Consider the following 123318-nt stretch of genomic DNA (forward strand, 5'->3'; position numbering starts at 1 on the left):
ATTTCTGTCGCTTTGCATTACGTTAAACAGGTTGCAGGTGTCCCGGTAGTTGCAGGGATGAAAAGTGGGGCCCAACAAAAAGTTTGCTCACCCCTAGTATAAGGAGCTATGGTCTTACACAACTCTAGTTATTTTCTGTTTAAATACTCACTTTAGAGGAAAAATATTTTGCTTCCAATGTAACACAGATCATGTGCACCAACTAGAAGAGATTCGCTTTTAATTTCCTCTTTGCTCTAGAAACCTTTCTACATCCGGTGTGTTCTCTCCAACATAAATACATGCTTCTTCCTGCACATCCACCAAATAAGAGGGGAAAAAAATTACCCTTTCAGGAGCTACATTTCCTGACATAGTTTGAAACAATTAAATCTGTCCCATAAAGCAGCTGCACACATTCCTAATTGCTGAACTGCTTTTACCATCCTTGTGCTTATGCGCTAATAGATTTGTTAGCCTTTAAGATGCCACCAGGCTACTCATTGATGAGAGTCACAAACATCAGTCTCAATTTTCTGAACTTCCTGCTCATGGAAGATGGTCAAACACTGGTTTGAGAAACAAAACATTTCAATTTCCAATAATAGATAATATGCTAAAGCTCAGGCTCACTTAGCACTTTACACTGGCATTTTCGCGTTGCTCTTCTCTAAATTCGCAAAGCGTTAGCACTGCCTCTTTTAACTTGGTGATGAATACGAAGCACTACTGGAGGCCTATGTTTCCTCTGATCTTTTTCATCCATGTGAAGATTTTTTCCACCCGTTTGTGGAATAATTTGTATGTGCGCTGAGGCACGTGTGAATGTGCACGACCAGTGGAAACAAAACCTAGCCGTGGTCACTCTGCTGATCAGCTGGGCAGCATGCACTTTCTTGAGCAGCAGCACAAGCACACGGCTTCCAGGGAACACTGCTAGTCTTGCCAGTTCTACCCCCTGAAGCCATGGGAAAGAGTCTATTGACTTTGGATTAACATCTTGGCTAGCCTGGTGGCCATCTGTGACTACTGGGCCCACTGTGACTACAATCTTAGGCAAAGGCAAGTCGCCACTCCTCAGGATAAATTGGAGGTTTAGAGAGAAACCATGGGCGTGATTAAAGGGTTAGAAAACATCCCTCATGCTGATAGTCTCAGAGAGCAAAACCTCAACAAAGAAAAGGTAAAGGAGTGAGTTGAGCACAGCCTATACATGTCTACAATGGGGACAGATATTTAATAATGAGTTCTTCAGTCTAGCAGCGAAAGGTCTAGCGTGATCCAATGGCTGTAACTCAAAGTTAGATAAAATTAGAGTGGAAATAATGCATACGTTTTCAGCAGCAATTAACCATTGGCACAATTTCTCAGGGGTCGTGGTGATGTTTCCATCACTGATGACCATTTTAAAATCAAGATTGGATGTTTTTCTAAGACATCTGGTCTATGAATAGTTTTGAGGACATTCTCTGACCCGTGTTATGCAGGACATAAGCCCAGATGATCACACTGGCCCCTTCTGGCCTTGGAATCCATGACAATTGTCTTGACTGTTATGTTGTCCTCTTCACATCATTCTTCACCCTGCCACATCTGTATATTCTTCCTCCTTTACCTACTGCCAGAATCCAAACTTGTGAGCTAGCTTTGCAGGGTCTGCCTTCAGGATACCCAGCTGACAATGCCTAGCGGCACAACAATAGGTCCGCAGGCACAGGTGCAATGCAAAGTAATAATGCCATCACAACATTCCCATGATAACAATCTGAGGCAGGCAGGTCTGTATTTCACAGCTAGGGAAACTGATATGAGAAGATTAAATGACTTAGCCAAAGTATTTGAGAGTGGAAAATAAGAACTAGGAATATTCTGAATTACCTTATTCCCATTACTGTATTTGTGTACAGAATGACACAGCTTCTTTGACCAGGTAACAGTAAGAGAATTATATTTTATGCTGCATCTTTCATCTGGATGCATCCCCATATTACGTGGAATATTAAGTTACTTTACCTAGGACATAATTTAGATAACATGAGCTCTTTGCATGGCAGTCTTCTGTGAAAAAACACTGAAGGTTATTTTTATAACCGATACTCAGATTTACTGAGTAGCTGTGGTTACAATAATGTTTATGCAAATTGCTAACGGAGCAATGCAATCCAAAAGTGTTTTAAAAAGCAGCGTAGGATTTGAATGCACTTTCATTTTGTAATCGGAAGCAAAGTATATAATCTACCTGTAGCCTCAATCAGAATGCTAGGAACAATTTGGTTTGGAATGTTCTGAGTGACTCCCATTGAACTTGTTCAAAGTGTTGGGAGGACTCATTTTATTCCTATAGCGTATTTAGACAAATAAGTTGGAAGCCTGGCAGATACGGAGCTTAAGGATTCACGAATCAACAGGAAAGGCTGCAACATTCCCGGTTACTGATGCCTGCACCATCTGTGTTGTGGATTTTGCATCCAGTTGAAATAGTGATGAGGGCAGAGTTAGCCTTGAAGAAAGGCCACTGTATCTTTTCCAAGCTCAAAAATGTGGCTTTTTCGAGAGATTTTTGGGTTTGATTTGAGGTGGGTGAAAAAAAAAGATAAATAAAAATTATCATAGAAAATAAGTTTTAAATGAATTGCAAAGTTACAATCAATTAGTATTTTTAAATGAAAAATCTTCCAATAATGTTATTAATTGCTGTCTGAAAATCTGTTGTGGTTTCTTTTTTATTTTATTTTGTTTGATTATATTTTATTTAATGAAGTGCCCATAAAAACTAGAATTGGCTTTGGTGAGGGTCCGTGCACAGTCTGGGAAGTTATCGGGGGTCCGCAAACCGTTTATGGGGTGATTGGGGATCCACACTAGTGAAAAGGCTGGGAATCACTGATCTAGGAGAATCCTTGAGTAGGTAGAGAGCCACTGTAGAGGTTCTTGTGCCAACTAGGGAACAAACCCATGGGAGAGGGGCAGATCATGTTTTCATCCTGGTGATCCTTGACCACTGGTACCCTGGGAGCTGTGGTGGCTGCAGGAATGAAGAGCAAACAAGGTTGTTGGGGCCACACAGTTCACAATACAGAAGAGACCTTAACAACATCCAGGTGCCTGAGAAGGGGACCTCAGAAGTGCTGGTGGTGGTGCTGCTTTTGCTAGAAAGCCAGAGAGAGACCAGAAGCAAGGGGCGCCATATTGGGAGGACAGGGGGGCACCAGCCTACCAGGACACTACTTGCTTTCCTTCCCATTCCCCTGGCTGTCAGGGAACGAGGGAAAAGTACTCAGCCTGTGTGAATCACTCCTCTGCCCCTGCACTCACCAGCATGCACACAAGCCACGTTCTTTCCCTTCGCTCCCTGACAGTTGGGAACAGGGAGACAAGCAAGCAATGTCCCAACACACATGGTTGTGCCCCCACACCGCTCTCCCAAAATGGTGCCCTTGGGCAAAGTTAAGGGACTTTGGCCAAGCAGAGGAAGCAGCCTCAGGGGAGGAGAAGCAGGGAGCCAGGCCTGACACCTGCATCATTGTTTGGGGCCCCAAAGTTGAAGCTTGGAGAAGAAGAAAGGTGTGAACTCTTTTCTGGAGGGATGTTGCTGCTGTGCCCTGGAGAGGGGTGAAGACTGAAAGTCCTGAAGGGATGGCTGTGGCCCAGACAAAAGCCTGGGTGACAGTGTGGGGCTGTTGTTTACTCCAGGGAAGGGAGGAGTTTTTGTTGTGGTGAGAGAGCTAAGCTGCCCTGCTAGCAAGAATGGAGAAATGGAGCTTCACTGTGAGAAGCCAATGGGGAAGGTCCCCAACGGGCACTGACTGTTGAGTCATGCAGTTGGTGATCTGCATGTCCATATCGGAATTATTACATCCAGCAGCTGTGTACAACAGGCTGCGCAGACCTGATTCAACGGCTCACTTGGATGCAGAGGAGGAGAGGTGGCTAGGGCTGTTGCCAGCGTTGGTTGGAATTATGGCTGTATCCCTGGAGCATTAGCCACATAACCATCTTTAGTAAAAGATTAATAGTCAATTTCAGGGGCCTCCTGGACAATCCTGGAGGGTTGGCCACCCATGAGCTAGCCTGTAGGGCTGAACTGCAGGGAGACAATGTGAGTGAGATCACAATCAGGCCCTTTGGGCCCCATGCGCAGGCCAGGGAACTATCAAATGAAAGGTCTGATGTAAAGCTTTGCTTTTTTCCAAAGGGAAATTGAGACATCGGTGAACATAATTTATTTTTGTGTCATCCTGTTTATGCAAACATTTCTCAGGACACCTTGCAGCTGGGTGCAGCATTTGCATCCAAATGGAAGTAAATTGTCTAGATTACAATAGCTCCCATGGGTAGGACCTGTGTGTGTATGGCAGGGCATAGGTGAAGAGGAATACAACAGGTAATTTCAAAGAGAATAACTGAGCACAGGGAAACTGCTCAGGGAAATTTGCCTATTTGGCTAAAGCAAGCATTAGGAGTCTGAAATAGACCAGCAGACTCCAGGACCCTGCACAGGGATGTGTCATTGCATCTTGTTACCAGGTGCATGAGCCCTGCTGGAACATGCAGTGGAATTATTGCCGAGTCATGCCAGCCGGTGCATTCAGTTCCTTTCTGCCAGGATACAGCAGCGGGTTGGAGCTCCTCCCATGAGCCCAGAGTTATCTGCAGGAAAAATCCTAGAAACAAACACGTCTGGGAAACAAAAGGTTTTGGCATATAGCAGACCGTTGCTACTGACTCACAATATAATCAAAATATAGGAAGGGGGTGTGTTTGGATGCGTGTGTTTGTGTGTGTGTGGCTCAGAGCCAGACGGGAACAGTGTCATGGGACAGAGAGAAGGAATTAAAGGATCAAGCCATATGAATGGACTTCCCTTCAGGTCTCGGATCAAGGCAGAGTGGACTGCCCCTTTTCAACTGTGGGTCTCTGCTCTGGTGGGAAGGATTCAGCCAGGAGATTCACCTGAGATCTCTGGTACAGAGGAGGGGAAAATCAGGCTTTGAGACACTCCCTCCCCAGTGGTTTCATTCCAGCAGAGTCTGGTGCCTCATGTACTTCACCTCCTGTTAAGTTACTTTACGCCCTATTCCGGCTGGTGCTGTCAGACCTAGTTGCGGTGGAGGGGCGATGATGTCACAACCAGTGTGTGACATCATATGAGGAAAACTCAGCACAGGTAGGTAAGTATTCCGAGGGGTTGGGCCACAGAGATCCCCTTGACGCTGTCACTTTGCAGGATGAAATACTGCTAAGCTTGCTCACCTAGCCTCTGAAGTGCCCCACCACTCTGTCCTGCTGAGCCAGGCCCTCTTGCCCCCTCCTGCCTAGCCCAGCCCAGCCCACAGCAGAGCAACACAGACACTGATTTCAGATCACCTCTGGGAAGTCTGTCACCCCAGTGCAGAGCCCCAGCAGGACTAGAACCCTAGATAAATCCATCAGACTCTGTAGAAATCTTATGCAGGGTAAACTCATAAAATGTTTGTCCTCTTTGTCAATGAGACATGGGCACAGCTGTTTACATCCCCTCCCAGGTAACAAGTAGGTACCCTGGGTTTATTAACAAACAAAAGTGATTTTATTGACTATAAACGGTAGGATTTCTGGGGTCATAAGAGATAGCAGACAGAACAATGTAGGTTGCTAAATGAAATAAAATAAAACAAAAAATACCAGCTAAGCTTAATACCCTAAGAGAACTTCTTACAAATCATAATTTCTTACCCTAGTTCTTATTTCAGGGACCTGGCTCCAACAGGCCTTCCCTCTCCATACCCGTCGTTACAGGCCTTTTGTTTCCAGGTGTTTTTAGCATCCCAAGGAGGTAGAGAGGCTGACTGTAAAGCCAGCTGAGACAACCATTGTTCACCTTCCCTCACTTTATATAAATTTCCCTGAGGGGGAAGCCTTTGTTGGGCCCCGCCCCACACTCACACACAGTCCTATGGAAAAGTACAAAAGTCAAAATGGATTCTGGTCTCAGGTGACATGGCCCCACGTTTTCATAACATGTGAGCCAGAAGACAGTTTTCCCCACTCAATCGTCTCTTGCTAATGGGCATTAGCTATGTGTCTGGCTTTTCATTGTTGTTCCTCATTAGCTGGTAATAGACTTTTACTAACATGAACAGGTTGATAATAAATCTACAGTCAATATTGCTAATTTCAGGAACAGAAATGGTACGAGCATGCAAATAGAATGTAAAAGCAACGAGGGGTCCTGTGGCACCTTATAGACTAAGAGAAATGTATGAGCATGAGCTTTCGTGGCAAAGACCCACTTCGTCAGATGCAGGTAGTGGAAATTTGCAGAGGCAGATATAAATAGGCAGGCCAGAGCAAGGCTGGAGATAATGAGGGTAACTCAGTCAGGGAGGGTGAGGCCTACTATCAGCAGTTGATCTGGAGGTGTAAACACCAAGAGAGGAGAAACTGCCTTTGCATTTAGCCAGCCATTCACAGTCTTTGTTTAATCCTGAGCTGAGGGTGTCAAATGTGCAGATGAATTGCAGCTCAGCAGTTTCTCTTTGGAGTCTGGTTTTAAAATTTTTTTGCTGTAGGATAACTACTTTTAAATCTGTTACTGTGTGTCCTGGGAGATTGAAGTGCTCTCCTACAAGCTTTTGTACATTACCATTTCTGATATCCAACTTGTGTGCATTTATTGTTTTCCATAGGGACTGTCCAGTTTGTCCAATGTATATAGCAGAGGGGCACTGCTGGCACATGATGGCATATATTACATTGGTAGATGTGCAGCTGAATGAACCTGTGATGCTGTGACTGACCTGCTTAGGTCCTGTGATGGTGTTGCTGGTGTAGATATGTGGGCAGAGCTGGCACTGAGGTTTGTTGCATGGGTAGGTTCCTGAGTTAGAGTTGCTGTGGTGTGGTGTATAGTTGCTGGTGAGAATTTGCTTCAGGTTGGCAGCTATCTGGTGATACCTTACAAGAATTATTGTGCATAAAACATTTTCTAGTTATGCATATTCATAAACATATTTTCATAAATCAGAGGGAGGGCCCCGTCACAAGTACCTAAGCAATACAGGTCAGGGTTTCAAGCAAACATTTTAGTTAGAAAAAACAGGGCTGGGAAATCTTCTGAAGGCCGCAGGGATCAAGAAGTGCAACAAAAATATGTAACTCAGAGGCACTGAAACAAATGACAAGCAAGAGTGAGACTTGGTTACATGTACAAAAAGTACCAGTTCCTGGAGTGCTTTTCAGTGTTTGTTTCCCATAAAGCTGACACTTTAACACTGGGAATAAGAATGCAGAAGTGAAAGTTTTTCTGACCAGGGCTCCGTCACCATACTGATCACATACGTGCAGAACTACACAGGTGAAAGCCATCACACAAACCTCTTTGAACTAGAGTCATTAAGATCTCTATGGAGATATAAAAAATGTCACTTGGATTTCACCCATAGCAAAGGAGAGGTGACGAAAGAGTAAAAGTTGACAAAGCAGAGATGGTAGTATTGATAGGAAGGAAGGAATTAATTCTAGCATTCCTTGTAGTTAAAAATGGTGATTCATATATGACCCCTGTCAGAATTGAGGCTGCATAGTTTTCTGCCAATGTAAATGTCAAGGGAATTTCAATGCTAGCAACATTTTCATCAGCAGCAGGACATGCTGATTACCCTGCTTCTGCTGGGAATTAGAGTATTTTGAAGAGGAATAAATAGATCTTTCCTCCACATTTGGGTCTTTTGCGCCTCTTGTGGAGGGAGGTACAGGTCAGGCACAGTTTTAGTTAGCTGGATGACCACTTATTCTGGGCATGGCAAATTCTCTCATCCGGCACCAGTCAGATCCTGAGGTTGCCAGACATGAGAGGTTCAACCTGTGCTGCCTAATGCACTGGGACAATATCCAAGAAGATGCAAAGCAACCAGAGTGCAATCTTTTTGTTCTGTGTTGTACAGTGCCAATTGCGGAGGGATGCTGGTCCATAACTGGGGCTGCTAGCTGCTATAATAACACAGAGAATAATAAGCAAAGCTGTATTTTCATCATATCTGATGAGCAAGTGAGTGGTGAAATCAAGGCAAAATCATAACACTGCCTCAGCAAAGTCCATTCTGTATGTAATGCCAGTCTGGGTTGTCTCTGAACTCTGGGTCCTGCTGTGTCTTCTGTCCCATCTTATTCTTTTGGTGCCCACATTTGGTGCAGTCTTTGAAGACTGCAGTCATTCCCAAGCTCAGCATCATTTCCCAATAACCCCTCCTTTGCGGGTTTGTTCAGCTGTACAACCCTGTCCCGTGGCCTCACCCCCGTCCACGTCTCCCAGCCTCCACATGTAACTCAGATGGCCAGGCACATTACCTACAGTCCCTACAAGGGTGTTACAAGGAGGAGGGAAGAAGTTATTTTCATTAGCCTCTGAAAATAGGACAAGAAGCAATGGGGTTAAATTGCTGCAAGGGAGGGTTATGTTGGACATTGGGAAAAATTTCCCAACTGTCAGCGTATTTAAGTACTGGAATAAATTGCCTAAGGTGGTTGTAGAATCCGCGTTATTGGAGATACTGAAGAACTGGTTAGAGAAATATCTTGGAGGGATGGTCTATGGTGCTTGGTCCTGCCATGAGGGTAGGGGACTGGACGTGATGACCTCTTGAGGTCCCTGCCAGTTCTAGTGTTCTATGATTCTGATTAAATCACTTGAGTGGGGGAGGGGAGAGAGCCACAAGCCAAGCGAATGAAGAGCCAGAGCACAGGAGATGAAGATGTAAGGGCCCTGCATCTCCAGACAGAGAAGTCACTTCCTAAGCGCGCTGAAGGAGTCTGTTCCCTGGTATTCCTGCCACCCCAAACCCCTTCCATCCTTCAGCCCAGAGACAGAAAAATGAATAGAAAAGCTCCTGAAAGGCAGCAGCATGTGCCTGACCTAATGGGCAGATCTCACCCAACTTCCCAGGAAACTGATCTCCTCCTTCCTCTCCATCTTTCAAACACCATTTTCTGCTTTGCTGTCTGCAACTCTCCAACAGTCTGCAGCTCAAAACGCCTCCCCAAATGCTGTTTGCCTTTTGGCCACTTCAAAGGAGCAAGAGGCCGATGCCACTTCAGGGACTCACTGTAAAAATCTAAAGGGAAACTTCAGAAGGATCTCAAGCAGTTTATTTGTCTGCCTGTCATACACTTTGAGATCGCAGCATATGGGTGCAGGGTGCAGAAGGAGTTAGCTGTCCGACATGAGGCTTTGGAGAGCTGAAGGAATGTAGCTTTCACTGGAGCACCAGACAAGGTGTTGCTAATGCAATACCAGTATGTGAACAGCAGCACAACCAGATGTCGGTTCAGCACACTCAGACTGACACAGCAGTTACTTCTCATTTTCTCTTTTCCTCTTGCTGAGGTTGGATGCACTCGTTCACCCACATACCACATGACAGATGGAACGGTCGATGAAAGTTTCCCTTCGAGGTCACAGGTGCTATCTCAATAACTTTCTCCACCACAAACCACTTTGTACAATACAGCTGAAACCCTCTCATCTGGAAGTCTTAAGTTTGGCAACATCCATCATCCAGCATGATTTTAGTTAGCCGGACGGCCACTTATCCTGGGTGTGACCAAGTTTCCCATGGTCCCATAAAGTCTGTTTACAGCCACCGGCCCTGGCTCTCAGTGTTCTGTGTTGTTAGTTAACTCTAATTTACCCCTAAATGTCTCCTAAGAGCCCATTAAGTAGTGAAAGTGTTGGCAATGCTACTAGAGAATATTGACTTCCCGTACTCCAGCAAATTCTCTCATTCAGCACCAGTCAGATCCCGAGGGTACCAGAGGAGAGAGGTTCAATCTGTAGTACCCTGTTGCTGAATTCCCTTCTCCTGCTTCCAGATTCCACCCATTCTCATCCTCTTGTTGCCCTGTCACCCCGTCACATTTCCAGGTTGCTCTTTTGTGCTCTAAAGTGGTGTTGTTATTGGTTGTTTGCATTGTTATAGCACCTGAGAGACCTAGTCACTGTGAGGTGCTGTAAAAACTCAGAGCAAAAAGAACTGACAATCCAAGTATGAGATAAGAGCTGGGAACTGACCCCTGGGGACACACAAGGAAGCAATGAGAACAACAAGAAGTCCTGTGGCACCTTGTAGACTAACAGATATTTTGGAGCATCAGCTTTCGTGGGCAAAGACCCGCTTCATCAGATGCGTGTTGTTCTCGAAGCTACAGACTAACAATGCTACCTCTCTGATACTTGTCACCTGTGGGAGCACGAGCACCTGGTGGCCGGGCCTCACTCGCAAGGCAGAATGACCATACACTCCATCTTGGAACGCTATCATACAACGGCGGGAAGGTCTGAAGTCAGTCCAGGAGAAAGAAATCAGAAAGTTGACAAGTAGTTGGAGAGTCCCCAAAGAGGACATCCTGACAAGCAGATAGTAAGCCCCCAAAGAGAACAGCTGGGGCTAGTAGCTGGAAGCCCCCCAAAGAGACCATCTTGGTTGTACAACATCAGAGGGTCCCAGGGGAGGTTCAGAAAAAGACCAAGGACAGAGGAAATCTTGTAACATGTTCTGACAGGCCGGGAGGATAGAAAGCCCAAATTAGGTAACAAATGCTTTAATTGGCCAGGTATCGAACCCCCAAGTAAGAAACAGTATAAAAGGTGATTTAGCAGGAATAAGGGTGTGGGCTCCTGGACACAAGGCGGAGGCTAGCAACTTCCAGTCCAGACAGCAGACCCCGGCCTGATCACCCGGACGTCACCACCACGAAAGGTCCCAACCAAGCCGTATCTCTGACTTGAAGGGCCGCTGTAACGTAGTTATTGGTGAGATGTGGGAGCATTGGATGTTATTGGTAAGTCACATGTAATTATATATAGTTATATGTAACCTAGTATTTAGCCTATGCCAAATAAATAACTATATATATATATATATATATATATATATATATATAAAACAAGTGTTAAGTAATTGTAGTTACGAATAAATGAATAAATCACTATCGGTAAATACCACTAGCTGGTCTAGCTGGGTCTGTATAGAGAATTATTGGGACTTAGAACAGCCACAGGGCATTGTGGTGTTCACAATCGGAGTGTTATTGTTCCTGGTACTCATAATACTGTGGAAACCTAGGTTTTAAAGTGGATACACTGAATCACATATTGCTGCTACACTATATCAGGATGCTATAAAGGTGGGGTGGTTGGTCCCGGGCCACTTGACTCCCCCCGCTGTATCACACCCCACGCGCACCCACGGGACCCGGAGTAGGTCGGCACATCGTCATCACCAAGGAGGCAATGAGACAGTTTAGGGCAGCATGATCAGCAGCGTTCTCAGCAAACCAGCAGCATAACCACTGTCAAGTTTTTGTGTAGCCATCAGGGCAAAGGAAAGTAAAATTTTAAGGAGGAATTTGAAGAACAGTGAAGTGGCTCTGTGCAAGTCTGCAGGGAGCTCCTTCCAAATGTGATGGCCCCTGCTTCTCACAAGGGGCAGAAGGGACCTGTAGCTTCAGGAATTTTTTTAAAGGGGGCATGGGGTAAAGAGGCCTATCTTGCAAGATAGCATAGCAAAGAACAAACCCAGGAAGAGACTTTACCCTTTTTGCTGGACAGATGGCAAACTTACATTGGTGAACAACAAGAAGTCCTGCGGCACCTTATAGACTAACAGATGTTTTGGAGCATAAGGTTTCGTGAGCAAAGACCCGCTTCATCAGGTGCATGAGTGGGGGGTTTCAGAGGAGGGTTTAAAGAGGGAGTCTTCAGTCAAGGGGTGGGCCAGAGATGACAAGGTCTCTTCAGCCACAGATGATGTGGCCCATTATCAGCAGTGCAAGTTGAGTTGTGAACATCAAGAGAGGAGAAATCAAGTCAGTTCAGTCAGGGAGGGTGTGGCCCATTATCAGTAGCTAATGTGGAGGTGTGAACCTCAAGAGCAGAGAAATTGCTTTTGTAACGGGCCAGCCACTTCCAGTCTCTATTCAATCCGTGGTCGATGTTGTCAGATTTGCAAATGAATTGCAGCTCTGAAGTCTCTCTTTGGAGTTTATTTTTGAAATTTATTTCTGTTGCAGGACTGCTACTTTTAAACCTGTTACTGAGTGTCCAAGGAGATTGAAGTGTTCTCCCACAGGGTTTTGTATGTTACCATTCCTGATATGTATGTTACCGTTTCTCCGCTCTTGATGTTCACACCTCCACATTAGCTCCTGATAATGGGCCACATCCTCCCTGACTGAACTGATTTGATTTCTCCTCTCTTGATATTCATAACTGCAGATAATGGGCCACATCCACCCTGATTGAATAGACCTTGTCACTTCTAGCCCTCCCCTTGATTGAGACTCTTTCTTTAAACCCTCCTCTGAAACACCCCCACTCATGCATCTGACAAAGCGGGTCTTTGCCCACAAAAGCTTATGCTCCAAAATATCTGCTAGTCTATAAGGTGCCACAGGACTTCTTGTTGTTTTTGAAGATATGGACCAACTAGGCTACCCTCTCATACTTACGTTGATGAAGCAAGTCACGACTGCTGGAGCCTTGCCATCCTTGGTGGTCATGCATATCACCCCTGCAATGGCAATGATCTTGTGCGTGCGATGCCTGGAGTGTCGCTGGCTGTGAGGTGGTTTATATTATTTTGTGTCTCCGTGCATATTTCCACTGGTGTTCTATGAATGACTGAGACTATTCTGACATGGCCATTCCAGAATGCACTGTCGTTACAAATCTACGCAGAAGCACTCACGAGCTCAACCTAGGTCAGAGCACTTTAGACTCAGCACGAGCCTCAACTCTGCATCACAGCCACTCAATTTCCTTGAATAATCCTTGGAAAGCAGATAAAGCCCAGAAAATGAAGGGCTCAATGCACCACACTGCTACAGAAGTTTTACTCCAGGGTGACTGCGCTATCTTCAGTCGAGTCAGCCTAGCCTAAAATTGGTGTAAGAGGATACACATCTCATAGAGCTGGAAGGGACCTCAGGAGGTCATCAAGTCCAGTCCCCCACCCTCTTGGCAGGACCAAGAACCATCCCCCACCCCCTTTTAAAAAAAAAAAAAAGCCTATTTTGCCCCAGATCCCTAAACGGCCCCCTCAAAGGCTGAGCTCACAACACTGGGTTTAGCAGGCCAATGTTCAAACCACTGAGCTATCCTTCAGGTGTAGCAGAGCCTAATTCTTAGGTGAATTGAGCACCTGTTACAAGAATACCGAGCAGGAGAGAAGCACCGTACATGTCATCCTGAGGTTCAGTTGTCTTTTTGGTGGTATCAAATTCCAGGGTTGACAGAAACACCCTTTCCCCCAGATTCTCATGAGCTGGCAAAAGTGGTCCCCTGCCGTGTAGTTCTTAGGGGACAGGGTTTCTGAGGGAGCTGGGACTCTGACAATCTGCAGCTTTTTGGTGGTTGTTGGTTCTTGTGTTGGTGTCTCCTTCTCTGTGTGTACATTGTGCATCCATAGGTATTTTCCTTGGGCTAACAGATTAACATGCAGGTCTGATTTGTGTAATGTGTGTGTGTCTATCTATTTATGGGTGTGTGTCTCTGCAGTGTGGTCTCTGGCTTTGTGTGCTGGAACGATGTGTGTTGAGGACATAGTGTGAGATCCCAGGGTGTGAGTCATGCTGAGTGCATGTTGGGCTGTGTATCTCATCATTGGGCTGTGGCTCCAAGTGCCATGTGCATATTTGAGTGTGTGCTGGGCTCCGTGCACTGTGTGGTGAGGTGTGTAGTTGTGTGCACTGTTTGTGTGTCTGTTGCGGTGTGCAGTTATGTGCACTCTATGTTGAGGTATGTCTCTGTGTGTGTACATGTGGGCAAGGTGTGAGTGCACTGCGTATGTTGGGGTGAGTGGTTCTGGGGGTCTCTGTGCTGTTGGTGTGTGTGTAATGTGGCTATGTACTGTCAGTTTGTGTTGGGGTACGTATCTCTGCTTTGTCTGTGGGGCGAGTGGTTGTGTGTGTGGTATGTCTCTGTGCAGGATGTGTGAGTGTCTTGGGTGTCTGATTGTGTACTGCATGGTGGTGAGTGTGGCTCTGTGTTGTGTACATTGGGTGTGTGTCAGTGTGCACTTGAGATCTGGGTGTGTGCTTTGGTGTGCCAGTGAGTGTATACTCCATGTGTGTGTGCACATACTGTGTGTTTGTATGTCACTGAGGCTACGTCTACACGTGCAGCCAACATCGAAAAAGCTTATTTCGATGTTGCGACATCGAAATAGTCTATTTCGATGAATAACGTCTACACGTCCTCCAGGGCCAGCAACGTCGATGTTCAACTTCGACGTTGCTCAGCCCAACATCGAAATAGGCGCAGCAAGGGAACGTCTACACGTCAAAGTAGCACACATCGAAATAGGGATGCCAGGCACAGCTGTAGACAGGGTCACAGGGCGGACTCAACAGCAAGCCGCTCCCTTAAAGGGCCCCTCCCAGACACAGTTGCACTAAACAACACAAGATACACAGAGCTGACAACTGGTTGCAGACCCTGTGCCTGCAGCATAGATCCCCAGCTGCCGCAGAAGCAGCCAGAAGCCCTGGGCTAAGGGCTGCTGCCCACGGTGACCATAGAGCCCCGCAGGGGCTGGAGAGAGAGCATCTCTCAACCCCCCAGCTGATGGCTACCATGGAGGACCCAGCAATTTCGACGTTGCGGGACGCGGATCGTCTACACGGTCCCTACTTCGACGTTGAACGTCGAAGTAGGGCGCTATTCCTATCTCCTCATGAGGTTAGCGACTTCGACGTCTCGCCGCCTAACGTCGAAGTTGGTGCCGCTAGTTCGAAGTAGTGTGCACGTGTAGACGCAGCTTGAGTGTGTGTGGGGTGTATCTTTTGGGACCTGTGGCTCTGTGTCATGTGGCTGTGCCCAGGTCAGTACATATACACTGTCTCTTAGGATGCGTGGCTGTGTTAGGTGACCGTGTGTGTGTGTGTGTGTGTGTTAGGCTGAGTGGCTCTGTGTTGTGTGACTGTGAATACGTGTTCTGTGACTCTGGGTGTGCATGAGGTGCATGTGTATAGATGCTACTGGCCTGGTGTTACATGGCTCTGTGTGTGCTGGTAAGTGTGCATTGTTTGTATGTGTTGGGGTGTGAGTGTGTACAATGTGTGTGTGTTTTGTGATATGTGGTTCTGGATTTGTGTCAGTGAGCATGGGCATGGTGGATGTGTCTTGCAACATGTGCGTACCATGCGTATGTGTGTAGGGGTTTGTGGGTCAGCATCTCAGCTTTGTGTGTGCTTGTTGGTGAGTGTGTGCTGTATTTGTGTGTTGTGATGTCTGGTTTGTGTATGTGGTTCTGGGTGTGCATCAGCGAGTGTGTGCTATGTGTGCTGTGGGGCTCGGTGTGTGTGTGGTGTGTGTTGGAGTTTGTGTTGTATGTGCTTGTGTATCCCTTGGTGTATGTAGCTTAGGGTGTGCGCTGAGGTGTGTGGTTTTGTGCTCAATGGACCTAGGTGTGTATCGGTGGCTGTCTACTCCGTATGTAGCTCTGGGTGTGCTGCTCTCAGTGTCTGGAGTGTATGTTGTGTGGAGTGTGTTTGCGTTGTGTGCATGTGGTGCTGGCTGTGTGCCGTGCATAGTGAGTGTGTGTTGCATTGAATGATGCTTGATGTACATGCAATGTGGGTGTGCTGGGGAATGTGCTTCTGGGTATGGGCAGCATGCGTTGGAGTTTGTGTGTTTTGTTGTGTGGCTCTAGGTGTTTGCAGTGTATGTGTGTTGGAGTGTGTGTGATGTGTTGGAGAGTGAATTGGGGTGCGTGCTGGGGTGTCTGTGGCATGGGTGTGACAAAAATTTGTATTGTGTGTGCACAGTGTGTGTGTTGGGTAGTGTGGCTCTGGGGGTGTGCGCGCGTGTGCATACACACCATGTGTTGGGATCTGCTCAGTGTGTTGTGCTTGATGGGATTACTGTGCAACGTGTGTCGGGTTATGTACAGAGTGTTGTGTGTCTCTAGTTATTTGTCAAATGTTTCAGGAATAAGGGGGGTATTGGAAGGGGGGGTTCCTTCCAGAAGGGCCCTGTCCACATGGCTCTGTAAGTTCTGGAAGGGGCTCTTCCAGAAGTGAAACCTCATGGACTGTGCAAATGATGCACGATATATTTAAACCTGAGCCTTATTTGAACATTCCCCTTTGCTCATTACCATGCCCTTCTGGAGGGAAGGGGACTGTGTTCACATGGCCCTGGAGTATTGTGTCCAGTTCTGGGCCCTCCAATGTAGAAGGGATTTGGATGCACTGGAGTGGGTCCAGTGGAGGGCAACAAAAATGATTAGGGGGCTGGTGCACATGACCGATGAGGAGAAGCTGAGGGATCTGGGCTTATTTAGTTTGCAGAAGAGAAGAGTGAGGGGCAATTTGATAGCAGCCTTCAACTTCCTGAAGGGGGGCTCTAAAGAGGATGGAAACAGGCTGTTCTCAGCAGCGACAGATGAGAAAAAGAGGAGCAATGGTCTCAAGTTGCATTGGGTGAGGTCTAGGTCAGATATTAGGACAAATATTTCACCAGGAGAGCAGTGAAGTACTGGAATGCGTAACCTAGAGATGTGGTGGAATCTCCATCCCTAGAGGTTTTTAAGTCCCAGCTTGACAAAGTCCTGGCTGGGATGACTTGGGGTTGATCCTGCTTGAAGCAGGGAGCTGGACTTGATGACCTCCTCAGGTCCCTTCCAGCCCTAGGATTCTATGTGCAGTGTCACGGGTCTGTGCATGCAGTGCCCTCTCTTTGCAGTGTGTGTGCAGGGGTGGTGTTGCGGTGTGCACCGTGTTCAGTGCCAGATGTGTGTGGTTGTATGTGTGTGTGTTTGTGTGAAATGCCCTCTCTGTGCAGTGTGTGTGCAGCAGTGGCATTGTGGTGTGCGCTGTGTGCAGTGTCAGGGTGTGTGTGCAGTGCCTGCTCTGCGCAGTGTGCATGCAGCAGCAGTGGTGTGGTGCACACTGTTTACAGTGTCAAGTGTGTGTGTGCAGTGCCTGCTCTGTGCAACGTGCGTGCGGCGGCACTGTGGTGTGCACTGCGTGTAGTGTCAGGTGTCTGTGGGAATGTACAGTGCCTTCTCTGTACAGTGTGCATACAGCATGCATGCAGTGGCAGCACTGCAATGAGCACTGTGTGCAGTGTCAGGTGTGTGCGTGCAGTGCCACCTCTGTGCAATGTGCGTGCAGCAACAGTGCTGCGGTGTGCACTGTGTGCAGTGCCAGGTGTCTGTGGGAATGTGCAGTGACTTCTCTGTACAGTATGCATACAGCATGTGTGCAGTGACAGCACTGCGGTGTGCACTGTGTGCAGTGCCGTGTGTGTGGGAGTGTGCAGTGCCCACTCTGTGCACTGTGTGTGTATGCAGTGGCAGTGCTGTAGTGCCTGTGCATTATCAGGTGTGTGTGCATGCAGTACCAGCTCTGTGCAGTGTGTGTGTAGTGGCAGTAATGCCGTGTGCACTGTGTGCAGTGCCAGTTGTGTGTGGGAGTGGGCAGTGTCTACACTGTGCAATGTGCATGCAGCGTGTGTGCAACAACGGTGACACTGCAGTATGTACTGTGTGCAGTACCAGGTGTATGTGTGCGTATACAGTGCCCACTCTGGGAAGTGTGCATGCAGTGGCAGCGCTGTGGTGCATACCATGTGCAGTGTCAGGTGTATGTGTGTGCATGCGTGCAGTGTCCACTCTGTGCAGCATGCACGCAGTAGCGACACTGCAGCGTGCACTTTGTGTAGTGTCAGGTGTGTGTGTGTGGTGTCTGCTCTGTTCAGTGCGCATGCAGCATGCGTGCAGTGGTGCTGTGGTGTGCAGTACCAGGTGTGTGTGTGCGGTGCCCACTCTGTGCAGTGCGTGTGTGGCAGTGCTACAGTGCGCACAGTGTGCAGTGCCAGGTCTGTGTGTGCAGTGCCCGCTCTGTGCGGCGTGCGTGCGGCGGCGCTGCGGTGCGCACCGTGTGCAGTGCCAGGTCTGTGTGCAGTGCCAGGTCTGTGTGCAGTGCCCGTTCTGTGCAGCGTGCGTGCGGCGGCGCTGCGGTGTGCGCGCTGCGCGGAGCCGGCACTCGGTCCCCGCGCTCCCGCCGGCGCTGCCCATCCCGCCCCGCGCCGCATCCCGCCGCTGGCTCAGACGCGGCGCCGCAGCCCGCCCGCCCGGAGCTCCAGCAGCGCAGCCGGAGCCATGGCCAGGAGCCGCGCGGACAGGAACAGCTGGGGTAGGCGGCGAGCGGCGCCGGGCTGCGCAGGGGGCGGCCGAGGCCGGGGCTGGCGCTGCCCCGGCCCGGCCCGGCAGCATTTGGACAGCTACCGGGCTTGGCGCGGCCGGGGCGGCGGCGGGGGCTGGGTCGGCCCCGCTTTGTTCTGCGGCGGGCGGGTGCGGAGCGGAGAGGCGGGGGGCGCAGCGCAGCCTGGGGCCGGGCGCAGTGTGGGCACAAGGGGGGCTTCGCTGGGCTTCCCCTGTGCGCCCCTGCCCCTCCCGCTGGCGGAGAACGGGGGTGGGGGTGGAGGGGGGCAGGAGGCCGGAGCTGTAACCCAGGCGGTGGCCCAGTTTCCTTCTGAACGCTGGGGCCAGTAGCTCGGCACCGCGGGGGCCTCTGCTTGTCCCAGCCAGATCCCCCCGGGAACACCGTTGTGCTGCTCCCCAGCTGTGCCCAGCTGTCCCTGGGGCACTGGCCTTCCCGCGGGGGTGAGTTTCTTACCATCAGGCTGGACTGGCAGAAAAGCTGTGTCAGCCCCTGCCCCTCCCGCTGAAGTGTGTGTGTGTGTGGGTGTGTGGGTGTGTGTGTGTGGGGTGGGGGGTGAATGTGCTGGTACCCAGACCCTGGGGAAATCAGACCTCCTGCCAAGGCCTTTACAAGAGGGATCCCCTAAATCTGCTGCCAGAAGGAAGTGCAGATCAATCTCTCTCCAGTGCTGGTGCAGGGAGGCTGTTAGAGGAGTTGGCCTCTCCACAGTCCAGTCCTGTTTTGTGCCAGGGCCCTGGGCGGGAGTAATCCCTGTGGAATTCCTGCTCAAGGGGCCTGGGGAAGGCCCACCCCACTGCCTTTTCCTTCCTCCCAGCCTCCCTCCCTTCCCCAGAGAGTGCCCAGGGGACTGTAGGATGGTGCAGTGGAGGTGGCTGACTCTCCCTTCCTCACATTGTGGAGCTGGGTGCGCAGAGGGGAGGCTCCATCTGTGGAATGTGGCGGTTGGTGAGGGGCACCTGGGTTGATCTGGTGGCTAGCGTGAGAAAGCGGTTCCCAAGGGACAGGCATGCTGTGACCTCTGTGAAATGACTAGGGTGAGCTCAGTACCACTCGGGGTGGCCAGGTCGCGGGGCTGCCCCAGCTGGCGGAGCGAGCCACAAGAGGCAAATAAGTGGACATGACGACCAAGCTCCTTGCTCCTGGAACTAATCCCTGTAGCTCAGAGACAAGGCACTGTGCAAGGCCTGGGTCAGGAGCCTGGCTGGCTCTGGCTCTCCAGACGTTCTGCGGATGGGTAGGAGTGCGCACCCCATCCAGGCTGTCAGTCCTGTGCTTTTCAATAGCCACTATTGTCCATGCTGTTTTACTGCACTGTCATCCCTCTTGATAGAAGAGCTCGTACTGAGGAATCGCTTCTCTCTTTTCTTTTCTGGGCCAGGTTTGTAGAAGGGCTGGTTCTCTGGCCTCTCCTCTTTGCAGGCTGCCTGAACCAGTAGATCTTGTTCTCCACCGGGGATACCACTTATAAGGCCAGTGTAGGTCTTCACTTAGCCCTCCAGAGGCTCACCATTTGTCCAGCCTTCTCCACAGCAGGCCTCTCCTCCTCTCTTTTTGGCAGGGTCCCGATTGCTCAGGGAATCTTTTCCAGCAGCATCTGCTTCTGGGTTGCAATAAGGCCCAGCACTTTCCTTCTGTCCCTCTGCTGCCTGGGAACATCTAATCTCCTCCGGCACCTTCACCACCTTCCTCACAGCCTGTAGGACAAGAATCCCCAGCTCCTGTCATACTCTGATGCAGACTGAGCCCCCTGCACTTTCTTGTGGCTTGCCGTCCTCTGGGGAACAACGAGAAGTCCTGTGGCACCTTATAGACTGACAGATATTTTGGAGCATAAGCTTTCATGGGCAAAGACCCGCTTCATCAGATGCATGAGTGGGGGGTGGTGGTTTCAGAGGGGTATTAAAAGAGTGGGGTCCAGTGAGAGGGAGGGTCAGAGCTGACAAGGTCTGTTCAGCAAGGTGGAAATGGCCCAGTATCAACAGGACTTATCTAAAGAGGAAAAAACAAGTCAGATCAGACAGGGGGATGTGAGCCTTTGTCAGAGTCTAATGGGGAGATATTAGCACCCAGAGCAGAGAAGCTGCCTTTGTAAGCTGCGAGCCACTCCCAGTCTCTGTTTAATCCATGGTTAATGGAGTCAAATTTGTCAATAAATTGCAGCTCAGAGATTTCTCTCTCCATTTGATTTCTGAAATTTTTTTGTTTCAGGATTGTCACCCTTAAATCTGCCATTGAGTGTCCAGGGAGATTGAAGTGTTCCCCCACAGGCTTCTGTACATTACCGTTCCTGATGTCTGATTTATGTCCATTTATTCTTTTACAGTGAGACTGTCCAGTTTGGGCAATGTAAATTGCAGTGGCACATTGCTGGCACATGATGGCACATATTATATTAGTAGATGTACAGGTAAAGGAGCCCCTGAAGGTATGGTTGGTGTTAGGTCCTGTGATGATGTCACTGGTGTAGATATGTGAGCAGCATTGGCAGCAAGGACTGTTGCAGGGGCTGGTTCCAGGCCTAGAGTCACTGGTTTGTGATTTGTAGTGGCTGGCGAGGATTTGTTTAAGAGGGCACTTATCAAGGGAGAGTTTCATCTCCTTCTCTGTGGTTCAGAAAATCTGGAGCCTGATCATCAGGGCTGGATTGGTAGAGCCCTGCATGGATATGCCATTTATATCCACATCCATATCTGCAAAAAAGGATCCACGGATATCCCCAGGTCTGCAGGGCTCCGAGGATTGGTACTTTCTGATCCAGCCTCCATAAGTAGCAGCACCTTACTGCCCTGCAACAGGAACTGTGATCGTTTAGGCCCTGCTTCTGACTGGGTCCAAAAGGGGAGAAACAGCCTTGTAGAAAGCAGCTGCCTTCTTCCCTCCTCCCTTGGTGGGGTGGAGTCAAGGACTCTGTGCTGGAAGAGGAAGGCAGCAAAGATTGTTGATTCAGGAACCTGCAAAACAGAGTAAAGGAGCCACCTTTTCACATCCTGTTTATTCCTTGAGCTGCTGGATTGATGACTGAGCCCTGTTGGTTCACCTCTGGGAGTGATGTGTTCCTTCAAGGATTTTCTTGGAGGCGTTCCCTTGCTGTTTAGTGCTGCTGGGCAGCAGAACTCCTCACCCACCAGAAAATGAATCAGGGCTAGGGGCATCTGACCTATGGGACCATTCCTGGGAAGCAGAGCCAGGTGAAGAATGCTGTGCTGGTTAGATACACATTTTACTTTAGCATGGGGAGGAGCCTGTGATGAGTTTTGAAGTTGTGAATTGTATCTCACTAAAATTCCTATTATTTGGTGTGGCTTGGGAATATTGCACAAAAAGATACGCTATTTCTATCTGGTCTGTTTTATTGAGGGCAGTGGAGTGCCAGGAATATCCAGGTAAATGTACAGACAAAATTAAACACGGTTGTATAATATATCAGCTTCTCAAGAAAAGCCACGGTGCAGCAAATCCATTCAATACGTGCTGAAGTTGGAGCACGTTCTTAAGTTCCATCAAAATAAATGTAACTAAGGCACATCAAGTGTGTTGTGGAAGGCAGGTCTTAGCTAGTGCCTTATAAGTTTGTGAGTACCCAGGACCATATATGAACTGAAAGGGATCTTTATTATAGAAATGGGAGCCATCGTCCTTTGTGCATGCTAGTGACAGATTGAAATCACCACCTAAGAGAGAGATAGATAGGTATATTGCTAGACTTTGACTTCACACACGCTGAGCCTTGCATGGGGATATTGCTAACATACATTAGAATGTTAAATGCAGGTGCTTTTTATTAGAACATGGTCCCCTGAAATAAAAATGTACATGTAAGCAGTGAAAACTGTGAGCTGACTTCCCCACCCCCGTGATTTACTTTGACTGCAAGAGTGGCTACAATATTGTATAGTCACATCATTCTTTCTAATGGCCCCTCCAGTGCTAGTTTCTTTAGCTCAGCTGCCAATGCAGAAGATTGGGGCTCTGCATTTAGCTTCTGGCTGTGTTTAAAATGTGCTTACTTGTACTAAAAAAAAAAAAAGGATCATGATTAAGCTTTGCTCTAGTTAGCTGCTGCTTCTCATAGCTGGTAACTTCCCAGCTTGATGTGATCTTTCCCTTCTTGTCTTATGGTAAAAATCTGTTCATTTAGGGAATTAAAGAACAATTTTAGAAAAAAATTGTGTGGAACCTTAAAGAATTGCCTCTTGTTTGCTATCAAAGCTAGCTTCCTGCAACAGACATGCATCCCTGACTACACAACCCACACAATGCTTTCAGTAAGGGTTAAATTTAGCGTGGGCAGAGGGCCAACACAAACCTTATGGGTCACTTGAATCGATAGCGCTAATTGGTGGATAGACCTCCCAGTTGCTGTCCACTATAGGGTGAATTTTGCCCTGAAGAAGGTGCTGTGTATATAAATAGCATAGATAGTTTTCCTTTAAGTAAGAGAATACAATTCCTGGGTGTGTCCTAATAAAGGCTGCTAGTCAGAACCCTAATTGGTTCTATGCAGCTAAGCAAGCTTCATGTAAGTGGTACAGAGGTTACACATCCTTCTTTTCACACCCTTTGTAGTTTCCACTTGCGTATGGTCAGTGGTGCTGTCATTAGAAATCTCTGCCTATAGAGGTTTATAATGTACTTGTTTAAAAAAATGCAGCACAAATCAGAACATATCATCATATAAGGGACCCATTTCTGCATGTTTTATATTGCAGTATGCTGTGATAGGGTTTTTACTGCAGTATGCTGTGATAGGGTTTATATTGTGATGTGGTGCCAGAGGGTTTATGTTGAGGTGTACTATAAAAGAGAAGGTCCATATTGAAATAATTCCATGCTTAGGACTGTGAAAGAGACAAACAAGTTCAGGCTTCTTGGCTGAGATTTTGAAAATGGACGAGCGGGTTTGACAGCCCGTTCTTGGGGTGTGCTGCCCAGAGCACCCAACCTCTGAGAATTAAGCCTCTTCAATGTATCTCAAATGCTGTCCTAAGCTTTCGAAATCATCTGTAAAAAAGTCTCATGATTTTTCAGCAAGAATTATCAATAATTTTTGAGCTCTTTTCCTTCCCCTCCTGGTTCATGACTTTTCAGTGGTGATTCAGGTCACACGTTCAACCACAATGGATAGAAACCTAATTTGTCTCCCCTCACCTTCCCTCCCCCACCAAGGAAAGCTATGAGTCACAGGCAATCTCATGATTCCAGCAGAAACTGATTTAAGAAACACATCAAACGCTGTATTGCAAATATGCCAGGGCACTTTGTCAAGCAGTTAGTGTATCTGACCTCCATCCCCTTGTCTCTCTGTCAGAGCGGTGGAGATGCCTGGTTCTTTCCCTAAGGACTACTTTGGCCTCTACCTACGTCTGGGTCTTTGCCATTAAAAGGAGCCTGATAGGAGAACTGACATTCTCCATCTCTGCTGGGTAGCAGTCGAGGCCTTGTGGCCATCAGGGTCCTCTCTGCAAAGGCTGCTTCTACACTATGAGCTAAAATCAATTTTATTAAAATCAATTTATTAATGCTGGGTTTTATCAATTGGATTTGGAGCATCCTCATATTCCCTCATGCTCTCCGCAAAATTGACTTATTGCTGCCACACACAAGTGGCTTAAATCGAGTGCTGCAGCAGTATATTGTGGGAACCTATCCCACAGTTCCCTGAGCCCCGCAGCGTCCTGGCTATTTTTCCTGGTGCAGAATGGGAAAAAAAATGCCCTGCAAGTGAATGTGGGTATCTGACGACATCTCCCCACTTTTCATTCCCCTCATTCCCCTGCCATGTTAAACAAACGTCCCTTTTTCCAGGCGGCATCTGTGTGCCCGTATCAGAGATATGCTTTTGGTAGTTGAGGGGAGGAGAGGGGTAATAAAACGCACAGGAATGGTTAGCAAAAAGATTCTGGGCTTCCCAACCGACAGGTTTTCAAAGCGGGATGCAAAAGCACTGGATCTTTGCAGGCTTGGATCTGGATTTAGACCTCCTGGCAAAGAAGATCCTCAGGTCAATAGTTTTGTCTCAAAGGCCCAAGAGCCAGCCCAGAGCACTAAGAAGCGGGTCCGTCCTGGACGGGGCGAAAGGTGCAGACCCTCCTGGACCTGTGGGACGAGGTAGATCTCCGCCAAGACGCCAAAGTGAAGTGCCATAATGCCCAAGCCTACACTGGATGGCCGCCATCCTGTGGAGCAAGGCCATCCCCCTGCTGCACGAAGGGGGAAGTCCAGGTGAAGGTGAAGGGGTCCAGCACTGTTACATCCGTGTCCAGGATGCTGGCCGACACCTCTGGGGCAGGACCCACCAACTGCATCTGGATGTAGAACTCCTGGCAAAGAAGACCCATTTATTTCAGGAGACACGGGTGCTACACTGAAATGGCAATGAATCATTAAACCAGTTATGGCTCGGGGCAGCTGAAAGACCACCGACTATAGCCAGCCCTGAAACCCGTGTCCACCAAGGGAGGTTTTCCCCAGGCAGCTAAAACACTTCCAACTACAGCGAGCCCTTCAGCATTTGGCTGAAGCCCATCCAAGAGTGTCCTCTGAGAGGACAGCCACTCGAGTGAGAAAGTGTTTTCTTCTGTTGCCCAAAAATTGTGACTAACCAGGGAGACTGGCTGCAGGAGCCTCACCACACGCAAACCGCCTGGCACCTTGTGCAGCACGTCCTTTTACGAGTTTGGGATCAAGCCACGTGATGTGGCTGGGCACTGGAAAGTTCGGGGCTGCGTGGCATCTCCAGGAGGACGGAAGGGAGGAGATGTGGGGGTCAGTACAAAATATAAGAGGCTGAAAAGAAGTTTCCCATCCTATCATACAAGCACGATCCCCACCCACAGCCTAGCTGCCACATGGTACGGGCAGCAGCTGGTGCCGGGCAGCGCAGAAGAAAACAAGGGAGCTAGCAGGGGTATACACAGAACCACAGACCCCACAGCCATGCTACTAGCAAAGAAAAAGAAAGATTTTTCAGCTTCTCGTGATCCTACAGCCACAGGCTTCCAGGTGCCAAATTGAAACGGTTTTTCCATTGCGTAATTCCTCCGAACATGAGAGCAGTGGAGATGGAAGAGGCCATAATGGAGAACTGTGGGGCATGGTGGGAGACATACAGGACGTCTCTGGAAACCAGTGAATTCGATTTAAAGACATGGCACTTCTTCACTCCCCTTCATTTGGAATTTTAAATTCGAACTGAATGCTACACCCGTCAGGTTACTGTGATATTATGATTTTGATATTATGTTGATTTTGGTGCAGCATAAATCGAGCTAATGGAATTTACAGTGAAGACAGGCACTTGGTAAAATCGGGCTAAATGACTTAAAATCAATATTGTCCCGTAGTGTAGACGTAGCCAAAAGTCTTAGCCTAGCCTAGCATGCTTGAGAATGATGTGCATTTCACCGAGGCTCTAGTGCCACAATAACACAGTAGCTAATCACACATTTCCCCAGCAGAATAATGGCTCCGGAGAGTAAGAGCTGTCAAGCCAGTAAAATACATTTTCAGACAAAACAAATCCATATTTCCTCCAAATAGCACACTAGCCTTTCATGCCATCTCATGGAATTTCATGGCATGTTTACCAGCCGATTGGGTTTATTTTCAGCACTTGGGAGGGCACTGTAACCACACAAGGTACAAAACATCAATTAAGAACAGAAGACTATGGAAGATTTGCCGAGGGTGGGGGATGGGGAAGGCTAAGGCCAAATGGGAAATGCACTGTGGAAGAGGCAAGCTTTGTGGAGGTGTGATCGTTGCAGGTGGTTTTCAGTGATAGGGTTGCACTGAAATTTCCTCTGCCCTTTGCAGGGGATTTCTGGATCCTGCTAAGGTGGAGAACTTCTTTTATGAGTGTTAGCCTTACCCTGTGCTCTCTAACCTCTGGGGCAAGCCTCCCTGTCAGCCCCACCTGCAGGGCTTTATGCAAAACTCTGAAGGTCTCCTCCTGCCTGTCTGTAGAAGGAAACCAAGCGGGAAGGCTTTGTGCAACCACCGTTTGAGTTTCCCTCCAGAAGGTTCTGGCTATCACTTTGGCCACCTCCCTGCACTCCTCCCCTGGAGGGAACTGAGTCCCTCAGCTGGCTAGGTCATAGGTCCCTCTGTGACAGTGCCCCTGCTTAAGGGCTGCTGCTGTGGTCTTTCATTTACTCGCTACATTGAGCAGGATCAGTACGCTTCATTGTGCAAGAACGTCCCTCTCCCTGCCCCTCTGCCTCCACAGTCCAGTTGTCTCAGGTTATGCTTCACATTCACCATTCTGCTTAACTTTCCAACCAGGCTGCTAAAACGCAGCATTCCGTGCTTGCGTCCTTCGAGGAACAGGAAATCCGATTTCCGTAAACCCTCAGCTCTCTCGTACGCTCACGGTGAAGCTGCCCCTTCCAAGCCCTTGAGGACTCACGTTACACTAGCTGGCTGGGTGGCTTGCTTTGTGTTAGTTCAGTACGAGCCGAGTGAGGAGCATAAAGGCAGCAGCACCAGCAGCAGAGCTGAGTAAAACTCATGCAGTTAAAATGGGGATATGCCAGGTTTGAGTGAAGTCCGTTTGTTGGAGTCAATTTGTCAGGGCCAGATTCACTGTCCTGGAATCTGAAATTCCCTCCAGGATGCTTAGAGGGATCACACGCCTGTGTGGGAGAGTTTACTTTTCTTCCCCGTCACTGTTCAGTCCTAGTCCTGTCTTGTGAGGATATTCTTAGTGCCACTGTGGTGGTTTTGCAATGGAGACACCCTGCAGAAAGAAAGTTTCAAAGAGAACTCCCAGCAGCCACCACTGCTCTTCTGGGCAGGAGTCAAAGTAGTCCTCATCTGTGAAAGACCCTGGATGATGAGCAGTGTGACCCAATAGTTTCACATTGGAGTTGAGAGAACTGAAGATTGATTTACTAAGTGGTTCCCTAAAGCTGCTCTACCTTGCTCATTTCCAGCCATCTTTCCAATAACATGATTCATTTGTCAGGAGACAGGAATAGCAGCCCCAGGTTCAATCCATGGTTTGACCTCAAACTTTGCTAATTAGGGTCCAAAGGCCCAGTCCTGCAAAGGCTTAACTTCTTTGAGGCCGGGCTTAGCTGTGCAGGTAAGGACCCAAGTGAGTACAACTTGTAGAGTCAATATGCACAGATTGGTTTTCTAAGAGCCTGGCTGTGGGACCTTGCCACACAGGGCCAGTCTCTACTGAGACTATAGTCAGCGTGGATTGCAGAGTGAGGCTCTTTCCAAGGAAACAAACAATGCTGAATTTATTGTATTTGATTGCTTTCCAAAGACGCGTTTTTGGAATACGATTTCTCATCACTGCATGCACATTCCAAGCTTTTGCCCCAGTGATACACGATTTAGCTAATTTTCTCACCTGCAGACATTGACTTTGCAGTTGTGTCGTTGCATTTTGGAGGAATGTGGAGTGTGTTGCATTTGCGTTTATTTTCCCTTGATTCGTAGCATTTCCTTATATTTCTGCAATTGTTAGTGGTTGGAAAGCTGTCTACAAGCACTCCCTGGGCTTGTCTACACTTGCTCCCAACTTCAAAGGGGGCATGTTAATCAGGGCGACGGGAGATAACTAATGAAGTGCTGCGGTGAATACGAAGCACTTCGTTAGGCTAATTTTCCCCTGCGGCAACTTCGAAGCATCAGACTTCGAAGTGCTGGCATGCATGTAGTCCCTTTACTCTTCAAAGTAGCTCAGGCACTTTGAAGTGCCCACGGCTACACGCATGCCAGCACTTCGAAGTTTGATGCTTCAAAGTTGCCGCGGTGCAGAATTAGCCTAATGAAGTGCTGTGTATTCACTGCAGGACTTCATTAGTAATCTCCCATCGCCCTGATTAACATCGAAGTTGGGGGCAAGTGTAGACCCAGCCCTTGAGTTACAGGCATCCGACTTACGAACATCCACACAAACAAAAGCTCAGGCAAGTGCATCCTTCGGATTTATGAGGCCTTATGCAGAAATATGAAACTGGTGCCCCTGTGCCCCATGCCAACCCAGGGAGGTGATGATTTTTTAGAGATGTGTTGATCTTATTTTTTCCCTTAGATTTACAACAATGGAGCAGCAGGATAGCCCATCTGATGGGCTGCTTAGGGGAGTCAGAGACCTTTCTTGTGGGCTGCATGTCATCATAAATACGGTTCCGCTTAATTTTCATCTCTTTCATCATCATGAAGTCACCATGTGGGAAATGAGGCCTGACTTCCCCCTTGCCTTAGTCACAGCAGTGGTAATTATTAACATTAACAAAAAAGAGGAAGGGAGTCCTGGCAGCTGACTAGTGACCAGGTGGACAATGACATAAGTGTGGGGGTGAGCAGTGAGAGGCTGACGTACATAAGAACATAAGAATGGCCATACTGGGTCAGACCAAAGGTCCGTCCAGCCTAGTAGCCTGTCTGCTGACAGTGGCCAGTGCCAGGTGCCCCAGAGGGGGTGGACCGAAGACAAAGATCAAGTGATTTGTCTCCTGCCATCCATCTCCAGCCTCTGACAATCAGAGGCCGGGGACACCTTGTCTAATAGCCTTTTATGGACCTAACCTCTATGAATTTATCTAGCTCTTTCTTAAATTCTGTTATAGTCCTAGCCTTCACAGTCTCCTCTGGCAAGGAGTTCCACAGGTTAACTATGCACTGAGTGAAGAACTTTCTTTTATTAGTTTTAAACCTTCTACCCATTAATTTCATTTGGTGCCCTCTAGTTCTTGTATTATGGGCACAAGTAAATAACTTCTCCTTATTCACCCTCTCCACACCTGTCATAATTTTATATACCTCTATCATGTCCCCCCTCAGCCTCCTCTTTTCTAAACTGAAAAGTCCCAATCTTTTTAGCCTCTCCTCATATGGGGCCTGTTCCAAGCCCCTAATCATTCTAGTTGCCCTTTTCTGAACCTTTTCCAGTGCCAGGATATCTTTTTTTAGGTGGGGAGACCACATCTGTAGACAGTATTCAAGATGTGGGCATACCATAGATTTATACAGGGGCAGTAAGATACACCTTGTCTTATTTTCTATCCCTTTTTTAATAACACCTAATATCCTATTTGCCTTTTTGACTGCCTCTGCACACTGTGTGGATGTTTTCAAGGAACTATCCATGATAACTCCAAGATCTCTTTCCTGATTAGTTATACCTAAATTAGCCTCCATCATATTGTAAGTATAGTTGGGGTTATTTTTTCCGATGTGCACTACCTTGCACTTATCCACATTCAATTTTATTTGTCGTTTTGTTGCCCAATCACTCAGTTTGATGAGATCTTTTTGAAGTTCTTCACAGTCTGCCTTTGTCGTGACTATCTTGAACAGTTTAGTGTCATCTGCAAACTTTGCCACCTCACTGCTCACCCCCCTTCGCCAGATCATTTATGAATAAATTGAACAGGATTGGTCCTAGGACTGACCTGTGGGGGACACCACTAGTTACCCTTCTCCATTCGGAACATTTACCATTTATACCTACCCTTTGTTTCCTGTCTTTTAACCAGCTCTCAATCCATGAAAGGACCTTCCCTCTTATCCCATGACAACTTACGTTACGTAAGAGCCTTTGATTAGGTACCTTATATCCACTGGATCTCCACTGTCTGCATGTTTGTTAACCCCTTCAAAGAACTCTAACAGATTAGTAAGACATGATTTCCCTCTGCAGAAACCGTGTTGACTTTGGCCTATCAAATTATGTTCTCCTACGTGCCTGACAATTTTATTCTTTACTATTGTTTCAACTAGTTTGCCCAGAAATGACGTTCAACCTACCAGTCTGTAATTGCCATGGTCACCTCTAGAGCCCCTTTTAAATATTGGTGTCACATTAGCTATCTTCCAGTCTTTAGGTGTGGAAGCTGACCCAAAGGACAGGTTACAAACTGCTGTTAATAGCTCTGCAATTTCCCATCTGAGTTCTTTCAGAACCCTGGGATGAATACCATGCAGTCCCGGCGATTTGTTAACATTAAGTTTATCTATTCCAAACCCTCCTCGAATGACACTTCAATCCGGGACAGTTCCTCAGTTTCATTTCCCACAGAAAGCGGTGCAGGTTTGGGAATCTCCCCAACATGTTCAGCCCTGAAGACTGAAGCAAAGAAATCATTCAGTCTCTCCGTAGCACAGAAAGGAGAGTTTACTTGAACCTCAGCAAAACCGGAAGTGTGGCGAAGGAAGTTCGGCTCTCTCGCCATTCTGTTTCTGTTACTACCACTAACAAATTTTGTGGGGTTGATCTATGAGGCCTTGAAAACTGGACTATGCCAAAAAGACCAGTTAGAAGGGGGTGATTTCTAGGAACGCAGACCCAGCTTACAACATATTTGACTCACTGATCCATTATAATCAGTATCCTCCAGTAAACCTGTGAAGGGACTTCTCTGGGGTTGACAGTTGTCATGGAGTGAGGGGGTCCCCAGGCCCTGCACGCCATCCGCGTCAGATGTGACTCTCATTCAGCAGGGAGAACAGGAGGGTTACGAGGCGACAGGGACACAGCGTAGAACAGACTTGTCAGCACAGAAACCAGAAGCAGTGAGTACAATCCAATCTGGGGGCGGGGGCAGAGGGTGTCCCTGAGCTGGGGCCCTGGTCCTCCTTCCTCCCTCTCCAGCCAGATGAGACTGCCCCACTCAACAAACCAGCCAGGCCCCTCCTCCCGCCTTTGCTGTGTTTATCCAGGGAAGAAAGGTGTCACCTGGTTGCCTAGGCTACAAAGGGGGATGCAAGGGGAGCTGGCCTACATGTGAGCAGTCATCACACAGAAACTCCCCTCCCCATTGTGCACTGATGCTGTGCCTAGGGAAACTGAGGCACCCACTTTGGGTTCCTGCAGGAAGGTAGGAAACACATACAACCTAACCAGGGGAATGAAACCTCCCCCCACCCTTCGTCACAACAATAAACAAGGCAGTACTTACGCTTGTGTCTTTCAGCTATGTTTTAACATCGGGGACGCAGGAGTGCTGCCAGACCCCACAGCAGCGGGGCCAACAGCTATGGTGGCCTGCAGAGCAAGCCGTGTAGGGGGTGGCTGTGTGCCCTGGACGGGGTGGGACCTCCAGTGGAAGGGACATGGCCCTTAGCACCGCTCAGACCGCAGCGCAGCTCCGCCCCAGCCCTCAGTGCTGTGCAGAGCAGCAATTCAAAGCCGAGCTCCCGGCTGCTTCACTGAAGTAACTGTCAGTCTTTGTGCTCAGGTTCATCAGAAGGTCCGGGTGCCCAGCTGACCCGTCTCAGCTGAGAGGGAAAAGGGCTTTTATCGTCCTAGGGCTGATATCTCTGCCTTGCCTTCTCCCAGCACCGGCCAGAACACTCATCTGTAAAACCAGGGAGGGGAGGATGGCTGAGCAGGGGTCTCCTGAGACCGTGAGGCCTATTTCTTCTCCTCCCTCTGTTCATGCACCCAGGCAGAGTTCCTCTGGGTGGTGGCCACTGGCACCCTTGACACATGCAAGGAGAGTGGACATTGTCTGGGTTTCTGGGCTTGGTGTCTCCTCCACATTCCCTTCTTTTGACCCTTTGACTTTTAGGTCCCTGTTATATTCTTGGTTGTCCCTTGTAATTAGTTGAGTTCCTGGGCTTTGTGGGTGCTCCCCAGAGGCTGGCAGAAGGTCCTTTAACAGTGGGCAGGAGTAACCCAAACAGGATCACCCTCCCATAGCTGCCCAGCCTGAGTGTCCTGCGCTCTCATCTCATACATCTTGAACTATACCCGGAAAGGAGCAGAGGGAGCGGCTCAGAGGGCTACACATTTGAGTATGGTAAATCAGACCGTACAGCTACTTCCCTAGGAATCTCCCACGTTTACATCAATCGTAGGCCAAGCTCCCTTGTCTCTGAGGTGACTGGCCTTTGAACACTTCTGCAGGTTGTCTTGGTGTCATCTCTCCCACCCTGCTGTGATCACCCTGCTCAGCTTTCCATAGGCACTAGAAACGTAAAGGGAAGTCCGGCTTCATGAGCCAGCCAGGATGCTGGGCTAGGTCACCAGGGAAGGAGCCCATCTTGTCGGGGTGTTGTGGGGCACCGGCAGTGTGGGAGCCCACACAAGAACCCTTTCCCCAGCAGCTGCTGGGTGCCAGCCCATGTTTAAGCAGCAGATGAGCCTTAATGCTGAGTAGCTGAAAGCAGTACTTTAGTTCCCCGCCATGGGATTTGGATTACTAACTGGCCCCGATCCAGCGTAGCACTTACACGGTTGCTTTAGTCCCAGTCGTGGCTCCTCGGTTCAGGCTCTCCCAGGCCCACTGGTGGCTTGTCCCTGATACATTCCCTATTTGCCTCCAGTTGTGCCTCTGCCCCACTCTTCCCCAGGATGGAGAGTGGCTGGTATAGTAGGGGGATCCCTTCTGGGAATCTCTGACCCATTTGAGACCACTTTTGTGCTGCAAACAGGTGAATCCGTCCCGTTGCTTATAGTCACAGAATTGTACGGGTGGAAGGACCCTCGGTAGGCCAGCTAGTCCAGTTCTGTGTTGGGCCGAATATTGGAGCCTGCCCCTCAGGAGTGTTTTTTTCACCGGCTCTTAAAATTTGCAATGATGGAAATTCCACAACCATCCTTGGCAATTTGCTCCAGTGCTTAAGCATCTGGACAGTTAGGAAGGTTTTCCTGACGGTTAACCTGCATCTTTTCTGCAGCAAGTTAAGCCTGTTACTCCTTGTCCTGTCCTCAGTGGTTAAGGTAAACAGTTTATTGCCTTCCTCTTTATAACCCTTGGTGTACTTAGTGACAGTGATCGTGTCTTGCTTCAGTCTTCTCTTCCCCTCCACTAAGCAAACCCAGTTTCTTCAATCTTCCCGGACTGGGCTGCATGTTTGTTTATCTCCTCTGGACTTTCTCCAGTTTGTCCACATCTTTCCTGCAATGTCATGCCCAGAACTGAAGTCAGGACACTAGCCGAGGCCATGCCAGGGCTGAGGAGGCTGGAAGAATTATTTCTTGTGTCTTGCAAACGTCACTGTGGCAAGTGCCTCCCAGAGTGATGCTTTTTCTCAGCATCGGTGTTACACTGTTGATGCACAGTTAGCGTGTGATCCACCATAACCCCCAGATCATGCGCTGCAGTACTTCTGTCATTTCCCATTTATTTACTTATTTATTTTGGCCCTTTACCAGACCATTGTTAAACATATGTAGAGTCCGGCACTGCTCCTTTGAAGTCAACAGGCACTGCTGGGAGCTGAGCACTTTTGAAAATCAGGACACTTTCGTAGGCATCTAAATGGGGACAAAGGAGCCTTGGCAATTGGTGGGGTTCCCAGGGAGCAAGTGCAAGGCCCCCACCCCAACTCAGTGTGAATACCGCGCCGCTTCGGATGAGTACGGGGTAGTCACACACACGCCCCCCACCCCCCACAGTGGCCTGGCCCGAGAGCGCTTACTCCTAGGCCACACCACTCCTGGGGGGGGGCAGGGGCAGAAGGAGAGGGGCATGAGCAGAAGAGGGGCAGGGAGGGAGCAGGGCAGGGACACTTGTCCAGTGCACCCGGCAATCCCTACACCAGTCGTCTCTGTGCCGGCACCTAACTTTTGGCGACCGTATTTAAAATTCGTGACAAAAGGCCCAGACCATCTTAACCGAGAACTTCTCAGAACGGCGTGGAAGAGCATGTGGCTCGTGCAACCCTTCCCTGCTGTCCAAAGAAATTTACATGACCACAAGTTACCGGAGGGCAGTGGACACTCCCCTGTCTCCCATTTCTTTCTGTGATGTGCCCCATGGGACCATACCTAGATGGTGATAGACAAGTGGCCAGTACCCATGGCTGTGTTCTCTGTGGATGGCTGTCCTGATAATGCTTCTTCCTCTGAACTGCTGGGAGTGCGCAACACACCCCGAGCTGAACATTAAAAGCCTCTATTATCCTCCTGCCATAGTCTTGGAGAACTGTGGGGATGGTGTGCTTGGCGTTCTGCCATTTATCAAGTGTGCCTGGACATGAGGAGTGGCTGTTTGCTGCGGAGAGCCTCCGCCACAGCACGAGTGACCTCATCCGTTCTACATCCCTCCAGTGGGTTGTTAGCCCCAGAAGGATGGTGCGGTGATGCGATGCTGGGTGCTGCTCAGATCTTGGTGGTAAATGTGAAATACCCCTGTATGCACAAGACCCAGGGACCAAGCACGTCCTGCTTTTCAGAGGCTGGAATGGGACTAGCTTGGATCTGAGAAGGGGGAGACCAAAATTACACAGACAAAAAACATCTGCCCTTAGGCAGAGCTCCTATTTCTAAACTTCCTCTCTTTCCCGTAGGCATCAGCTTGGGAGAGGTTTATTACCTTGAACTAGAGCCGCCAAATTTATAGTCAGAAGGAACCAAGTCTTTAGGGCTCAGGTCAGGCGAGTGGCTGCTGATTCCATCTCCTTTTTGCAGCGGCCTCTTCCCAGTGTACAGCCCTGCTCCAGAGCAGGGCCAGGTCCTCTTTGCTTGCACCCAAAGGTGCTGTACACCCCAGCCCAGGGACCAAAGTGATGCACGGGCCTTGCCAAGGGCACTGTGCCCAGGGTGAATTGCATCACAGAAGAGAAGCACTGGGTGGCTTTTGTGGGAACTTACGTCACATCCGAGCCACTGTGTTCCTAGCTGCGCCAGAGATTTCAGGGCTGGTATTCAGTATCTGGCAAAGGGACTTGGTCCCATCCAGACATCTGCTATAGCAAATGAAACACAATTTAATTTCTGAGCATGTTGGAACGAGCTTTAGGGGATCTGTTGATTTATTTGTACCAGGTGGCTTTTCAGAAAAGACTTATGAGTGGAGCTCGGAGGAAGAAGAGGCTGTGAAGAAGGCCGGTCCGGTCCAGGTGCTCATTGTTAAAGATGACCATTCCTTTGAGCTGGACGAGGCCGCTCTGAACCGCATTCTGCTGGCGGAGGCTGTGAGAGATAAAGAGGTCGTTGCTGTGTCTGTCGCGGGGGCTTTCCGGAAGGGGAAATCGTTCCTGATGGACTTCATGCTGAGATACATGTACAACAAGGTACGACCTTACACTGTGTCACTAACTCCTTGTGGTGCTGTCCTGGAGTCTGGGTGTGTCTTGCGGTGCAGGGTGTGACTTCACTCCCAGGCACATGGGAGAGGGGGCTGATGCAGAAGCCTGGATTCACTTGGTGGGTGCAAGGGCTGTCTGTAATTGGCCCCCAATGGGGTTTGACTTCCTCCCAACAGTGGGGGGAGTTTGGATTCAGGTCTGTGTCCAGATCTGAGCTGCATGGCAGTCTGGGCTCCTGACCAATGAGGGGATTTTCTGGAAGGCTGGGACCCCTCCCTGACTCCCGGGCTGCTGCAGTGCCAGGGCACCCTCCCTGCTGCACTTGGAAGGGTGGTGCTGGTTCCCCTGAGCCAGCCAGTAGCACCTCAAGCTGCGGTATGGCTCTGTGAGCAGAGAACGCTGTGGCAATGCCCTCTGCTGGCGGCTGCTCCCTGGAGCTGACCATGGACCTCAGGGCTTTAGGCAGCTTTTGCTTTCCCCATATGCTTTCTCCGGAAGGCTGAGTCTTTGGGGGATGCGAGAAGGAGGGAGACAGCTCTCGGAAAGGGGTGTCGAGGAAGGAGGATCTCCTGGAAGATGCCTCTGTGGCAGAGGACTGAGCAAGGGCAGAGACATCAGTCTGAGCCCAAGGTGGAACGGTGTAAGTTAGAGCAGCCCCTCAGCTGCTCTGAATTCCATCGTGGCAGGCTGGTGCTTGAGCGTAACTGGCTCCTGCCCCTCCCTGTGCCTGCCTCAGGTGGGGCACGGTGCTGCATCTGGCGGCTAGTTCACCTCAGCCCTGTTGTCTCCTTGCTAAGATGTAAGTGTACTACTGCCCTCTGCTGGGCAGAATCAGTACTGCTGAGGGGTGTGCAGTCAGCGCCCTACAGCTCCTGGAGCGTCTCCCTTCGCTCAGCGGGCTGGGGCCTGGGATTTCAGAACAGTTCTGTCCAGCCTGGGGTGCGACGTGGGTCAGCAGCAGGCGTGCAATCCTAGGTGGCCGCCGCTTTGTCACAGGGACGTGGGAGGGGCTCCTGGATTCGAGCCCCTCCTTCCGGTGTCTCTTCAAGTCCAGCTGATGATATGGGGAGGCTGTGGAATCTTTGCCTCCTGGCGGCAAACTTTGGGTGCGAGTCAGCCTGGGACGGAGGTGAAGAGAAGAACCCGAGCAAGTGGTCTTTGGTCATCCTGTCCCTCCCTGCTTGCAGGAATCCATCGACTGGCTGGGCGATTACAATGAGCCCCTGACAGGCTTCTCGTGGAGAGGGGGCTCCGAGCGGGAGACCACTGGCATCCAGATATGGAGCGAACTCTTTCTGGTGGACAAACCGGACGGTAAAAAGGTACGCGGGTGCCCAGTGCTAGCACATCCCTTTGTGTGGGGGCTGCCTTTGGGTTCCCCCACCCTGGAGTTGAACACTGCTGTTCTGCTTTTTTCCCTTGCAGTGGTCTTTGATGCCATGTGCCTTAGAGCTTAGCAATTTCTAATGCACCTACCGCGCAATTTCTACGTCTCTATCCAGAGAGCGAGAACAAATTCTGTTTAGCGCTATATCTCTCCTGCTTTCCGGACCCCCATGGCTGATCAAAAGAGCCAACAGAACATGGGAGTCATGAAACGAGGGGTAGATGATTAGACAGAAAATATCCTATTGCTCCCATGTAAATCCATGGTACTGCCCACCTCTTGAATACTCTGTGTAGATGTGGTTAACCTACCTCCAAACAGGTTGTTGGAAAAGATTCAGAAAAGAGTAACAGCAATGATTAGGGGTATGAAAGGGCTTCCATATGAGGAGAGATTAATAAGACTGTGACTTTTCAACCTGGAAAGGAAATGCCTAAGGGGCAGTGTGGTAGAGGTTTATTAACTTATAATTGCTGTAGAGAAAGTAAATAAAGGAAGTGTGTTATGAGAAGAAGCCAATAACAAGAACTAGGAGTCATCAAATGAAATGAATAAGCAGCAGGTTTAAAACAAAAGGAAGTGTTTCTTTACATAATTATGGCAACCTGTGGAACTCTTTGCCAGATGATGTTGTGAAGGCCAAGATTATACACCTATCCCTTGATTTACAAACATAATTTGTTCCATGAAAACTGTTTGTAAGGTAAAAATCATAGAATCATAGGGCTGGAAGGGACTTCAGGAGGTCATCTAGTCCAGCCACCTGCTTCAAGTAGGATCAACCCCAACTAAGTCATCCCAGCCAGGTCCTTGTCAAGCTGGGACTTGGAAACCTCTAGGGATAGAAAATCCACCACCTCTCTAGGCAGCGCATTCCAGTGCTTCACCACTCTCCTTGTGAAGTAGTTTTTCCTACTATCCAACCTACTCCTCTCCTTCTGTAACTTCAGACCATTGCTCCCTGTTCTGCCATCTGTCACCACTGACATACATTTTCATTAATTGGAAATGAAATTCCAATTAATTCCAATGTAAAAAATTCTGACTGGTTCTCGACTCCCTAAAAAAATCACCCAATATTTTTCCCGTGTATGTTACAATACTATATAATCATAAAAATAAGAACAGTGCTACTTTTTTGCTTTTTATGACATTTATTACCACTAGTCAGTTCTTAGATAGCGGTGAAGAATGTGGTGTTGACTTTAGTTTCATGGGGTCATCTGCGTCATCATCGGAAACAGCTGTGTGGTGACTTAAATCTCCTTAATTGGGGTTTTAGCTTCAGCTTTTGAGGTTGAAGGTGGAGGATCAGCTGACGGTGATGAGGGTTTAGGAGGAGGTGATGAGGCTGAGGGTTGAAAAAATGATAGAATTGAAGTTTGTACTGCAGCCCTCTTTTTCCTGTTGTATAACTCTTGGTCGCATCGAACGGCTTCATGAATTTGTCGCTTGCATGCTGACCTCCATTCCAAGTTTGGGTCATTGTCATTGAGAATTTGTGTAGCTGACTCCAATGCACTGGAGAATTTTCAGAGTGTTTTAGTGTCCCACATTTTTTGTGGTTCATCCAATTCTTCCTCTTCCTTTCCTGATAACCTTTCTGCGTCCAGCTGAATTAATTCTCCATTAGTCAATTCTTCATCATGTGACAATAACAGGTCTGGAACATCATCGTCTACCTCATTGAATTCTGCTTGAGTTGCCAGTTGCACAACAGAATTTGAATATCTTTCACTTCACCCTCAAAAACACAAAAATCGTGAACATATTTTGGCAGTAGCTTTTTCCAAACACCATTCAGGATACTTAGAGTAATTTTATCCGATGTAGTTGTGATATTTTCTGTAGCCATCTTGATGTAGTAGTTCTTCCACAACTGCTTAATTGTTTGTCTTCTCCATCTGATGCAGATACAAGATACCTCATCACCAGTTGCAGATAGTAAGCTTTAAATGTATCTATGATGCCTTGATCCATTGGCTGAAGGATGGAAGAGGTATTTGGGGGCAAAAGAAAAACCATTTGAATATTATCACCATAGTCTTCGACATTCATAGAGTGAATGGGAGCATTACTGAGGATCAGCAGATATTTATTATCCAGATTATTTTCATCACAGTATTTAGAGATGAATGCTGAAAGGTAGCTTGTTATGTAATCAATAACATCCTCCTTTGTCACCCATGCCTTTCAACTAGAATGCCAGACCACAGGTAATGATGCCTTATTTAAGCCTTTCAATAGCCTCGGATTTTCTGAATAGTAAACAAGAAGAGGCTTCAGTTTCATGTCTCCTTCCAAATTTCCACCAAGAAGTAGTGTCAGTCGATCCTTCGAGGCCTTAAAAACTGTTGCTTTTGTTTTGTCCATTCAAGTAAAAGTTTGAGAAGGCATTCTTTTTCAGAAAAGCCCCATTTTGTCAACATTGAAGATTTGTTTGGAGAATATTCACTTTCATCAATTATTCGCTGCAGTGCTGTTGAGAAAATCTTAGCTGCCTGAATATCAGCAGATGCTGCTTCACCTATAACATGCAGACTATGATAATGTGAATGCACTTTAAAGCACTCAAACCAACCATGACTTGCTTTAAGTTACGATGGTGGCCCCAACTTGCCTCTCTGCCTCAGCTTTCTTCTTCAGGTCCTCAAACAAAGACAGGGCTTTCTCCTTCATGATGAGGAGGCTCAAAAGCATGTTGCGTTCATTATGGCTGTCAATCCAATGTATTAAGTCTTTCAAATCTACCCATTATTGTATCTCTGACCTTTGTTATTTGATGCAACTTCTAGCTCCTTCAACATGCGTTTCTGCCATTTCTTTTATCTTTTCTTACTGCATGAAGATCGTATACACTGTCGATGCTGCCAAGTTCATTGCCAAACATATGTCTTTCAATTGTGGGCCCTCTTCAATCCTTTTAAAAAGTGCAAGTGTGGTAGCAATGGATGTTGCTTTCCTTGGTTTCTTGGCCTTAGTGACAGCTCCTGAAGAAACTTTTTTACATCTAGGACCCACGATGATCATAAATAACAAAGATATTTGAAGATTAATCTAATTTACAGTCAAGATGACACAAACACAATGAAGCACGCAAACCAACTGGGAAGAGCTGGGCAGCTGAGGGAATGTCAGCCTTGCGCTGCATTCTGCTGTATTCCTCCGCATTCATTAATTACAGAGCAGATGCTCGGACAAAGGTTGGTTCTTCTTTGTAGTGAAAAGATGTTCGTAAATTGAAAAACAGATGTAAATTTACATTGTAGTAGTGAAAATTCATAAATTGAAAGTTTGTAAATCGAGGGATAGGTGTAACAGGGTTCAAAAAAGAACTAGATAAATCGATGGAGGATAGATCGTGAATGGCGGTTGGCTGGGATGAGCAGGATGGGCAATTCTGTTTGTCAGAAGCTGGGAATGGGCTATGGAATGAATCACTTGATGAGTACCTGTTCTGTTCATTCCCTCTGGGACACCCAGTATTGGCCACTGTTTGTTTGACTTAGCATGAATCATAGAATTATAGAACACTAGAACTGGAAGGGACCTCGTGAGGTCATCAAGTCCAGTCCCCTGCCCTCATGGCAGGACCAAGCACCATCTGGAGCATCCCTGACAGATATTTATCTAACCTGCTCTTAAATGTCTCCAATGATGGAGATTCCACCACCTTCCTACACAGTTTAGTCCAGTACTTAACCCTCCTGATAGTAAGAAAATGTTTCCAATTTAATAATAGTAAATAAATAGAGTTTCGCAGTCGTGGTGGTCTGGATTTGGCCCGTGGTCTGCCTATTGACTACCCTGGTATAAAGTTTTGATAACTCAACCTTCCCTGTGTAACAAAACAGGAGCATGCTCAGTCAGCGTCCCGGGCTTTTTCATGGATTATCTTATGTTCTTCGGATTCTTGGGTCCAAGTCCCTTGCAGAACACGGCTGCTCTCCTGGAGGGTTGACTGGAGAATGGCACGTTTTCACTCACTAGCTGCCCAATCCAACACCCAGAGCAGTCAGCGGGCAGCATCTGAGGGCTCTGGGCTGGGCCTATACTGGGGGTTGGCATGTTCACCAAATCCATGGTTACGGGAAGTGGTGTTTAAAAGTTCCCTCCAAAACGAAGGCCCGCCCATCTTTCAGCTGAGATCGGCGAAGCTTAATTAGTCATGTATGCTTCATAATGTGGAACCACTGGGAGATCAGCAGTCACTGGGGATTGTTTTTTTTTCTCCTATCACCGTGCTTTATTTCGTCCAAGCACGAGGCCTGTGTACAGAGAAAGCCAACCTGATGGGGTTGTCATGGTTTGATTTTCTCCACCACGCTGTGACGCTGGAGGGCAAACTGGTTGACTAGCTTCCTTGAGTGCAGAGCGCTAATTCTGACCTCTCTGCGCCACAGGTTGCGGTGCTGCTGATGGACACGCAGGGGACGTTTGACAGCCAGTCGACGCTGCGGGATTCGGCCACTGTGTTTGCCCTTAGCACGATGATCAGCTCAATCCAGGTAACAGGGAGGTGAATGCGCACATCACGTGCTGAAACGCAGCGGCTGGGGATTGTAAACAACTGCCAGCTCTGGTTTGACTCTACTGCTTGTCATTGTCTTCTCGGGGAGCAGAGTTGTCTAATGCAGAGAGCCACTGACAGCCCCAGTGGTGGGACAGCCCAGGGGACGTGTTTGGAAGGAAATGTGAGGAAATCCTACAGGGTATCTCAATGCTGAGACGAGCTGCTCTTTATGGCCACTGTAGGAACCTCTTTTTATACCAGTAATAAACTTCTAATGTATTGTATAGCTGGGGCATGCACAAGGGAGGGCAAGAAGGAGCACACCCTCTGTAACTGTTGGGGGCTTAGAACTCTTCTGGTCCTGGGGCTGCGGTGAGAGCTCCGTCCATCCCAGGACTGCAGCGGTAGGAGTGTGGGGAAGTGGGGGAGCTCTTCCAGCTGCAGGCCTTGGTGGGGGCACAGAATATACGCCTCCAAAATGGGTCAAACTTCAATTCCTGCGCGTGCCCCTGTCTGTAGCCCTGCTCATCCTGGGAGTGCCCAATTCACCTTGCAAACTGCGGGCCAGGATGCAAGCAGGTGCCTTGTCCTTCAGACCCTGAAGACAAGGCTGCTGCTGGCCCCTGGAAGGAGGGCGTTTCCCCAGGGATGTGGCTGAGACGTGTGCCAGTCCCTGCCGGACTTGGCTGAAGTCTGCAAGGCAGCCGGCGCTCTTATTGCTGACGGGGAGGTGGAGGCAGTCCGTGCGCTGCAGGGCCGGGCTCACGGGCAGGAACAAGAGCAGATGGTCACATATGCTCCATCATGAAAATGGAGGGGTGAGGAGGGGCGGCTTGGGGCAGTGGTCATAGTTTTTCATCATATCGTAGCACATCTAATGTGGGCTGCCAGGCCCTTGCTGGTCTGGCATCCAGCATGCCATGGGTCCAGCAGGGGGCCAGTCATCAGAGGGGCTGACAGCCAGTGTGAGCCCAGGGCAAGGTGTAAGGGGAGCCTGGCTCCATGCCCTAGAAGGGGTGGGGCCAAGCACAGAAGTGGCGGGGCTTAGGGCAGTCAGCCCTTAGCGCCGCTCAGACAGTGATGCTAGGCCTTTCTCAGAGCAGTACAGTAGCAGCAGCAGCGGACACATTTCTGAGCCCCTTTGCAATGCCAGGCCGCAGTGTGGGCCTGCCAGTGGGAGCTGGGAGAACAGTGCTGGTGAGGATGCTGCCAAGCTCAACACCCGTGGCAGGGCACTGGTACTGGGGAGACCAGGGGGCCCTGACCCCATCACGCTTTACCAGCCGTAGGGGTGACCAACAGGGGGAGGATGAGCGGGGAGCAGAGTGTAGGCAGAAGATGTGGCGCACAACGGGAGCTTCTGGGGAAGGGGTGATGTGAGAGCAGAGGCCCCGGGGAGAAGGGCTGGCATGCAGGTGGGGGTTCAGGGCAAGGAGTAGTGCATAGGGGAGCGGCCATGATTTGGGTACTGGTCCCCCTACTTTTAGGGGGTGTTGGCTTTTCCTGCTCCGCCTAACAGGAAAAGACCCGCAGAAGTGCCTGGCCCACACTTCTCGGGGCCCCAGCTTGCTGGTGTGCTGTCCAGAGCAGAGCTGACCCCACGGGTATGGGAGTGTGTGGTGGAGCAGAGCACATGTGGGTCTCTGCCAAACAGGGCCAGCAGCTGTTCTCACGTGCCTTGGCTCCAGCAGTGCCTGCTGGGTGCGTCGCTCACCGGGACAGGGACAGACATGCCCTATGTCTGTGCAGTGCTCAAACCTGACAGACCTCGGCTCTGGGCTTTCCTGTAAGCCAAACAACATAATACTGGTTCTGTGCCCTATTGTCACTCATGGAAAAGCCACGTGTCTGCGGGACAGGAAGGGCAGGACGCTACGTCTCTCTCTAAACATTTCCTTTGAAATGCAGGTGTACAACTTATCACAGAATGTCCAAGAAGATGATCTCCAGCACTTGCAGGTAACCTCCTGGGGCCCTTGGGGAGCGCGGTGGGGGGCGTTAATCTATCATGGTGCTTTTTAAAAAAACACATTTTAGCCTACGCACCTCCTGCACTCTAAGGTGTTTAAATTCAGCATGACAAAGGGCTCTCGTCTGGCATAGCCATTATCGTTCAGCAATGAATGGGCAGGTAGCAATACTCAAAAAGGGGGTGGACCCTGTTTCCTGTGAGCTATTTAAGCCCATCTACTTTGGATCTGCTCCATCTAGCATAGAAGTCAGTGGCGAGATGCCTGTCGTCTGGCTGGGAACGGGAGCACACGCTGGCTGAGCTGGCAGGTGGCGGGGTCAGGGTGGCCCCTTTTGTACATGTTATCGGAGGGCAAATGCGGGCACAGGCTCAGGCCTGGAGTGAATTCTCTGGAGTGAATTGCAGTGCCTCATTAACATATCCCAAAGGGTCTTATTTGCATCCCCCTTTCGAAAGGAGGGTGCTAGTGTAGACAGTCTCTGGAACTGGGATCCCTAGTTTTGCCACCGGTGCTGCTGGCCGTACGGCCCTGATTGTCATCGGGCGTGTGTTTAGTTTTAGTAACTGTTTTAGTAACAGCCACCGCATCCTTCCTCTGGTGAAATCTTCGGGTAGGCTGGCGGACTTGGATTTCCATTTTGAGGGTGCAAGGAAAGAAAAGCAAAAGTCCCTCTGGAAGATCTCCGGTTTTTTGTATGTTGTGCGTTGTTCTGGGCAGCCCAATTTATAGGGCAAATAGCTGTGGAGGGTTTTTTTTTAAATATGCCCCTCTCCCAACCCCCTCATTTTTATTTCTCTGGTATGACCTAACTTTCAGGTTGGGTTTTTAGCATGTGGATCCATTGTTAGGGGCTGGAGGTGGAGCTGCTTTTGCCTCCATGGAGAAGAAATATCCCGAAGGTTGGAGAGCCGCCAAACCTGGTTGATATACTGAAAAAACCCCAAGCCAGGTCTGGGTGAGATGGCAGGGGCTAATCCCATAGTTTTCAGCCAATGGATGTTTGGCACCCAGGCTGCATCACTCAAGCCTCTCGGGGCAAATGCCTGGTTCCTGACTCCTTTCCAGCAATGTTCGAATGGTCCAAGGCATTGGGCTTGGAGAGGTCAATTTAGCATGGGAAGGGATGGCAGCACCCAAACTGGCAGATGACTCAATCTGTTTACACATTTAACACCTGCCCTTACTTGGCGACCCAGAATTCTGTGCTGAGATTGTGTGTGTGTCAGGGTAGAGCCCAGCTGGTACTAACAGCAGCGTAATAAATCTCTGGGCTGTGAGCTGAAAATGCACAGCTGAGCAGCCCTTAGCTAAGGCCATGTAAACGGGACTGTTAGTACCAATACCAGAAGCCAAACAGGGACGCTAGCCCTGGCCTGGAGCTAGACCAGCTGTTCTGCACCAAGAGACTGACACTAAAAATTCCCTCCCTGCTTTGCTCCTTGTTTTAGCTCTTTACGGAGTACGGCAGGCTGGCCATGGAGGAAACCTTCCTGAAACCCTTCCAGGTGAGTGACATGATGCTCCAGCTGAGGTTATTCTCTAGCAGAGATGAGCTTTGATAGGGACCTTTGGGCCTCACCAGCAGGTGTCAGTGCTGCATGCACTATGGGGAGAAAGGAAACCGGAATAAATCCAGGCACTGTGAGAATTGACTGAGCTGAGGCCCCAAGAGGGTTTTTTGTTCCCTTGCTCTGTTGCAAAATCCTACACCTGGATGCTTTCCCCGTGTAAGTCTCCCCAACCTGCAGATCCCTGGTCACTGTCACCATTTAGAACAAGGCGGGCTGAGACTCCTGCAAAGTTTGTTGGCCCTGGTTTGCTCTAAACCAGAGGTGTGCCAAGTCGGGGGTGGGACCCCTTGTGGGGATGTGAATTTTCATATGGGGGCACAGCTGCTGGGTCTCAGACTCATCCATCTCATTAAAAATGTTCAAAAACAACAAGACGTCCTGTGGCACCTATTAGACTAACATATTTTGGAGCATAAGCGAAGTGGGTCTTTGCCCATGAAACCTTATGTTCCAAAATATCTGGATAAGGTGCCACAGGACTTGCTGTTTTTGCAGATGTGGACTAACTCGGCTACTCCTCAGATATTAAAAATGTTGAAATCTGTTATTGCTTTTATGTCTGTGTCTTAACATTTATATACCAATTGATAATGCTTTTACGTACTACATGAAGGGAACCTCTCTAATCTGGCACCCTTGGGACCTGACCGGTGCCAGATGAGAGAATTTGCCAAACTAAGGTAAACTAAGGTAATTTACCAGGTAAATTAGTAGAAACACTAGTAAAGAGTAAAATTGCAAGGCACATAGAAGAGCACGAATTGTTGGGCAAAAGTCAGCATGGTTTCTGCAGAGGGAAGTCGTGTCTGTCTAATCTATTAGAATCCTTTGAAGGGGTTAATAAACATGCGGACAAGGGGCACCCAGTGGACATAATATACCTAGATTTCCAGAAAGCCTTTGACACGGTCCCACACCAAAGGCTTTTATGTAAATTAGGTGGTCATGGGATAGGAGGAAAGGTCCTTTCATGGATCGGGAATTGGTTAAAAGACAGAAAACAAAGGGTTGGAATAAATGGTAAATTTTCACAATGGAGGGGGGTAACTAGTGGTGTTCCCCAGGGCTCAGTCCTGGGACCGATCCTGTTCAACTTGTTCATCAATGATCTAGAAAATGAGGTAAGCAGTGAGGTGGCAAAGTTCGCAGACGACACCAAGTTGTTCAGGACAGTCAAAAGCAAAAGGGATTGTGAAGAACTACAAAAAGATCTCAGCAAACTGAGTGATTGGGCAGCAAAATGGCAAATGAAATTTAATGTGGGTAAGTGTAAGGTAATGCATGTTGGAAAAAAATAACCCAAATTACACGTACTACATGATGGGGTCAAATTTAGCTACGACAGATCAGGAAAGGGATCTTGGAGTTATAGTGGATAGTTCTCTGAAGACATCCACGCAGTGTGCAGCGGCAGTTAGTAAGGCAAATAGGATGTTAGGAATTATTAAAAAAGGGATCGATAATAAGACAAAAGATATCATACTTCCCCTATATAAAACTATGGTACGCCCACATCTCGAGTACTGCGTGCAGATGTGGTCTCCTCACCTCAAAAAAGATATATTGGCATTAGAAAAGGTTCAGAAAAGGGCGACTAAGATGATTAGGGGCTTGGAAAGGGTCCCATATGGGGAGAGGCTAGAGAGACTGGGACTTTTCAGTTTGGAAAAGAGGCGATTGAGGGGCGATATGATAGAGGTATATAAAATCATGAATGGTGTGGAGAAAGTGAATATAGAAAAATTATTTACCTTTTCCCATAATACAAGAACTAGGGGACACCAAATGAAATTGATGGGTAGTAGATTCAAAACTAATAAAAGGAAATTTTTCTTCACACAGCGCACAGTCAACCTGTGGAACTCCTTGCCCGAGGAGGCTGTGAAGGCCAGGACTCTATTAGGGTTTAAAAAAGAGCTTGATAAATTTTTGCAGGTCAGGTCCATAAATGGCTATTAGCCAGGGATAAAGTATGGTGCCCTAGCCTTCATAACAAGGGCAGGAGATGGATGGCAGGAGATAAATCACTTGTCTTCTGTTCTCCTTCTCTGGGGCACCTGGCATTGGCCACCGTCGGCAGATGGGATGCTGGGCTTGATGGACCTTTGGTCTGACCCAGTATGGCCATTCTTATGTTCTTATGTTCTTATGTAAGGGAGGTCAATATTATCTAGCAGCATTACCAACACTTCCACTGCTTACTGGGCTTTTAGAAGACATTTAGGGGTAACTTACAGCTAAATAACAGCACAGAACACTGAGAGCCAGAACTGGTGGCTGGAAACAAACCTTGTGGGACAATGGAAAACTTGACAACACCCATGATAAATGGTTGTCTGGGTAACTAAAATTATGCCTGACTGCAGATGTTGCTGGGTGAGACAGTTCCGGATTAGAGAGGTTCAGTCTGTACTTACTTCGTTACCCGTGCTGAAAGGTTTTCTTTCTTCATATGAACATGACTGAAATTTCTTTTGGGTTGGATCACGTTAGGCAGGTTGAGGGGGCCCTGGTAATGGAAGGGACGAAAAGTGAGGCCTGAGGTATAACGTTTGCTCACCCTGCACTACACCACCAGAGATACCTTGGATGGAATTCACCCTTATGCACCACTTCAAGTGCCAACAGAACCCCTGCAGCAAGCTGGGCCATGGAGTGAGAAAGCAGGAGCGGCAATCACAGATAGTGCTTCCCTGTGGGCTGACGGCGTGATTCAGGGCTTTGAGATCAGGTTTATGTACTGATGGAGCATCAGTTGGGATGTCATTGATGGCCCTGCGTGTCACGTGGGCAGGGTCAGAACAAGGGTTCCCTTTTTTTTTTTAACCCATGTGCAGAATAAATTTTGTTATGTACACTCAGACATGCACTGATGTGCCCCACCAGTAGAAACACACGCTGCTGGCTGTGGGTGCTCTGCTAAGGAGCAGGGCAGCATTTGACTCTCTCCTGGGCTGGCGCCGAAGCGCTCAGCTTAGAGAGAGCCCTGGTCAGAGCTCTGACTAGCTATAGACTACCACCCACTTCCGCCTTGTCCCTGGGGGCCAGTGGTATTTCTGCCTCTCTGCAGAACCTGGGCCGTCATTTAATAATCACTTTTCCCAGTGACGGAGAGGGTTGGAGAAGAGTGGTGTAATGGAGATCCCGTTCCCAGGTGAAAACTGGATTCATCCGTACATCCGTTTCCCATTCAGTGCGAAGCAGGTAACTCAGCTGGAGTGCATCGGGGGCGGGGGGAAGTGTATCTAGCCACGGCAGCTGGTAAGTGAATGATGACCGGCTGTGACAGGCCCCCCCAACCCCCGGTGGAAAGCAAACCTGAATGAATAAATAACAAGCCGGCGATGCTGGGGTGGAGACGCTGAGCTATCAGGCAGTTTCAGCCGAGGCTAATAACGAGGGGGTTGCTTAGCAGTGCCTTAAATCCGGCGTCTGCTCAGCCGCTCTTTAGCCAAACCCAGTCCTATTGGCGCTGTCCTGGGCCGCAGCTCTGAGTGAGCACCTCAGCGAACCTGCTGTGCGGCTGGCGGGAGCGTCAGCGGAGGGGTGCAGCCCTCATGTGGGCTGGAGCTCGGGGTGACTGGTGAGGGACGCTCCAGGGGAGCACCGGCCATGTGGCTTCCCCCACAACCTCCTTCCACCCCAAGGCCCTGCCCTCACTCCTCTGCCTGCCTCTTCCTCTGGAAGTGCTGTGCTGGCTTCCAGTGAGCGCGGGGGGGAGAGGGGGACGGTGATCTTGCCCCCCCCCCCCCCGCCCGCCCGGAGTGGCATGGCCTGAGAGCGGTACAGTCTGCCCTTGGGCTGGGCCACACCACTCCAGGCGGAGGGGCGGGACCTCCTCTGCTTTCACCAGAAGCAGCATGGTAAGGCACTGACACTGCATGTGGGGGCACGTAACCCTTGGGGCACCCCCAGGCGTCGCCTCCCCGTCCCCAGCTGGGGCCTGGGACAGCAGGTAGGATGTAGGAGCCCATCCGGGGACACCTCTGTGTTGACGTACTATATTTAGGCTTCTGTAAGGCACTTAGTGCCACATGCTGTTCTCGGTGGATTAAAGCCAGTTAAGGGAGGGAGCACAAAAAGTCATTGTAAATGAAGAATATCACCCTCTGGTGGTGTTTCTGTTGGGACCAGCCGGGAGGCGTTTTACTCAACATCTTCATCAGCGAGCTGGAAGGGAGTGGACTCTCGCTCCTGGTCCAGTGTGCAGCTGACGCACAAGTGGGTGGGGAGAGAGAAGGAAGGACGGGGCTTGAGCAGCTCTGCAGCTCACCCAGGGTCGCTTGGCAGGAGAGGGAGGCTCATTGGAACAACCTCCTTGGCCTTTTCATGCAGCCAAATCCCAGGTCATGCCTCTAGGAACAAATGAAGTAGGCAACCCGGCACCCTGGGATGCAGAGACACTGGAGAGGGGGTCGGGGTATGGGCAGACCATGCACTGAACATGTGTTTCTTGTGTGATGCTCGGTGCCATCCCGTCCATAGGATGACCTCGCTTTTAGGGGCCCCGTGGCAGCTGCTCTAGCTGTTCTGTGCGCAGGAGAGATGGGGGTTACCTGGGTCCAAGGGCTGGGCGCAGTGGAAGCAGCAGGGGTTGTCTCCATCCCCTTTCACCATTCACCGTCCGGGCGGTGGGAGAGGCAGCCTACTCTGCTCTGCTGTTTTGGGCCGCCCTCCCCGACTGCTGCACCCTGCTTCTCCGCAGCGGTGGGAAGTGGAGCACTGTGTGGTGAGTGGAGCGGGAGGGAAGATGATCCCTGCTGCTGCCTCTGTCACACCTGGTCCTTGGCCCCAGGTAACCCCCGGGCCCCATTCCTTGGGAGTGGGGGTAGGGGGCAGAGCAGGGCCTGCGGCACCTGGGGCACTGGGAGGGGGTTGCCCCAGGCACTGCTCTCTGCTCAGGACAGCCCTGGTGATGCTTTACCTAAGCAGACCAATGCAGTCCTGGGGTGTGTAAGCTGGGGAACATGAAGCTGGAGTTAGTGCTGCTGGAATTACCTCTGAGTATGGCCTTAGTGGGGCTGTTCCTGGAGACAATGCCCAGTAAGTCACAGTGTCCACACCTCACAATGGCTGTTGAAATATTGGAATGGGTTCAGAAAAGATCTACAGCAATGATGGGTGTGGAAAACCTGCCTTAGAGTGAGCGCCTTCACCAGCCGGGCGAGTTTATTTCTCCAAGAGATGATTAAGAGGGGAGGTGATCAGGGTTGACAAGCACCTCCACGGGGAGGGAGTTCTGATAAGTAGTATCAGGGGGTAGCCGAGTTAGCCTGTATCTTCGAAAACAAGAAGTCCTGTGGCATCTTCTAGACTAACAGATATTTTGGAGCATAAGTTTTCGTGGGCAAAGACCCGCTTCGTCAGATGCATGAGTGGGGGATTGCAGAGGAGGGTTTAAAAAGGGAGTCTTCAGTCAAGGGGTGGGCCAGAGATGACAAGGTCTCTTCAGCCACAGATGATGTGGCCCATTATCAGCAGTGCAAGTTGAGTTGTGAACATCAAGAGAGGAGAAATCAAGTCAGTTCAGTCAGGGACGATGTGGCCCATTAGCTCCCTGGACACTCAGTAACAGATTTAAAAGTAGCCGTCCTACAACAAAAAAAACTTCAAAAGTAAACTCCAAAGAGAGACTTCAGAGCTGCAATTCATTTGCAAATTTGACTCCATCATCCAAGGACTGAACAGAGACAGGGAGTGGTTGGCCCATTACAAAAGCAGTTTCTGCTCTCTTGATGTTCACAGCTCCACATGAGCTGCTGATAATGGGCAAAATCCTCCGTGGCTGAAGAGACCTTGTCAACTCTGGCCCTCCCTTTGACTAATACGCCCTCTTTAAACCCTCCTCTGAAATACCCCACTCATGCGTCTGACGAAGCGGGTCTTTGCCCGCAAAAGCTTATGCTCCAAAATATCTGTTAGTCTAAAAGGTGCCACAGGACTTCTTGTTGTGTTTGAAGATACAGACTAACTCGGCTACCTCTCTGATGCTGGACAAATTCAGGCTAACATAAGATGCAATGTTTGTTTGTTTGTTTTTAATATTGGGAGTAAATTAGCCATTGGAACAGTTTACCCTTGGGATGTGGTAGATTCTTCCTCACTTCCAGGTTATCTGTCTTTCTCAGGGCACGGGGGGAGACCCTGTGGCTGTGTCAGGCTGGATTGCCCAGGTCCCTTCTGGCCTTAAAATGTAGGAATCTGTGTGGGAAACAGCGTGTGTGGAAATATGGGCCAGGAGGGAGTGGCCACTGAGAAAACCCTGGAGGTTCTGCCTCCATGGAGATGCCTGATTCACAGCCCCTTCAAAAGCGTCCGTCTTGGGGTACCGCTTGGGCTGGTCTGAGGGCGGTGCCAAAGGAAGGGAAAGCTGGAGCTCCCAGGCCACAGTGCTGCAAAAATAAAATGGCTTCTGAATCCGACTTAGCGTCTAGAACGTGTAAAGCGTGTCTTGTTACAGCGTTGTGCCAGGCTTCCACAAAGGGCAGGCCTCCAGCCTGGCGGTGCCTGTGCTGCCAGAGAAGCTGACTGTCGCATGGGTAGGCAGACCCCTGCTATAGCGTCAGTTTAGCTAGCGCCGCTAATAACAGCGGTGAGGAGATGGTGGCCCTGGGTATGAACCGGAGTAGAAGCCCACAGGGTCCCTCAGCATGCACACTGGTTGCTAGCCTCTGCTGCCATGGTGACACTGCTGTTGTCTGCTCTGGCTTGATGAGAGCTAGCGAGGGAGGGCGCCGAGCCATGCTTCAGTCACCCCTTCCCTAGCTGTGCCAGCATAACCCGGGGGAAAGGGGTGCTCTGAAAGAGCCAGGCACACATTTCTCAGAGATTTTTCTTGTTCTTGAGGAGTTGTCTATGGCATGATGATGAACAGTCAAAATTCAGGCCGTGTTTGGGGAGACAAGTCACTTGGTATTTTCTTCTGTTCCTTGACTGGACGAGCATGTAAGCCCTTCTGCCGTGACCACTTTGCATGCAACTTTGAAATTGGTTTCTCTCCAGTCTTTTTTGCCAGTGAGACTTGGAAGCTCGACTCTTTGTGGGCAAGGAGGATTGGATGTGGATGTGGCGAAACATTTATTTGTCTGTGCAAACTGAGATCTGTAAAATGATTTTTCTATTAGTCATCCAGCTCAGTGGTGGTTTTTGTTGCAGATGATGAAGCAAAACTAAAACCATGTAGGGCCTCATCCAAAGTCCAGTGAAGTCAGAGTGTCTGGACGTCAGTGGTCAAGCCCATATTGGACATCACAGCACTAATGCCCCTTCTGTTCCTGACTTGTGTTTTTTAGTCTCTCATATTCCTTGTTCGGGACTGGAGCTTCCCCTATGAATTCTCCTATGGAGCTGATGGCGGTTCAAAATTTTTGGAAAAGCGGCTTAAGGTTTGTCCTACAGTTCTGGAGGCTGGGTGGCCTGAACATGCATGAGGGAATTCTGAGCTGACCAGACCAGAGGAGATGGGCTCAGTGAAAAGTGGTTGAAGAATGACTGAGAAAGTCCTCCTTCGTCTCTGATGCCAGGGAAGCTGCTGCTCTGCACTCACCATTGGGTGAATAGGAATCAGGCTGAACTGTAGACCCTCGTGATGTACAGTTCAGGTGCATGTAAGCTCCAGGAGCACATGATGTGAAGGAGACAGAGTACAGAGCATTCAGACTAATGAGATCATGGCTGAGTGACTACCGAGTTACTCCTGCTTGGAAGCAGGAAGATAGGATGTAGCGACACATTGGCTGCGTCTACACGTGCACGCTACTTCGAAGTAGCGGCAGTAACTTCGAAATAGCGCCCGTCACGTCTACACGTGTTGGGCGCTATTTCGAAGTTGAAATCGACGTTAGGCGGCGAGACGTCGAAGTCGCTAACCCCATGAGCGGATGGGAATAGCGCCCTACTTCGACGTTCAACATCGAAGTAGGGACGTGTAGACGATCCGCGTCCCGCAACATCGAAATAGCGGGGTCCTCCATGGCGGCCATCAGCTGGGGGGTTGAGAGATACTCTCTCTCCAGCCCTTGCGGGGCTCTGTGGTCACCGTGGGCAGCAGCCCTTAGCCCAGGGCTTCTGGCTGCTGCTGCTGCAGCTGGGGGTCCGTGCTGCATATACAGGGTCTGCAACTAGTTGTTGGCTCTGTGTATCTTGCACTGTTTAATGAAAGTGTGTCTGGGAGGGGCCCTTTAAGGGAGCGACTTGCTGTTGAGTCCGCCCCGTGACCCTGTCTGCAGCTGTGCCTGGCTCCCTTATTTCGATGTGTGCTACTTTGCCGTGTAGACGTTCCCTCGCTGTGCCTATTTCGATGTTGGGCTGAGCAACGTCGAAGTTGAACATCGACGTTGCCAGCCCTGGAGGACGTGTAGACGTTATTCATCGAAATAGTCTATTTCGATGTTGCAACATCGAAATAAGCTATTTCGAAGTTGGGTGCACGTGTAGACGTAGCCATTGTGTGCCCAGTGAGGATATGTCTGTACTTATTGGAATAACAACCCAGTTAGGGTCAATCAACCGGGGTTCAGTTTAGCATGCCTAGTGGGGGTGCGCTAAATCAGACCATCAGGGTTTTATAGTCAACCATGGTGCTCCTCATTCTTACAAGGCGTAGGGGAGGTGGACAGGAGAGTTTCTCCCATTGACCTTCCTGTGTGAGGACGGCCTTATAAGTCAATTGTAGATACATCGATTCCAGCTATGCAATTGTCATAGCTGGAATTGCATATCTAGGAGAGACTTTCAGGTCTAGTGTAGCCCTGCCCGGAGATTCGCACATGACAACATCCCTTTTTAGAGACCTTTATTTTCTGTCCACACCTGTTTTTGGCCAGCGCTCTGGAAAGGAAGGGATTGGTTTTGCCTTTGCCTACCATATTTTGTGGAGGACCCAAACCCTACCCCACCACAGCTTTCGCTCACACTTGCATAGTAACACAACCAGCTCTAACAATGAGGAGTCCGGTGGCACCTTAAGGACTAACAGATTTATTTGGGCATAAGCTTTTGTGGGTAACAACCACTTTTACCCACAAAAACTCATGCCCAAATAAACCCGTTAGCCTTTAGGGTTCCACAGGAGGCCACATGGTTTTTTCAGGTACAGACCAACCCGGTTACCCCTCTGAGACTTATAACCAGCTCTGTTCCCTCATGAACGCCTTGCTGGGTGACAGCCATGGAAATGCCTTAGCAACGGCTGCCTGCAGCACAGTTCAAGCTGACAGAGAAGTCCTGCAGTAAGAGGAGGAGGTGGCTCATCTGGAAAATTGATGGGGGAGTTCCCTGCCCCTCCAGTGCTGGGGGTGCCACAGGTGGTAAGAGAAGAATGGAGACACAGTCTCTCCACAGCTCTCAGGAGCGGTTCACTATCCTTCCTTTAACAAGTACTTTACTAGCGAGTACTCACTAAAACGAGGGACACGTACCCACCTATGTTCATAAAACGAGTGTACTTCCCCCCACACTTACGTGAGCCAGCCGTGGGGTCCCCGGACAGGGGCAGGAGACCTGAGCCGTGTCTACACGTGCACGCTACTTCGAAGTAGCGGCACTAACTTTGAAATAGCGCCCGTCACGGCTACACGCGTTGGGCGCTATTTTGAAGTTAACTTCGACGTTAGGCGGCGAGACGTCGAAGTCGCTAACCTCATGAGGGGATCGGCATAGCGCCCTACTTCGACGTTCAATGTCGAAGTAGGGACCGTGTAGACAATCCGCGTCCCGCAACGTCGAAATTGCCGGGTCCTCCATGGCGGCCATTAGTTGGGGGGTTGAGAGATGCTCTCTCTCCAGCCCCTGTGGGGCTCTATGGTCACCGTGGGCAGCAGCCCTTAGCCCAGGGCTTCTGGCTGCTGCTGCGGCAGCTGGGGATCCATGCTGCAGGCACAGGGTCTGCAACCAGTTGTCGGCTCTGTGGATCTTGTGTTGTTTAGTGCAACTGTGTCTGGGAGGGGCCCTTTAAGGGAGCGGCTTGCTGTTGAGTCCGCCCTGTGACCCTGTCTGCAGCTGTGCCTGGCACCCTTATTTCGATGTGTGCTACTTTGGCGTGTAGACGTACCCTCGCAGCGCCTATTTCGATGTGGTGCCGCGCAACGTTGAAGTTGAACATTGACATTGCCAGCCCTGGAGGACGTGTAGATGTTATTCATTGAAATAGCCTATTTCGATGTTGCTACATCGAAATAAGCTATTTCGATGTTGGCTTCACGTGTAGACGTAGCCCTGCAGTCCCGTGGTTGGAGCCTTCTCCCTCCCTTCTGTCAGACATGCAGCTGTCTGACAGCCCTGTGGCTGCGGGGAAGAGAGGGAGAAGGCTCTTAGCCTGGCTCCCTCCCCTGCCTTGATGGGAACATGAAACTGACCAGCCATGAGCTGATCAGTTTCCAGGTCCCGCAAGCCACCGGGAGACTGGAACCTGCCTGCCCCGGGTTCCCAGCTCCTGCCACTCTGGGAGCCAGGAAACTGACCAGCCCTGGAGGATCCTGGCTCCCCTCCCCTTGGAGGAAAATTCTAGTTACCCGGGGTTGCAGGAACAACCCCTGGGTAACTCCAGGGCATACTGTATTAGTCCCCCTGCCCACCTCGCAGACCTCACCCTCAGCCACCACAAACTTCCTTCAGCCTTAGACTCCCCCTGCATCCTTAAACAGCCCCAGCCTTAGACACTCCTCCTCCTCTCGCAACCTCTTAACTGGGGCGGCTAGGGTGGGTGGCTCCCCCAGCCCTCCTGCTCCCAATAGGTAACAGTCATTAAAACCAATTAACTCAAGTGTTAAGCTTTCAGCACCTAGGCATGAGGTAATTGCTATCCCTAGTGATAGAGATAGCTGCCATCTCCAGCAGCTATCTCTGTTGATAAATAGCTGCCTGAGGCAGCAGTGTTAAGAAACTGCAAATGGCTTCTTTAACAGCCACATGCAGCTGGGAACTGCCCAGCTGGTGACCTTTAACAACTCTAATGAGACCCACGTGTAGGTCCCGACTCATAGGTTGGGAATCCCTGCTCTACATACATACACTAACTACATCCTATTTCTAGTGCCAAACTATTCAAATACATCAGAAAAGTACCTAGATTCAACTGATTTATGTCAAGTTACAAGCACTTGGGACGAATTGGAGACTTTTACATGTGTCTTACTGGGAATTTAGTGTCGCTCTTATGAGTTTTTGCCTACGAGCAGAAATTTGGGAACCAACTGTGCTTGTATAATGAGGGATGAGTGTAATTATAATACATGCAGAACTAGAAAGAGTTTGCCTGGTCCACCTTAGAGATTTCTGGGGCAACATGCGTTTTAGACGGAAAATAGAGAAGAAGTACAAGAGCAGGTAGGATTTTCCTTTAGTAGTTTGTTGTGTAATAAAATGTAGGGAAGAGGGCTCTGTTAGAAGTAGCCAGGAAGTGTATGTATGGTTGAGTAGAGGAAATATATGAAGTGGTCTTATTGAAGGGGAATGGAGAAAAGCCCTGCTATAGAAGCTTGAGTTGGTTTTGTATTCCTGTCAGCAGTGGGGCTGACAGTCACCGCAGGGCCTGGGGCAAGGTGGGAGGGGCCCCAACTCGGCACCCCAGAAGGGTGGGGCCAACGATGGAAGGGGTGGGCCTAGGGTGTCCAGCCCTCAGCACTGCCCAGATCATAATACTGCTCCCCTCCACCCCCCTCCTTCACAGGCGCATGCAACTGGAGCAGCGCTGCCGTGGCACTTCAGAGGGGCTGGCGTTCCAGCTGCTGCCGCTGCCAAAGTAGCAGAGGTGGTGGCTGGAGCGCCAGGCCTCTGTAAAATGCTGGGCCCAAGGGCAGTTGCCCCCATTGCTTTCCCCCCACCCTGTCGGTGGGTCTGCCAGCCAGATATATGCATGCACATTTTGCAGAGTGAGAACGCTTTCCAAGAGCATATGGTCACAGCGAGATATACTTGTTTCTTGGTTCCTGGAAATGCCCTGTCCTTGGCCTCCTAAAGCCTGCGTAACCCCCCCCCCCCCCCCGAGAATTCATCTTGCTGTCATGAACTTTGCTTATGCAAACAGTCCTCTAGCAGTATCGGCACCACACGTCACTGTTCCGTACATGCTGTCTGCAGAGAATGTAACTGTGCTAACGTCCGGCCAATCTCCCCTAGGTCTCAGGAAATCAACACGAAGAGCTGCAGAACGTCCGAAAGCACATTCACTCCTGTTTCACAAACATCTCCTGCTTCCTGTTGCCTCATCCTGGCTTGAAAGTAGCCACCAACCCAAATTTTGATGGAAAACTAAAAGGTTTGCTGACATACTAAAAGCTGTCGTTTGGTAGTGAATCTGACCATTTGCATTTGCAATGGAATGATTGCTTTATTCATACTCATGGTCAGACTAGCCTGTTTGCTTGTGAAGCCCTTCCAGGTATTTTTGGTAGCATGTTTGCAGGAAGCAGGGCAGAACACGGCCCCTGCTGAAGCCAACTAACCAGCTCCTCCTGCGTGTACATTTTGGTGATTTTAGCCTTTCAAGGGGCTGTGTTAGGAGCGGCTAACAAGTAATAAGAGGACAAAGCTCTAGGCAGGTGTCTGAGAACAAAGTGTTACCAGCGTGTGGCTGATGTTTGCATTTTTAGATACACCATTTTGCACCTATATTTAGCTAATACTTTTTTTCTGGTAATTTGTCTCATATGCAAAGTTGTGGGTGCAGCTTATTGTGGAGCACCAATGTGCTTGTGAAAAATGGAAGCCCAGGTGACAAGAGGGTCCTTAAAAGTGAGAGAGTTAGGTGTAAAAGCTTTCCAAAGCAATATTTAATCTTGAGCCAGCAGATTAATGGTTTCTCTGGAGGGAAATCTTAGTAGTTAGGGGCTGGGGGCCGCATTTCTGTTCCAAAGGATTTGTGGGCTGCGGGTTTTTAAGTTAACTCTATTGGTGGTTGCCTAGCATTTCCTCTGCTAGTCAGTCATTTAACCCTTAGGTACAGGCTTCCTCATAGTTCTTAGCTGGAAGGAAAATGTTCTCTTAGTGTCAAACTAAACAATCAGACAAAATAACTTGCTTTTTGGCAGAGGTGTGCTCCAGTGACTGCTAAGGGACCAACTGTGTTGTAACCCTTCCGCCAGTAGCAGTCAGCAGCAGCCAGGTCCGGGTTCAGTATCTAGGGGTTCCTTTTCATCCATCTCACACAGAACCAGCTTGAGCCCCAACCCAGTAGCCTGGGAAATTCACACACCCCTGGGTCCTTTGGAAAGGCGATGCTTCCCCACTCGCAAGCACAGAGTCTGAGTGTAGAAAAGAAGCTTTAAATGAAAGAGGCAGAGAAGTCACATGGCATTAGCTTGGGAAAAATACCACAACCACAGTTCATGAGCAACCCCCAAATAACTGTCCCAGCTCAAATGGATTGAGTAATGCCCCTTGCCTCTCAGGCTCACCAGTCCAACAACGTAAGGGTCCCATTCACATGCCCAAACTTTCACCAGACCCCACTGCAGATGCCCCACTCACAGCTCTGTCCAGTCCATGCAAATCCCAACATGTCACCCTCATCACTTCCCTTGCTGAGCCTGAGGCAATGCCACCTTGGTGCTGGTCCTGTGGTCTGCTTGCTCCTGCCAGCCACCCTGCCAGCTACCTGTCGCTTTTGTACCAGCTGCCTGCTGGTCTCTCCTGCCATCCATTCGCCCATCACTCCTGCTTGCCACCTGTCCACCACTTTGTGAGTTTGGTTCAGGGCAAAACCCTGTTATTTCAGCTCTCAATCTCGGTAGCCACTAGGGTGGATGCTCACACAAACAAATACACACGCCAGCATCCAGCTTTTAGTTTGATCTTTGAACAGTGTGGGGGAAGGACTAATCAAACCAGGCTTACGACTATATGGCCAAAGCTCAGTTTGGCCAAAGGCTCCCAGCCAGCTGGTTCAACCAGTAATCCCTCCCTCTTGCTGCCTCACAATTACACAGTGACGATGACCACCCTGTACCCCCGCAACAACTTCAAGCATTGGTGAGACTTCACATGTTCTTTACAATAGACAAAATGCCATTGCTTCACCGGCTACCCATCAAGCTTTGTTTGCAAGGCATTGCCTATGCACCCCTTTGCATTAGAGCAAAGGAGCTCTAAAGGACACATTCCTCAAATTCCTTCAGCAGTACTGAGCTCCTGCTGACACATTCCTTACATTCTTACTCCGACAAAATGCAGGTGTGAAATAGGCTCCTGTTCAAAGGAAAGGGATATAAATTAGTCAGTCTCTGAGGGGAATTGTCCTCTATACCGCCCATTCCTTACCTCTGAACATCACTTTAGGAGACAACTAGATCTCGATGACGGGTACATGGAGTCTCGTCATCCCGCTGCCCTCTTCCCTCAGCGTGGCCCTCTGCTTCCTCAGAAAGAACCAGAAGCAAATCTATCGCAGCGGTGACCTCAGGAGTGCTTAGAGAGTCCCATTGGCTTGCACTTCCTGGTTTTCTGCAGTGTGTAAAAAATACATGGCAGACACTGCTGTAAGTTTAAATGACTTGGCCCTGCAGTTCCGGGTGACCTCGTCTGAAACGGAGGCGCCCACTGACTGACAGTGATGACCCTGGCAGTTCTGAGACTGGCAGTGAATCTAGATGGTCTCTTTTTTCGGGAAAGTGCTGTGCTAGAGCCTATCCCTGTAGGACAATGGTGAGCAACCTGTGGCCCACTGGGACGCCACCTGTGGCCCATGGACCCCCCACCGGCTGCCCCTCTCCCCCATGCTCCTCTAGGGAGGTTGTGGAATCTCCATCACTGAATATTTTTAAGAGCAGGTTAGATACCTGTTGGGGGTGGTCGAGATGGTGCTTGGTCTTGCCGAGAGGGCAGAGAACTGGACTTGAAGACTCTCGATAACTCTAGTGTTCTATGATTCTATGCACCTCTCGCACATAGGGGCACCAGATCCCCACACCTCCTACACCTCTCCATCCTTACCAGGGCTTTCAGAGCTGTGAATCACAGTCCCAGGGCTGGAACAGCTACAGACAGCTGATGTGCAGTACTTCTGTAGTCATCTGTACACAGGCACTGGTGGAGCAAAGCCTGTAACTGGTCTTGTTTGAGGGGTGGGACATAGGTGGCCTGGCTAGAGGGTAGCACCCGGTGGGCTGAGGAGTCAGGGGCTACAAGCCAGGTACCAGGAATCAGGCAGGGAGGAATGCGAGCAGCTCAGAATGGAGACACAGACTGGAGGGCAGCAACCAGGATGTAGTTACTGAGTCAGGCTGAGTCAAGCATCAGACTAGCAGACCATGGCTAGGTGACACTCAGCTGATTATAAACACCTTCCTGTTTCCTCCTCTGGCTTATATAGGGGCTGTGGCCCAATTGGTAGCCTAGGAACGGTCCCAGTCAGAGCACAGAGGTGGGGCCTATTCCCCAGTTGGGCTCCATGGATCTGGGTCCCCAGTTGCTGTCTGTGGCTTGTCAGGCAGAGGATTGGCACATGATGGCCCCCACTTTTTCAAGACTCACGGGCCCTGATGCCATGCTGTGAGGCCGCTCTGGCCACAGGTACCAATTCGGGAGGCGGCGTGACCGGGCGAAAGCAGTTTGGCGCACGCCCATTGCCGCGGGGGTCAGAACGGGTGCGTGCAGTTGAGGGGGGCGGCTTTGACACTGGATCATGCCGGTGTGCATTGTGCATTCAGCAGTACTCGTGAGGTATTAGCACTCCTGAGTTCAGCCATCGTTCAGTCAGAGTGCAGCTCACGTGCAGAGGGGCAGAACTCTGCGGTTCGTGTTTCCCATGTGCATGCAGAAGCACGAGCTCGAGCTGGGTGCTCTGGAAGTGACGCTGGGATTGTTTACAGAAATAGATGAGGAGTTCATCAAGAACCTGAAGGTGTTGATTCCTTGGCTCCTGAGCCCGGAGAGCCTGGACGTTAAGGAAATCAATGGCAATAACATCACCTGTCGAGGCCTCGTGGAATACTTTAAGGTACGGGCGTCAAAACCAGGCGAGATCCCAGTTATTCTGATGGGACGTGGTTGCATTTTTTTTTGCTGATTAAAGGAAGGTCTGGGAGACACAGACTGGGGAAAGTGCACATCCTTCTAGCTAGGGCATTTATACAGGCCCTCCCCCATGACCAGTCTTCCCACTAATTCTTTCCATCCATGGGTGGAATAAATTTTGTTGTGTGCACCAAGGCCTGTGTGGATGTGCACCACCAATAGATATGTGTTGCTGGCTGTGGACACCTGTGGATGCGCTAATAATGAACTGGGTGGGACCTGAATCTCGGTGGGGCGGCCACCTTAGAGGGAACACAGCCCAGGAACATAGGGGGCTGAGTAGCCTCGCCATTCTTGGGGGAGGGGAGGCAGGGCAGTGCTGTTACCCCCACTGTACAGATAGGAGCGCGGTGGCACAGAGAGACTAGCCAAGCCACCTATGGGCAAGTCTACGTCAATGCTGAAGGTGGCCGTAAGTCCCACGTTAGCCGGGACGGTTCCTGTTCCGAGCTCTGTTCCAGCCGCCCTGACCTTGTTTGGTTAAAAACAAACATTTGTCCCCGGGGTTGTCCTGAGGGTGGGTGTGGAGCCTGGTGCACCCCTGCGCTGCGGCCACAGGTCCTGCCCCTCTTCCACCCCAAGCGCCGCCCCTGCTCTGCCCCCTTACTCACTGCCCCAACCAAAGTGGCCTGGAGGCATATGGGGCCTGGTGTCATGGCAGCAGGGGCAACCTCCCCCCATTGTATTTGCCTCTCTGCTCTTCCCAACTGATTAAAGGGCAAGAGGAAACAAACAGATGGCCTGTTTACCGAAAAGGGAGGTGCACTCCCTAGGGGTGTGGTGGAATGTTTGGGGGGGGCAGTGAAGTGGGGGGGCCAGACAGCATGGTTTGGGGGTGGGGGCAGCCCCAGCCCAAGGCAGCGTGGAGTTCTGGGTCAGTCCCAGCCACAGAGCTTGGGGGAGCAGTTGCAGTCAGGGGCGGCCTGGCGCTCCAGGGGGTGGCAGGAGGCGGGGGAGTGGCTCAGACAAGTCCTGGGCAATATGGTTTCTGCTTTCGGCCATACGGTCAGCCTCTCCATGCTGCTCAGTACGAAAGGGCCATTTCCTGCTGGGGGGCCTGACAGCTCAGGCCCTTAATGGTGCGTGTGTGTGTGGGGTGAGGGGGTGGAGTTCTGTGTGAGCCTTCCTTCCTGTGTGACCCTGTGGCTGTCTTGCTTCCTAGGCATATATAAAGATTTATCAAGGTGAAGAACTGCCCCATCCCAAGTCCATGCTGCAGGTATTTATGCTGTTGGCTGGTGCCGGGGTGCTTACCATCCTGCAGGCTGGGTTTCAGCTAGGCAGGCACGTGAGCTGTTAGGCTAATGGAGCGCCTCCCACCTGCTCTGTGGCGCTGACGGAGGTGCAGCAAAGAAATTCCTTCCTGCAGATCTTTTGCAGTTCCTTGGGGTGAAATGTGCAAAAGCACCAAAGTGACTTAGGACCCTGACTCCCATTTTCCAGAAGTGACTTAGGCACGCTGGAGCGTTTTTCACAGTTCAGCAGCAACAGCTGTTTACATAGGACCCGGGTATTCCCACAGGTTTCTTGACTTTTCCCCTAGCTGCCGCATTGTTGGGTGGGGGCGGGGGTGTCACCGCCCTGGGCTGCCGATATTCTGCTAGCTGCTGCTCAGGTGAACCTATGAACCCACTATGGCAGAGGTCCCCGGACTATGGGGGTGTCCCTTGAAGGAGCACAAAGGAGCATTTGAGACCAAGACCAAGGCCCGGGCTAGCTCCCGCAGGGCGTGGAAGGAGAGTGTCACCTGGCTCTGAGCCTGGTCTGGCCCTGCTCCAGCAGTTGGCCCTGCACCCCAGGGCCCTGGCTGCTGTCCAAGATCCCCAGCCAAGGCTCTGCCTCCCAGCTCCAGCTGTACACTAGCATCAGCCCCCTCCTCCTGTCCACGTTCCCCCTCCCAGTGTCAGGGCGTAGGTGTGGACAGGAGGAAAGGCGTGTGTGAACTAAAGAGTTTAGCGATCATTGCACTGTGAGTTGAGTTCTGCTTTCTTAAGCTGCCACCCCAGTGTCCCCATGGCCATCGAATTCCACTGAGCTGCTTAGGTTGCAGATTTTAAAAGGCTGGTGTCGAGAAGCAGGGCTGTCAGGGCTTATCCCACTCTGCCACTCAGGGTGCGTCTACACTTGCATTCTTCTTTCGAAAGAGGCATGCAAATGAGGTAAATTGAAAATGCAAATTAGGTACATAATTTGCATATTTGGCACCTAATTTGCATATTCTAATATCAAAAAGCGCTTTTTTTCGAAAGAGGAAAGCCAGTGTAGACACTGCTCTTTCGAAAGTAAACCCATCTTCAAAAGAATCCTTCTTCCCTTTATTTAATGGGAAGAAGGATTCTTTCGAAGCTGGGGTTTACTTTCGAAAGAGCAGTGTCTACACAGGTTATCTTCTTTCGAAATTACAGTATACAAATTAGGGACCAAATATGCATATTTTAACTCATTTGCATTTTCAATTTGCTTCATTTGCATGCCTCTTTCAAAAGAGGAATGCAAGTGTAGACACACCCTCAGAGTGCAGAAGGTAAAAACCTGAGTAATACCTGGCCTCTACAGGCTCTGCTTAGAAAATGCACCCCCCCGCCCAGGGTACAGGTTCCCCTGACCCTGGGGTAATGCCACCACCAGCACCAAGTAAAAAAGCTGCCCTTAAAACCCAGGAAAACACACTTGGGTATCTCCCTTTGGGGTAACCCCAAGCTGTACCCTCCCCCTGCTTGAGGAGAGACTTGGAAACAAACAGAAGAAATAAGCTGCAATCTGATAGCCAACCTTTTGGTCCAGGCATGAAAAATACACAGCCTTTCCTTAGGATGCAGGCATCAAAGACACAGGAATCAAAATCTTACCTTAAAAATGTAATTTATGAACAAAACAAAAGATACAATATGCCAGGATGCTGATACAGCATACTTGGTTGCTCAGTGTAATCAAAGCAGCTAAAACTCATCAATGTTAGAGCACAGAGAATCACTGTCCTAGGATTCAGCTTAGAAGTTACAATATACAGGGGGAAAAATAAATCAACCAGCATAGAAAGTCCCACACCAAATCCAAAACAAAAATAACCTGATGGTGTCTAACTAAACATTGCCTTTCTGTGTACATGTCGATGCACTGATTCTGAGGTGGCTGGGATCTTGATTGGATTTATCAGCATTTGGGCTCTGCCAGTGCCGGTTGCAGCCCAAAGACCATCTCTCGGCAGGTCATTGTTTCAATTCAAAAGAATTCCTCTTTCTCCCCAGTGGCTCACCTGGCTGCTTCCTACAGAGAACCCCCTCTCTTGGGTTTAACTCTTTATAGGCATTCATTCATTCATGACAAGGGCTCTGATGTCAGATGCATCCATTCACTCAGGCTTTTGCAGGAAAAGGCAGGTGACTGGCTCAGTGAGGCCAGGGGTGACTGCAGAGCTGGCATTGAGTTGTTACTGGGGACGGGGAGGGTCCACTTCATTCATCCTCAAGCGGTGTTATGAGCAGTTCCTAGGACACTGCGCACAAGTGGGGTGGGCACCCACACCACTCGATGTGTAACTAACGCCATCTGATTCTCTCCTGCTTGCCACCCTTTCTGCTTGACCTTGTGCTTTGCATCCCGCTTACAGGCCACAGCTGAGGCCAACAATTTAGCAGCCGTTGCCACTGCCAAGGACACCTACAATAAAAGAATGGAAGAGGTAAGGGGGACAGCTCATAGTGTCATGGACATCAGCTGGTGTCTCTAATGTAAAAGCCGCACAGGGTCTCCTGTCTGAGGCTGGTTGCAAAGAACCAATCCAGAGTTCTCAGTCGGCTTGTTAGGAGTTTGAGCTTGAAGAAGCTGAGCCGGCTAAAATGCTGTGGGGGAGGGGCCTGAGCAGACATTCAGGGCTTTTGTCTCCTGCTCCTAGGTACAAAAGGGAGTTGTTCCAACGTTACATGAGACAGCAGCTGGCAAGGCTGGCGCTGAGCACTTTGCAATCTGCCAGTGGCAAGCTCTCACTCAACGCTGGGTGGTTTTATTCACAGAAGAGGACTGGGCCTAGGTGCAACCGTCACTTTCCTTCTGAACAAGACTATGACTCTGCTGCCTTCCTCAGCCCAACAGAGCGGCGTTCCTTGCTCCTCTGCCCTGAGCGCTCACACTGCCAGAATAAGCTCACCCAGCTGTCAGGGAGCTAGAAATAACCCCATCAAACTAGTGACCCATGAGGCGTTGCCTTCTTCTGAGACGCTTGCTAGGGCAAAGCACTGAGCCGCCACGTGAAATGCAGGCGGGATGGGTTGAGCCCACGGGCGTGTATGCCACCGAAGTAATAGGCTGCGAGAGTGAGGTGTTAAATACAAGTCTGTGTGGGCTGAAAGTACAGCTCTAATCAACTATCTGCATGCCAGTGCCAGAGGTTTAGCAGCAAAACCAGGTGCCCTAGAATGGCTGGCAGCGGCAGGGGAGTTGAGCGCAGGCTCACTTTGGAGTGTTGTCTTCCGGAGGCTGCGACGAGCCTGACCAGCGGTTCGGAAGGGGGCATGTTGCTTCCCCGTTCAGCTCAATGAGGAGAAAATGTGGTATGTTACTGCAGAAATCTGGCTTATCTGCCCTCCCCGGTGCTAGGCTATGGCAGGCCTGGCACAGCCTGACAACGGAGGGGGGTAGGAGCCCCACCCCTGCAAAACCATGGAGGCGGAGTCACCGCAGCAGGAACCTTTCCCTCCCCCCGCCATTGAATCTCCTGCTGGGGTGATGCTGGGGGTGGGAGGGGGGCGCCCAGGCCTGCCGATGTGGGGAAAGGGTACAAAGAGCAGGTGCCCCAGGCCCCTTAGAAGTGCCAGTAACGATGCTCCACTGCTCCCCGTAGCTGTGGGGAGCCCGGCGTCACCATCCTGGCGACAATAGGGCCGCCTGCCTTTGGCCCTGGCCTGTCCACCCTTGTCCCTGCCCCTTCCACATTTAGCTCTGCCCTTTCTGCTCAGGCCTCTCCCCCACTTTGTCCTGGGGCTTGTGGTGGCTGTAGCAGGGTTCAGCGTGTCAGAGCCATGGTTTCAGGCCTTCTGCAGCCTCAGGAAGTTCTCACTGTAGCCGTTAAACTGGGGGCTTGTTCCATGAGTGCCTGTGCAACCACAAGGGCTAACAGGATATATTTCTTACGCAACGGAGGTTTAGAATCCTGTGCTATCACGTGACTCCGGACGTTTGGTCCCTGTTGCCAATAATGTCTATGTCTTAATCCGACCCATGTTAATCTTCAACCAGTCCTACAACCCCCAGGTGGCAAGTATCCAACCTACTTCCCTGCAGCCGCCAAAGCCTCCAGCAGGCCCACCAGCTTCTAGGAGGTCGTGATCCCTTTTTTGTTACAAAAAAGTTGCAGCACATTAAAAATGTGGAAGTTACGGAGACCACCACCCTGTGGGCTGCTGCACTGAAGGCGGCGGGGGGGGGGGGGGGCAGGCTGTCCAGTTCCTTATTTACATCATTAAAGGCTTTCACGTTCTGAGTTTGAGAGAATCCCTGCAGAATTCCTGGGGGTGCACTGGACTATCACAGCATAACTAGGGCCCTTCCTGCTCAGCTATTATTTGCTGTATAATAGCACACAGCCTCTTGCCACTTAGTTAACAGTTGTTGGCCAAATTAAATCAAGGCGCTTGCAGAAGCTGTTTTCCGCTGTGCAGTTTTTCCTGCCTGTTCAGTCACCTGTTCAGTCCAGCATCATTTGCATTGAGATTCACTGAAGAGCTGTTACCTGCCAAGCGGTTAATGCCAAGATGGGGTTCACTTGGGTTCAGAGTCCATGCATCAGCTGATTGCATTGATGGTAGCACCAGGAGCAGAGCAAAGAACTAGACTGCCTGGCTTGCTAAGTGTGGGTGGTCACACAGCAGGTGCGGATGGGGAAGTAGCATCCTGGGTGCAGAATTCTGTGAAAGGCAGGGAGAGACTAACCAAAGACTATGTCCACTAAAACCCTCCTGCTGATTACTGGGTAGCCCCAGCCTAGACGGTGACAGCCCCTGTGCTCCGCCCTTGTGAGTAACAGACCCGTGATCTCTGTCTAGGTCTGTGGGGGTGACAGGCCGTTTCTCGCACCCAGCGATCTGCAGACTAAACACCTGGCGCTCAAGGAGGAATCTGTGAAGCTGTTTCGAGGCGTTAAGAAGATGGGAGGGGAGGAATACAGTCGCCGTTACCTACAGCAACTGGAGAACGAAATAGACGAGCTCTACATTCAGTACATTAAGCACAACGACAGCAAGAACATATTCCACGCTGCACGTACCCCTGCGACGCTCTTTGTGGTCATCTTCATCACCTACGTCATAGCCGGCGTGACCGGATTCATTGGGTTGGACATCATAGCCAGTCTATGCAACATGATCATGGGGCTGACCCTGATCACTCTGTGCACCTGGGCATATATCAGATACTCTGGGGAATACAGAGAACTGGGAGCAGTAATAGACCAAGTGGCTGCAGCTTTGTGGGACCAGGTAAGAGCATGAATGAGAGATTGTAATAACCCTTCTTTGCCCTTGATTTGCTTTGGGAGGCTCATCTACTTTGGAAATAGCTTTTAAATGCACCATCTGAGGCCCGTAGAGCCCTGGGCCCGCAATCAGGACCACCTGCACACATCCAGCTGCAGGATGGGAGCTTAAGTTGGTTCTTCACTCATTCCCTAGCTGCTGGCCCTTAGCCGTTTAGTGCCGCTGAACCACCCCATTTTAACCCATGCCAGACCACTTCTTTAGACCGTCTGCACGCAGCACACACCTGCACTTGAGGGGGTGCGGGGACGGAAGGGCCGGTGGACTTATTTTCAGGCTTGTTTCATGAGCTGCTTGTAAGGGTGAGCATTTTGGTGCTCAGACTGGGGGGCCCAGAACAGAGCCCAGCTTGTGTGTGTGACATGAGCTGGAGGGTAGAGGACAGCAGGAACCATTGCAAAAACCATCACCTTCCAGTCACGCCCTGTGCATGCTGCACAATGTCAACGCCGGGCTGTAAACGGGCTGGGGCCCTCATTGTGAAATGCAGACTTACAGGGCCTGGAGCCGGAGAACAGGGAAACAAGGCGACAGCGTAGCTCAGCATCATGAGGCGTTGCAAAAATCCTTTGTCCCCTTGGCTTCAGGCATGGATGAACCCAGGGCTTGGGGAGGCAAGAATGCCCAGCCCTGCCTTCCCCCTGCCTGCAGCCCTGCACCACTGGTGTCTGCCCAGTCTTGCCCCCCCATACTCATGCAGTGGGGCTGCTGGCTCCCAGCCCAGGCCAGCACTCTGAGTGTTGTAGCGCCAGCGTCGGCACAGTTGCAGCCGGCCCCAGCGCACCGGGGGGCTGGAGAGGAGCATGGGCAACGCCAGGTGAGGCAGTCAAGGAAGACATTGCCTTCCCTTGCCTGCATTACCGCCCCCTCCCCATGGCTTCAGTGCAACTATTCATGCCAATTAATCATGTGCTTAGATCTTGGCTCCATCAGGGCCTGAGCCAACAATGGAAACTTTAAAAACTACAGTGGCTGTTTGCTCTTCCATTTGCCAGGGCTGGAATTAGCTCTCCTTTGTCTCACACTTGCCCCATACGTTTTATTGTATTAGTGCTTGGAGCTGACCAAACCCCAGAAAGTAGTTCTCCTTAGACTGCCGATCCAGGGAGTAGGTTTGGATGGGACTCAACAGGGTTGAGAGCTAATGTCCATTCTTGCCAGTGACCTGATGTCATGTAAGGGGTTGAAAGCCCTGGCTGTGGAGGGACGATTAAACTTTTCAGCTGCAAAATAACGCTTTGATTAAACGACTCAGTGCAGGCCTTCTGGTAGAGCCCTTGATTGTACCACAACGCCGATGCGCTATTGGAAGCGGAAGTCAGTGGCCAAAGGGTTGTGTGTGGGTGCAGGTTCCCACCCATATGAGGCACTTGATCTCAGGGCCTTGCTCAGAACCGGCTTCATGTTGCATGGTGGGGCATATAAATGGTGTATCACCGACCCAACACCCACTAACATCAGTGGGCGTTCAACCGTTGAGTTCAGCAGCAATAGGTCTTACTGACAAGCTTCAAGGGACACAATTCATTTGCAATCTACTCGGATGTGGAACAAAAAGGGAGTTAGAACTAGCTCCGGCTGCCCATGGGGTGGTTTTACAATGCTTTGCCTATTTAGAGCAAAAACACCTCTGGGTTCTGCAGCTTTGTGAAAGGCTCATGTGACTGTTCCTCATGGGACCGGTGACACCAGTTACGAAAAGTGCTGGCAAATGCGCACCCTTGTCACACGGGGAACGCTCCTTTTTTCTGCAATTTGCAGCATGCGTGGCTGCAGCTGTCGCTCGTGCCAGAGCTAGGTGAAATGGCACCGTACTGTAAGCCAGCAGCTGCCTCGTGACAGGTTCCTGCCTGACAGTGGCTATGAAGGTTGACGGTTACTGCCCCAGGGTGCGTTAATCTGGGGTGAGGCACAAACCATGAGTGTGTTCAACACGTGGAAAACTCCACCCATCTTGCTTTATTAAACAGGCTGTTCCCTTCCTTTTTGGGCTGGGGGAGGGAGGCGTTTGGGTCACTCTGGTCCTATCCTGGCAGTGGGCTTCTGTACATCAGAGGCAACGTTGCCCATCGGTGACTCACGGACAGGTCTGGTGGTGGGGCAGGTGCTGCTGGCTCCGGCATTAAAAATCCCACCTCCATCACTGCCTTTTTTTTAAGTTTATTTCAGCAAACTTGTCCACATGCCAATACTGCCAGGAATCCATCTGGGGCAACGTCTGGCCTCAGACTGCTAACAGGGCTTTCCAATGGCCAGGCTAATCGCACCTGGTCGAGTGTAACCACCCTGTCCCGTGTGGGTGTTTTTTTTTTTTTTTTCTTCCAGGCCCACCAGCTCTGTGCTGTTACCCACCATTGGGCGCCCAGCAGGGCCACACCACTGGGGCTCACCATGAGGGCCTGGTTGGCTCATGTTACTTTTGTGGCAGAAGAGAAAGAGGTGGCCAGGCCCAGCAAAAAGCAGCGAGGTGGTTAGAGAGGTGTTTGAGTGGGACCTTGCACCATGCAGGATACGCCTTTTCCTGCTCCAGTCTTGGTTTCTGTCCCTTTGGTGGTGTTTAACCACAGAACAAAGCTGGCCCCGGCTGCAAAACCTCCAGACAACGAGGAAGCTGCAGAGTTGCCTGCAGAACGTGGAGCAGGAACTTCAGTGGGTTTGGAAATAATTTTGATTGGATTGAAATCAGCCAGGGAGGTACTGACAGTCGGGCTAACCTCTGTAAAGCTTTTTTTTTTTTTTTTTTTTGCAAAGCATTAAGCACTGCTCCTCCCCCAGCGCCTGGGTAATGAAGTTCCACCCACTGCCACTGTTTGAGGCACTGCTCATGAAATTTTAGACCAAATAGGACATGCTCATCCCCATTTTTAAAAGCGGGAGGAGGACTGATTGCTCATGCACAGAGCTGGTTTGCCAGGGACCAGTGCTTGCTGTTAGCTGGCAGTAGAATGGCCCATGAAGGCCGCGTTGCTCTTGATGCGCCAGTGCGACCTGACTCTCCATCGTGTAGGTGAGGTGCTGTTCTGACAGGACGGGCAGGCACGTGACTCAGGCCCTGTAGTGGAGAGCCTTACGGGGAAGTGAAAGGTGCAGCCACCTTTCCCACCTACAAACTAGCCCCAAATCACCTTCCTCTCTGCCCTAGTCTCTCATGCTGGGGTAGCTCAGGCATTATTACATCTTAGCAGCAGTGTTAACGCCCCCCCCTCCCCCGGTAAAATGCACACAAGCGCAGCTACCGGGCGCAAAGGAAGGCGTGGCCGCAAGCCCCTCCACAACGTGCCTGGGCTTGCATTCACCCTGTGAATGGAGCTGAAACTTGCCTGTCCATGGTTACGGTTCAAAGCGGAACCTGTGTCTTTACTCACTGTGGGCAACAACTGCCATAGATGTCTATCAGGGATGGTTTAGACGGTACTTGGTCCTGCCATTGGGGCAGGTGGCTGGACTCCATGGCCTCTCGAGGGCCCTTCCAGGCCTAGTAATCTAGGAAACCAACTTCCCTGACTGAGTTGTTCAGGGCAGGGCCTGAGCCTGCAACTCGTGGACTTGGTATTTTATCCTTAGGGCACATGATGAAAAATAGGGCCGGGGGGGAACAGCCACAATTAGGGGACAAGGGTGGAGGGGGGTCATACCTTTGGGAAAACTCTCGCTGCTAATGTGATGGGCGGCGTAACTAAAGCTTTGGTACCATTACCAAAGAAGTGGATGATACACAGCAATGTTATTTTTTTCTCCCCCCCACGCCCCTTTCCAACTGCCTGTCCCACAGGGAAGCACCAATGAGGTAAGTGACTGCACTGTTACAGAGCACTGCCTTTACACTCGCCTGCACTGGCTGCATGCTGTGCTGTTTGCGCATGCTGCAAAACTGTCGTACACACACACACACACATACACACACACAGAGCGAGGGTGGCACCGCCGCTTTCCCCAGCATGCATTCTGGTGGTACCGTCTTTCATGCCCACGCGGTCGGGCGGCACCATCACTTTCACGACTATGCATTCCGGTGGCGGGAGCCTCAGTCTGTAACCATTGCTCTTCCGGAAGGGTTGCATGCCGCCTAGCAATGCTAGGAGCTCCTCAGCACAGCTGGGGTTTGCACGAGAACCAGCTGTTTTGCTTCCTATTCCCAAGCCACTTCAAAGGTGCTGAAGGGAGTCAGGCACCCACAGTCTCATCCACTGTTTGGCCCTGCTAGCGAGCTCATCTGCAAAGTCTCTTTGGACTGCACTGTACAAGCCTGAGCTCTCAAGGAGAGCAATCCTGTGTGGCCAGTGTCCTGCCCTGCACAGACACAAAAGGGCCCAGATTGTGCAATCAGATTCACACAAGACAGACCAATAGGGCCTCCTGCACGGACGTAAGTCTGTGCATGGAGCTCCATGGTGGGTAACCGGTAGCCCACAGGCTAGATGTGGCTCATTGGGGATATGTGGGTCTACGAGACATTTTTGTTTACTGTTGCCCATGTGCCGAGTTGCCACAATCTGCTGGTTTCCATCTGGGTAGTTTTTTTTTTTTTTTCCCCCCCTACCAAAGTGATACATGAAGTGAGGTGTGTGTTGATTGCACACCACATTGTGAGAGCCACACGCTCCCTCCACAAGCACTGGGCACACCCCACACATTCCAGGTATGCAAGTACAATTAGCACAATGACCCTATGCCCTAAATTTGGGGCCAAAAGCACAAGGCAGACGGCGCCGCAGAAGAAATCTGGGCAAATAGAAGAGGGAATTTTATTAGTGGCCAATTGACAGGAATTGCATGCGTCTGGAAAGAAGTTTGGATTTTTTTTTTTGGGCTAACGATGGGGGAGGGTTTTGCTCTTGCTGCCATGCTTGTGCAAGAAATGTTTAATAGCCAGACCTTGCAGCCCTCCCACCGCCATTCAGGGCAGTTTCACCCGAGTAAGAGCTGGAGGATCACTTTATATTTTCAAAACGTATCCACTGCAAGAGTTGCTCAGGCAGTACTGGTACTTCTGCTTAAACCCTTGTACTGCGGGTGGAGCACAGCTCATCTACAAGTCTCCCCCACTTCACTGTCTTGGGACAAAACTTCTAGCTGACTCCAAAAGTAGCGCAGCTGTTGTCCTTCAGTCTCAGTTGATCTTCTTCAGAGGCAGTAACTTGTATTAAAAAAAGCTAAAACAGAGGTTTAAAAATATATATATATTTGCATCTCTTCCCCCATCTCTTTGGGGCAAAAGCCTACTATGTTTTGAAGTGGCAATACATCAACACACACTAGGGAGTTTTTGGTGCATGGTCCACATGGATCGTTAGCATCTACCCTCAACTTGCCCCTGATTGCATAGACAAGGGAGTTTGCCTCGCTGTAAGAGAGGCAAACAGGTGATCTGTTTTGCAAGGCTGTTCTAAATGGAACAGGTATTATTAGGTTTAGACAGTACATTTAAATCAGAGCTGCACAAGAATGTATTGCATCTGTTATTGCTCGGGTATAGGAAACGTGAGATGAAGCCTCTGGTGGTTTCACTTGTAGAAATCACATACCCTTTGGTTTTTTTTTTGGAACACTTCTGTTACACATCCCTCCAGACAGGCCTCTAATAGCAGAGCTCTGACGATCAGATAGTTACACCTTGCCCCCGAGTCTTACGCAGAACGTCCCCTGGATTTCTCCAGGGAGAGCTGCTCAAAATCTCCCGTTATTGGCTTATTGGGCCACGAAACCCCCAGCAGAACATTTAAAAAATGTCAGGTGATATAAAAGCAGTTCATGTCCACATGCATGTTTCTGCTCAGAAATCAGAGCCAGTGCCATTCATTCACAAAGACAGCACGTGCTTTTGTTAATGCAAGGAGCTCTCAGGAGTTCAAAGACTTGTTTCTGTTACGTAAAATTTAGGCTTGGACAAGGATTACTGGGGTGGACGGGAACCTCAGATCATCAGTAACTTTAAAGAACTATAGACCTTTGGACAGGTACCAGTACTTCATTAAAACTAGAGTTGATGACAGTATCTTCTCATGATGTGTTTCCCATGAAAGATTTATTTGCTAGACTAGGTACTTTTGTTAGTAAGACTCTGTGCTGTCTCCTCTGAAGACAGCAGCAAAACCCACCACTGGCATGATAAAGGATGCCAAAGGCTAAAATACGACATTGTTGAAAGAAGCAATTACAAGAAAAACTGCATGTACATCTGACAGTCACTTTATTGCATGGCATGTTTTACAACCAGCCAGATTATCTTCACACAAATGCATGGATACTTTGAATGTTCAAATTTGCATCTTAAACATACCTGTGTAAGAGACTGCTCTCATGAGACAAGCAAGCCTATGCCATGAAGTAGCCTATAGTAGTCTTAGATTTAATTCAGCCAGACAGTTAAAAGAACATCTGGTAGGTGAGCAGCTTTTTCCTCTCTCCCTTGAGTTCGCACTTAGGATGTATGTATAAAACCATCGTACATATAAAACTGCAGCAGCCATGAATGGGAAGGTCTTTCATTCTTGCTCATTGCACTAAATGAAAATAAGGTTTGTGTAACACATGGGCCCGGTGTTGTCTCTCTCTCTCCCTCTAAGGAAAGGACCAGGTTAGAGTGGAGTAATTGGCTAGTCCCACCATGCAAATTGAACAGGTTCTTAAGCGCAACAATTGGTTCCATTACCACAGATGATCCAACCAGTGCATCAGCATTGTAAGTTCTATTAGACCAGGTGCATGAGCTCAGACCCATTAGCCTATTTCACCCTAGTGACTTGAGTGTGGAATGGGGGAGCTAATTTGTTACAAAATCTCTCTAGAAAAAGAAATGTAAGTCACACGTAGCACATATGGAAATGAAAGTACTGTAAGGCGGCAAGGGGTTCATTGTGCCTTATTTTGAACCAGCTACTATAATATGATGCAAAATACACAACTTGCTCCAGTAACTCATTAAGAATGTGTATGTCTTTCTTCTTCTCTAGGCTTTATACAAACTTTATAGTGCAGCAGCAACGCACAGACATTTGTATCACCATGCGTTCCCTGCACAGACGTCAGAAGCTACTGAAGGCGCAGAAAAGAAGAAAATGTAAGCCAGACGTTTTCACAGAGGTGCATGAATGAAGCACACGTACGTTCCCATGGGTTAAATACTTGCCTAGCTGTATTCATGTCCAAGTTGCTGAAGCTCCTGACACAGAGCAGGGAGAACACAAAATAATTCACTGGTAAAGATGGGTTGATGTGTTTTAATTTTGACAAAACCCTGTTTGATGGAAAGAAGTAGGCATGTTTTTCATCTTATTTATATGTACATACTTTATTTTACTGCAAATGTATACAAAACTCAATTTTAATAGCAAGCATAATTCTTGCCTGGTTTTGACTGGTTTATGAAATCTTGCTTTCCACTTAAAATTTGGTATGCAATAATGAGATTAATAAAATACTGTGGTAATATGATAAAAGTTTTCCAGATGTAAATCCTAGCATTATTCAAAAGAACCATCCTCTTATATGATTCCCAGGTGTGCTTGTTCAAGTAAATATCGCATAACCAAAGGTTTGATTAATCAACATTTTCCTCACATCTGCCATGAACTACACAATTACATAAACATATGTAAAAATTATGTACTAACTTGCTTTGTCAGAAATTGTAAGGCCACTCCTGCTGCTATGGTATGTTTAATGATATTGTGAGGCAAGTACTGTATACTTTTTCCTTTCATAATTTTAATGCACAAAAAGATGACTTTGTATATGTATTTGAGAAGGTTTCACTGTTTCTGTATATATTTTCATTTAGTGCATAGAAAGCGTGTTCACCATTTTATTTTCTTGCCAGAGTATTAAAGTACCCTTTTAGTTCCTATGAAGCTGATCACATGGTGAGCAATTCATTCGTTAACTGCTGTTTTCTTACATCTTAACCTCTAGGATTATTCTTCTAGCATTTATTTGATGAATGTTGTGCTTTTCCTTCAACATAAGCCCTCAAAAAGTTATGTTTTCAGAAATACACAGTGGAATTTGATTATATTGATCATTCAAAGGCTGGTGGATTTCTTATGATATTTTACATCAAATCATAGAGCATCCATGGTACAGTTAGTAAAAGTCCTCACTTTAGAGGGAAGTCTTGTGTAAAGTTATAGGCATGAAAATTCATCGATCTACACTTCTTTAATATACTACACTTAACGTCCCTCCTCGTAGTCTGTGTACAAATACAATTTAAAAAAAAAATTATAGTATATGTGAATTGAAGTGACATTTTTAAATAAAGAACCAGAGACAGGCTTGTGGGTGTAGGGTAGGTTTCTTTGGTTTTTCAGTGGCACAAGCCATTGTCCATAGAAGGGCTTTGACTGAGTACTGGCCTGCTGAATGTAGTTTTGTATGTAGAAAGTTGTCAAATTTCTTTAAGGACACCTGTACCCAGCCCAGGGAAGCGCCATACAGCAAAGAGTGGGAATTTGCCAACCTGGTAACACCGTTGCATCTCTCTTCATAGACAGTTTCAATGTAAACATGATGGGCCACCTACAGGAGGGGCAAGAGAGGCAGCTGCCCCAGGGCCCAGTGATTTTAGAAGGGTTCAGGGCTCCTGGGTGCTGTCATCTCAGCAGCAGCTGCCACTGGCGCAACCCTGGGCCCTTTAAATTGCTGCTGGAGCACAGATTGGGCAGTGTTGAGGGCCTCTCTGGCGGAGATGAGCCCCCAGGTCCACCCCTTTTGCCTGAGGCCTGGCAGTTGTGTCAGCAGCTTTGCAGCCTTGCATTCATGCAGTGCTATATTGTTATCTTCCAAAAATGGAACCCTCCTCACCTGTCATGAGACACTTTTAATTGATTTGAGTCAGATAAGTGAACAGCACTGGCCAATGCTGTCACCAGCTAACAAACTCTCTGGCCATCGAACGGCCCAGCATGAAGGTTTCTCATATTTCATACTCACATTCAACAGCACTGCTCTTTGCCTGCATGAGGCCAGGTGTCTCACTGGCTGTAATACGTCAGCAGATCACAGAGTCTGCACATTTCTTTAAGGTGTGCCTGACAGGCGGTTCACACATCTGCAAGATGTTCAGCTGTCCAAGGATGTCTGGTGACTGGCACTAACTGGTTACACCCACAATGCACAAACTGCTAGAGCAATCCCTTACTTTCTTAGGAAAATGGAATGTAATCCCTGGTGCATGGGCTAAATGAAAAACAGCAGCAGTAAGTCAGCTGCTCCGGTGATTTACAATTGTCACAGGTAGAATACATGGATTCTTTCCTTAATCCTCCGAAGAGCGTACGGGAGTGAGTCTGATGTGGCCGGCAGGCTGACAAGGCTCATTCCACAACTACAAAGAGGTCATTTACTTTTTTCAAGGTTTTTACACCACACGTCACCAACTACAGCACTCGGAAACAAAGGCTCCAGGCTCCGCTGCCCACAACTTTTTTGTGTATGTTGTGGGGCAGAACAACAGCGATCTGATCATGGTGTGCACAAGTTGTGTCCAGCATGCTCACAGGGCAGAGAACCGTGCTTCCCACTAACCAATGCTATACACAGTAACGTTTTTCTGCTCAGGATCTTTTTGTACGAGCCTCCTGTTATGCAGGTAAGTTGACAGCAATGAATACAAATCAGAATATAGGAAATGCAGACAATTAAGGGAAGCAAGGAGAAATCTATGGCTAGCTGAATTACGGACAAGATAATGTTTTGCAAGTGTGAATGAAGAAATATAAGACTTGCATTGATCCATTACAAGATGTAAATATTAAATCAATAATGTTTCAGAAAAAGGCAGAAATGTTCCAATATTATTTCTGGTTTGTATTTGGGTAAAAGGCCTTCAGTTAAATTGTAAATAAGCCCCATCCACAGACAGAGTTTAATTCCAGAGTTAAAAGAGAAAATCTTCCTGGAACCCAGGTACTCTGGATGTCTTTGCCTCTGATCATGGTTAGGAGGGTCTAATTGGAAGCAATTTTCTCTCATCTTTTAAAATGGCAAACAAATATTTTTGCTATGTTTTGTTCAAATTTTTATCTCGATAAAGCAATGATACCCAGGCTTTTTTAAAAGAAAAAATTGAAATTTATTGAATTGATGCGATCTACAGGACACGTACTTTCTTGTTTGCAACAATACTTATTGCACTAAAAAGGAGCCATAAAGAACATTTCAGGACAACTCATGAACCAACGGATGATACTGGAAGGGGCAGTCGCACAGGTAAAAAACTTGATGTGTAAAGAAAACCTTGGTACAAGACAACTTTTTTTTTTTTTTTGCAAAAAATGCATCCCTGATTTTAACATGGAGACTTATGGCTGATAAGTCAGTTCGGTAATTCTATTGCTTTCCAAGATGGCTCTAATGGCCTCATCGTAAACAGCAGCTAAGCTCCACATGTAATCACAGGTGGAGCAACCTGCAGGAGGCTGGTCTTAGGGTACGTCTACACTGGAAATGCTACAGCCAACACAGCTGCAGCGCAGACAGCAATGGAAGGGTGCAGGTAATCCACCTCCTCCAGAGGCACGAGAACTAGATTGCGAGAAGAGTGCTTCTGTTGACCTGGTGCTGTCTGCACTCGCGGCTCGGTCGGCTCAACTATGGCTGTCAAGGGTGTGACTTTTTCCACACCCGAGCAACGCAGCTAGCTTGACCTACGTTTGAACTGCAGACCTGCTCTTTGGTCTTCAAGAGGCTGCAGATCTCTTGCCCCATGACAGAGTTCTGTGCAGATAGCTGGAAAATCTAAAGTGATACAATGCATATAACAGAGTAAAAATAAGGCAACCTTATACTGCATCAATGAAGCATTTTGATCTTATTAAAAAAAATCTATGCTTCTGCACTATTTAGTAGTATTATTGAGCGTTACTGTAAAGTAACAGTGTCAGTGTTCTGTATATGAAAGTGGTAAACATCTTAGCTGAGATGTTGCACAAAAATAGGCTCTCCCCAGAGACACAGGGCATCTGAAGGGAAACAACCTCATTATTTTGGATTTTAACATTGTTTTGCATCCATCACATTCCTTCTATCACCATGTAAAAATATAGAGACAGCTTCTTAAAACAGCTGGCTGCTAACAGGAGACACCAGAGTCAAGTGTTCTTCCTCCATACTGGTGCTCCGAATAAAAAATACTAACTTTTTTGTAAGAAAAAGAATAACGAACGTTTTTCATTCTATAAACAATACCTTATGTATGTAGAAAAAAATTCAAGAGGATAATTAAAGACAAAGGTGCAACATTAACAAAAATAAGCTGCCTTTTAAACCACAGCACTTCTTCAGGGTTTAAAAAAACTCTCATAAAGCTTAATGTCCTCATGAAATTCCATTTTGATGTCCTCATGAAATTCCATTTTGAAGAATGGCTAGCTTAAAAATTCTTGCCATGTTGTTGTGCATACCACTGCTTCCTTTGCTTGCGATTGTCCAGCTCGGTGAGAAGGGCTTGCCTGTATGCTTCGTACAGTTTCACAATCCGTTCCAGTTCCTTCATAAAGAGCAGCTTCAGCATTCCTTGGTACGTATCGAGATCAGCTAGCTGGAAGAGTTCCCACTTCAGAATGTGATCGTACCTATTTTGAGATATAAATATATGATATGCATGTTTACATGTCATTTTAAGCAAACAGGTGTCTAAGATATTATGCAGATCATTTTGCAATTGTGGAACTACTGATGGCATTTTGGTACAGGCTGAACCTCTCTAATCTAGTCCCCCTGGGACCCCACTGGTGCCGGACGAGAGAATTTGCCAGACCACTGGAGGTCAGTATTGTCTAGCAACATGAGCAACACCGCTAAATGCTTACTTGTCTCTTGGAAGACATTTAGGGGTAAATTACAGCTAAATAACAGCACAGAGCACTGAGAGCCAGGACTGGTGGCTGGAAACAAACTCCATGGGACCACGGACACTCGGCCACACCCATAAGTGGCTATCCTGCTAACTAATATGATGCTGGACTACAGGTGCTGGATGAGAGCGGTTCCATAGTAAAGTGGTTCATCTTGTAGTTGGCATTCATTAATTTATTTCATACAGCCACATACTTCAACAATTGAAATTAGTCTTGTTAACCTCTACAAGAAATTTGCTTCTTAAGAAATCTCACAAAGCCAAACTGAGGAATCATTCATACTGCAGAAACATATTAATGTAAAAATACCAAATAATTTTATAAGAACCAATATAAAATACTGGAGACACTAGTTAGCAATGGCCATTGGCCAAATGTAATGAGCACATTCTGGAGGCAATTAATCAATAACCCCACAAGCAAAAGTTGTTTGAATTTTGTGGGCACATTGTGGGAGAGGGAACCCTCCCCACTCACTGTGGACAACTTGGGAGGTCAGAGTAACTGAAGAAATTAAGCAACTATATTAACTACGGAACTCACCATTCCCAAAGGTGCGGCCCCTGGAGGGCAGAATTTCACAGTTCCTTCTTTACCCATAATATGGTTCTGCTCCTAGACCTGCCTCCTTGCCCTTGCCTTAGTGATTACAGCTGGTGAAAGCACCCACTGTCCTGCTCTTGGTTAATTCTTAGTTACATTCTACATGCTACACTGATGTTACAGCCAACAGAGTTCAAACTGAAGCTTTCATTTTAGAGTGCTCGGCTCCTGGCGCATTTGACCAATACCTCACAGCTTCACATTCTCACATAATCAATCAGATGAAGGTTGCCCAAATTTGCCCTTAAAGCCTGTCAGCTCTATCGAGCGCAGAACAGTTTTAGTGCCTGTTTATTATAATGATTATAATTGCATAAATGAACCACTAGCTCAGTGGGTTGAGCATTGGTCTGCTAAACCCAGGGCTGAGAGCTCAATCCTTGAGGGGGTTGTTTAGGGATCTGGGTTAATAGATTAAAAAACTTGGTCAGAGATGGCAATAGGCCCTGCTGTGAGGGCAGGGGACTGGACTCGACCTCTCTAGGTCCCTTCCAGCTCTATGAGACCTGCACATCTCCAAGGAAAAATATGGCAGCAGCCAGCCAGCTAAGGAGAGCTGTGGGTTTTGCAGGATTACACTATTGTCTGGGGTAGCCTGTACTATATAATAGCTCAAGTCCACTACATAGCTGCTCTTATCGTTAAATAGTTCCCTGAATAGAGTTCTTTCCTCCCATGTTACTACTCCTTGTGTTAGAATCTTTTGAGAGGTCATCTTCCTCCTTTCACTTATAACCTTCCCAGGAAAGTACATGCAGATGACTCTTCAGTGAGGAGTGTGGGAGATTGCCCAGTGGCAAATGGCTCAGGAATAACTGCTGAGAAAGCTAAAATGTTGTCCATATATAACAGGGAAGCATGCAAAGCAAGTAAAAGCCAAGAAAACACACAATCATTAATAGCAGAGGGTCTCTAAAATAGGGGTCTCTCAAAATGGGAACCACTCCAGAAAAGAAGCAAAGAAGCAGCTGTTGTACTGGCTATATGTTTTCCTTGATGTGAGAACAATATGAAGAATAAAGCACAATGCATTATGTGAAAGTTTGTCAATAACTCCAGACAGCTGCAATAAAGCCTCAAAGACTGGGGCACAATAACCTCTCTTAAATGTCAGACTCATCACACAGCAAAACAGGGTGAGGCATATTAAGATGAAACCCCTCACACAAGGTGAAAATAACATCAGTCAAGAGCTAGGATCAGCATGCAGTGGAGTGCGTTTTGAATGTCACTGGCCACTAAGAATCAATACCTGAAGTTCTCTAGTTAGGTTTTGACCTGATATCTAGAAAGCTCATTCTCTGTCACTTATGTTCACAGAAACAGAGAAAAAGCTGTGCTAGTCTATACACTATCAAAACAAAAAGCAGTCAAGTAGCACTTTAAAGACTAACAAAATAATTTATTAGGTGAGCTTTCATGGGACATTCCCACTTCTTCAGATCATAGCCAGACCAGAACAGACTCAATATTTAAGGCACAGAGAACCAAAAATAGTAATCAAGGTTGACAAATCAGAAAAATATTATCAAGGTGAACAAATCAGAGAGTGGAGGGGCAGAAGGGGGGGAATAAAGAATTAGATAAAGCAAAGTATGTAAAAGAGCCCCTATAATGATCTAGAAAATTCCCACCCCTGTTCAAACCACATGCTAATGTGTCGAATTTGAATATAAAAGAGTTCAGCGGCCTCTCATTCCAAATGGCTGTCAAAATTCCTGTTCAGTAAAACATAGACTTTCAGGTCATTAACAGAATGACCCACTCCATTAAAGTGCTGGCTGACAGGTTTGTGGATCAGGAGTGTTTTTATGTCTGTTTTATGCTCATTAATTCTTTGTTTAAGAGAGTTTGAAGTCTGTCCAATACACAAAGCATCTGGGCATTGTTGGCACATGATGGCATATATGATGTTAGTTGAGGAACATGAGAATGTGCCCGTGATTCTGTGACTAACCTGGTTAGGTCCAGTGACGGTATCCCCGGAATAGATAAGTGGACAAAGCTGGCAAGTGCTACTGGACTGCCTTTTTGTTTTTATGTTAACAGTCATTTTCAGTATGAAGCATCTCATTGCTAAGTAAAGAGCTTAAGGATCAGTTAAGCCAGCGCTCCTAAACTCATCCTCTGCGTGTAACAATTATTTTATTTAAATGTCTGATTTCCATCACTTTTTCGGGAATCCATGAAAAGTGATCCCTGTGATCACCACAGACTGCGTTAGGCTTTTCCAGGTACTCCAAGCTGCTCACATTACATACATTCAAACACCACACAATCCAGCACAAAGAGTCACTCCTCCCCCTTTCATTAACCCTGCTGAATTTAATTGAAGTTGCCCAGAAGTTTCATTTCATGTAAATACTGCAAAACAAGTCTTGTGACTAATCAACACACTGTCAGTTCTCCCACTAGTAATTTTCCAAGCTCAAAACTGGCATTGTTTAGCCTGGATGGGAACTGGATGACTAGCCCAGAGCCCAGTTTTACTTCTTGTTCAATGTGTGGCCCTAGGGCCTTACTCGTTTCCTCCTCAACATTTCTATAGCTCACCACAACAGTCTGTGAAGGCTTCACAGACCTTTATTTTCACAGCGCCCTTCCACAATGAGGGCTTCCCTGACTTTACAGACTTTCACAGAACACTAGACCTAGAAGGGACCTCGAAAGGTCACCAAGTCCAGTCCTCTGTCCCACAGCAGGACAAGGTACTGAATGCCTAGGACCAAATATTCCTAAGCATGTAGAATTATACTGAACTTCATATGTTCAAAGCACAGCCCGCATTGAGCTCAGTTGCTGCTATGAGTGCTCAGCATGTCTGCAAGCCAAGACCCTGAGATTTTGAGCCTGGCACCCAGGAAATGAGGCGCACACACAGTTAATGACCACCTAGAGAAGTTGGGTTTAAGTGACTTGCCACAGAATTCCCATATGGTGCTGGTCCTAGGCAGGGACAGACTCCTTCTGCAGGACTCCGTTCAGCTGCCTTACCTCTGAGACTACATGTCTCTTCCTGGAATTTCCCAACTACACCCCTTCCAGCTATGGAAACGGATGAGGCTGGGGTCCTACAGACAACCACCTCTTTCATTTCAAAGCCCTAATTCATCCCCAGTGCATGGTCCTTCCACTGCACTGAAAGAGGCTGGGGCCCTATGGAAAAAAAAAAAAAAAAAAGGTTGTGATCCCACACTTTAAGCCCGCCATACACACAATGGGCCGTAGTAGGTTGTACAGGCATTTCCTAACTTCACAGTGGCTGAATTGCAACGCTGAGGTTTTTAATGCAGATTTTTGTATGTAATTGACTGTTTTAAAAACCAATGGCGTCCTGCTGACACCCACATGCCGACTCTGCCAGTGGGGTCTCACGTGTGCTCACAGCAAAGGAATGAGGAGAGTCAGGAGTCTTTGTTCCATTCCTGGCACTGGAGGGTAATGTTCTCCGGTGGTCACAGATCCTTCTGTTTGTTCTGTCGCAAGACTGACCCCTCCTGCCTTTGTACTCTCCAGCCTATCCCTCTCACAAGCCTCTCTCCCTCCGTCTCACACCCTAATAACCCCTCATGGTTTCTTGTCCCAGTCCATCTCTGGACTCCTTGCCCAACCCCCATGGTCAGGGTATGTCTCCAGTGCAATTAAGAAAGCGGCTGCCCCACAACAGTTTACTCAGGCTCATGGTGCTTGGGCTAAGGGGCTGTTTAATTCCAATGTAGACCTCTGAGCTTAGGCTGTAGCCTGGGCTCTAGGGCCCTGCGAGGTGGGAGGATGCCAGGGTGCAAGAGGAGCACAAGCGTCACTATCTCAACCACAGTTACACAGCCCTTCAGCCAAGCCCAGCTGGTATGGGCCAGCTGCAGGTGTCTGCCTGCAGCATAGACATCGCCTCCTCCACCCCCACAACCCCGGCTCCTAATCGCAGGATCGCTTCATGGGTTTCTTATCAGTCCCCCACCAGATTTCCCATGACTGTACCTCACCCCAGCGCCTCTTAGCCTCTTCTCCCTGACCAGCTTTCAATCCCAGCCTCCTGGCCTCGCCAGTTCCAGTGCCACCTCCTGTCTTCCAGCCCCAAGCCTCTTCGTCCCAAATCCCCATACCAATGCTCTGTCCTAATACAGTTCCTACACTCTCACCTGGGCCCTTCTCTTGGCCCATCTGCATTCTATCCCAGTAGCCCTTCTCCACAATGTCTGGGTGCTAACACAAGGCACAGAGCTCTGGAGGAGAATTCTCACAGACCGCTGCCAGTGGGCACATGTACACGGCAAAGGTAAACCCTCGGCCCAGGCTCTCAGAGCCTGAGCCAACTGACTTTGGGTCATGGGGCTCGGGCTGTGACCTGAGGAGTCACGGCCTGAGCACCAGCCCAAACGCAAACTCTGTTCTGTAGCCCCACAGCCTGGGAGCCATGTAAGTCAAAGTCAATTTTGCAGGCTCGGAGACTCGGCACTGTGTGTGTGAGAGAGAGATTTCAGTGACCTGCTGAACCCCAGTGCAGTAAATGCAGGGAATCCTGCACACGTCCTGCACTACTTCACCCTCACTGCAGATGGAATTCATGGAGATTTTTAGCAGCCAGTTTCTAATAAGTCTCTACCGAGCATGTGCAAACTGCTGTTGTTCAAAGGTTCATCACTTGGCCAGAGTTAGGCAATTTTTCCGCTGGAAGGGGAAAGGGAACATCCTTGACACTAAGGCCAACAACCCTGGCAAAATTTCAAGCCCCTGCTCCAAACACAGAATTCACTAGAATTTCTCAATTAAAGGGCCATATGGAGATTGTGGGATATCTGCATTATTTTTTATGACTATTCTGTGTACTTGTGATTGTTCAGTAGCTGTGGCACAGTCTGCCATATGGTGACAAGGAAGTTAATTCTCACGCTCATATCCCAACGAAGGAGTACAATGGCTTCAGATAAGCACACATCTCCCAATACTTACAAGACAGTAAATAGTCAGGACTATTCTCTTTGGTGGTCTACACTCTACCTCTTAGTGTCAGACAAGTTTGCCAAGAGGAGGCCCCAGTCTGTGGACACAGAACAAAAGAGCCAGCTCACTTAAAAAGAAGATATTCCCTGAAGCTAATGAAACACACACTCTCTCTCTCTCTGACTCCAGTGAGCTGCAGACGTAAACTGGGTCTCGAAGCAAGGCTGTCTGGGCTTGCCTAAGCATGGAGGGAAATGCTAAGCTTAAGGTAAGTTGCATAGAGGTCTTTTGCATACATCCCCCACTCTTTTGAAGCCCTGCATTTACCTAGCGCTATTCTGTTCCCAAAAGGAAGTCTCCTGCAGTGCTGAGAAAACAAGGTTGACAAACATGAGTGTTGTAGCCCAGACACAAGGTTGGCAAGTGGGACAATGAGCCTGTAACTTCAAAAAGTGCACTCAAAAGAATGGAGAGGGACCAAGGGGGAAGCTAACTCTGTAACCCGGACTGGCTGCAAAATTTTAATTTTTAAATAGAGGCAAAACAATGCCCCTATCCCCAGGCCCACTCCCAGAGCTGTGTGCGCGCTTTCCTTTGAGCCTTGCTTTCTGGTTACACTGTAGTACTTTAGAGCAGATTGTTCAGGTAAAAGAGGAATCAATGTATTTACACACGCTATTAATACAATTACTAGTTATTTTAGCATGTGCAATCTTCCTTGTTCAGCAATCACATAAAACCCACCCCATTTTGTATTCTATCTAATGTAAACGTACACCCACAAGCTACAGGCAACACCAAAACAAAAATGAATAAAATTAGGTAACCGTCCTGGTCTGAAGAAACTAGGTGAGAAAATGGATGCACGTATGTAGTGGGAGTATTGCAGCGTCTACTCTAAACGGCTGCAAGCCAGGAGACCAGAAAGAAGAATGGATAGAGGAGTAAAATTCCTCTGCAATGAAAAATAGACTATTAAATATTTGCACGGATTAGAAAGGAAGACGGCCAGAAAGACACCCTGTGCACTGCAATGTGGGAGGACTCGGGGGCAGCTGGCACTGTGACAAGGAACTTCTCGTGGCAGTTAAAGAAATGCCTCAGAGGCTCGCTGTGCCCCTTTGACTCTGCCTCCTGCTTTCCCAGAGGTACCACACAGCCTATTGAGCCAGTCTCATCATTAGCACAGTCACAATGGGGGAAGACCCCACTAGGGTACTGGGGCTCCTCCTGTTCCCTCCAAGCTGCCCTGGGAAGGGTGCAGTGGTCTGGGGTCAGGACTTGATCCCCTCCCACTAGTTCTGGGTTCCGGCCCAGGGACCCTATGGCACTGCTGTTAGAGGGGCTGTCTCCCTCCGACTTGAGTGCAGCAGCTCCCTCCATGGACCACGTCCCCAGATGCCTTCCCCCATCACCTTCTACAGGTAGTGCCTCAAGCCCTTCCCCTTGCAAGCTCCTCCCCATTCCTCCTTCCTGGTCCGTCGCCTTTCACCTCCCCCGAGGGAAACCTTTTAAAGGGTCCTGCAGGCTTTAACTGGCTGTAGGTGCTGAATTAACAGCAGGTGCTGGATTAGCCTGCTGCTGCAGGCTGACCCTTGATGAGCCTTGGTCCCTAGGGAACATGAACACACAGACCCCACCTATTTGCTCCCCATGAGGCTACTGAAATCTGCTGCAGGTTGTGGGCTGTGGTCTCTCTCACAACACCCAACACCTACAAGCCTGCCAGAGATATAAAGGACTTAAGACCAGATCAGACTTTTCATTACTTTGAATATTGTTCCATGACTTGGCACACTTACACTGCCAAACCCATTATTTTTCAAAACAACGCACTGCGAGAAAACCAGCTTTAGTTATTAACAACAGACTTGTGCCATTCAGCCTTTGGCAAGTCATGGGTCACAGGTGTCCAACAAGGCCCTTAACTACTATTGTAATTAAATAACAAGGTAAGCGTCCCACTGCCAGAGCTTCATGTGCTGACTGCCAACAAGTCAGAGCATTTAAAAAAAGACAGACACAGGCACCTGTGTACTCCTGAATCAGTGCTGATTACAGATAATCGAGTGCTTCCCCTTTCTGTCCTTGGTGAACTGTGCAAAGGTGGAGCAGGGTCTCTGCTCCATAACTGCTCGGTCTATGTTTTCTGATCAATGAGCATTTAGGATTAACAACAGGCAGCTAACTGACTCTTAGCAGGGAACACTGGCTCTTAGTTAAGTGGCAACGATAAAGGGAACAAAGCTGCATGTAACACAGAGAAGCTGTGTCCAAACTGTTCTATGACTTCATGGCTTTTATTTTGATTTTTTAAAACGGGATCATAGGTTTCCATAATTGGGCATCTTCTGGCACCCTGCCAGAAAGGAATCAGCAAATTAGGGTTGTTGCTTGTTGTTTCTTGGTGCTGTGGCTCTAAAGGTCAGCTCCCAACAGAAGTGCTGGCTAGAGGCAATGGGGTCCAATAAGAGAGTCACTGAATCATCAGTCCGAATGGTAATGAGAGTTTACTGGAATTACAATCAGTTTTCCAGAAAAGTTCATTACCCTGAGCATCCAAACAATGCCTTTTATTTCTGGCTTTTTAAGCAATGGGTAAGAGCTACTGTGCCTGGGCTGGAAAGAGGGTGAGGTTCCACAGGATATGCGCGACGCTAACACTGTAACGTTGTATAAGAACAAAGGAGACAGAAGCGACTGCAACAACTACCGTGGAATCTCCCTCCTAAGCATCACTGGTAAACTTTTCGCTCGCATCATCCTTGGCAGACTCCAGAAGATTGCTGGGAGGGTGTACGCCGAATCGCAGTGCGGTTTCCGCGCAGAGAGGTCTACCGTTGACATGCTGTTCTCTGTAAGGCAGCTGCAGGAGAAGTGCAGGGAGCAGAGGAAGCCACTCTACATAGCCTTCATCGACCTGACCAAGGCCTTTGACTTGGTCAGCAGGGATGGTCTGTTCAAACTGCTCCACAAGATAGGCTGCCCTCCACAGCTACTCAAGATGATCCAGTCGTTCCACAAAGACATGAGAGGAACCATCCAATATGACGGCGCATTATCGGATACTTTCAGAATCAGGAGCGGCGTCAAACAAGGATGCGTGCTTGCTCCGACGTTGTTCGGGATCTTCTTTGCACACCTCCTGAAGCATGCCTTTGGATCTTCAACAGAGGGCATCTTGCTGCACACAAGATCTGATGGGAAACTGTTTAATCTTGCAAGGCTGAAAGCTAAGTCTAAGGTGCGGAAAGTCCTCATCAGAGACATGCTGTTCGCAGACGCTGCTGCTGTAGTGTCTCACACAGACGACCAGCTTCAAAAACTGCTGGATCAGTTCTCCAAAGCGTGCAAGGACTTTGGGCTTACCATCAGCCTAAAGAAGACAAACGTACTCGGTCAGGATGTTGCTGAATCCCCATCAATCAGCACTGACAACTGTACGTTAGAGGTCATCCACGAGTTCGTTTACCTTGGGTCCACCATCACTGACACCCTGTCGTTGGACACTGAGCTAAATAGGAGGATCGGAAAAGTGGCCACAACTCTGTCCAGACTCAGCAAGAGAGTGTGGAATAACAACAAGCTGTACACCTCACACCAAAATGCAAGTCTACAGAGCCTGCATCCTCAGCACCCTCCTTTATGGCAGCGAGACTTGGACCCTGTATGCCTGCCAGGAAAAGAGGCTGAACGTCTTCCACTTGCACTGCCTCAGGCGCATCCTTGGAATATCATGGAAGGACAGAGTGACCAACACCGCCGTCCTCGAGCAAGCTGGAATCCCAGCCATGCACACCCTCCTCAGGCAGCGTCGGCTCCGCTGGCTTGGCCACGTCCACGGGGTGAATGATGGAAGGATTCCAAAAGACATCCTGTATGGTGAGCTAGCCTCTGGCAAAAGACCTCCCGGACGCCCCCAGTTGCGCTACAAAGATGTCTGCAAGAGACCTCAGAGAGGTGGACATCGAGCTGGACAACTGGGAAGGACTAGCAGACGAGCGCAGCTAGTTCTTCTGGAGGCAGGGGTTACACAAGGGCCTTCAGAAGGGTGAGATGAGGATCAGACAGCTAGCAAAGGAGAAGCGAGCGCACAAAAAGCACACTAAGGACTTGCCAGACACCTGCCACATCTGCAAGAGATGCAGCAAGGACTGTCACTCTCACGTGGGTCTTCATAGTCACAGTAGACGCTGTAAATGAAGTCCTCAATTGAAACTATAAAGGGCACGATCCATAGTCTATGCAGACTGAAGGATGCCTACTACTACTACTACTACTACTACTACTAAGAGGCTCTTCTCAGAGCACCTGCCAACAGTTCAAACATTTACAGATGCAATGTGAACAACTGTAATTTACCATCACCAGCTTGACTGAACAGAGAAGGGCCGATGTAGTGCAAGTATGGAATGGTCCTACAAAAATTGAAATGGTGGGCCAGTCCAAAAAGTGACATATGCCAAGGCTATATTGCTCTGTCATCTTAGCTCTGGCTTTTTCACCCCCCATCATCATCTTCGTCACTGCACAAATTGTCTTCAATTTAATAAAGGCTATTAAAATGTGCAAGAGAACCATATACCATAAGATTTCTCTCTTTAGGAAGATGAAAAATGTTAGTCCAGTGTCATTTGGATCAAATGCTTCAAAGACCCTTCCTACCCATTTAGGCTATTCTTTTTCCTTTCAAGGATGAAACATAAACAATCTCTGAAGTCCTACCTATCAGATACAAAACGTATTTCCGGCCTTTAATATGCGGTCAGAGGAGATTGTAGTCCAGGACTCCCACATGTCTAGGCAATACTTAATTTTACAGAAGGAGAGGTAGGTCCCTGCTCTCTGCACTACACTAACCTGCACCAAATTAAAAAAAAATCTGATTTCGGACATACCAACATTTAATTGGTTACGTGATTAGTTACCTGAGACAAACGATACTGTGCGTGGCATACAGAATGAAAGTTTCGACCCCAATCTCTCATTGTGCAGCTTTCACACTGGATTTAAGCTATTGTTAAAAGTACCGTGAATGTTGGGGCACCGGCCAGATATCTATCAATTCCTTTCACAGTTTTTAATCACTTTCCCTTTCATTTTGAAAGCAACACAGTCAAGTACTGCTTAATGGAGCTATTTCTCTACATTTAAACCATCCTAAAATTCTGCAGATTGTCTGCGTCTGGCTTATCATTTGGCCAACACCAGATTCCCGAAGCCTTAACTGAATTTGAAACTTTGGTGACAGTAAAATTATAAATCAGACACGCTGGTAACTACATCAACATAAACATGTTATTAAACATAAGACTGCACAGTAAATTCCAGCTGTTAAGTGACATCACTCCATCACCACCATTATGGCCTTGTGCTTTTGTGACAGTATAATCTGCTGGGCAATTGTTGCCGCCGGGAACAGACATGGCTCTATGTTTGTTGTATCAAGTTTTGAGCTAAAAGAGGCATTTTCTAACACTGGGGTACAGAGTTAAACATATTATGTCAATTCTCTAGAATATAATCCACTAGATTTTAATTGTGACAAACTACTTCATGATTTTTCTTAAACAGGACCTTAAATTTTTCATGCCAGCAGCAATGCATCTGAGACCTTGAGCAATCGGTCGATCTGTAACCTGGCAGAGGGGAGATACACAATTGTCTTCCTAAGAGAGATATGAGGATTAAATGATTGTGAAGTGCTCTGAACATACAAAGTGCTTATTAATATTGCTATCAGATCTACTCTAAAGATGGAAAACAAAAAATTGAAAGGATACTGTGTTTATGCACACATTCATTATTTCTTCTGAACTACGGGATTCCAATTAAATTATGTGGACTAATTTAAATGTCTCTAATTTTTGTCTCAGCTTAGAGGATTTATTAAGAATCTGAGATCATCTGTTGAAGTACTCGTAAGTGCACTGACAAGAACCTAAATACCACTTAAACTGTCTGAAAACAGACAAATAAGATGCTCCAAAAATCTAATCAACAGAACACAGTTAAGGACAGTAACTAAGAGTTCTCAAAGGAAACAATCTTTTCCAACAGACAACTGGAACTGACAACATCCCTAGTACATAAATATGTAAACTATTGGAATCTATGCCAAATTTAAATGTTTACAGGCAGCTGGTAGGTCTATGCAGTTAAAAAAAAAAAAAAAAATCAACGATTTACCAGAAGCTTCTTTAAAAAGAACCTGCACATGGAAACCACTGAATATCAGACTGAACCTATGAATCTGCAACTGCATTCACTGCTACAATTCTGTTAATTTGCTCAGAAGTTGATTTTAAAGATACAATCCCAAAGCTCTCAGTTGCTTTTCTTGATGGTGGTATTATTGCTCGGTGGTGGGTCAGGACCATACATCTGATTAGTTTTCTCTGAAACAAGTCAAAAATGTTTTCTTGTGGGACAGATTTTTAGCTCTTTAAATAGCATTACTTCTTCTAAAAATACAGCTACACATTTTTGAATTACGTTTAGGTATTGGTAAAGGAGATGTCCGAGCAGGGATGTAGTTAACAGTCTAAATTCAATAGTCTTAAAATTTTGTTGTGAAATTATGTAGGTTAGTTTCCGAAGAAGCATAAAATTTTGCTTTAAAAATTTTAAGTAGTAGGCTAGAAAAGTTTGAACAAGATATTTCCTAACGCCAGCATAAGGAAATGCACGTTCTTGGAATCAAACACATTAAAACTAAGTCACACATGCTTGGCACTTTGCACCATTGCTCTCCAGAGACAGATCTTCCTTTTAAAAACTGTGAAACTCATCAGACCAGTATTCTTAGAGGCCATTTCACATACTTGTGTGATTAAACAACTATTGGACTATTGCCTCCTTGCTTTCTGGAGACCATGGAAGCCCAGAAGGAAACAATTATACTCCCACAGAGGGAGTTGCACATGATAGTTTTGAACAAACCTTAGCGTATTGTAATATTTCTGGGTACAGCTAAGGAAATCAGTCCAGGGTATCTTTGCTTAAATCCAGGCCACTTACAGCCCCAGACTGGGATTTCCTTCACACTATGGCAAATCCAATCAGCCACAAATGTACCTCTGCCAGCCTCACTGGCCAGCCAGAAGCCACACAAGCAAACCCTTCCCAGGTGCTATACCAGCTCAGACCAACAACCCCCAACTAAGGTGAATGTTTTTTTTTAAAACCTATTTCACCCAGTTCACACAGATTCTTCGGGGCCCCCAAGGGTCCAGACATGGTGCCCGGTCAATATATACTTGGATCTTACCCAAAAACAACACACTTGCCCAAAGCCTTTAGCTCTAAACAGCTAAAGGTTTATTAACCAAAAAAGAAAGAACAGAATTAGAAAGAAAAATTGTTAAAGCGATACTTTACACACATCAATTGCAGCCACTGATGCAGGCCAGTGATGTTATCTGCTGATTCTTGAAAGTCTGAAATTACACCCCATAAGCAATACAAAAAAGCAGTCCAGTAGCACTTTAAAGACTAACAAAATAATTTGTTGGGTGATGAGCTTTCGTGGGACAGACCCACTTCTTCAGATCATAGCTATGTTGTCATAACATATTGCATAGACTAGCATGGCTGTCTCTCTGTTACTATTCAACCCATAAGGGATAGGATTCCAGACTACATAGTCTTAATTACTGGAGAATTGTAGATCCGGTTAGCTGGGGTCAGCATGCTGGAACTTGGATCCTTGGAACAGGAACAAAAAAGACCTTCTCCAAGATGGACACTGCTAGGCCTCTTTTTAGTTTTTCCCTGCAGAGGGAAAAAGCCCTTTCTTCTTCCCATAGGTCCTTGAGGGTCAGTGTCATCTGACCCAGGTAAGCCGCTGTGGTAAAATTGGTCGTTGGTTTTGTTAGCATGTCCCAGTCATTTACGTGGCAGATAGAATGGATATCTGGGCATTGGATTTCAATTCCTTTGCTAAGCTCAGGTCACCTGACCAGAGGGCTGCATTCAACTGACAAGTCCCAAATTTCTGAGATGTGAATTCAATGCCTGAGCCTTTGTTTATAGTCTTTCATCCTGACTGGGGTGGTGATCACCGCCCATTGTGAATCTTAGCGCTAAAACATTGTTAATACAACTACAGAACTAAAACCCATAACTCTATCTACAAGCACAATATAAGTACCATACCTAGATTTGGGGCATCATCAGCTTTCATTAGACACTTCACATGGGCCCCCCAGCACAATATTTGGGGCCAACAGATACACTGGGCACACAAAATGGCTTCCCTATCCAATATAAAAATCCAGTCATGTGACAAATGTCTACACTGCAGTTGAAAACTCACAACTAGCCCACGACAGCAAACTAGGGTTTCCAAGGATTAAAATGCAGGACTGTTTAAAGTGCAGTGTCTTCTAGGTACAGGCTGGAGCCTGGGCTCTAGGATCTGCAAGGGGGGAGGGTCTTACAGAGTCCATGCTGCAGCTGTACTCTTGCTCTGTGGGTAGTCAGCCATGAAATAAGTCTCCCCATAGCCAACGCAATATGTTATGACAACACCGGTTCTGATCTCATTGCAGAAAGCCAAGTGTTAAACCTCTATCAAAGGCTGGGAGATTCTGGGAGAGGAACGAATGGTACTAACCACATTATCTGTACTGTACTGTTGATATCCCAGTGCTACAGTGACATATCTCAAGCATCCTGGTACCTGGTCCTCACAATTTTTGCACTCTGCATAACTAAAAATATCTTCCATAACTTCCTACTTTTCACAATAAGGCCAATAGTAGTGCCTATGTAATGAAAACATTAATTTACATAACACAAACTAGGTATTTTCTAGTGACTGAAATGCAAACATTTGCTTATTTTTAGACACAAATAAGTCATTTTGTGAGGAATTAAAAAAAAATACGCACTTTACAGGAGCCCTGGCATAAACCTGTAGCCAGTCAGGAATCTCTGCAGTGTGGTATGGATTTGCAGGTACTAGAAGGGGCTGGCTTCTCTCAGCTTGCTGTGGTTGGTAAGTCACTGGTGGCGGTTGATCATAACGAGGAACGCTATGCAGAGAACAGAGAGAAATCTAAAAAGTTAAATTGACACAAATGTCCAAAACCAGCAAATATGCTGGTTAAATTAAATGATATTTTCGACCATAGTGTTAAAATCTTAATAAAAACTACTGATCAATCCAGCTGCACGCAGCAACGGGAATCACTATGCAGACTGATGGTATCACAGCATACAGAGAGGTTGTATTTAACTTTAAATATGAAGCACTTCTTAACTGGGAGCAAAGAGACCTTTCTGCAGGTCTTCAGTCTAAACACAAATGTAAACACCACTGCAATTTATCATCATATTGTAAGCACGGATCATTTCCGACCATTTTACCTGTTACCACTGCCTTTTTACTAAAATGGGGACTGTGGGCCAAACAAAACCAAAAAGCTGATTTTAACAAATAGACAAGTATCAACCTAAAACTCCCTTGATTTAGCACGTGTTCTAGTTACACTTGGCACAAGCTATTCCAAAAGTACCCCAAGTTTCATCGTTAAATAGCCATCTATTGTTCCACAGGGAGATTTTTCCTTCTCACATAAAGAAACAGCAGGAACAAGTGTGTTTGATTACACTAACAAAAAGTCATCAACCCATACGTTGTGTAGTAGATAAAGGGGAACTTTCATTTTAGAGCAGACCTAGCCAATGCTTAAGATGGTAAAGGCCCTCTTCAGGAATAGTATTATAGGCTATTTGGGAAAACTGTCTCCTGGAAGGTGAGATTTAACAGTCTCCTTCTGGCCAACATTTTTCTGCCCCTGAAGTATTGACAAAATTAATGAACAACGATATTAAATATGATGCTGCATTGCTCTTGATTAGTTGATAGCAATATTCTGTGATCTCGATTTACTTGGGAAACTGAAGCCTTAAGGTTATCCCCTTGTACAATTAAAGTGGTTTGGGTATAAACCAGTAAAGTTTCACATATGAAAATACACAATGCATCTCTGATGTACTTAGACAGAAAAGCATGATTGTTCCTAGACTAAATTCTATTGGAATAGTCAACAACAAAAATCTAACATCCATGGCCTACCTGGGAGCACAAGGATGTTTGTACTGAGCTCTTTTATTGATGTGATCTACATAATACACTCCAAATTCTGCTGACTCAACTCTTTCCCATCCAGGAGGCAGCCCCTCACGCTCAAGTGGATGGCTCCAATGAGTCGTATTAGTGTTATGATCAATGTAGTATTTCCTTCCTCTAATAGTCCAGTCCACAGACCATCCAGGAGGAAGAGGTAAATCTTCAGAGCTGTGATTTGTTAAGTTTCCTAATGATGTGGCAGGAACCCTGCCAATGCCTGAAAAAACATCAGAGAGCTCAGCAAAGCTGTCAACAATGCTTGCAGTTGACTGACATCCCCCTCCCTACCCAACACCACGTAATTACGTTTCTCAGAGAAGCTGTAAAAGATTGTCATTTTCTCAATGAACTATAACTCAACAATAAAGGCTCAAGTAGATTTACAACTTGTATATTCACACAGTGTTTTTCTCTACATATTTCAAATTAGAACTGGTCAAATAAATTGCTAGTTATTAGGTAGTTAAAACAACATCATACGTACGGACTGACATACAACTAGTAGAACAATAATCCTTTTGTAACTCAGGTCTCACTTCCTGAAAAAAGCAAAGTAGTACAGTAGAACCAACAAGAAGTCCTGTGGCACCTTACAGACTAACAGATATTTGGGAGCGTGAGCTTTCATGGGCAAACACCCACAAAAGCTTATGCCCTCAAATATCTGTTAGTCTATAAGGTGCCACAGAACTTCTTGTTGTTTTTGAAGATACAGACTAACTCGGTTACCTCTCTGATACTAGTACAAGAGAGTCTCATGATTCACAAACTTAACGTTCGCAAATTTGTTTATTTGCGAGCGGCTGCTTCCCCAGGGCTCCAGGTAGATGCGCCAGCAGCTGCTGCCTCCCCCAGGGCCCTGGGCACCCCCCCCGTATTTGCGACAAATCAACATTTGCGAGGGTTGTAAACACGGGAGCATAACACCCAGCTGACCTGCCTCCACAAGTCTCTGTCAACACTTACTGGCTGCACTTACATTAGAGACTTGTGATAATGCATCCAGTTGGGATGAATTTGCAATCATATTATTAATAGGGATGTAAAATCCTGCTTCATGAGTTAACTGGTTAAAAGCTAGGTTTAACCAGTTAACCAATGAAATGGGTGGGGGACAGGTGGGGAGCTGCCCTGGGCTGTGCCACCCACACTGGAGTGCCCCAGCTCATGGTTCACTGGGGACAGAGGCTGCCCCAGCTCAGCTGAAGTGTTCCTGCCTGCAGCACTGCCATGGATAGAGGGTGCTCCAGCATGGCCAGATCAGCCCAGTAGCAGCGGCCTGTGGGGGGGGACCACGGTTCTGCCTGCCTAATTGGCACGTACAGCTCCACCTTTGTACTCAGCCGTTCACTTTTGCTATCAGGGGAAATTACGAACATGGTTTCCTTCTCACAAGCTCAGCCACAGATCAACACTGACACATGAATGACGTTCTTTTCAACTTTACACTTACCAGTTTAGATACAGTATAGCTCAAATATCTGCCTTACACTTCACCTGCACTGCATGATATTAACTGTCAGCAATAAGGTAACGGGAAATTATTCAAAGAGGAGAATGATGTCCACTTTCCCCTGCCAGCCCCACTGAGCACAGGCCCTGAAAACAAGCGCAGCCATCTTTGAATTCCTACTGGACACCTCTGCACTAAGGCTTGGCCTATGTTTAAAAATTAGGTCGACCTAGCTACGTCACTAGGGCTGGAGAAACCATGTCCTAAGCACTAAGGTTAGGCTGACCTAAGCCTCACCAGTGGAGATGCAGCTAGGTTGATGGAAGAATATCTGCCTCTTGGAGAGATCGATCAACTACACAGATGGAAAAACCCCTTCAGCTGACACAGGAACAGTCTATCCTGTGATACTACAGTGCTGTAGCTGTGTCACTGCAGCCACTCAAGCACAGACAAGGCTGTACTTAAATACATTGATTACCACAAAAAACAGACAAGAGTGCAGAGTGGGAAAGGGAAAACTGTAATCAATGATGTTCAAGTCTCTTACTTTCCCTCAGACGACCCAATGCTATTTTGGCAATGTTTCTTGACTTCAAAAGCACTACTCAGCCAAAGTAGTTTGTTTAATCCCTGGGTGGTTTTTTTTTAAGTATATAACTGAAAAAACAGTCAATTATGAAACCAAAATCTAGATTTACAGGTAATGAAGGGGCTAGAAGTACTACAGGTTCAACCTCTCTAATCCAGCACCCCCGGGACATGACCAGTGCCAGCTGAGAGGATCTGCTGGCCACATGAGGTCAGTTTTATCCAGAAGCATTACCAACATTTCCATTGCTCACTGGGCTCTTAGACTAGCTCCCAACTTTGAAGGGGGCATGGTAATTAGGGTGTCGGGAGATTACTAATGAAGTGCTGCAGTGCATATACAGCATTTCATTAGTCTAAATCTTCCCCGCAGCAACTCTGAAGTGCCAGCCTGCATGTAGCCGTGGGTACTTTGAAATGCCCGTGCTACTTCCAAGTCCCTGTGCTACTTCCAAGTCCCTTTACTCCCCAAAATTTTGAGGAGTAAAGGGACTTTGAAGTACCTGCGGCTGACCCGTCGCCACATGCAAGCTGGCACTTCAAAGTTTCACACTTGGAAGTTGCCGCGGGGGAGATTTAGCCTAATGAACTGCTGCATATGCACCATAGCACTTCATTAGTAATCTCCCAACACCCTAATTATCATGCCCCCTTTGAAGCTGGGGGCTAGTCTAGACACAGCCCTTTAGGGGTAAACTGGAGCTAAATAACAGCACAGAACCCTAAGAGCCAGAACTGGTGGTGGTAAACAAACTTTAAGGGATTATAGAAAACTTGGTCACACCCATGATAAGTGGTCATCCAGCTAATTACAATCATGCTGGAGTATGAATGTTGCTGGCTGAGAAAGTTCCAGACTAGAAAGATACAACCTGTAGAAGTTCTTGAGAAGTTTTAAGTGACTTCTTACATTTTCACGTAAGCTGCCTTCTTAAATCACAAAAACCACTGTTTTCTTAAGGCTGTTGAAAGTTTATGAGGTCAGATTCTATTTGTGAAGTATACCTTCTCATGCCCTTTGAACTATTGTGACATTCAACTATTTTTATCTTTATTTAGACATTTGTTTGTATAACTGGAATTACTGAATATCAAAATAAACAGTACATACTGCTTCTGTTTATAACATTCTAATGAAGGAAGTACACAGCAGATGCTTCCTCTAAATGAGACTATATATACAAGAATATGCCCTACTCTCATTTAGAACAACAGAAGAGGAAAAAACTACTTTGTTTTCAAGACCAGTTAAGTATCAATAGTAAGAATGGCACTACTTCAAAGCTAGATTGCTGTTTAATCTTTTTCATAATTGCTGACCAAAGAAGGGAAGGGCATTTGAAGTATTAACAAGGAAAATACTGAGTTACAACCAGACATTTTACTGGACTGTAAGACAACCCGAAACACAACATACACACAAAGATATACTGCATAATACCACCTGACAGGTAACAGTCACAGAAGATTTCAAGAACACGGCGTTGAGGAGCTTTCAATCAGAATATTTTCCACTTCCATAGCACCTGAGGATCCCAGAGGTTTATTAGTGCACAATGAAAGGCACTAAAACACTCCACAAACCCCATGGCTCGGAGAATTCAGAACTGGATTCAGACAATACAAAGCAGGGATTCTGACCAGCACTGCTCAAGAAACAAGTTAATTTTAAGTCAAAGTTCTCTCTAAAGTGAGACAACAGATATTTAAAGTCAGATGGAATTTCAGTGTGCCTAGTAGTGGGTGGCGCGTCCCCAGTCTACCTCCTTCACAGCAACTTTTAAAAAATTTGTCCTGTCCTATCCTGGCTAAAAGTTCTCTTTTCCCAGTACTTTCTTGGGTTAGAGCTTGGCCACCGTATTAGATGCTAGACAGGCTTTGCACTTCCTACTCAGAGACTAAATTGTTTTATCAAAATGGTTTCTGTTAGCACACACTTTCCAAATTAGAGCCTCTTTTTTTTTTTTTAATTCCCTGCTTACAAGTCAGTTCTCTCCTACAAAAGTTACCAAATCTCAGGTGTGGTCACAACTATAGTCTCATTTATTGCACTACGATCCCTGCCCAGACTGCATCACTGAAATCCTGTCGGTTGAAACCTGCCCTTTCTCATATGCCATTTCTGCTTCTCCCTGACTCCGATATTTTCTTTTCGCTTTAACTACTGGTCTTAAGGACTCTCAGTGCTGCCTTGCTATTTTTGGCTTGGCTTTTCTTCTATGGCATAACATGCTGCCTTCAGTTCAATCCTCTGAACTTACTGGTAATGAGCTTCTGAGTTTTTACATAGCGCTGCAAAGTAAAGGAATCCTGGTTATTCTAGTTGGCTCTCTTCAGGGATGCAGATGCATATTCTTTTACCAGAGTGCTAACTAAAAGTGTAAATGGAGACAGATCATTTTAATGATCCATATCTTACAACGCTTTTAAGCCAGGCTCCACACTGTCTCATTCTCAACACCTTCAGCAGCACAATGCTTCAATGTGAGCATCCAAGCATCAGTTTTTAGCATTATATATTGTGGCATCCAGAGACAATGCAAAGGGGATCCTCTGCATCACAATATCAATTCTTACAAAAGAGGACCTGCACTGCAATAGTACCCTTCAATTCAAAGTAAACTCCTCGTTTGCATATACACCATAGAGGGAACAAACTAAATGTATTCCCTATATTAGTTTTTAGTCCGATTAAAGTAATCTGTCCATGGGAATGCCATGCTTGGAAATTATGGGTCACTGGAATTCATTTTGAGTGGAGGTCTCACTTATGCCATGGATCATCGATGGAAAGAGAGCAGAAAACCTCAGAGAAGATGGGGGAAGTTGGGGCGGGGGGCAGCAAAGGGGCTTAGCGAGACTCCTCAATCTGTTACCACTCATCTGATGCAAAACCAAAACAGGTGGAGCAGTTTTAGACTCCACTGTACTCAAAACATCATGGAAATGGTTCAAAGGTTAGTACAGCCTAGTGAATAATAAGGCTCTCAGTCCAGCCTCCGATTCGTTCAAATGTCTTGAGCACTCTCATCCCCAAGCTGTTCTAGAAACCTGGTGTGGTTATCCCACTCTGCCTCCAAAATATCCAGATGGGAAAAAGGACAGGGAGAGACAGCGAAAACAATTTAGTTTTAGGTAGAGACAATAACACAAGAGCACGGGTGAAACTCCCCACCACAACAGCCAGTCAGCTTCATGCTTTATATATTGAGTCTGTTCTAGTAAGGCTATGATCTGAAGAAGTGGGTCTGTCCCACAAAAACTCATCATCTAATAAATTATTTTGTTAGTCTTTAAAGTGCTACATGACTGCTTTTTTTGTTTTGACCCTTCTATAGTGTGTCTAAAAAGCTGATATGGTTGCTAGGTGGACCTTTAAGGATGGTAGCGAGCATCCTCCTGGTTTAAGGTCTGATAAATAATCTAGAATGGTAGGTGTGGGTGTCTTCAGTGGGGGTAACTGTCTGGAGGAGCACCAAGATGTAAACCATTTCCATTTACAGACCTAAGTCTTTCACATAGAAGTTCATCTGCTACACATCAGTACTTCCTTGACCTGCTCAGAGCATAGTTTCGCTGAGGGACTGAGCCAAGAATCAACCATGCCATAAGACGTGATGTTCGTGGTTGAGGGTGGGTCAGAGTCCCTCAATTCTGTGTAAGGAGGTCTGGAATAATGGGGAGGGGGCATGGAGGGCAAAACGACATTCGTTGTAGCAGTGGGAACCAGTGCTGATGGTCCTATGTGGGTGCTATGACTATCAGATTGGCCTTCTCTAGCCTTGCCTTCTCCAGGACTTTGTGAATAAGAACAGGTGGGGGAAAGGAGTAGAGTAGGGGTTCTTTCCATGGTCTGAAAAAAGCATCCCCATGTGAGCCTGGGCCAAGACTCGCCCTGGAACAAAAACGAGGGCATTTCTATTGTTGTAGGTCGCAAATAGGTCTATCTGAGGAAAGCCCCAGTTGCGGAAGATGTGGCAAAGTATATCTGAAGGGATCTCCCACTTGTGATCCGGTGCAAACTGCCTGCTTAGCAGATCTGCTGCGACATTGCTGATGTGCAGTACATATGAGACCCTCAAGATTATGCCATTTGCCGCACAACAGTTGCATAGACAAATAGCCTCTGCACACAGTGAGAGAGATCTGGCCTCACCTTGTTCACTGAGGTCATAAATTGTGGTAATGTTGTACTGATGTCGAGCACTGCACCCCGAACACATGGTAGGAAGGGTTTGCAAGCACTGAACACCACTCTTAGCTCCAGCATATTTATATGTAGAGCCATCTCCTGTTGTGACCAGCATCCTTGCATTGATTTGTCTCCCAGGTGTGCTCCCCAGCCCATGCTGGACACATCTATCATTATTCTATCATTATAAAAACAGAAGTCTGGGGTTGGTGAAAGGGAACCCCCGATAGCAGATTTTTGGGTTTCATCCACCACTGCAAGGATTTTTGAACCTCTGCTGTTGGTGACACCCTCTTGTGAATGTTCTGTTCCATCGGCGTATGTACTGATGATAGCCAACATTGGAAACAGCAAAAATGCAGCCTGGCATTTTGGACCAGAGATGTGGTGGCTGCCATGTGACCCAGAAGCCGGAGGCAAATTATTGCCTGTGTCGTAGTAGTGTGCATCAGGATTTTAGTGATTAGTGACTGTATCGCATGAAAACGAGGTACTGGTAAGTATACTTTAGCCATGATCGAACTGCGGTAAGCCCCTATAAATTCTACGTTCTGTGTGGGCTCGGTGGTTGATTTCTGAAAATTGATGAGGCCCAGAGATTGAAACGTCTTCATGGTAATGCTTATCGTACGGAGGACATCCACACATGAGCAGCCTTTCAAAGGGCAATCATTTAGGTAAGGAAAGATGAAAACATCTAAGTGGTGTAGGTAAGCTGCTACTACCAAGAGCGTCTTTGTGAAGACTCTGGGTGCCAATGACAGGCTGAATGGTTGGACTTTGCATTGAAAATGATCTGTGCCCAGTGTGAAACAGAAAACGTCTGTGGGCAGGGTGGATAGTTATATGAAAGTAGGCATCTTGTAGGTCAAGGGCTGAGAACCAGTCCCTGTCGTCCAGTGCAGTAATTACAGAGGTAATGGTGACCCTCTTGAAACGTTGTTTGTGAAGATAACGTTGTTTGTGAGAGCCTGTAAGTCTAGGATCAGTCTCTATCCCCACTTTCTTCTCTGTGAGGAAGTAACGGGAATAGAATCCTTTTCCCTTGAATTCAGCTGGTACCCTCTCAACAGCTCTTATAGTCAGGAGGTGGTCCACCTTGCACTTTAACCTCATGAGAGGGGTCCCTGAAGAGGAACGGGGGGGGGGGGCGGGGGGTGGTTGGTGGAAGGGTTCTGAATGGAACAGTATAGCCTGCAGAAATGATCTCCAGCACCCATTTGTCTACGGTAATGGTCCGCCACTGCTGGTATAATGGTCTGAGGTGGTGGTGGAACAGGTGGTGCACTGGCAGTTTGCACTGGGCAATGAGTATGGTGTCACAGTCCTCAACACAGTAGTCAGACCTGCTGCCTTGTGGTTTGTGGTACAGGGTTATGGCTTTGCATGTTACACCACCCTGGGGGTCTTTGTTGTTGTTGCTGATGACACCCCAGGCCATAGCTAAGTTGCAGATATTGTGGCCGCCGAAGTTGGTAATTATAGCGGCACTGATATGGGTAGCATCTCTTCCTTCTGCATGGGGGGTAATACATACCCAGTATTTGCAAAGTAGTTCTTGAGTCTTTACTAGAATGTAAAACTGTATCTGTAGACTCAGCAAACAATTTCGACTTATCAAAGGGGAGGTCTTCCACCTTTGTTTGCAACACGGGTTTTGCTGGAAGTCTTAGATTCTTAAGAAGCCTATGCTGCTTTTCTTGTACCTCTGCGACTTGTATGTCCTCCGTCTGAGCAACCCTCTTAAACAGCTCCTGAAATTGTCTAAGATCGTCAGGAGGGGATATGCGGCCCAAGATGACTGCATCATCTGGGGATGACGAGGAAACATCTGTTTGATAGGCCTCCATTTGCTCTTCCATTATTTCTTCTGGCTGCTCCTCTATGGGTTCTGGGGGAGCAGGGAGTATTGGTTCTAGGCATCCTCTTGACAAGGAGTACCTATGTCTCTTTACAGGTGGAGATGCAGACTGTCTACGTGACGGACATGACTCTGGGGATCTGTTCCTGGATCTATGAGAGTAGAACTCTTTATAGTAGTCTCCGCGATGATATGGGTGCGAATAATAATAGAACTGTGATGCCAGTGAGGAAGATCGGGAATGCAAATGTCTCCTGAAAGTATGGTGGTGGAAGGAGTAAGGTAGGTAAAACTTACTCAATGACAGAGGAGGAGATGAAGATATCTGGCAAGAGTATTCACATGACTGTCGTGGTTGTTGTGAGGTAAGAGAAGGAGGTCTGAGCGAAGGAGGAGGTGGCCTGAGGAAGGGAGACAGAGGCGTGAGGAATGGTGATGGAGGCGTTAGAGGCTGCTCTAGTACAAATGGTTTTAGCGGGGAATTATGGGATAGCTGCAATGACAGGATAATCACGTCAGGAGAAGGATTATGGTGGTGGGTTTTAGTCCTCACCTTTGCGGGTTGTTGGACCGTGTGGTTGCCCGAGGTCGAAGTGTACGGTGCCAACGGAATGGGTGCGGACATAGTGGGTACCACACCTGGTACCATATGCCTCAGTGTGGAGTGAACTGATTGCTCCGAGGCACGCGAATTCCTCAGTTCCAAGGCTTGCCCATGTGCCTGTGGCATACTCTCTGAATTCCGCTCTCTAGGCTGTTTGTCCCTTTTAGATGTAGAGGGATCACGGCGTTAATCCCGCTCGTAGGTAGCACCGGCAAGGATCAAGTGGGGGAGGATCTCTTTTTCTTATGGCCAGAGTGAGCCAGAGTTTGCTTTGTGCTTTTGAGGCAGTGATGGACCCTCAGAGGGCGGGTGGGGGTCAGCTCAGCTGTCACAGGCTGGAGAGCCTTATCGAATAAAATCATCTTTCGCCTAATCTCCCTATCTTTTCTGGCTCCTGCAGTCAGTTTGGCGCAATGGGGACATTTCTGAGGTATATGGGCCTCCCCCCAGGCAGCAAATGCATTTGCTGTGGCCATCTGAAGCCAGCCTGGCTTCGCGGCATGAATTGCACCTTTTGAAGCCTGCTGCAGGCATTTTTTTTTTTTAAAAAACACAAACAGTATCTATATTTCTTTTTTCTTTTATGAATAGCAACAGTAGTTAACAGTGCTTAGCAGTTGTAAATGATCGTTAACAGTCAATAAGAACCATTCTTAAGCAACTCACAGATAAGTTTTAACTTATTAAGAACACCTCCTCTCTCCCCCCCTTTTTTAAAAAATATATATATAAAATAAAGAAACTCTTAAAATAGTGTAAAAAGGTAAGAAACTATTTACAGACAATTTTTAACTTTTGTTTCAGGCGTGTGTGGAGCACAAGCAAGTCTGTCTGCAGCTGCTGGCGGTTGAGAGGAACTGGCTTGGACTTGATTGTGCGTGTGACCAAAAGTTCACAAAGAGCTTAGCATGCTCCTGCACATGTACCATCTGGCTAACTATGGCTTGAAAATCTCCGAACTGCAGTGCCGGGGCAGGCCTGACACAGAGCACCCACGGGGACCGCTCAAAGAAGAACTTACCAGTATCTAGCCATTTTTACTGATGCTCAGTTAAGTGTGTCACAATAAAGATATGGGAATGACGGACAAAAGAGAACCAAGTTTAGAAATTCCCCTCTGCTTTCCAGAAACAAGATAAATGAAAGGGGCAGAGGGATTGTAAAACCACAAAATGTTGGCAAGGTAACAGTTTCAATAGATACATTTAGCCTGGTTTAGAAATTAATTAGCTTTCAAAAGACAATGTCCCATCTAATCACATAAGAAAGGCAGCTCTCTATTTTCAGAGCTTCAAAGTCTGTCGCTGTTCCACCGATCATCAATAATGCTTTCGAAAACTGTTCTGATCAGCCTACACTGGCACTTAACTCATTTTCAATATTGCTTTGAGAACTCTGTTTCAACAATGATTTACTGTTTCCTACAGCATGCAGCATTTTAAAAAAATTATGGCTGTAATTTAATAGGAACGCGCGACTTATGTGGATGACACGTTCTGAAATTCTAGACATAGATGTATTATATAGCATTTAGCAAAGAAAGCCAAATTGAAGATGTAAAGTCTTCACAATAAAGCTTTATTATGTACAGATTTTCAACAGTAATACTACTTTTATGCTTTAGAACTCAATTTCGTCCTCCCAACTGTACACTGAATAAAAAGTTTCTGTAACAGAAGCATAACTTGTTAAGTTAAAAATTCCATATACAAGGTCAGTAACCTTACAGTCTTGACATTCTTGAGGGCAGAGTTGTTTCCTTAGAGACAACAGATTTACTATTTTGCTTGCAGCTTACATGTAAAGAGGAACTGACAGTGAAAATACTTTATATACACATTTAAAACATTATCTGAAAAATACTGTTGGTGTAAGTTTTCTACACTTATGAAACGTTAGCACATCGGGATATAAGTTCTCTCTTTTTAAGGTCACTCTTCTACGGCTAACAATGATTCCGCAGATGCTTTGCATGGTTCATAGATTCTCAGCAGCTTGTCATTGTAAATAAAAGATTGACAACAAAATACCACACACAAAAATTCAGGAGTGCCATAACATCCATAAATCACATTTATAAAGAAACATCTTCTGGACTGTCACCCTTTCAGACTCCTGTGCCACTGGGCGACGAAAAAGTATTCCATGTCAAGAGGAGAAGGAAACACCCGGGCAATTTCTTTTTTTAAACTCACAGAAAGAAAGAAAAAAGCTGAAGAGCCCACCTCCCCTCAAAAAATCCCCACCCTCGAATTACTGTACTGTAGTGCCATGAAAGTTTGGATTATACAGATGATTGTATCTTCCCTCTTGTTTATAAACAGTCTGATAAATACCACAAAACTACAACCCATAATTTATGGCTGTCAGTTATTCTATATATATTTAATGGATACAGCAAAAGTCCATTGCAAGTTGAGAAAAGCAAGCCATACCACAGGGAGGTAATTTAAGAGTGCAGCTATGATTCATGTCAATTTTCATCGCATTTTAACAAGATGGGCTAAAAAATGAAAGTGCCTCAAAATTAATTGTGGGACAGTGTGTTTTAGCTCACCAGTATTTTGACTGAACTGGTCAAAACTTAAGGGGAAGAGTACTTCACAATCCATGCAAAGAATACTTCTTACCTGACTTCCATTTTGCACTCAAAACACAATATTCGTTTTTAATCAAGAAATTGTGGAGTATAGTGGGGCAGGATGGCCGCCCACTGACCTGGAAGGGGAGGAACCCTTCCGGAATCCTTTCTGGATTGAGCCTGGCCCCGCCCAGTCACCTGACCGGAAGTCAGGAAGACTATAAAACCACAGCCTGAGGCTTCATTCAGGACCCAGCCCCCAGGGTACTGAGAAGTCAGCTTGGTGCTCCCAGCTTGCAGGGGGGGACTAAGGACCTGCTGAGAGTGGCAGGCTGGATTGGACCCCCGGGATGCTGTCTGATCCTGGAAGCTCAGGAAGCCCAGGAGAAGCCACCTGACCCCGAAGATCAGCTGCAAACTCACTGCCGGCCTGCACCCTGGGTAAAGCTGAGGCAGTGGGATTTGCAAGCCACAGAGGCCTGGATTGGACCACCACCACCCCTGCCAGTTGGGGAACCCCTTGAAAGCCCTACTGGATGCCCAGGTATGCCTGGAGGGAGAGAACAGAGCTGGCCCAGGGGATAGAGAGGACCGTTAAAGCTCTGTGGGTCAGCCTGTTGTGGTCTGGATTCCCTGCTGACCCACATAGCAGCAGTAACAGCTGCTACCAGGGCCCCTGAGCTGGGACATGGTGGAGCGGGTGGGCCTGCATCCCCCACTGCCACCCACTTGCTGGGTGGCAGTCCCCCCTCTGAAACTGTTCTGTGCTGTCCTGCCCCGAGCTAGGGCCTGGGCCTCTTGAACCATTTGCTGGCCCACCCTCAGCTAGGGCCTGGGCTCACTTTGGAAAGGCGTGAGCTGATTTCCCCCAGCACCTGCCTGAGGTAAGGCAGGGGGCCGTGAACTGTTGCCTCTCACCTACCTGAGGCAAGGTGGAACCCCCCCTGCCAGGAGTTAATTAAGTTTAGTATTAAAAAGCCATCCTACAAAGTACCTTATAAAAAAATGTCTTAGCTCTCTTATGTGCATGTTTCCCTCTCTCCTCTAAAGAACACCTGTGGCCCTATTTCATAGCTGCCACAAACATAACCAAACCAACATGAAAGATGTTTCAGAAATGTAACTGAAACAGGAGAACTAGCCTGTAGAGTGCAATACAGGTTGAACCTCCCTAGTCTGGCACCATCCGTGGTCTGGCATCATTTTAGTTAACCAGATGTCCACTTATCATAGGTGTGGCCAAGTTTCTTGTGGTCCCATAAAGTTGGTTACAGCCATCTGTCCTGGCTCTCAGTGGTTTGTGCTGTTCCTTAGCTTTATTTATCCCTAAATGACTTTTAAGAGCCCAGTAGGGAGTGGGCATGTTGATAATGCTGCTGGACAATACTGACCTCCTATGGTTTGGCAAATTCTCTCCTTCAGCCAGTCAGGCCCCAAAGGTGCGGGATTAGAAAGGTTCAACCTGTACTAATAGGAAAACATGACTAGCAGTTTCATTAAGAAATACATCTCATTATGTAAAATAAGCACTTGCCTGAAGTATGCCTCCCTTGATTCTGTGACAGCCTTTGGAAGAGATCATTGTTGTGTCCATAATATCTATAGTCCTCATGTACACGGTCACTTAGCTGATGCCTCCTTTGACCATCATAAAAATCATAGTAGTAGCGGGCACTGACATCTCCATTTTCTGTAACAGAGTTAGCTTCTGTTAAAAAGGATTGGGAAGAAGAGCCATATTCCCGAGGGACATCGGTCAAATGTCTTGCAAGATAGGAAGGTGCAGAGAGTCTGTTGCTTTCTCGCCTCATTATTTCATGAGGTGGCCTCTGAACTGGAGTTCTAAGAAAACTTTGGTTTCTAGAAACTATTCCATCTGCAACGGCAGAGTAGGCAGAAGAACTTGAATCAGGAAGGCAGATATCAGTTCGTCTTGGAATGGTCGGACCATGACGGATAAATGAAGGCATCAGAGCTACAAGAAAAATACATTGTAACTTAAATACAAACTTTACTAAAACAAATGTCCCAATTAAGTGCAAAATGGGCATGCTAACTGCATACTGTACAAACCGGGAAATTCAAAGCTAAACTCTCCAAAGCAGCATTAACTCATTTTAAACAATTGTACACGAAAAAGTATTCTTTAAGAATGCACGTTTAGTATGAAACAAACATGCAGAATCAGAGTTCAAGGCCAGAAGGCACCACCAGATGAACTAGTCTGACCTCAGATGTATCACCTATGTATGAAAAGGCGCCTATACACTGCAGCCACATGCGCACTAAATCCAACACAGAATTAGATTTAAGTATCAGAGACCATGGGAGACTAAATTATTGCGTGCTACCGGGAGAGAATAGCAGGACCAAAGGGCAACAGTGCCCAAGATCTCTGCAATAGCAGGGAAACTGATGAACCGAAATCCTAGCAAATGACCCACGGCCCACAAGCCAATGGAAGATGAAAGACATCAAGGTCACTGCCAAGCTGAGTGGAGACTGAATTCTTTCCTCACACCACATACAGTGCTCAGTTAAACCTGAAGCATATGCACAAGAACCTACCAGCCTGCCACCTGAGGGAATTCTCAGTGTCACCTCAGAGCACCAGCTCACCTTGTTTTTCATTTCTCTATCTCAAATACCACAAAAGAATCTCAAGTCATCTAGCATTAAGCCACACAACAGCTATCTGAGGAACTTACCCACTTTTTTTTAAACAGATTGAGATATTAAGCAAAGAAGTTGATTAAACTGTAAGCGTATTAGCAGAGAGGGTTTTAGTTGGTTTGCATAGTGGCGTCTGAGCACGCAAGTGTTGAATCAGCACAACATCCGACAGTCCACTAAACAAAGTGTACAAGGCTGTAGTCCTGACCAGTCTCCTGTATGGGTGTGAAACCTGGACCTTGTATAGAAAACATATAAAACTGCGGGAGCGCTTCCACACATGCAGCCTGAGGTCAATACTGCACATTTGATGGCAGGACAGAGTTACGAACCAGGAAGTCCTGGACAGAGCAGGAACCACGAGCATCAAAGCCATGATTCTGAAAGCCCAGCTTCACCGGACAGGGCACGTCATATGAATGGAGGAGTCGAGAATCCCTAAGCAACTCCTCTATGGTGAGCTCTCCCAGGGCAAAAGGAATCAAGGTCGGCCTCGCAAGAGAGATAAAGACTGTGTGAAGGCCAACATTGCTCATACTGGTTTAAAACCAGATCAGCTAGAGCAGCATGCAAAAGACTGAACAGGCTGGCGTGCTCTCGTATGACAACTTTGAAGAGCAGCGACGAGTACGCCTCATTGATGCTCGTGAGAGGAAGAAAGCAACAGCAGCAGCCGCACCAACAGAGCCAGGACAATTCCTTTGCCCCCACTGTGAACGCCCATGCCATTCAAAGCTTGGTGTCCTCAGCCACATGCGAGTCCACAACCCATGAGCTTGTGCAAGCTCATCGGACACAATGGACTACCTACATAGTGGCTAGTACAACAACGTCTCTAGGTACAAATGCAGCTCACACATTATTTGTATTTCAGTAGCTTTGAAAGACCCAAACCAGAAGCACAATTGTGCTAAGCACTAAATGTGGGTATAAGAGGCAGCTCTTGCCCAGAAGAATATACAATCTAGATACACAAGACAGGCCAAAGATGAAAGAAGAAAAAGCAGCACAGAATTCATCTGACTTGTTCAAAATCATATAGCAAATCAGTGGCAGAACAGAACTCAAATCTGACAACTCCCAATCAAGCCCCCTATTACAAAGTCTGCACTTGTGCACTTATACTGAGTATCTAAGCAACTCGCCCAGCCTCAAGGAAGTCTGTTGTGCACACCCAGAAACAAAACCTACATTTTACTGTATGTATATAGCAGAGGTGGCCAGACTTACTGACCTTCTGAGCCACACATGATAATCTTCACAAGTTCAAGAGCTGGAGCATGCTTGCTGGGGCTTCAACCCTGTGGGAAGGGACCCTCTGAGACTTGAGGCTCCAGGCCTTGCTCCAGCTGAAGCCAAGACCCTGCATGCACTTCCCTCGAGGCTGAAGCCCCTGAGACCCCTTCTCACCAGAGCAGAAGCAGCCTCAACCCCACCTCAGGGCAAGAAGCCATGAACCTTCCCCACTTCTCTCCCAGCCTGGTAGGGAGAGAGAGGACTGGGAAGAGGGAGCTCTGAGAGCTGCACTTTTACAGTAACACAACCACATGTGGCTCACAAGCTGCAATGTGGCCATCCTGGTATGTAACATGGCTTAGCTAGCTATGCTGCAATTCATAATGATTAATTTCTCAACAATGTTACATTAACATATCATAGCATTTAATATCTCAGCCTTGAGGAAACTGCCACAGGACATGAACACTAATAGTTATTCTGGTTCAGAATCTAAACCATATGTTTCTGCCCCTACCAAGTTATCTTATTTCTCTACTATAAACATAGCCCCTATCAAACAATGGCATAAAGCACGAGCAAAAAATTACCATGCATGCAGCAAAGCACCAACCCAGAGTGGTAGACCTCACTCAGGAGAAAAATAGGCTGACATTTTCAACAACGGTTTCTAAACTTCGTCTTTAAATTTCATCTCAATAGATGCAGTGAATAAATAATATGCCATAAGAGTGCTATGACATTAGAGACACAAAGTATTATTTCGCAACAAAGGTCTGAAAACTTTTCTAATGTACAGACAACTCTAAGCTTTTAAAGGTTTACATATTGTACCTTTAATTTTTAAATCTCACTTGTCTCCTTTCTCGTGGGGAAATACAGTAATGTCATGCTATTATTTCATAGATTCAAATATTTTTAATTTTACATGCAAATCTGATTATCAGATTATTGTTACAGAGAAGAGTGTTTTATACCCTTATTTTACTAAGACGGCTGAACTGACTTCATTCACACACAATTCAGTATCACTCTGTAAATTAGACATTTTAAAAATGTAACCTAAAATATATTCCAAAACCCAATAAACACAACCTAAAGAACTGAAAGATCATTTCCAAAAGCATGTTTGCAGATTGTAGACTAGTGAAGGTAACACTTCCAACAATATGATGCATTGCTGTCCAACTGAGGCTTTGTCTTCACTGCTGAAAAAAAGAAGATTGGTTAACCCATAGTAAAACCACATCTACATTAGCTAGCCTACCACAAAATCCTAGAGGAGGTAAGCCAGGAGATGGAAACACCTGTGGGGAATATAGTGCCGACCTTGCTTGCTGATAAAAACTACAGATGCTTGTCTCTGCTAGGATCTTACAGTGAGATAAGTGTCATATTAATTATGTTCCATAAAATCTGCCTTTCAACAGTGTAAATATAGTTTTAGCTTGCAAAAAAATAATTAAAAATGGACTTTAGGAAATGTACAAACTGCTGCAATTCATAAGGGCTATGTGTACACTTAGAGAAATCCTCTTTGAAGAATACTAATGAGGCACTGAAATGCATATTCAGCGCCTCATTATAACACCGCTAGCCACAGCACTTCGAAATTGCTGTTTTTTTTGCTCCCCCGTGGCTCGTACAGATGCACCAACTTCGAAATCCCCTTATTTCTATCTGCAGAAAAGGATCCTTGTCTGGCTGAGCCATGCGGGAGCAAAAAGTAGCAATTTTGAAGTGCCGCAGCCGTTTGCATTATAATGAGGTGCTGAATATGCATTTCAGCACCTTATTATTATTCTCTGAAATGGCCATTAGCATGGCTCTTTTGAAGATTTCTCTTAGTGTACGCACGGCCAAGAACAAGTTATTAAAAATGAACATCATGACCTTAAATAAATAAAAAAAGCACATTTCTGTGTGAAGATTATACTGCCTTCTACCACTAACTATCAACACTGCTGGAACTGAGAGATAAGTCTGCTTACAAAGTAGATTTGAAAATATATGTATAATCCATAGCTTCCTCTGTTCATGAAGATCTTTCCATACAGCAACAGGTAAAAGAACCTTTAGTTTAAAAACATGGTATGTGGAACATCTTAAAACTACAAAAATCAGGCTAGCAGGGTTGACAATTTCCTGGGAAAAAATAGATTAGGACGGGGCATTGGTAAAACTGGCTTAGATCAGAAGAAAATAATTGCATCACTGGCCAGCAAGTTCTGCAAGCACAGAAGTCCTTTCAAACACTGGATATATTTACTCAAAACTGAGAAACAGTGACACTGTAGATAGGCCAAAAGTTCGTCTTCCACTACAAAATCCTACATGGCCAAATAGATCTGGACAAAGTATGATATTCTACATGCTTCTAATTGCTTAAACCTTCAAGCCTACAATTCTCAAGTACTGTAATTTGTATATAATGTTGAAAGTTGACATGAGTCATGACACAGAATTTCCTTGACAAAATACTAAACCAAAATGTACATAGACATTCTGATGCTCAATATTATAGCTACACATATTAGTATTACATCCAATGCAGTTTTATTTTTCATTGATACATGCCTAAATTAACCTTCAAACCTATTGCCTTACATAACTACAATTTGAATAGGTAACTAAACCCAAATGCAGTGCACTGTGTATTAATAAAACTTTTTAAAGTAGAAAATACATTAAACTAGGACTAACCAGTTTTTATCCTGGAAAGTAGAAACCATGATTTTAGCTGGCAAAAACCACCTCTGGTTACCACCATGCCATTGCAGCTAGCTAGAGGATTTGTGGGCAGGTGTGGTATTTCAAAAGTTCTAATGAGACTTAGTGTTCATTTGATTTATTGGGTTTGTGGTAGCACCCAAAAGACCCCAGAGTGGGACTGGTGCCCATTGAACTCACCAAGGCACTAACAAAACACACAAGAAAAATGAGTCGCTCCCCTTAAAGTGTATACCTAAAATTAAAAACCAATACCAGCAAGCTTGGCACGAAGAAAACAATTCACATACATACAACTCGCGTACACTGATTAATACTTCTTGCCATTTCCACACAACTAAGAGTACCCATGCATCACGCTGATGAGGGAATCCCCTTCAACTGCAGTCAAACAGAGCTGCAGGGGCCTTCCTCCCCCTCACGTCTGACTCCAGACTCAGGGGAGCAGACACACCCACAGCCTACTCACAGCCCCAAGCCCAGGGCAGGTTCCCCAGTACACCCTGGAAAATGCTAACCTCTCCCCCTCAGCTCCAGGCCCAGGGCAGGGCCCCACCAGCCCCCACAGGGAATCACTCCCCTCTTCCCCCCACCCCAGCTCCAGGACAGGCTCCCAGCAGCCCCCCCGAAGGATTAGTCCCCTCTTCCCACCAGGTCCAGGCTCAGGGCAGGCTCCCAGCAGCCTCCCCACGGGATCACTCCCCTCTCCCCGCCAGCTCCAGGCCCAGGGCAGGCTGCCAGTGCCTTCCCCCCCGCAGGGATCGGACCCCTCTCCCCGCAAGCTCTAGGCGCAGGGCAGGATCCCAGCCCCCCTCCTCCCAGCTCCAGGCCCGGGACACGCTCCCCCGGCCTCCCGGAGGCCGCTCCCGCTCCCGCCCCTCCCCGCGCGGCGGCCGAAGCGGGACTCACTGCGCAGCAGCGGGCTGGTCTCCTTCTTCACGTACTTGCCCTGCACCTCGCCGGGTTTGGAGAGCTCCGTGCGCGTCTTCTTCCGCAACAGCATCTCCCCCCACCCCCGCCGGGGGCGCGGCCGCCTCACTCCGCGCGGCGCCCAGTGCTGCGCCGCGCGGCCCCCGCCTGCATCGTACGCCCGCGCTCAGCTGCTCGGGACCGCGCCGGGCCAAGCCATGTGTGGGGCCCCACCTCCCCTGCGGCCGCGCCTGCGCGCAAAGCCTTCTGGGCCACCGGCGGCGCCCGCCTGCCCCCCCAGGGACAGCGGCCCGGCGTCGCTGCGCGCCAGCGCCCCCTGCGGCAGGGAGGCCGCCAGCCGGCTGCGCTGTGCGCGCGGGACCCGAGCAGGCGTTCGGGGGCCGTTCGATCAGCAGGGGCGGGGCCTCATCCTTGGCCCCGCCCCCACTCCAGTAACAGCAAAGGGGGAGGAGGGATGGCGTGAGGGGGCGTGGCTCCCTAGGGGGAGGAGCCTGCAGGCTCCCTGTAGGAGGCAGGGGCTCAGTAGCACCCCCAGCCTCAGGCTGAGCGCTTGCCTTTGGGCCGCCTCAGGGCGGGGTGCCTGGAACACCCCCTTGGACAGGGACTCTGGTGGCTCCGCACCCCAACTGTGCTATTGAAAGTCTGATCAGTGGCAGGGCAGGGCTAAGGTGGGCTTCCCACCTACCCTGGCTCTGCCTCCTCCCCCACCACGAAGCTGGCCTGATACTGTTTAGACTGGCACTGCTTGAACATAGAGCTCTTCATTCCCACCTGCTCCATCTCACGCTACAAGCTAGAACCCCCCCAGTGGGGCTAACCCCCAGTGACCTACCTCTGTTACTATGACAACCATCTGATCTGTCACGAGGACCACCCAATGAACACCACAGACATCCCCCTTCATAAGAATTTCCTCTTAATTGAACAAACAGTAAACCAGGGAATGAGGGTAGACAGCTTCAATTCCCTGCCAACGCTGGTGATTATTTTGCCCCCTAACGAAGGGTTAGCATTAACTAAAGATACAGCTGTTAAGGCTTTGTTCTCTAGGTGGATTATGATCACATATGGTGTTCTAGCATGTGAAGCTGTTACGGGTGTAGGCCCGGACTGTGAGCTCAGGCCGCAAAGTGCAAGCAGGGAAGGTTGTTGAGTCAACCTGTTCAGGGAGGCAGTTTGTGTTTGCTGTAGGTGGTGATGGAGGAGGAGAATCAGGAACAGGTGATCCTTGACTTGGTATCTTAGTGGTGGTGGTGAGGTCAGGCAACCCAACTGGGGACGTATCCTGGGTGCCTGCATAACTCAGCAACCACTGATCTACATATCACCACCAGCTGAGACCCTTGGCAGTCCAGACCATGTAGGAAACAGGTCCTGTTTGAGCGCCTATGGTGGCAGCGACCCATTTAGCTCCAGAATCATAGTTCTGAGCCAAAACCAGCTGTCTGCAACTAAAGGTTTGGTCTTTTGCCCTGGATACACTCTTGATGACATGACCTTGTTGCTAATGTTGTACAATTTGTCATGGTTCAGAAGGTTTCTGCAGACCAAAGCAAGAGCACAGCTGACATCCCACCACTAGAAAGGCTGGGGACACTTTGTTTGTAGCATGAGGTGTGGTTCTGTAGGATTATAACACTGTTGAATGAGTGAATGTTCCCTGGCTGATTCTGAAGCTTGTTTCATTGTCTGCCCAAACATTTCAGCTAATGCACTGGTGGATAAATGATACAGTGCTGAGGTGATGTGATGAATCCTATTTGCTTTCATGAAATTTCCAAAGTCCTGCTAGACAAGCTGCAGCCTGTTGTCACTTGCAAGTTGTTCCAGCAAACCAAAGTGACAAAAGATTCTGTGTAGTTTTGTATAGTACCCACACCAGGAGTGAATGGCATTAGCAAGACTTCTGGCCATTTAGAATGGGCATCTACCATCACCAAGAACATGCTTCCTTCAAATGGCCCAGTACAATCAACATGAATACACTGCCATGATTTTTCAGACAGAATCACAAAATCACAGGGCTGGAAGGGACCTCGGGAGGTCATCTAGTCCAGCCCCCTGCTTCAAGCAGGATCAACCCCCACTAAGTCATCCCTGCCAGGACCTTGTCAAGCTGGGACTTAAAAACCTTGAGGAATGGAGAATCCACCACCTCCCTAGGCAATGCATTCCAGTGCTTCACCACCCTCCTGGTGAAGTAGTTTTTCCTAATATCTAACCTACACCTCTCCCTCTTCAACTTCAGACCATTACTCCTTGTTGTGCCATCTGACACCACTGAGAACAGTTTCTCACCCTCCTCTTTAGAGCTCCCCTTCAGGAAGTTGAAGTCTGCTATTAAATCACCCCTAAGTCTTCTCTGCTGTAAACAAGCCTAAATCCCTCAGCCTGTCCTCATAGGTCTTGTGCTCCAGCCGCTTAATCTTTTTTGTTGCCCTCCGCTGAACCTGCTCCAGCAAATCCACATACTTTTTATACTGGGGGGCCCAAAACTGGACACAATATTCCAGATGTGGCCTCACCAGTGCCAAATAGAGGGGAATAACTACATCTCTAGAACTGCTCAAAATGCTCCTCCTAATGCACCCTAGTATGCCAATATTGGTTCAACTCAAATTGCTCTCTTACTTTGAGTAGCAGTAAGGGGCGTGTTCTCTACCTGTTCAAAATAGAAGATTTCCTTCTGACCAATATCTTTATTTGACTGGCAAAGCCTTCTTGACTACAAGGGCACACTGTTTACTCACCTCCAGCCTTTCATCCACCATAACCCCTAGGTCCCTTTCTGTCGTACTGCCGCTGAGCCAGTCGGTCCCCAGCCTATAACAATGCTTGGGATTCTTTCACCCCAGGTGCAGGACTCTACACTTCTCCTTGTTGAACTGCATCAGATTTCTTTTGGCCCAGTCCTTCAATTTATCCAAGTCACTCTGGATTCTCTCTCTACCCTCCAAAATATCTACCTCTCCCCCTAGTTTTGTGTCATCTGCAAACTTGCTGAGGGTGCAATCCAGTCCCTCATCCACGTCATTAACAAAGATGTTGAACAACACCAACCCCAGAACTGAGCCTTGCAGCACTCTGCTTGAAACTGACCACCATGCAGATATTGAGCCATTGACCGCTACCCGTTGGGCCCAACCGTCAAGCCAGCTTTCTATGCATCTTATAGTCCAAGGATCCAGTCTATATTTCCTTAGCTTATGGACAAGAATGTTGTGGGAGATCATATCAAAATCTTCGCTGAAGTCAAGGTATATCACATCCACTGACTTCCCCATGTCCACAGAGCCTGTTACCTGATCATAGAAGCTACCAGATTGGTCATGCTGGACTTGCCCCAGTGAATCCATGCTGGCTACTTTTGATCACTTTCCTCTCTTCCAAGTGCTCCAAATGGATTCCTTGAGGAGACCAGTCCCATGGGTGCATTTCTAACACCCTGACATGAAATACAAGCTCTTGCCTTGTATTCAATGGCAGAGTCCAAGCCAGGCCACTAAAAAATAGCTTTGCACAATTTCTTTCATGCAAATCATAAATGCAGCTGTTCTAACACCTGTGGTCACCATAGTGTTGGAATGATGACATGTGTTTCCTGCAACAAGCACCTGGAATGGATCAATAATTCTGTCCTCCTGGACATGTAGGGAACAAGGTCAGGTGAGTGTCACACAGAGACAGACTCAAGCATCTGATGAAGCGGGTCTTCGCCCATGAAAGCTTATGCTCCAAAATATCTGTTAGTCAATAAGACGCCACCGGACTTCTCGTTGTTTATAGAGATATTCTGTGCATCACTAGGTCCATAACTTGATACAATATTGGGTCAATTTGAATTGCTTTCTTACTTTGAGTGGCAGTAAGAGGCATGTTCTCTATCTGTTCAAAATAGAAGATTTCCTTTTGGCCAATATCTTTATGTTTGACTGACAAAGGCAGCCTTGAGAGACCATCTACATTGCAAAGCAAATTGGATTTCTGATACTTGATTTAATGTGTGTGTCCAGAAAGCAACAATTACCATGGTTGCATACAACTAGCAGCCAATGGTGGAATCCCTGTGTGTGGACCAAAAATTCAAGTCAGAGGTCAATGGTCAGCAAGAAGTGTAAACTTCCATCTGAACAAGTACTGATGAAATTTCCAAATCCCGAAAACAATTCCCAATGCTTCATGCTTGATTTGTGCATAATTAGTTTCTGCCTTGCTTAAGGTGCATGAAGCAAAAGCAATTGGTCTCTCTCTTCTTCTGAAAGCATAATGTGTGACAAGACTGGTCCCATGACATAAATAGAGTGACCATATCACCCTTTCCAAAATATGGGACAGGGAGATATTTGGGGGAGGAGTAGCTCCTCCCAGCTCTACCAAGCCCCAGGGAGCTGGGAAGGAGGTGGCAGTCACTTGCCCTCCCTAAGCCCCAGGGAAGCAGCATTCCCCAATGTTGTCTGGGAGCCCTGGGGAAGTGGCAGCTCCCAACGCTCCCTGGGAGAGCAGCAGCCCCCCGGCTCTTCCCCAGTTTCCCCAAGGCTCAGAGAAGTGACCTAGTGCTCTCTGCCTGTGCAGCTGCTGGCAGAAAAGGTCAGCTGGGGAGGGCCCAAATATGGGACAGTTAGTTCCCTTTAAAAATAAGTAGGAATGCCTTTTTAGCGTCCCAAATACAGGACCATCCCGCCTAATACGGGTTGGATGGTCACCCTAGCCACCGGGGAGGCCAACTGTGGCCAACTGTGGCCAACTGTGGCCAACTGCAGGCCAACTGTGATGGTAAGACTAGACTAAAATGTATCAAGACATCCGAGTTTTGTAATGCACATTTACCTTTGTTAAATGCAGCCTCACAGGCTTCTCTCCATTTCCAGGCCTTCTTCTGGGGAAGCAGTTCCTCAGGTGCTTTTAGCAGTGCGGATAACTGTGAGATAAACTTTCCATAACAGTTCAATAGTTCTAGAAACGAGTGAAGTTGAGTAACATTTTGAGGAGGTGGAGCCTCTACAATAGCTTTGACTTTTTCAGGGACGATATGAAGGCCAGTAGCACCAATGATGTGCCTCAAATGTTCATCAGAGGGCTACCAGAATGCACATTTGTCTTTGTGGACTTATAGTCCATACTCTTCTGGTCTTTGTGAGGTAGGCTTTAAGTTCTTAAGGTGATTCTCCTCATTCCTACCGGTGACCAGCATGTCATCAAGATAGCACTGGACTCCTGGTAAGCCACACAAGATCTTGTCCATAGCCCTCTGGAATAAAGCTGGAGCAGATGTTATTCCAAAGGGGACGTGTCTACACGTGCCCCAAACTTCGAAATGGCTACGCAAATGGCCATTTCGAAGTTTACTAATGAAGTGCTCAAATGCATATTCAGCGTTTCATTAGCATGCGGGCGGCCGCGGCACTTCGAAATTGACGCGGCTCGCCGCCGCGCGTCTCATCCAGACGGGGCTCATTTTTGAAAAGACCCCGCCTACTTCGAAGTCCCCTTATTCCCATGAGCTGGTGGGAATAAGGGGACTTCGAAGTAGGCGGGGTCCTTTCGAAAAGGAGCCCCGTCTGGATGAGACGCGCGGCGGCGAGCCACGTCAATTTCGAAGTGCCACGGCCGCCCGCATGCTAATGAAGTGCTGAATATGCATTTCAGCGCTTCATTAGTAAACTTCAAAATGGCCATTTGTGTAGCCATTTCGAAGTTTGGGGCACGTGTAGATGTAGCCAGGGTGAGCAACAGTAACAATAATGTTCTTTATGTGTCACGTTAGTCATCAGCTCTTGGGACTTCTCATTGACATGCATCTTTGAATGTGCTTGTCTCAGATCCATCTTGCTGAACTTTTGTCCCGCAGCCAGGCCCGCAAAGAGGTCATCAATGCAGGGAAGAGGATATTGCTCGGCACACACCACCAGATTAACAGTGATCTTAAAATCTCCACAGATCCAAGTGGAGCCATCTTTCTTCAATATTGGAAGGATTGGAGTTGCGCATGGGCTGTGGGTAACTGGTATTAGGACTCCATTTTTGACGAGGTGCTCCAGGTCTGCTTCAACTTTTGGCCTGATGGCATACAACTCAGTTCTGGCTTTCAGATACTTTGGTTGACTGTCAGATTTAATGTTCAATTTCATGGTGATTCCTCTCAGACTTTCCAGATCCTCCCCGAAAACAGCACCATGTTTCTTTAATAGATCAGTCAGATGTGTTTCTTCTTTCGTCATCGGGTGCATTTCTGCCCAGTTCAGCTGGATCTTCTTAAGCTATAATCTACTCATTAAGGCCTTTCACCACAAACAGCGGCAATTCAGCTGTCTGTCCACTGAGCTCCACCTTAACATCAGTAGTGCCCAACAGGGGTACGGCTTCTACTGTGTATATCTCCAGAATGATCTTTGTTGCCTTTAGTGGAAGATGCTTTAGCTTTTCCTTATGCACAGCGTCTGAGACTGGCGAAACTGCTGCACCAGTATCCAGTTCCATGTATACAGGTTTGCCCCTGAACAGTGGGGTTACCGGTACTCTTGTGAGCCCACTGCCACAGACGAAATGTGGAGTGGCTCTTTTTCAGCTGGGGTGTCATTTTGATTATCCTATGTCTGCTCAAGGGCATGCAGATTTTCATTTTCGGGCCACCAGACTACAGACTCTTTTTGTTTGCAGGCATACTCAGAGCGCCCATTTTTACCACACTGTTGACTCACTAGGTCCTTACACCAGCACCCTGATGCATGGTGAACTAGCTTACCACAATGGTAGCATTCCTTGCTCCCCACTGTGTTTGGGGGGTAGTTTCTTGGGGAACCTTGCGCACCCTAGGGAGTGCACTGAGGTATCGTGTCTAGTGTGTGGTCACTTTGGCTGTGTCTACACTTGCATTCCTCCATAAAAAAGGGGAAGAAGGATTCTTTCAAAGATGGGGTTTACTTTCGAAAGAGCAGTGTCTACACTGGTTTTCGTCTTTCGAAAGAATCTATTTCGAAATAAGAATATGCAAATGAGATGACAGCTAGGCAAATCTGCGCCTTATTTGCATTCTCAATTTACCTCATTTGCATACCTCTTTCAAAAGAGGAGTGCAAGTATAGACACACCCTTTCAGGAAGACTATAATATCAAAGGCCTTCTGTAGGCTGAGCTGGGCCTTTGTTAAAAGATGCTTCCACATCGCTTCACTGTGCAGGCACAACCTAACCTTTCAGGTATGGCTTCATTTAACATCTCCTTAAGTTCAGTGTTCCATAAGCTTTTTCAAAGATGCTACAAGTTACACACCTGTTTCACTTCCCTTTTAGCCACTTTTGTTAAACCTGTACTTTTCTCCAATGACCAATGGTTTTTGGAGCATTATGTGATCCCAGGATTTCCACAATGTCATTGTAAGATTTAGTCTCTGGTTTAACAGAGTGCAATAAGCATGTAGCAGGGAGTAGGTCTTAGCCCCCTACAACTCTTAAGACTATTGGCACCTTTCTCTCTTCCCTTAACGTCCTTTGCAACAACAGAAAGCTCAAAATACTCAATATATACGTGCCATTGCTCTATAGTCTCCTCGTAATGTCCCAATGGCCCTGTAATTGCAGCTATTTTTTTTTTAAATCTCCCAGCCTCAGGGCTTCACTCCAGTCAGAACAAAGCAGACCTTGGTGTTAGTTTTAGTTTATACTGTCAGTGTAACAGTTGTCCCCCTTCTCCCCTGTTTCAGAGCAGCAAAGGGCTGTTTTCTTGCCTTGACTTCTTGTGTTGCTGGAGGCAGCACAGGAATCCCATTCGTGTCACCACTTTGTTCTGTTGTTTGGAGTCACAGAGTTTAGGAAGTATCAGAGAGGTAACCGTGTTAGTCTGTAGCTTTGAAAACAACAAGAAATCCTGTGGCACCTTATAGACCAACAGATATTAGGAAGAAATCGCTTGAACGCAGCAAGCTGCTTTCCCATTTATTCAATATCATACCACAAACTAGAACCAACCAAAACAGGCTGGGCTAACGCTCTAGTGAGCTAACTCAGTTACTATGACAACAATCAGATCTATCACTAGGACAACTCGATACACAAGATCTGTCACTACAACAACCCAATACACCATAGCTAGTAGGTCCCTGCCGCTGCTAGGCATACAGAGGGCCAGGTGAGCACTGGCTCCACAGCTCCCATTGGCCAGGAACTACAATTAGTTGGGAATTGTGGGGACAGTGCCTATGGGTGAAGGCAGCACGTGGAGCCTGCCTGGTGCTCCCACCTAGGAGACATAGGGACCAGCTGGTCATTTGCCAGAAACCACCTTACGTAAGTAGCACCCTAACTCTGCAGTCCCTCCAATGCCCCAGTCTCTATCCCAATCTCAAATGCTTCAGTCCTAGCTTGGAGCTCCTGTCGTATGACTGGCCATATTGGGACACAACAACGGCCCAGCTAGCCCAGGACCCTGTCTTCCAACAGCGGCCAATGCCAATGCCCCAGAGGAAATATGCTGAACAGGTAATCATCATGTAAGACATCCCCATCATGCATTCCAAGCTTCAAGCAAACAGATGCTAGGGCCACCATCCCTGAGCAGCCTCACTAATGGACATTGATGGACTTATCCTTCATTAACTTACCCAGCTCTTTTTTTAACCTTGTTATACTCTTGGCCTTCACAACATCCTTTGGCAAGGAGTTCCACAGGTTGACTGTGCGTTGTGTGAAGTACTTCCTTCTGTTTGTTTTAAACCTGCTACCTATTCATTTCATTTGGTGCTTTCTAGTTCCTGTGTTATTGGAAGGAGTCAATAACTCTACTCACTTTTCCCACACCTGACATGATTTCATAGACCTCTGTCATATTCCCTCCATTAACCATCTCTTTTCCAAGAAAAGTCCCAGTCATATTAATCTTTCCTCCTATGGAAGCTGTTTCATACCTCTAATCATCTTATTGCCCTTTTCTGAACTTTTTCCACTGTCCAGATATCTTTTTTGAGATAAGATAACATCTACAAGTAGTATTCAAGATGGGGTGTACTATGGCTTGATATACAAAGGCAATAAGCTGTGTCTCTGCCTTATCCTCTATTCCTCTTCTAAAGATCCCTAACAGTGTTTGCTGTTTTGACTGCTGCTGCCCATGGTGTACATGTTTGCTGAAAACTACCCACAATGATTCCAAGATCTCTCTCAAGTGGTAACAGCTAATTTACTCTTCATAATTTTATACATATGGTTTGGATTATGTTTTCCAATATGCATTACTTTCCATTTATCACCACTACAATTATTCTGTTTACCCCTTGCTCCAACTCATTTATAAATATGTTGAATAGGATTCGTTCCAATATTAACCCCTGCACAACAACGCTAGCTACTTCTCTTCAGTCTGAAAACTGACCATTTACTCTTACCCCTTTGTTCCCTATCTTTCAAGCAGTAATCAGCCCATGAGAGGACCTTCCTTCTTATCCCATGGCAGCTTACTTTGCTAAAGAGCCTTTGGTGAGGAACCTTGTCAAACTTGACTTAAAGCTTTGCACTCCATATGGAGCATAGGTCACCTACAAGTCTCCCCTCTTCACTCTGTCTCGGGACAAAACTTTTAGCTGACTCCAGGAGTACCCCAGTTGTTGTCTTCTGTGGTGTATCCACTTTCTTTATGGTCTGAGTAGATGAGGGTTTCACCTGTTGCCAAGTGTAGCTGCCCAAATCGTGGCCATCTTGTCTCACACGAAAGCTTTGTAGAAAGCTAAATACATTATATCCACTGGATCCCCCAGTCCACATGCATGTTGA

At 47.7% G+C, this 123318-nt stretch overlaps 2 protein-coding genes across 3 annotated transcripts; one reads left to right on the forward strand and one right to left on the reverse strand.

Moving 5' to 3' along the window:
• The first annotated feature begins 18061 nt into the window (after positions 1 to 18061).
• ATL1 (atlastin GTPase 1) lies at positions 18062 to 76052 on the forward strand. Its single transcript, XM_074998514.1, has 14 exons — positions 18062 to 18156; positions 34919 to 35166; positions 36369 to 36503; positions 40972 to 41076; positions 42990 to 43040; positions 44503 to 44559; positions 51918 to 52010; positions 56743 to 56881; positions 60432 to 60559; positions 61799 to 61855; positions 64247 to 64318; positions 66678 to 67109; positions 70939 to 70953; positions 74120 to 76052. The coding sequence occupies exons 1-14, from the start codon at positions 18123 to 18125 to the stop codon at positions 74228 to 74230; spliced, it is 1677 nt and encodes a 558-aa protein (XP_074854615.1). The 5' UTR covers positions 18062 to 18122; the 3' UTR covers positions 74231 to 76052.
• A 1150-nt stretch (positions 76053 to 77202) lies between these two features.
• SAV1 (salvador family WW domain containing protein 1) lies at positions 77203 to 113773 on the reverse strand. 2 transcript variants are annotated; one of them, XM_074996188.1, is made up of 5 exons: positions 113537 to 113773; positions 107523 to 107678; positions 94653 to 94923; positions 93463 to 93606; positions 77203 to 78739 (listed from the first exon to the last, which is right to left on the reverse strand). In XM_074996188.1, the coding sequence occupies exons 1-5, from the start codon at positions 113628 to 113630 to the stop codon at positions 78538 to 78540; spliced, it is 867 nt and encodes a 288-aa protein (XP_074852289.1). In that variant the 5' UTR covers positions 113631 to 113773; the 3' UTR covers positions 77203 to 78537. The 2 variants fall into 2 exon arrangements, with proteins under 2 accessions (XP_074852289.1, XP_074852288.1); XM_074996187.1 differs by having other exon boundaries at positions 107523 to 107963.
• Positions 113774 to 123318: the final 9545 nt, after the last annotated feature.

This window comes from Carettochelys insculpta, chromosome 6 (genome assembly GCF_033958435.1).
Source record: "Carettochelys insculpta isolate YL-2023 chromosome 6, ASM3395843v1, whole genome shotgun sequence".
Classification (NCBI taxonomy): domain Eukaryota; kingdom Metazoa; phylum Chordata; order Testudines; family Carettochelyidae; genus Carettochelys; species Carettochelys insculpta.

Coding starts and splice junctions, on each gene's coding strand:
- ATL1 (XM_074998514.1), top strand. CDS start 18,123: ATGGCCAGGAGCCGCGCGGACAGGAACAGCTGGG. Junction 18,157..34,918: donor CGCGGACAGGAACAGCTGGG/GTAGGCGGCGAG, acceptor TATTTGTACCAG/GTGGCTTTTCAGAAAAGACT. Junction 41,077..42,989: donor CGATGATCAGCTCAATCCAG/GTAACAGGGAGG, acceptor TTTGAAATGCAG/GTGTACAACTTATCACAGAA.
- SAV1 (XM_074996187.1), bottom strand. CDS start 113,630: ATGCTGTTGCGGAAGAAGACGCGCACGGAGCTCTCCAAACCCGGCGAG. Junction 93,607..94,652: donor AAACATCCTTGTGCTCCCAG/GTAGGCCATGGA, acceptor TTCTCTGCATAG/CGTTCCTCGTTATGATCAAC. Junction 78,740..93,462: donor TATGCCAGGGCTCCTGTAAA/GTGCGTATTTTT, acceptor ATCTCAAAATAG/GTACGATCACATTCTGAAGT.